General features: G+C 37.7%; 3 protein-coding genes and 2 long non-coding RNA genes across 5 annotated transcripts in view; 3 read left to right on the forward strand and 2 right to left on the reverse strand.

The window, feature by feature from the left end:
* Positions 1-30,221, reverse strand: part of mast1b (microtubule associated serine/threonine kinase 1b) — a 33,152-nt gene extending 2,931 nt beyond the window's left edge. The window contains exons 1-27 of the mRNA XM_058771227.1: positions 29,839-30,221; positions 20,393-20,421; positions 16,893-16,978; positions 16,700-16,775; positions 16,539-16,608; positions 14,852-15,012; positions 14,677-14,752; positions 13,456-13,665; positions 13,255-13,356; positions 11,240-11,372; positions 11,086-11,153; positions 10,878-10,954; positions 10,461-10,669; positions 9,940-10,078; positions 9,515-9,647; positions 8,345-8,510; positions 8,135-8,236; positions 6,840-6,962; positions 6,632-6,741; positions 6,388-6,542; positions 4,630-4,874; positions 4,279-4,497; positions 3,469-3,698; positions 3,258-3,380; positions 3,040-3,176; positions 2,770-2,957; positions 1-1,778 (exon numbers count right to left, since the gene is read on the reverse strand). The exon at positions 1-1,778 is cut by the window's left edge and continues 2,931 nt beyond it. Of these exons, the coding sequence (XP_058627210.1) occupies positions 265-1,778; positions 2,770-2,957; positions 3,040-3,176; positions 3,258-3,380; positions 3,469-3,698; positions 4,279-4,497; positions 4,630-4,874; positions 6,388-6,542; positions 6,632-6,741; positions 6,840-6,962; positions 8,135-8,236; positions 8,345-8,510; positions 9,515-9,647; positions 9,940-10,078; positions 10,461-10,669; positions 10,878-10,954; positions 11,086-11,153; positions 11,240-11,372; positions 13,255-13,356; positions 13,456-13,665; positions 14,677-14,752; positions 14,852-15,012; positions 16,539-16,608; positions 16,700-16,775; positions 16,893-16,978; positions 20,393-20,421; positions 29,839-29,877 (4,920 nt within the window). The 5' untranslated portion in view covers positions 29,878-30,221 and the 3' untranslated portion in view covers positions 1-264. The remainder of the gene's footprint in view (positions 1,779-2,769; positions 2,958-3,039; positions 3,177-3,257; positions 3,381-3,468; positions 3,699-4,278; positions 4,498-4,629; positions 4,875-6,387; positions 6,543-6,631; positions 6,742-6,839; positions 6,963-8,134; positions 8,237-8,344; positions 8,511-9,514; positions 9,648-9,939; positions 10,079-10,460; positions 10,670-10,877; positions 10,955-11,085; positions 11,154-11,239; positions 11,373-13,254; positions 13,357-13,455; positions 13,666-14,676; positions 14,753-14,851; positions 15,013-16,538; positions 16,609-16,699; positions 16,776-16,892; positions 16,979-20,392; positions 20,422-29,838) is intronic.
* A 15,398-nt stretch (positions 30,222-45,619) lies between these two features.
* rtbdn (retbindin) lies at positions 45,620-55,718 on the forward strand. The gene is made up of 7 exons (XM_058770559.1): positions 45,620-45,713; positions 47,140-47,213; positions 48,231-48,410; positions 48,555-48,651; positions 49,496-49,624; positions 50,460-50,556; positions 53,790-55,718. Exons 3-7 carry the CDS (start codon positions 48,254-48,256, stop codon positions 54,141-54,143), a joined length of 834 nt encoding a protein of 277 aa, XP_058626542.1. The 5' UTR covers positions 45,620-45,713; positions 47,140-47,213; positions 48,231-48,253; the 3' UTR covers positions 54,144-55,718.
* A 4,737-nt stretch (positions 55,719-60,455) lies between these two features.
* Positions 60,456-62,128, reverse strand: junbb (JunB proto-oncogene, AP-1 transcription factor subunit b). The gene has a single exon (XM_058768975.1). The coding sequence runs from the start codon at positions 61,805-61,807 to the stop codon at positions 60,878-60,880; it is 930 nt and encodes a 309-aa protein (XP_058624958.1). The 5' UTR covers positions 61,808-62,128; the 3' UTR covers positions 60,456-60,877.
* A 249-nt stretch (positions 62,129-62,377) lies between these two features.
* LOC131536214 (uncharacterized) lies at positions 62,378-69,457 on the forward strand. The gene is made up of 4 exons (XR_009269895.1): positions 62,378-63,932; positions 64,957-65,480; positions 66,283-68,329; positions 68,584-69,457. It is a non-coding gene; the product is annotated as an uncharacterized LOC131536214 (long non-coding RNA).
* Positions 69,458-82,132: 12,675 nt separating this feature from the next.
* LOC131536215 (uncharacterized) lies at positions 82,133-121,114 on the forward strand. Its single transcript, XR_009269896.1, has 3 exons — positions 82,133-82,967; positions 84,569-84,675; positions 119,309-121,114. It is a non-coding gene; the product is annotated as an uncharacterized LOC131536215 (long non-coding RNA).
* The last annotated feature ends 4,519 nt before the right edge of the window (positions 121,115-125,633 follow it).

Raw genomic sequence — 125,633 nt, forward strand, 5'->3', positions numbered from 1 at the left:
TCACAATACACATGTAACATGCATGTAGAGAGACATACTGGTTTATTCTACATCCACATATGATGGTGCATATATTCTTACGGCATATGCACAAACAAACATATTTTACAACAGTCATTTTGAAGCACCTTTCCTTGTTTACGTTTTTTTTCCATTTATATCTTGGTTTGATGGCTGTAGAGTCTTTTGAATAGTCTGCATTTGGACAATTACAGGGAATGCATCCCTTTTAAAGTTCAGAGGAGAATATTCCTGTTAAGAATATTATGAATGCTTGGAAGAGCTCTTCGATGCCTTTTCAGGCTTTGATGATCCAGGACCAGGCCACGTTCCCGTCAACCCACGGCGACTCCCAGACGAGGCCTCGGACTTTCCCAACGTGGCGGCTCGTTTGTCCTCGTTGGTTTTGGAGCTGTCCTTGGCCTTCCCGCCATCCTGAGAGCCCAACTTCATCGGCCCAAGCACAGTTTTAGCCACACTGGTGAGCTGCGTCACGAAGCTGGACCTGTCACCAGGAGATACGGCACGTGATTTGCTTGCGCAAGGCGATCTGGCGGTTGGAGACGGAGAGGCTGGGGACTCTTCAGCCGCTTCCAGGCGACATCTTTCCTCTTGAGGGCCTCTGGCGGACCCCGATGGGGTTTGAACCCGTTCTTCAATGGTTTTAGACTGGGCAGGAACTGCTTCAGAGACTTTCGTTACACCAACAGAACTAGATCCAGTCCCCTCAACGCTCAGAGGTCCTTTACTTGACTTGCTTGCATCTGGAGCCATTGTCCGTGCAGTTTTCTCTTTCACTGGAATCTTTCCCATCTCTTTGCCATTTTCCAGCCCTTTAGGACCATCGGATTGAAGGCTATAGGGTTTGAGTTCCTGTGCTCCAGAGCTCTGGACAACTGGCGTTCGTTCTGGGATCTTGGGGCTGGATCCCATTGCATAAAGTGATTCGCTCTTTCCCGCATCCCTGGCTGCCTCCTTCCCTGTCGAGACGACTTGAGAAGACTCAGATTTGGAGGCTACTTTCTTCTCCTGAGGTGGCTCACCAGACTGGGTTGATTTAGGATCCAAGGTGGTTGCTACTGGTTGGGTTTTCGATGCAGTCCTTAAAACAGATTCACTTGAGTCAGGCTGCCTCGCTTTCCCCTCAGACTCTCGTCCCGCTATTGAGTCCTGTCTCCCGAGCTGCCTCACAACGGGTATGTGTGTTGGCGTCTGGTCAGGTGGAGAGGGCGGAGCCCCGGGCGTGTTCTCGCCCTCGATCTCCATCAGGCTCTGGAGGGCGTGTTCACAGTGGAACGACTCCCGGCGATATTCAGCGTGTACAACTTCCAAGCCATGCTTCCTCATGGACACGCAAAGCCCTCCTTTTCTGTCCGAGCCCACGGAAGACGTGGAGGATGGAAATGAAGGCGAAGGGGGCGGGCCGAGCTTCTCGGCCGACTGCACCCTTTGGAGGAGAGGCGAACGGGGTGGTTCTGCGCTCTTGGGCCGCGGGCGTGTGATTGGAGGAGAGGCGTGGAGCTTGGCAGGGAAGGCCTGGGTGGTGTTGGAGCTGCCGACAGTGTGTCCAGCGATGGGCGGCGGGGAAGATGAAGTAGGGGACGGCGTGTGGGCCAGCGGAGACAGAGGAATGTTCCCGGCAGATTTGCAGCGAGCAGAACGGTACTGCCGGTGGAGTTTGGGCGAGAGACCGTAAAGAGAGCTCGGCCGCATGTGCTGAGATGTTGCAGGCGAGTTTGGCGTGCTGGACGCGGGTGAGCTGCTCTGAGACGAAGTGCCTGAGAGGACAAGGACAGAACGGGTCAGAACCTCAAAGAATCACGAAAAGGGCACACAATCAGTCAGAAAACCCAACACTGACTGAAGCCAAATATCAAAGGCTAATTTAGGTCATTTCAACGCACGTCTGCTCAAAAGGAAAGAGGGACCACATGTGACAGAAATGTTATCTTCAGTAGGTCAAATGTCACTCAAGTACATGCTATGAGGCAGAAAGTATTCATTAAAACTCAGTGTTACACATATCTTTTTGTTCTCTAGAAAGGCATTATTTTTTAACCAGATATTTGTGCATGTATAAAACTATTAAAATTGTTCAGCCCAAATCATACTTTTATGTCATGCATTATATGTATATGAATATATACATGAACAAATGCTTCTAGCAACAAACTTGGTCTTCACAGACATTGGATTCTGTGAGGCACATAATCAGTGATATTCATGTATGCTTGGCATTCTCAGCATGGCTGCAAGGGGCGCTAATATTTACAAACACTAAACAGTAAGTAACAAACACTGCTCTGTCGCCACCTTGAGTACTGTACTGCTATGATGCATTTTAAATATATACAACAAGATTATACACTGTTTTGCACCAGCATCTGCATACTTCCATAATCTCAATCAGTCAGGCTTAACTGAGTACAATGCAAGTAAACACAATAAATAACACATAATAAATAATAAATTTTGTACATTTTGTACAAGATCATAGTAAAGTATATTTCTTTTTTTACTTACACATAAAAAAAATATTACAATTATATAAAAATATAACAATTTACATTAAATAATATTGTTTATTTATTAATAATATTGTTGAATTTATAATTTAGCATTGGCATTTGATTTGAAAACGTTGGTCTAGAGAAACTCATTTACTAAGAGTGTAAAACAAGTATATATGACACCAACAAATCAGCCAATTAGATTCCACATCTGACAGGCATTTTTAATAGATCATAAAGCAGTGGGAGGAGCTCTGACCGAGGTAGGCGGAGTCTGGAGGAGAGCGGTACGTCTGCGTGGGCGAGCGAGCAGACAGGTTGTGTGTCGGTGATCCAGGCAGACTGTCTCCAGATGAGAGCGAGCGATTCAGAGAGGACAGACTACGACTGGTGTGAAGCAGGTTGGACTGTTTCGTGATCTTACGAAAGAGAGAGCTGCGCTTCTTACTGCAGACAGAGAAAGAATACAGCAATTGAGTAAATCATAGATGATATGTATATTTATGTGATGGCATTCACTCTTTCTGACCTCTCTTGTCCATCTTTTGCGACTGACTTCTTGTTGCGTCTGGCCATCTTGGCTTTGTAGCTAAGCTTCCTTGCTGGCCCGATCTTTATGGACGTGTTTTCGAATGGAGTGGTCGTTACTGTTACTTTGCTGCCACTCTGAAAATTCAATGCATCGTGTTAAATTTATTGAGTAACATCTCTAAAAGTTACAGTCAGATGTGTTTGTGATGCCCGTACCTTCAGAATGAGCTCCACCACCTCTGTGTGCACCAATCCGTGCACAGACTCTCCGTTCACATGGGTGATGAGGTCGCCAGCACAAAGCCCCGCCTCCTGGGCCGGCCCACCACACTCGACATGCTGTGATTGGACAAAAGCAATGTCAATCACCTCATGTAAAACATTTTTTTGTTATAAATGAGAAGAACGTTCCAAAATGTGTCCGTACCCAGACCATGTGATGTACGCTGTAGACGTTACTGTCACCCATGTAGACTCTGATGGCGCGCAAGGTGAAGCCGTACTTCTTTCCAGAGCGATGGATGGTGATTGGTGAGCGCAGGACATTGACAGTAGGTGAGTAGTCACGACTCGGAGACGAGTCACGAGACGATGGATTGGACGAGATGGAGCGAGGAGACATGGGACTGGCTAGTGGTGACGTACCATGCTGCTCAACTATGAAAGCAAATATCATAATATTACAAAAACACATGTCAATGCCACGTATATTGAAATGCTTGATAATGCCTGACTAAAAATAATTTTTCAAATAATGTACAAATTGTGTACAATTAATGTTTTTATTATACATTGAAGATAACGTAAACTACGATTTTATACACAAATAATACAAAAACCAAAATTTTGTGAGTTGTTGACATTTTTTAACTTAAAATACACTTATAGAGACTTACTATAGACTTAAACAACAAAAAAAATAAACTAAATATTCCATGTAAATGTATTTAGTCCTTAAAAATCTGCATGAAAAAATACATAAGATTCATTATTTTTGTTTTAATTTTATTTAGTATTTTTATTAGTTATTAATCATTATTAATGTATTTTTATTATTACACAAAAACATGCCATAAAAAGAGCAAAAAAAAGTAATTATTTTATAGTAATGTTACTATAGTAATAATAGTAATTATTTTATTATTATTATTTTATTTTTTAAATAATTATTTTAATGTTGAAGTGCTGTGATTTTATTGGTTGTTGTTAATTATAATAATAATGAAATAGGTCTCACCTGCAGGTATGATGACAGACAGGGCTGTGGTGGAGGCTGACTTTATGACTTTGGTTCCAGAGCGAGTCGCGCTACGTTTCTCGCTGTCGGTCGGAATCTGATGATGTCGAGCTCTTCGTAAGACGAGGTCGCTTCCGACGCGAGGCCCAAACGAGTCTGGTATGTGTAGAGGAACGGCGGGGGTGGCAGCGGCGGCATCAGCAGGCCGCAGGAGTTTATCTGAGAAACAGGAAGATAAAACGTAAAATATGAGATATCACTGGGCGGCACAATGAGTGACTGACACCCAGGAACACAACAGTAAAATTTATGAAAGTATTCTATTTATGTTTATTGCGAAAACCAAATCACCTCCAGGATGTCCCACTGATGCCGTATAGCTGGACTCCACCAGTCCGGAGCAGATGGGCACGTTGGCGCCCTCTAGCGACGAGCCCCTGGTTTTGATGGGTGTTTGGCGCGTGTGCGTGTCACCGTCTCCCTCTAGTGGAGAAGCGAAGCGGTGCGTGTCCATCAGCGCTGAGAAACGCCGGCGTGCACCGGGAGGACTGGAGTCTGATTCAGTGAAGGACAACTCTGAACATGACAACCGCTTCCTAGAGAGAGCAGGACGAACGGAGGACGTTAGTGAAGATCATGTCTCTTTGACAGTCATTGATAATTAAATGTTCTAATAAAGATCAAAATTAGATGTGTATATTTTCTTAAGACATTGTGAGGCTGTTACAATGGTCTGACTGGTTGCTATGCAAGGTGGTTTGTTCTAATAGTTGCTATGGTGTTGCTAGGGTGTTTTTAGTGTATGCTGTTCTGAATGGTCAGTGGTTGTTTAGAGCATTTCTAATGTATTGTAATGCATGCTTTGCAGCTGTTTTAAGAAGTTTCAAATGTGATACTATGTGGTTGCCAGTGCTGGGTATATTACTTACAAATTGTAGTCTGTTACTGATTCCAAATTACACGACAAACATAATCCATGACATTACACATTTTAGGTAATATAATCAGACTACTTTTATACTACTTTTGACCTAGCTCCTTTATCACATTGATTTAAATAGGATGATCCTGTACCATATTTATATAAAAACACAAAGAACATGCAAACTTTACAAACATGAAGTACATTAAACATTACATCACATGTAGGTTTCCCAAATTGGGGTTCCTAAATGAACTGCAGGGGGTTTGTCAGTTTAATGAAAAGCTAGTAATTAATTAAATCACATAAAAGTAAAAATACAATTGAAAAGTCATTTTAAAATAGCATCAATCAAAATAAAACACTTACTAAAAAAAAAGAAATAATTTATTTGTCTTAGTGCATGTCATGTGACCATTAACCAACATCAGAGAACCGCAAACATGCAAATGTGTTACTTAATTATTAAAATATTTATTTTCAAATCTCAGGGGTACTTCAGGTAAATATATTAGGTGAAAGATGTTCAGATGACATGCCTGCATTAGATGCAAATAAGAAATAACGTGAATTTGTGCATTTTGAAAGACAAAAGCCTTCCAAAACTATAGTAATACATGGTTAAATAATTTTAAAATTAAAATTAGTGTGTTCATCAGTAGCTTATGCAATGTTGAAACACTTCTTAAAAATGATTTTTGTAAATCCAGTGTTAAAATGCCATGTCGAACTAGTGACGGAAATAATTTATTGCTATTGTGTGAATAATATGTAATCATGTAATCAAGTAACTGTAGTCTGATTACAAGAATTTTAAAATACATAAATACATAAAGTACATAATTTTTGGAATCTGATTATGTAATCCAAATTACACGCAATCAGTTACTACCCAGCTCTGGTGCACTGTAAAAAAAAAAAAAAAGTTGAGCCAACTTAAAATTTTAAGGCAACCAGCTTCAGCAGATTTTTGAGTTTTCTCAACTTGTCGTTTTAAGTTTATACAACAAAAATTTGAGAATCTCCCACAAAAATAAGTTGAGCAAACTCAAAAATCTGAAAAAAAACTTCTCAAATCTCAAAAAACTTTTTTTTTTTTTTTTTACAATGTGGTTGCTAGGTGGTTTCTAAGGTGTTCTGAGTGGTTGCTAAGGTGTTGCTGGGCTATTCTGGGAGGTCTGTCTTACATCTCAGGGGATCCGGTTCTCCAGCTCTTGTCTCGGAGGGTCAGGCTGCCCAGACTTTCTCTCTTGCTGCGATCTTCTCTGTGAGCTTTGGGCTCTCTGCGGGTCACCACGGGTTTGTGCTCCAGCTGCGACAGATGCTCCATGCTGCTATACACCTGTGATTCAGATGAACAGATGAACCCTTGAATGGGCTACATTACCCATAATCCTCGGTGTTGTGTAAAGAGCAGAATCTCGGTCTAACCTTGCTGAAGCGTGGCGAGCAGGAGGAGAAGTGGTGAATCTCCACTGGCTCGTCGTCATTGGTGTCGTCCTCATCGTACGATTGAATGTGATGATATCGCTCAGATCGCGCTGAAACAGACGGATGAGTTACTCACTAATGCACACCGTCAGACAACAGCACACACACACACACACACCATCCATCCATCCATCTGTCCATCACTCACTGTCAAAGTAGCTGGTGTCCTCCTCAGACTCCAGATGAGGGATGAACTCAGCTTTCTGTCGGAGCAAACTGCTCCAGTCTAGATCACAGAAGAACGGATGCTCCTTCACCTCGAACGCTCCACCTGCGCACAAACACACGATTTCATTCAGTGAGTGCAGAACGGCGGACTCTACTGACCAACAACAGCAATATGATAAAAGACAGTAAATGATCAATACTCAAATGAACTACTAATAACAGTAAAAACATATTTATATTTTTCATTAGAATATAAAGGCTAGAATAGTCTGAGTGGTTGCTAGGGTGTTGTTAGGGTGTTTTAAGTGAATACTATTTTACTATGTTGCTGATACATGGTTTTTAAGGTGTTCTGAGTGGTTTCCACGGCGCTGTTTGTTGGTTGCTAGGGTGTTTTTTTGCATGCTATGCAGTTTGTTGGTGGTTCTGAGTGGTTTTAACCTTGCTGTTGGTTGCTAGGTGGTTTCAAAGGTGTTCTAAGTGTTTGCTATGCTGTTGCTAGGGTGTTTAATGCATGCTACACAGTTAGGTGGTTCTGAGTGGCATTATACTTGCTACTGTGTGGTTGCTAGGTGGTTTCTAAGGTATTCTGGGTAGTTGCTATGCTGTTGCTAGGGCATTTTTAGTGCATGCTAATGTGGTTGTAAGTGGTTTTAAACTTGATATGGGTTGCTAGGCGGTTTTTGAAGGTGTAGTGAGTGGTTGCTAGGATGTTGCTAGGGCATTTTTAGTGAATGCTATGTTGTTGGGGTTTCTGAGTGGTTTTAAACTTGTTAGTTGGTTTCTAAGAGGTTGCTATGCTGTTGCTAGGGTAGTTTTAATGCATGCTATGCAGTTAAGTGATCTGAGTGGTGTTAAACTTGCTACTATGTGTTTGCTAGGCAGTTTATGATGTGCTTTGACAGGTTGCTAGGGTGTTGCTATGGCGTTTTAGAGTTTACTATGTGTAGGCAGTTCTGACTTATTTTAAATGTGCTACTATGTGGATGCCAGGTGGTTTCGTAAGGAGTTCTGAGTGGTTGCTAGGGTGATGCAATGTTATGTTGTTAAGTCTATGGGACCTTTTCACTTGATATACTGTCACCAAATGGATTGCAGTTCAAAAAGTAGGTTTAGAGACTTGAGTTTTGAGCTATTCTTCTGCCCAAAAATATCCTTTTTTTTTTATAATCATTGTTTGATCAAATGATCATTGTTATAATACAGCTCTACTCTTAAGTCAACAGTTCTAACAGTTGCGTATTTAGTCACATGACTGGAGGTGTGTGACGTCACCTGTGCCCAGTCTGAGCAGCGGGTTGGTCTGCAGGAGAGATGAGATCAGGTGCTGTGCGTCAGCGGGGAGAGCGTCATCATCCTCGGGCCACGCAATGTCATCTACACACACACACACATTTCACACTGTGTACATCTTTTTTATTTGGATTCATGAGATTGTTTGACTGTGTGAAATATTTTATGTTTTTACTGTAGGCGTGTCTTTACCTGTGATCACCTGACCAAACAGCTCCTCTGGTGTGTCGCCGAAGAACGGCACGCAGCCCACCAGGAACTCGTAGAGGATGATACCCATGGCCCACCAGTCCACCGGCTTGCCGTAACCCTGCCGCAGGATCACCTCCGGGGCGATGTACTCTGGGGTGCCGCAAACCTGGGGTCAAAGGTCAAAGAACGTTTCTATGCGGTTTCAGCACATTTCTAAGCAGTTGCTAAGTTGTTCAAGAGTGCGTTTCTCAAAACCATCATTAGTTAACTATGGTCGATATTTCCATTGAACTCTATTGGTAACAGAAATTGCGACCCTAGTTGCTTTTGGGAAATGCACCCCAGACTAAATTTAAACGTGTTGCTATGCGGTTGCTAAGGTGTTCTGAATAGTTTTCAGTGCGTTGCTATTAGAGCTGGGAAAATAAATCGATGCTTCGCGAATCAAGAAATGATTCAGCATCAATTCTGAGATTTTCCGAATGCATTGCGATTCTTTCTCGAGTCGATTCTGAGCTTAGTTTTTAACAGCAGATGGCGCTGCATGCTTTAGAAACAGCCGTACTCTGCTTGGTTCCAAATCCTTACACACACTTCAACCTAAAATAATCATTCATAAAATTCGAAAAGGTTGAAGCGAATTACAAAGGTGTTCACACTGGGCTGTGTTTACATTAATATTGCGTCATAAAAGCATTCTGAGCTGACTCAGACTCACTTACAGACTCAGATAAAAACCTAGAGCGCCATCTGCTGTTAAAATCTAAGCTCAGAATCGATTCCAGAGGAATCCACGAATCCCTAGTTGCTATGCCGTGTTGCTAAGGTGTTTGGAATAGCTTTTAGTGTGTTGCTATACCGTTGCTGAGATGCTTGGAATAGTTTTCAGTGCATTGTTATGTGGTTGCTAAGGTGTTTGGAAAAGTTGTCAAGCACATTGCTATGCAGTTTCAGGTGTTGCAGGTGTTTGGATTAGTTTTCAGTATGGTGGTGTTTGGAATCTTTTTATAATGTCGTGAAGTTGTTGCTCACAGGCTTCATCGGCACTTCATCAGTGACATTTGATCATAAACATGAATGTGCAAATTACATTTGTTATGATAAAAAATAACTCAATTAATTAAAATGTAGTTTTGTGGCTTTTTGAATATTGTAAATATTTTCTGGTACCTGTTTATCCAAGAACTCCCTGGTGTCCTTCTCGATGTGTCCCTCGTACAGGTTTGTGGTGAGGCTCATGAGACCCATTTTAGACAAACCGAAATCAGTGAGTTTAATGTGACCCATTGACGTGATCAGCAGACTGACGGAGAGAGAGAGAGACAGATGGAGATGATGTGAGACAGTCTCTACAGTAACAGACTCAAGCTGAGTGGCACTTCTGACATGTGTTTAATTATATAACACAATCTGTCCAAATTAAATGATTTCATTAATCTCACACAGGAAGTGCTGTATGTCATCGCCCAACAGATGGCAAACGAATCCCAGCAATCATTTAATTGACTGTGCATAGTCACTTAGTAAATGACATACTCCCTGCCATCGTCATTACATATAATTCAGAATTGTTTTAACTGTTATTGGCGTATTACTTGTCCGGTTTGAGATCTCTGTGCACGATTCCATAGTTATGTATGTATTCGAGAGCCAGGACGGTTTCAGCGAAGTACATGCGCGCCATTTCCACGGGCAATGCTCCGATGTTCTTTAGCAGTGTCGCGCAGTCGCCACCTGAAACGAAACACACAGATGAGATCTCGTTAACATCTCAGTTGTTTCTCTTAAGACAACAATACCGAAGCCTCCTGCTTCTCAGATGTTTCTCCTGAGAAAAAGACTCCAGTAATCTCACACGAGTCTCAGAAGAGATCTCAAACTATGCTCAGATTTGCTCAAGACAAACTCAATCTTCTCTCATCAAACGATTTGAGCTGCTTTCCGCATTCATTTTATAGTCCTAGACTCTCACTGGAGTGACTCATTTGGGACTGTTTTATTTCTCAGGCACTTTAAGAGAAACATCTGAGAGTTTATACTTAAACAAAACATACCTGAGACCTCAATACAGTCAATAAAGCTTTAAAAGAGCAATGAAAGTGTGTGCGTGTCTCACCCTCCACGTACTCCATGACCATACACAGGTGTCTTCTGGTCTCAAAGGAGCAGAACATGCTGACCACGAACGGGTTCTCGGCGAAGGTCAGGATGTCTCGCTCCACAAACGCCTGCTGGATCTGGTTCCTCAGAATCAAGTTCTGTTTGTTGATTTTCTTCATAGCAAAGCGCTGTCGCGTCTCGAGATGGCGGACCAGATACACCGCACTGAGAAACACACAGTATCTTCTGTCAGGGTCTCAACTCCTATGTGTGTGTTTGGTTATTTAGTAGATGCGTTTGAATCCACAGTGACAGTACTTATAATGTTACAAAATTTTCTGTTAAAAACAAATGCTTTTCTTTTAAACATTATATCCCCATTTATATATTCAGGCAAATGTGTGTGTGTGTGTGTGTGTGTGTGCTGGTTTACCCGTAGGCTCCATTGCTTATCAGTTTGATGGTCTGGAAATCTGCCTCTCCAGGTGGCTTCATGGGTTTTATCTTTCCCTGGAAAAGAGATAAATCCCCTCAAACTCTTGCACAAGATGTTATCATCAATTTGTTACAGACGCTTTACTGACAAACAATCGTTTTCAGATTTCCTGGGGCTCTGTGTGTGTGTGTGTGTTTGTTCAGACCTCTGCGGAGTCGTCTGTCTCCGGTGTGACGGGGCCCTCGCTGTCGTAATGCTCTCGACCGACCATCTCTGAAACACAGACGTGACAGTCGCTCAGTGATCTGCTGCTGTACTGGGATCAGTGCTGTGTGATTGTTGTGTGACTGTGGTCTCACCCTCCAGAGGGTCTCTGGTTAGACCCAGCTGACTGATGATGTATCGCGGGATGTCGGTCTTCATCAGGTGTCCTTCTTTAGCGTGATCTTCAGCCGCCTCCAGCAGATGATAGAACTCTTCAGGGTTAAACTCCTGGAAAACGTGTCAGAGCAACATCTGTTAGGTTGCTGGGATGTTTGGATTAGATTTCAGCGCGTTGCTATGCGTTTGCTGAGGAGTTTGGTTTAGTTTTTAGAATGTTGCTATGAGGTTGCTGAGGTGTTTGGTTTAGTTTTTAGAACGTTGCTATGAGGTTGCTGAGGAGTTTGGTTTAGTTTTTAGAACGTTGCTATGAGGTTGCTGAGGAGTTTGGTTTAGTTTTTAGAATGTTGCTATGAGGTTGCTGAGGTGTTTGGTTTAGTTTTTAGAATGTTGCTATGAGGTTGCTGAGGTGTTTGGTTTAGTTTTTAGAACGTTGCTATGAGGTTGCTGAGGAGTTTGGTTTAGTTTTTAGAACGTTGCTATGAGGTTGCTGAGGAGTTTGGTTTAGTTTTTAGAACGTTGCTATGAGGTTGCTGAGGTGTTTGGTTTAGTTTTTAGAATGTTGCTATGAGGTTGCTGAGGTGTTTGGTTTAGTTTTTAGAATGTTGCTATGAGGTTGCTGAGGTGTTTGGTTTAGTTTTTAGAACGTTGCTATGAGGTTGCTGAGGTGTTTGGTTTAGTTTTTAGAACGTTGCTATGAGGTTGCTGAGGAGTTTGGTTTAGTTTTTAGAACGTTGCTATGAGGTTGCTGAGGAGTTTGGTTTAGTTTTTTAGAATGTTGCTATGAGGTTGCTGAGGTGTTTGGTTTAGTTTTTAGAACGTTGCTATGAGGTTGCTGAGGAGTTTGGTTTAGTTTTTAGAATGTTGCTATGAGGTTGCTGAGGTGTTTGGTTTAGTTTTTAGAATGTTGCTATGAGGTTGCTGAGGTGTTTGGTTTAGTTTTTAGAATGTTGCTATGAGGTTGCTGAGGTGTTTGGTTTAGTTTTTAGAACGTTGCTATGAGGTTGCTGAGGAGTTTGGTTTAGTTTTTAGAACGTTGCTATGAGGTTGCTGAGGAGTTTGGTTTAGTTTTTTAGAATGTTGCTATGAGGTTGCTGAGGAGTTTGGTTTAGTTTTTTAGAATGTTGCTATGAGGTTGCTGAGGAGTTTGGTTTAGTTTTTAGAATGTTGCTATGAGGTTGCTGAGGAGTTTGGTTTAGTTTTTAGAACGTTGCTATGAGGTTGCTGAGGAGTTTGGTTTAGTTTTTAGAACGTTGCTATGAGGTTGCTGAGGAGTTTGGTTTAGTTTTTAGAATGTTGCTATGAGGTTGCTGAGGAGTTTGGTTTAGTTTTTAGAATGTTGCTATGAGGTTGCTGAGGAGTTTGGTTTAGTTTTTAGAATGTTGCTATGAGGTTGCTGAGGAGTTTGGTTTAGTTTTTAGAATGTTGCTATGAGGTTGCTGAGGTGTTTGGAAAAGTTTTCTGCAGATTGCTACATGCTGTTTCACTCTGAAATAAGTCATAAATGCAATACAAGGTCAGTTGGGTTCAAGCGGCATTATTGTTTGGTTGAGGATCAGCACTAGGGTTCAGTTTCTGTGACAGTCTAAAACTAAAGTTGAATTAAACTGAACATTTGTAATTTGCTGAAGTACATGAACACTCTCATTTTGGGAGCATCTCTGTTTAACGGGGATAATGAACGGTTCATGTGGTTTAATCCTGGAGCAGCACAGAAACATTTCCAAATGAGTTTTTCAGGCAGTGAATCACAGAAGGTCAATGATAACAGCAGCACGCTCACAGCTCCCAATCTAAATGCTAATGCAGCCGCAGGTTCGACTCACTCTCGCTCTTTTGTGTTTTGCAGCTATTCTTGTTTAAAATACTTTTCTGAAGTAGGAGTGAAAATTGGAAAACATCAGGCTTGTGTTGTTGGTGTCCAGAGGGGTTTGAAGCATCATGTTATCTGATGAATGGATAAAAGAACAAGCAAAAGAAAGCATTTTCTCACCAAACACTCCAAAAGTCGAGCAGGTCGAGCGATGATGAAGAGGAGTTTCTTCACCAACTCAGTGACGAATGTCAACTCTGAACTCTCTGACCTCTTATAAGCCTGAGAGACATAAATAATATTGAATTACTTCTTCACATTACAGTAAACAGACCGTTCTTGGAGGGTTTAATGAGATCACAGGTTTGATGATGAACTCACGTCGTCCAGAAGTTTCTCCAGGTTTTCCTGCAGCTCAAAGAAGTAGATGGACGTGATGAGACCCTCCTTAGATTTGGTCAGGCAGTCTCTGGACAGCTCGATGATCTGGTGGTGGATAAAGCTCAGGACCCCGTCGGCCAGCGGCAGAACGCTCTCGGGACAATATGAGTGCATGAAATCACACAATCTGCCCTCCATCTGCGCCGTGGCCTGACAAGAACAAATTATTTATTATTTTATAATTATTTGCTGATACCAGTATTTTAAAACTACTACTAATAATAGCTAATAATAATGTTATTATTATTATTTTTTATAATAAAGCATTTTGTAATGCATACATCATCTCCGATTATTATTACTAGTAGTAATAATAATTAAACATTTTAGATATTCTAGATTTTAATAATAATAATAATTCTTATTATTATTTAATGTAAATCATTATTCTACAAGTTATTACTAAGTATTATTATTAAGTATTTTGTAATAAATACTATTATTAGTATTTATAGATTATTTTTATTACAGAATACTTAATAATATTAAGTAGATGTTAAAATATAAGTATGTATTACAGTGTGCTTTCATATTTTAAATATACACACATTTGATGTTTGATATATAATTGTGCAAAGCAAGATTATATATTTTTATTTTTTAGAAAATGATTTTATTTTGATTTCTTATCTCTACTCCGTCGATTACTCCAGTCGTCCTCAGTTAACCTGATGTTGTTCTGACCATCTAAATGTGTTTATCTTACAGCAAACTGAGAGACAGACACCAGACACCAGTGGGAGCCTCTCTCTCTCTGTGTGTGTGTGAAAATCAATACAGTTTCCCATAAGACGGCTAATGTTAGAGAAGAGCGTCATGTGACGAGGCTCATGAAGTACACTCACAGCAAAGTGTTACTGCTCAGATGTTGCTGATTTACAGTAACTTAACATTAAGATTAATAAATGCTATATAAGTGCTGTTTATGTTAACTTACATAGTTAACTAATGTTTCCAAAGGAAACCTCATTGTAAAGCGTTCCCATAGATAATTATAGAAATTATAATATTTAGAAATGTTAATATTAACATATATTTATATTGATATTTTTGTGTGTTCACAAGTGGACAGGTGTGAGAAACAGGTAGACAGATGCTGTGGTGTGAGACAGGTGTGTGTGCGTGCATGTGTGTGTGTGTGTGTGTGTGTGTGTGTGTTACCTTAGGGAAACGCTCCCTGTAAACATGATTCATCATGATGATCTCATTGTCGTAGCAGGAGTGAGAGCGACCCGGACTGAACACACAACAGAGAGAGAGTTAAACACAACAACTGCAACACACACACTTGAGCATGAGTATGAGAGTGTGTGTGTATGTGTGTGTGTTTGCAGACCTCAGGCTACGTGAGCGGGGTCTTATGTGGGGTGAACAGCGTCCCCCATCATCGTCAGTGATGCTCTCTGTGCTGCCGAAGTGTTTGGACAGGAAGTGCAGCTCGTCCATGGTGGGTTGAGATGGCAGCTGGTGCAGACGCTCCTGAGACGAGCTGGAGGACTGCAGATAAACACAGACATTAAACACATCTAAACTCTGACAGAGTGAACAGGCTGTACACTATCTGGAAGCATTGGCTCTAGTCCCTTGTGAGCCGCCTACATAGACAGCATTTTAAGGGAACATAGATGCAGTCCTGACATGAAGACTGCTCTGAACAACAACCAGCAAAATAATATTTTCTTAATTATTATTATTACAAGAAAAACCAACAAAGCAAAAAACACTTCATTATAGCAATAACTAAAGCAATAAACAAAATCCCAAATAAATCTATAATTTATTTACATAATAAAGTGCACTTTATATCTTAGAGTAAAAGATGTTTGCCTAAGCATCACAAGTTTAGGCTTTCAAATAAAAAAAAAATTAAAAATCCTATAAATAGCAAATCATTTGTTTTTAACAGTGTAAAGAAAACCTTAAGAATACCTTAATTAATCTTCAAAAAGTTCACTAATTTTGACCATTATAAAAGCTTCTTTTCATATTTGAGCTCTTTTCATTTTTTCTAACAAAAAAATAATGTTTCAGATATGATTTAAATGCAGGTAAACTCAAATATTTACCTTGTTTATTTTATTATTATTATTATTATTAAATATGTTATATACAAATGAATAAATAATTAGTAAAATACAAATACAAATACAAAAATATATGAAAACTTGAAGACATAAATATTTTTAAAAAGAAACTTTAAAAATGAATAAATAAAGAAATAATGAAAGAAACCTTAAAATATAAATAAAATACAAATAAAGAGTAAAAGAAGCTTGAAAAAGAAATAAACGAATTAGTAAAAATAAAGAAAGAAACTTGAAAATTCAACAAACAAATAAACTCAAATAATAAACAAATAAATGAAAGAAAGAATTAAACACGTAAAAATGAATAAAACTCAATTTATAATAAAACAAATGAAAACAAATAAAACTAAATAAAACTTTAAACAATTATTTATAAATAAAAAACAAACAAAAATAAATAAACTGAAGGAATGAAAGAAACTTTACAATATAGATATATAAATACAAATACAAAAATAAAAAGAAAGAAACTTCAAATCATTGACCTTGGTATTATTATTTAATTCAAGACTATTTATTCCAAAATACTTTTATATAATATAATAATTGTTATTTATTATAAAATATTCCTTTATATGATATAATATAAAACATAATATAACTATTTAGACATATTAAAAAAGTAAAAAAAACAAATACAAATGACAAAAACACACAACAAAATTACTAAATTAACTGAAATTTAAAAATGAAAATGGAAACTATATAAATAAAAACTATAAAAACATTTATAAAAACTTTCATAGCATATAAAAAATACTAAACTAACACTGTCTCTGACTGTACAGCTGAAAACAGTCTTCAGCTGCGTTCACTGCTCATAAATACACCCCAGCTGAATCTCTGAAGTGCATCTGATGTGTGTTTATCATCAGACGTCTCTAGATCAGATGTGACGCACATCTGTACATGTGTTCACATGAGAAACTCTCTTACCGTTGAGCTGGGAGTGTTTGTCCCATAGCCAGAAGATGGAAGAGACGCCAGCGACCATCGACGTCCATCCCTGCACAGACAACAGTACAGAAGCCGCATTAACAGCAGCTAAGGGTTTATGTTAGACTTTCTGTCTGAAGTGCGTGTGTGTGTTTGTTTACCGTCTTGAGGAAGCGAAGGAGAAATGTGCTGGAGTGCTGGGAGAGAAGTTTCGAGGGCTGTCCAGAGGACTACTTCCTGTGTGGACAGGAATAACAAAATGAAGCTCAATTACAAACAAAACTCAATCACATAAGAAAAGCGTATCAGTGAGTCTGTAAGTAGAATGCATCTGCGGGGGGTGTGGCCTCTCACCGATGTGTCCCGGTAACGGGGAATGTGGGCGGGGCAGAGTCGGGGAGGTGGAGGTCAGAATCAAACTCTTCCGGTTACTGCGGCAACTGCACACACACAAACAGAGAATTCATCCATTTAATAATATTAATAAAACATCTAAAGAACATCAAACTTGAGACAATCAGAGGAAATAAAGAAACTGCTAAAGATCAGCACAATACACCATTGCTGAAAAAAAATTAATAAAAGCAATAAATACAAATACAAATAAATAATTGCATAAACAAACAAATGAACAAATAAATAAATAAAGAAAAATAAATGCATTTAAAATAAACAAAAATACACAAAATCTTGAAAAATTTACATTTAAAAATTTATAAACAAATAAATAAATAAACTGAAAAAAGAAACTAGCTAAATACTAATATAAATAAATAAATAATCTATAAAAATATATAAATAAATGTAAATAAATAAATAAACTTGAAAATAATTGCAAATAAAATAAATACTTGAAAATTGTAATAAAAAAATCACCTCACTAACATATACAACCAACTGCCCATCCCAGACCCTTATGATTAAAATAAATATTTTATTTTAAGGATGAATTGTTTCCATCACCAGATGTCTTGATGAGATAAGATTATGTTCAGACAAAATCACATCAGAGCTGAGAACAGAGGAACTGGTGTGTGTGTGTGTGTGTGTGTGTGTGTGTGTGTGTGTGCTCTGCAGTAGAACAAGAGCGATACAGAAAATTCCATTTCCACAGTCATCAATCTGAGTCAGCGTGAACCGGCGCTCTGAAGAAACACAGAGACACTCTGGACGAGAGAGATACAGATAAACAGAGAGAGAGAGAGAGAGAGAGCTAATGGAGGAGAGAGTAAAAGAGAGACACTTGATACGCCTTGAGTGACTGTATGAGAGCCATTACACACCATTACAGTGTGTGTGTGTGTGTGTTTGTTTGTGTGTGTGTGTGTGTGTGTGTGTGTGTCATGCTTTATCTGCATTGTGAGCAGTGAATGTCCCCACAAGGAAAATAAAAGCTGAAATCAGCTACACTGAGCTGAAAAATGCTTAATAAACAGACTAAATAAAGCCTTATAGATTGCATTTATAAATCAAAATCCCAAAAAGCAACATTTGATCTTTTTAATTTGATCACAGACTGACAAAATGATCATTACATCATGACAGAGCACATGTTGAGTAGCTAATAGAGCACCAGTAAACACACACAGGTGTAGACGGATGGTCTTTAGGGATCATCCTGAACAGAGCGGCCCAAGACTCTTAAAGGGACAACGTCCTTATTAAAAACACTGTATCTCTCTTAAAGAGACAGCGCTCCTTCTAAACATTTGCTTCCAGAAGCTTTACTCTCACTGTTCCTCAGTGGAGGAAGGACCTTCACAAACCTCTAAATAATCTCACATCTCATCTTTTGAGGAATGTTTGCAAAAGGTACTTTGAAGCAAAGCACCCTATTAATCTCTCAATCATCATTGTATTGCATTGGGTTATAGGTTTTGATCATCAAACTAAGCAGTTAAATATCATCTTACTACGACATTTTATTGGGAGATATAAAGTGACAACTGATATTTATATAATTTTATGTAAGTATCTGCTATACTCTCATAAAAACCTCATTGATTTACTGGCTATAAGAATCTCATCTTACTTTTTGGCTAATATCGGCACCAAATGACACATTTTTCCTCAGTTTGGGCCTCTGAATAAAACTGAGCTGTTTCCCCCTCCATTTTCTCTCTATATAAGACTAAATGCACCAAAAAGCCTTATGTATAAAATATGATACTCCAAAAAAAAAAAGAAAAAGAGTCTCTTAAAGAGTACCTCCTAATATCAACATTCAAGAACAACAACTATTGAGACATTTTTAGTATCATCATGGAGGATTTAAGACAAAAACTACAAGCTAATAGATCAATTATTGACCAATGCATTAAAATGATCAACAAGTAATTTACAAAACAAAAATATTCACAGGACTTTGTTACTAAAAACACTCGTGAGACTCAACAAAAAGTAAATGTAGTTCATTTTGAGTCATAATTATTGGCTCAAATACACAAGATAAACAATTTCATTAAATTCAATCAAATGCTATAATATATACACTATACGCATGCAATATCATATGAAACCAGATGCATTGTTAAACTCACTAGACTAATGATGCCACTCAGTTAGTGTGTCACAGGCTGCAGATAAACAGTGACCTCAGCAACATCCTCATGTGCAGAAAAACACATTTAAAACAGATTTTAAAACCATTTCACCTTTTAGTGCGACGAAACACACCGCCCTGCATGACTGAGAGCACAAAGCAGCCGAATGCTCAGACGCCTGCCTTTGCCTGTACACTGGAAAATAGAGCGCAGGGGGGAATTCTGGGTAAAACCTCGAGGGCAGCGGATGATACCAAGACGAGCATTAAAAGAGGGGAGCAGGTGCAGCACATCCGCTGACAAGATGCCACTGTGTGTGTGTGTGTGTGTTTCAAAGCGTAAGTGCAATATGCTTTTTCCCAGAGGTCACGGTGATATAACTGAGATTCACGGAAAAAAGTAAATGAGTGAAAAAAGAAAGCTTTTAGAGAAATGGACAGAGAGACGGAGAAAGATAAATAAACCTGACACAGAAAGACAGGTTGAGTCAGAGTTAATATAGTTAACTAACACTAAAACTAAAAGCATAAAAGCATTTTCGTTGCTTGAAATAACATAAACGTTGAAATAATTTAAATGTAAACTTATTTATTTAAGCTAGTTGCTAAGGCAAAATTTCTCGTTTTAATTTAGTTGAACTTGAATCAATAAATATCTAAAATTATATAAATCTTAAAAAACAATGTTAACTGAAATAAAATATATTACAAAACCTTAAACTTATTTTATTTCCACTAACTGCAAACACAGCATTTCCTATTTTCGTTTAATTTAACTTGAAGTACTAAAATACCTAAAACTAAATAAACCTTAAAAAACATTTTTATTACTAAAAGGTTAACTGACATAAAGCTAAATATAAAAATTTAATACAACATTTCTCATTTTTGTTTAGTTTAATTTGAAGTAGGATTTTAGTAGGATTTGTTCCTACTAAAATAAGGCGCAGTAAATGAAGTCTACCTTTTAACGTACAAATGACCAAAACACCCGACACAATTACTAAACCTTCGACTAAAGTGAAAACAGAAAAAAAAAAATTAAATAAAGTGAAAACAGAAAAATAAAATCTAATTCAAAATATTAAACATACTATAATAATATCTCAGTGATATTAAAATAACGCTGGGCTGAGTTTGTAGAGCAAACAAAATGAAGCCGTATGAAAATTTACCAGAGTAATCTCTAAAATACCACAGTTACTACACAAGAGGTAACTACTCTGTTTTGTAGCTTGATACCTCCAATCCGAATAAAAAATGTAAATGAAGCATTTATTTATCTATCTATTAAGATTGAAAAGTGACTCACCTGCTGTTTTTACGGGGCAGAGGAAGATCCTTCTGGGTCGAAGTCAGAGAGACAAAAACGCACCGAGAAAACAAAGAGAGAAAACAAGAGATCAGACGGGATAAACTCACACTTATACATGTCATTAAATTAGACTATATCACTGTAAAAAATTACTGTGATTTTAACAGTAAAAAACTGTCAAAATGCTACAGTAAAAACCTTTTAAATGGTTAATGGTAAGTTCCTGTAAAATTTACAGGGAAAAACCGTAAACTGATGTTCCCAGAATTCCCTGCGTTGCATTTAAAATTTAGTTTTTAATTAAAAAACTTATTAATTTAAAAAATTTAGTAATTTTATGTTTTTTCTTTAAAATAACTGTTTCCTCTTAGTTTTCACCTCCTGCATTTGGTGGTTATCAGTGTATTTCAAAGGTACAAAACAGATTTCAGTACTTTAATAGGTTGGTATATTAACATTACATCAGTTAATGGAATCATGGTATTTAACTGTAAATTTAAGTTAAAACCGTAAAACCTAAAATGTTGTTACCGTATTTTTTTTACAGTAGAATTCCAGCAACCACAGCTGCCATTTTTTTTACCGTAAATTTTTTTTACAGTGTAGAAATATCACAGTAAGCATCAAGAGGAAAGAGGCACAAACACACTTCACAAGCAGAACATCTGACAAAAATTTCAATGATAAAACATTGTGAAAAATAAATGAGAAGCTATTTAATATGGATTTGAAGTGTGCGAATGCCACTGAGTTTGTATTTGAAACAGTTGGACATGGCGCAGATGTGCTGGTTTGTTGGGTTTCTGTGGACAAATCACACTCGAGAGAAGCTGCTGCTGTTCTGGCAGCACTCCCGTCCTTCATTTATCTCTGTGATTGAACACTTAATCCGCTCTCATTCGTCTTACTGACAGACTCTCTGTCTCTCTGAGAGACTTCAGCAGAACTTCAGCACACGTTCATTCAGACGCAGACAAACAGGACGTATTCAGCCAGCGCTCACACGATGACTCAACAAAACCACTCCGTTTACTACATTCATGTTCTTAATGTGAATACTTTGGCTGTGCTTGTTAGTGTACAGAACTGAATTTGACAAGCTTCATCCCATCAATCACTCTCCAAGCCCCACCCTCTAAAGACATCTCAGCCAATCCGAAGTTAGCTGGTTTTAGCCAATTATAGTTGAGCACAGTAATACAATATGTTAATAGGAGACATTTCCTGCATGTTACACTCTTTAAAATAAAGGTGCTTCAAAGGTTCTTCACAGCGATGCCATAGAAGAACCATTTTTGGTTCCACAAAGAACCATTCGGTCAAAGGTTCCTTAAAGAACCTTCTCTTTCTTACTTCTTTATAATCTGAAGGTTCTTTATGGAACCATTTAGACAAAAAAAAGGTTCTTCTATGGCATCGTGAAGCACCTTTATTTTTAAGAGTGTATTCAACAAAAAGTTGGCTCTGAGCAGCTTTAGTCAGCAAATATCATTAGCATTGATTGGCAGACATCACTAATCGATACGAGCAGCTCAGATGTCCTTGGACATTGATGTGCTTTCACAATTAACACTGTGCCTCATTTTACAACATTCGAACTGGAAACCAGATCCACGAGAAACACAAGCTAGAGATGAAACCAGTCAAAACATGTCAACAACAAAAAAGACAATTCATTTTGCATAAAGAAATGGAAGCCTAATTGGACCAGTGAGATATTTTGGCATTAATTTTGAGGACAGTTTGATCAAGAATAGTACAGAAATAAACAGATCTTCCGAACAAACCAAACCAAGGTTTCCTCATATAAAAGCTCTACATTGATTTCTGACATTAAGAAAGGAAAAGTGTGTTTCAGAGGTGTTGTATTTTTAGCTGTATTATTTCTCAGCAGCAGAAGACGCTCACTTTGTATCGACTAACTGATCAAACGCCACATCTCTGCGCTCTGGTCACCCGTCAGCTCTCGCATTGATCCTCAATAAAAGCGTGTGTTTCCATGACAACAGTGTTAGTGTGCTGCTGACTCGTCCCGTGAATAATCGTTCCTGCAGGCTTCATCGACTGAGGTTAAACTCTCTCTGACCGATCCGTCGGGTCAATTACACTGTAACTAACCTGAGAGATCACCCACCCGAGGGCATTACAGCACACATAAACATTCACAGAGCTGCACCAAACACTTTCTCCTGCATCGTTCTGTTTCTACTGTACGTCACTATACAGTGAGTATAAAATGTGAAAACCATGTCAGAGCAATTCCACTTATCATAAACATGATGCTTGAAGAAGATATTTCACCAAAATATTCATATTTAATAAAGATGTGCAAGCTACATGCAAACGAGCAGCTCAGATGTCCTTGGACATTGATGTGCTTTCACAATTAACACTGTGCCTCATTTTACAACATTCGCACTGGAAACCAGATCCACGAGAAACACAAGCTAGAGACGAAACGCAGGGATTTTTTCTAGAATTTCCACATTTCAGGAATAAAAATAAACCAAAGAATTATTATTAATATACAGTGATAATGCTTTTTTTTTTTTTTTAAATATCTTCATTACTTAAGCTATGAATATATCAGTAATTTAAAAACATATTTAATATATTTTCATTTAAATTGTTATAATTTAACACATTTGCAATATTTAAAAAATAAAACTTCAAATATAATTGATTTAAATCTAATTTAAATGTAACATGAACATGGAATTTGTGCCTTCATTTTTTTGCCAAATATATAACTCAAACCTGCACTGTAAAAAATTACCGTGATTTTAAAGGTAAAAAACTGTACCTAAAGCTACAGTAAAAACCTGTTAAATGGTTAACGGTAATTTCCCCTAATATATACGGTGAAAAACTGTAATAGACATTTCAGACAATTTTACGGTGAAATACTGCTTTTGGAAGTGAAAAAGAATGTAAAATTTACAGGGAAAAACCGTAAATTGACGTTCCCAGAATTCCCTGCGTTGCATTTTTTGTTTTTCTTTTTGTTTTTCTTTGAAATAACTAGGTTTCTTCTTAGTTTTTTCTTATCAGTTATGTTTATCAGGGTTGTATGTTACATCTAATGTTGTTAAATTAATGTTTATTGTATATTTCAGTTTAATTTCAGTCTCACCATGATGGTGTTTAATGTTTGTGTGAATGACACTGTGCACCTTCTATATATGTTATCATCATGTGACTTTCTCATCACCACCTGCATTTGGTGGTTATCAGTGTATTTCAAAGGTACAAAACCAACCTGTCCTCCAACCCGTATACGCCCGTATAGGTCGTTTGTCCAAATCCCTGAAATACGACCCATCAGAGAGTATGCTACAATTGCGCCCCTATCGGCAACAGGATATTTTCATATTAATGTTTTGTACTCTTTTATCTGCGTCACAGTTCGGGTTTTGTGTAGCTCGGTTGGTAGAGCATTGCGTTATATGACGATATGTAATTACGTGATCATGCGATCATGGGTTCGATCCCAGAGAATGCACACGCTCATAAAATGTGCACTAAAAATCATGATTTTGCATGATTCCTGTAAGGGGTAGGTTTAGGGGTAGGGTTAGGTGTGGTCATTCGTACGAATTAGCCACCTAGTAAAATATGTACGAATACTGTGAGATCGGTGTAAAAAGTCCACATATTGCATTTAAATAAACATGCATTTTGATTGGTAATGACAGTCATACGTCATTTCATGACGACAGACGCAACACGAGACTGTCATTATTTTTACGCGCGCTAGAGGGCACTTTAAAACGTAAATATAGGTCGTAATAAGGGCTTGCACAAACGACCTATAGGGTCGTTTTTTGTTGGAGGACAGGCTCTACAAAACAGATTTCAGTACTTCAAGTAACATTATATCAGTTAATGAAATTACGGTATTTAACTGTAAATTGAAGTTAAAACCATAAAACCTAAAATGTTGCTACCGGTTTTTTTTTACATTGTGGGGTTATTATAGCTACCTAAAAGTAAAAGCATATTCATTTTTAAAAAATATAAGTAAAACTTAAAATAAAATAAAACAAAGTCTTTTAAAAATTAAACTTATTTTATTTCAGTCAGTTGCCAAGGCAACATTTCTAATTAGCATTTAGTTTACCTTGATGTACTAACTATGACAACTATAACCTTGATGTGTAACTAAAAACTGAAAATAACAAAAACTATACAGACACAAATAAAAATGACTAAAACACAATAAAATGATTCAAACTTTAACTAAAATGAAAATGAAAGCAGAAAATATGAAAATAAATAAAATATTAATACACACTGACAGTATCTGAATGATACTAAAACTAGGCAAAGGTAACTCTCTGACTCATATAAAACACTGAAGCTTTTCTTAGAGTTAATCTAAGTCATATTAAATAAAACTCAAGACATAAAAGTAGCGTAAAACGAACAACTTACATTTTCATTGTGCAATTTTATCAAACTATGCAAATATTCTCTCATTAACGTTGCACAATAAAAAACATTTTTTTCAAGATACTGAATTCAATTTACTGAGGTTTGATGTGATGAATAAGTCTGTTTTATGATGATACCAAAACATCTGGCAATGAAAACAATGAATTCGCGGAACATTATTATGTTTATTAAATGAGTTTTCCATGATCTTCTAGATCATCTCTAGTTTCTCTGAAGAAAGACACTCGCGCTGTCTGTTTGTTTCATTGTGACTCACGTGTTTAATTTTAGACAGTAATTGAGTTTCCGTCTTTAAATGCTGTAAAAGCTTCCCAGAAACCCCGTGGAGAAGAGCAGCCCGGTAAACTCATGCGGACAGATGGAGCCGATCAAGAACAAGCTGCCAAACTCTGAGCAGAGATCAGCCGAGCAAAAGCACTTCAGCTGCGGTAATGAAGCGTTCACTCCTTCCGTCAGCCATACTCGACACAGAGATGCTCTTAAATATTACAGTTATGAGTCATCAGACGGGACGTCATAGCAAATTATCACAATAGCATAACAGGAAAACCCATACGGGTGAATTTGAACTCATTTTAACATGTCAAAAGATGGTAAAAATCTGAAAATTAACTTCATGTCAGTCCCTCAATGAGAAGTTTAGCTCCTTATAAACATCCTGTTCATTTTCTGCTCCTTGTGTGAATTGTGTCCGTGCTTAACCAGCAGATTTATCAAAGTCTGATGAAAATATTTATAGAAATACGTCTGTAAATCACAACATGATCATATTTATTTCAATTCAAGTTACAGAGTTTAAAATGTTGTATTTAAGAAATTGTATTTAATGAAGAATATCCTTGTAAAGTAGCCCAGAAATGCTGGCAAGAGTTTAATTTGTTAACATTAGTTAACTACATCAGTTATGAACATGAACTAACTGCTGTTATTAACTACTGTAGTAATTCTTATCATTAAAAGCACACTAATACCATGGTACTAAATGATTACCATATAAATTTACCGTGGTTTTCCAAAGAATAACAGTCACCATTGGTTAGAATGTCTTTATGTGGTCCAATCATAAAGTAGAGTATCATATGGTATTTTTAAATACCAATAAAAAAGCTTTTTTATGGTTTTTGTTTTAGTTATTTAAACCCTAGCTGATGAGTTTTCAATAAGCAGTTTTCAATATTTTCTTCCAAAAATACTTACTTCTACATTTTATATTTCTCTTTTTAATTCGGGCTGAATAGAGTCTGATCACCGTCGATTTATAATTCAAGATGATCCGTCTGAATGATGACGGGCTGAAAAAGCAGTCTGAGCGGTAATGAAATGGCACTATCTGGGCCTCCTGCCCGCCGTTTGGTGCAAACCCATCATTTTCCGCGCCAACCCCATAATCTGAGCCTCATTAACTTAAGAGCGTCCCTGTGCCAGCGTCTGCAAAACAGCCCCTGAGTTATCACTGCGCCTTCATTTTCAGGATTTCCTCCAACTGTTTTTACTAATGCCTCTGCACGTCAGGAGAAAACATGCATCGGACGCCTTCAGTAATTAAACAACAGACTTCCGGAAATCTGCTGGAGTCTGTGTCACAGCGAAAATCGCCAGTTTTGAGGGTCAACTACAAAGACGAACACCGTTGAGCTCCGAAATTGACAAATGCATGTCAAATATGATAAAAATAAATTTAACTTAAGTCTAATTTAGAGCCACATGCATGCACCTAAAACCCTCCTGCATCAGCTCTTAATATGTATGCAGCACCCTGCTGCATGATGGGAGTGACCTTTGACCTGTGAGACAGTGTGTTGCACCATATGGCAGCAACAGTGCAGCGGAGCGGGGAGGGGTGTTAACTAATGAGTGTGTGTGTATGTGTGCATGATGAACGGGACAGACCCGAGGGACACAGGAAAATTCGTTGAGGGCAATTATTTTCACACCAAGCGAAAAATATGTCACATGTTTCAAACACATTTAAACAAGATGCCAAGCAATTATATTTTGCATAAACGAATTCTATTTTAAGGAGCATTAGGGGTTTTTTGCATTGTGACATTGTTTTCATGACAATGAAACACATTTCACCCCAGATTCTGTGGCCAAATGTGGCTGTTTACAGAAAGAAGAATGTTTGCACTTTGCATTGTCTAAAAATGCATGTGCATGTTAGTTATATTCATATTTTGATACAATGTATTCTTTTTCTTTTTTCATTTCACCTCAAATTCTCATTAATGCAAAATAATAAGATGCCAATATATTATTTTAACTGTGAAATGATTGTACATGATGGAACTATTTGTTGTTCTGCATTTAGATTAAATTTTTTTGCATTAAAATAATAAAGTTAATATGTGCAAAATGAACAGAATAAATCTTAATGGAAACAAAAAACAAGTTCTTGACAGGTTTCAGGATTCACTGTACTCTCAGATAACACACAGATGGTCCGTCTCTCTCTCTGATCATGTCTGAGACTTCATGAATGACTCTCCACTGATGACTCTGTGTGTGTGTGTGTGTGTGTGTGTGTGTGAGAGATATCATATCAGACCGTTTAACTCATTGTGAAACTCTAGATACAGAAGCAGTTTCTGATGTCGACACACACACACACACACAATTGTCCCGACAAAGCTGTAGATTCTGATAAACCCCACTGAACACACACACACATGCACATATCTCATCATCGCAGATCAGAGATGCTCAGCATGAAAGAGGCTAAGTTATTTTCTCCTTAAACATATAGCCTCAGATGGCAAAAATTCTGTAAAAATGCAACTAAACGAAAAATCACATTTAAATACCGTGGTATTTAAATGCTACTTCAAAGAAAACTATGTTACTGCCAGTGTTCAAAAAACATGGTATTACTATTAATAATTGTCACCTTCATTTACCATAGTATTACAAGAATACAATTTCCAGTTGGTTACTATGTTCGTATGTGGACCAGATATCAGAGAGCAACAATACCATGGTATTTTTGATACAAACCTTAGTACTGATTGTTTAGGTATATTCGGCCAAAAACTACAGTATTACCATGTTACATGTCTAGAAAACATGGTATTACTACAGCATACTGTACAGATAAACATGCCAATCTACTGCATGAAATGATACGTATTCATTTACCATGGTACTCCAAAGAATACCACCCCTCATTGGTTAGATTGTCCTTATTTGGCCCATTCAAAGAACAACAGTAGTAATATCATGATATTTTGGATCTATACCATAGTACTTTATGTTTACCATATTCATATACTATATTACTTCAAGGTAATTCAAAGAATATCATGGTGCTACCCCATTAATGGACAAAAACCATTATAATACATGTCAAGAAGACATGGTATCACTATAATCCATGTTCAAAAACACATTAATACCATAGTACTGAACAATTAGCACATTCATTTACCATGGTATTCCAAAGAATACCACTCCCCACTGGTTACACTGTCCCTATGTAGTAATGGGAGTATCAGGCAGCAATACCATGGTATTCTTGATAGTGCTGAATGTTTACCATATTCAAAAACCATGTTACTTCAAGGCACTTCAAAGAATACCATGGTTCTACCTCAATACATCGGCAAAAACACAATATTACTATAGTACTTGTCCAGACAACACGGTTTTACTATAGTACATGTTTACAAAAACACACTAATAGCATGGTACTGAAGGATTACCATGATTTACCATGGTATTTCACAAAAATACCACTCCCCACTAGTTAAACTGCCCTTATGTGCTCCAATCAGATCATAATATCATGGTATTTTTGATATGTACCACCATAGTAATGAATATTTTCCATATTAAAATACCATGTACTTAAAAGAATACCATGCTCAATACGTAGCCAAAACGACAATATTACTATAGTACTTGTCCAGACAACACGGTTTTACTATAGTACATGTTTACAAAAACACACTAATAGCATGGTACTGAAGGATTACCATGATTTACCATGGTATTTCACAAAAATACCACTCCCCACTAGTTAAACTGCCCTTATGTGCTCCAATCAGATCATAATATCATGGTATTTTTGATATGTACCACCATAGCAATGAATATTTTCCATATTAAAATACCATGTACTTAAAAGAATACCATGCTCAATACGTAGCCAAAACCACAATATTACTATAGTACTTGTCCAGACAACACGGTTTTACTATAGTACATGTTTACAAAAGCACGCTAATAGCATGGTACGGAAGGATTACCATGTCCATTTACCATGGTATTTCACAAAAATACCGCTCCCCACTAGTTAAACTACCCTTATGTGCTCCAATCAGATCATAATACCATGGTATTTTTGATATGTACCATAGTAATGAATATTTACCATATTAAAATACCATGCTCAATACGTAGCCAAAACCACAATATTACTATAGTACTTGTCCATACAACACGGTTTTACTATAGTACATGTTTACAAAAACACACTAATAGCATGGTACTGAAGGATCACCATGATTTACCATGGTATTTCACAAAAATACCACTCCCCACTAGTTAAACTGCCCTTATGTGCTCCAATCAGATCATAACACCATGGTATTTTGATATGTACCATAGTAATGAATATTTACCATATTAAAATACCATGTACTACCATGCTCAATACGTAGCCAAAACCACAATATTACTATGGTACTTGTCCAGACAACATGGTTTTACTATAGTACATGTTTACAAAAACACACTAATAGCATGATACTGAAGGATTACCATGATTTACCATGGTATTACACACTCCCTACCGGTTACACTGTCCTTACGTGGTCCAATCAGATCGTAATACCATGAAGTACCATAGAAATGAATGTTTACCATATTAAAACACCATGTTAATTCAAGGTACTCTAAAGAATACTACGGTATCTCCAGTCTCCGTGGCCCGAGACCACAGGTACAGTGCAGAGGCACGGAGCGGGTGTCAGGAGGGGTGCGTGTCTGACCTGGAGCCGCCTGCGCCGGATTATTCCCGAGTCGTCCATGTCGAGGAGACGCTGCTGCTGCGCGGATCAGCGGAGAAGAGCTCAGTGCGCTCGCATCCACCGGGACACCGTAATCCGGCTCATACCGAGCGTCGGAGAGACTGGGAGAGGCGTCGCGACGCTAGCGTCCCGCAGAAGAAGACCGAGCGCTGGACGTGACGTCATAAAGGACCGTGCGCGAGATCAACACTAGTGACTCGCCTCGAGCGCGTCCGCTCCTTTTAGCATCACCCCCGCCCCCCCTCCTCTCTCTCTCTCTCTCTCTCTCTCTCTCTCGGTGTTGTTCATTCATGTCATCCTCTCTGTCTCCGGGATGTTTAACTGTCTCCTCCTCTCGCTCCTCCCTCACATCAACACATCGGCTGCGGTGGTCTCGAGACCTCGCGAGCTGCACTGGGCTTTGCGTCGAGCTGCACGTTTTTTTATTGCCGTGTGAGGCGCTTTTTAAATTATTATTTATCATTACGCATGTTATTTTGAGGTGTTTTGGGCATTTTATGAGTGTGAGCATCATTTATCATTTGTTTGATACAAAACAGCAGCATTTTTGGCCACCGCACACTTATCAGTCCCTACATTCCTAGATAGGCAGCTCACTGGATTTTGAGACACAACCCAACGCCCTCCAGTGACCCAGCGGTTCAGAGGACATCTGTTTTCTGTTCATATGCCTGATTTCACATCGTTGTGATATATATATATATATATATATTAAAATAAGTGGAAGGTATTTTTGTTTTTTTTTTTTAAGTACGTGTCTATTACACCTTTATTTATTCATTCATTCATTTTTAAAGTATGTCTCTTATAGTCCAAACACTATATTTAATTATATGTGCATTTATTTAAAGTATGTTTCTTACATACCAAATGCTATAATGATGTATTTATTTATTTGTTTAGTTTATTTTTATTTTTAAAGCATCACTCGTTTTTTTTAAGCATGGGGTCTCTCTTACATAAAAAAGAAATATGCAAAATAAGAAAAAAAAGAAATATACAACTGACCAACATTATAGCTATAACAGGCCTACTTAAATAAATAAATAAATAAATAAATAAAGGTTTGCACAGGGTTAACTGTCATATTTCCCTCCCACAGACATTCAGATGTAGAATGCGGTCAATAGATTTGACACATTCACTGATGGATTTATCTCTGACATGATTTACACATGATGACTTTGATCAGGACAGAATTAGATAAACTGTTGCTTTGGCCTGATGAGCTCCTGATCACACAGAAGAGCATGAAAAGAGTATGATGACAGAAATAGAAAAGGTCTGAGTCTTTGCTAAATCTCAGATGAGAACGGCACTGTTGGATCATTGCGTAATATTGAGCAGCGGAGGATTAGGTCATAATCTCACTGTTTTTACATAACATATGTGACCGTGTCTGTGAAAACCCAGCTAAAGTCTTTTTTTTTTTTGTGATTTACTGTTTTCTACATAAAATCATCCTTCATAATGTAAAGAGCATTCTGTGAAAATGTAACCTTGATACCTTTAATATTGACTGAGTAAGGCCATGTCAAAGATTGAAATCATAGTGAAATTAATGATTGAAATTGAATTTTGATTCTTGATATCTCATAATTAGATTTTGAGACTTTAGCCTGGATTTCACAGACAGTGTCAAATATAGTCACATCAACAGTGTTCTCTCGCCCTGGTGACAGCACTCATCCGTACAGGACAACCGGACAAACGCTGCGCTGGGATCAGTTTGACAGGCCTGATCCGACTGATCCCAGACAGCAGTGCTCCCAGATGCTGTTTACAACACACTGGATGGCACACAGAAACAGATTTCTGTCACACATGCCGAGATTGTCACAATAGCATGCTAACATGCTACCCCCACAATTTTAGCAGCATGTGTATTGAGAAGCATGTGTTTGTTTTAAAAGAATAGTTCACCCAAAAATGAAAATTTGCAGAAAATGTACTCACCCTCAGGCCGTCCAAGATGTAGATTTGTTTCTTCATCAGATTTGGAGAAATGTAGCATTACATCACTTGCTTACCAATGGATCCTCTGCAGTGAATGGGTGCCGTCAGAGTCCATAATCCATAATAATGCTTCCTCCAGTGAAAAATCCATATTCTGTTGTCTGTCACATTAAAATCCACAAACATATTTGTTTTGGACTGTTTTTGCTTGCAAACAGTGCTTGATCTGTGCAGATTTCTCTCCTGATTTACTAGAGAAAGCAATATTATGGACTCGTATTAGCCTAAAAGCAGTGTTTTGAAGTTTAAAATGGGTTTTTGTTTGGATTTGTTTCTTATAAACATGCATCTTTTCTCTTCATAGGCATTAACTGATGGACTGGAGTTACTTGTGGATTATTGTGATGTTTTTATCAGCTGTTTGGACTCTCATTCTGACGGCACCCATTCACTGCAGATGATTCATTGGTGAGTAACTGATGCATTGCTGCATTTCTCCAAATCTGATGAAGAAACAAACTCATCTACATCTTGGATGGCTTGAAGGTGAGGACATTTTCAGCAAATACTCATTCATATGTACTATAGTAATAGTACACTGTATATTTACAGTGGCATTATTTGTTTGGATACAGGGAAATATTGCTTTAATAACAGATGGTGTGTGGAGCATCTGTTCTTCTACAAAACATCCAACTGTACAAATCAGGGTCCTGTGGGAGTGTCCGACATAGAAACAGATGTAAGAGCTTTGAAAAGATGTCGGCTGTTTTGTTCTGACTGTTAAACTTTTGAGATGCTATTTAGCATCAAAGAGAGACTCATCAATGTGTCATCAGTATGTCATGATTGACTCACAGTCGGTCTGTAATGACTCACTGTATTTCTGTTACAGTATATTGTGAGATATAGAAGATGAGCATAGGTTAGTTGTATATAGAAAAGCTACACTTGATCAGTATTTTCACCTTGTTTTCCAATAAAACTGTTTCAAGTATGTAAAGCAAAACTGCATCTGATATTTCAGAGTTGTTTTAAAAATATATATTGTGAGTATTTAGTTCTGATGGCAAATGCTTTTATATTCATTGAGGTTCATGCTTCGAAACCAGCAAAACAATGTGCTAAAACAGTTTCAAAACTCTAGTTTTGGATGGTTGGTTATAATCCGCCTGTTTTCATTAGCAGTGCTACATTTGTGGGTTTTGCAAACAAGCAGAAGCCCCAGTGAGCTGTTGTAGCTTTTCATATTTCTACTGAAGCATTGTTGAGTCTCTGTCCATGGTGCTGATCATCAGACCAATGAACTTCACTGTCACTCAGCGCTCACATTCACCACAAAACATACCTGACTGCTTAAATGTCATCAGACTGTAAAACAAAAACATCAAAGTGTCAGCACAAGCACACATTTTCAACACAAAAATGAAGTTTGTTGGGTTTGAGATGCTAAAACAATAGATGTAATTTTGAAAACATTTGTGAAACAGTAAAACATGTTCATAGTTAACATGATAAATTACACCACAATTATACCAATTAAACCAAAAGGATCAAATTTACTTACAAAGAAAAATTTATACTTTTTTTTTTTTTTAATCTAAGGCTATATCTTGAATTGAAGTGTATTTTTCTCATCTTATTATCATTTTCTAATATTTAAATCTAACAATATATCTTAGTAAAAAAGAAGAGAACATATTGATGATTTGTGTGTTGTATATTCAGTGCTTTAATTGTGTATGTGCATTTGTAGTTTTACATTGTAAACTGCTGTCATGAATATGTGACATGGATTTTCTGTGATGCTCACGTTGACGTCTTGAAGTTCAATGGAAGATTTATTTGAGCGCAGACGAATAGAATCCTTCAGACTTTCTGCCAGAGACACAGGCCGGAGGAGGATCTACTCCAAACACACACATAAGCTGTTGATTCATGAGCAAGACTCAGTCCAGAAATACCCGGCAGATGGACATCATTCATTACGTATTCAGTGACAAACATTGCTTTGTGATGCACAATGAATCAGTGCTCCCCTATGAGTCTATACATAACAGAACTGAATGATTATGATTAGCGTCATATTTCAGATGACAATAACGTTTAACCCTGTAAAGACTGACATATGAAATAATACTCCGATTTTTTTTTTTGGAAGAGTTTATTGAACCTTTAGACCAAATAAAAATAAAAAATAAAAAATTAAAGTGCATATGAGATTTTTGTTGAGTAATGTATTTGATTCTTAAGGTTTTTATGGCTCATATTGTATGATATAGTGAGAATATGGAAGACAGATAAACAGCCCAGTTTTATTCAGAGGCCCAAACTGAGCAAACACCTGCGATTTAGTGTAGATATTATATTATTAGTATTAGTATTAGTATATATATATTATATTATAATGTTTAATATATTATATTTAGTCATTTAGCAGACGCTTTTATCCAAAGCAACTTTCAAATGAGGACAACAGAAGCAATCAATTGTAATATTAAAACACCTAAAACAGATCCAAAACTAAAAGCAACAAACTTTATAAATACTATATATACACATATTTAAAAAAGAAAGAAAGAAAGAAAGAAATTAAATAAAAATGACAAATGCATACAGCAAAATTTCAAAACTTAACATTTAAATGAAAACAAAAAATAAAGCTAAAAACTATTCAAACATTTAAAGAACAAAAGGTATGAGTATAATAATGATTCTAACATAACACTAAGCCAAACACCAAAAAACTACATATGTGTATGTACAACCACACACATATACACACACATATATATATACATATATATACATTTAAGTACTAAAATAACTCAAATTAAGTAAAAACTAAAACTTAATAAAAACCTATACAGACATAATAAAAAAAACAATAGGTTACTGTTGGTAACCCCGGTTCTCTGAAACATCGAGTGGAGAGATCCACCTATAGGAAGGGCATCCGTGCCTGACCTCTGCAGAAGCATCCAATTGCACCAAGCCTGGCTTGACAGACAGGAGCGCGTGCCCAATGGCAGGTAAGGGGCCGCCCCTTAACCGAGCGCATATAGCCCCCGCACACGCTACCTTTCCTCAGTGAGCATATTCGCTTATCGTGCAGCAAGCAGGGCAAACTTGGTGGATCTCTCCACTCGATGTTTCAGAGAACCGGGGTTACGAACCTGACCCCACACAAAGTGAGTATGCAATACCGGCCATGTAAGAAATGACATGTGGTAACATGCATACAAAACCTGACAACACATAATGCCAAAGGCATATATTATAGAAATCTACATATGAATATATTGACATATACATACATATAAAAATATAATAATGTGGCAGGGGAGGGTACAGATGACCTGCTTAATGAGATGAATAAGCTGGGCTGGATAACCCAGGCTTAAAAAGGTGTAAAGGGTCTAAGGGCACAAGGCTACAAAGAGCCCACACCAAAACAGAGTAAGCTGTTACCCAGGGTGTGGGTAACATCAAGCCGGTAGTGTTTGACAAATGTGTGTGGAGAGGCCCAGCTTGCAGTGGCACAAATGTCCTTCTGTCACGGGTTGCTGGAGCCAAAAGCTCAAAGGAATACGAAGGAGGTCGAGATCAAACAAATAAAGTCTTTAATGAATCCACACGGGAAACTCAATCAACACAACCACTTAAAATTACATTAGACAGGACAGAGATCCAAGGGACAAACAGGAACTAATATACACAGGCTGATTAACAAAATAAAAACTAATGCGTGGAATAACGATGACTAACTAATGAGAACAGGAAATACCAAATAAGAGCAAAACGGAACTATACTTGATTAATTGCTGGAAATAGCGGAGGATGGGCACAGAACGGTAACAAAACTCCGACACATTTAGCTACAGTCACACACAGGTGTATTGTGCAAACTACTTCATAGGGATGTTTAGACAGAAGAATTCATATGTTCACTTTATTTTTAATATATTTAACTTCAGTTTGTTTTCTATTCTATCAGTTTAAATAGTTTGTTTTGATGTTATATTATGTTAAGCCTATATTATAAACCTAAAAATGAATTGATCTTGATTTTTAATGGAGTCTCTTGCTCATCAAGACTGTATTTATTTCAAAAATACAGAAAAAACAGTGATATTGTGAAATATTATTGCAATTTATAATATTGGTTTCCTATTTTAATACCTATACTTTAAAATTTAATTTATTCCTGTGATCAAAGCTGAATTTTCAGCATCATTACTCCAGTCATCAGAGTCCCATGATCCTTCAGAAATCATTCTGATATGCTGAATTATTATCAGTGTTGCTGATCTAATATGCTGTTGTGCTGCTTAATTTTTTTTTTTTTTTTTGGAACCTGTGTTGCTTTTTTCTTTGATTCTTTGATTAATAAGAAGTTAAAAAGAACAGCATTTATTCAAAATAGACATATTTTCTAATAAAATAAGTATTTACAATCAATTTTATCCATTTAACACATCCTTGCTGAATAAAGTTTCTTTAACTTTCTTTAAACATTTTTAATAGTATCTTTAAAAATTAAAGATATTAAGAAATTCTGACCCCAAACTTTTGAATAGAGTATATTGTAACACAAAATCTCTATTTTGAATTAACACTGTTCTTTTTAACTTTTATTTCATTTTTATTTTTTAAATATCACAGGTCCCAAAAAATATTTTGTACTACAATTGTTTCCAACATTGATTAAAAATCAACATATCAGAATGATTTCTGAAGGAATGATGCTGAAAATTCAGCTTTGCTTCACAGGAATTAATTATATTTTAAAGTATTTTAAAATAGAAAATGTTTATTTTAAATTGCAATATTTCACAATATTATTTTGTGAAATAATATTCAGTATTTTTTTATCAAATAGATAGGCTACAGCCTTGATGAGCATAAGACACTTCTTTAAAAAACTTTACTGATCCCAAACTTTTGAACGGCGGCGTATTATACTGTAAAAAATGTTTTCTCAGGTAACCTAAAATGTAGCCTACATCATTTAGTTACATCAAGGGTCAAATCAAATATAAATAGCACATTAAAGTTAAAAGTTACACAATTGTTTGTGTGTGTGCTGTTCAAGGTATAAAGAATGTTTTTGCTCAGGTGACCGAAATGTCCACCCAAGAGAGAAAAGTTTTGCTCAGCAACAAAATAAATTAGAGGGAACATTGTTTGTTACCCCGAACTACATAGGCCTATAAAAGCCTCACCAGTGTGACATAAAAGTAATCAGAATGCATCTACTTGTTCTTTTATAACTCATTTACGCGTGAACGTCTCCTTTAAATAACGCGACGCTCTGCCCTCTATATGTATGACGCTGCTCCCTTTCCGGATGGAAACAGTTAACAGTATAACAATATAAACAGTATAAGGATGCGTTAAATTTGACAAAGCGGAAAGTGGAAAACTGACGAGACTCTGAGCGCATCACGCGAGTGTGTGAAGAGAAACAGAGACAGATTAAAATAAGTTCATTTATTACGCTGCTCTTCCAATTTGTCCCGGTTTCCTCTGTTCCTATGGGAACGGCGACCGTTCTTCCCGCTCTGTGATTGGCTGGAACAGCGGCTCAGCTGTCAGGCTGCTCAAAGCCCAGCGGTCGCGAGCGTCACGGGATACTTCTGCCCTCTTCTGGTCAGAGTAGACACGATTCTGACCCTCTGATTTTCATGGGTGTAAAAGCACTGAAATGTACAGATGCTCAATTAAATTTTTACTCATTTAAAACTACAAGTATCTAGCAAAAAGGGGTGGACTTAGTGATTCGGGGGCCCTAAGCAAATTCCAGATATGGGGCCCCTACACAATAACATGCTCTTTTATGCCTAAACCCTTATTTTGCTCTCTCTCTCTCATAGCTTATAGTTTATTTACCCCTTCACAACTTAAGTAAATAATTAGTCAACCTGATGCTGTTCTAAAGCCATATTAGGCTACCTTATATTTCGGATCACAAAAGAAGACATTATTAAAAACAATACTTGCACTTGTCCTTTTAGTGAATTGTAAACTTATTTTTACAAAAAGGTTTCAAATGTCGTAAAATTATCCCATGCTCCTCGTTCCGTATTCCAAGTGTTCTTATGCGTTAGGGTTTGCTGAGAAACAAACCAAAAATATAATTTATTATTGTGGGAAAATCTCCAGTCATCACATTTGTGCATTTGTATGAGTGCACAGATGCAGTTTGCACCGGCACGCCTAGGAAAAGCACTCAAGAGAGTCATTTTGTAACATCAAGACAAATAAAATCATGACAAGAAACACGATTCTTTCTTCTCTGATGCTAATATATCCATTCTGAGACATTCTGAGGATTATGCCTAGAAAGTGCACAAAGAGCGCTCCCTCTATAATCACCAAAAGCTGCAATCTCACAACGTTCAGTTAATAAAGCTCTCTGCACTGCACAACGAATCTCTTATTTTCATCGGATCTGCACGTTATTGTAATGAGAAGATTCACGAGCATGCCGAACTCAGCACTTAACAAAAACACAGCGTTTTGAGTGGGAAGTGAACATTTGATGCTCTCCACTGGAGCGTTTGCCAAATATGTTTCGCCAATATCAGAAGGGGCCCCCTGATTCCCCGGGGCCTTAAGCAGCCGCTTACCTCGCTTTTTGTTTAAGTCCGCCCCTGACTTGAGTAAAAGTAAAAAAAGCACAAGTTTAACCTGCAGGCTACTTGAGTTTTTTAAAAAAAGTACCTAACCAAAAAAAATTGATTCATAATGTTGAGTCATCTTCTCAATGCAAAGTGAAATTGCTTAAAAATAAACTTAATAAAATGTTTTGTCAGACAGACAGGTTTGGTTAAATGTCTTCTTAAGCAAAATATGTAAGAAAAATACTAATATACTAATACTAAACTTGACCGTTGTGTTCGCTTTGTGTGGACTAAAAATATGGAAAGCAAACATATGGGACGGCATGAGTGTGAGTAAATCAGGAGAGAATTTTCATTTTTGGGTGGACTCTCCCTTTAAAGAGCCAGATGTGATGCAGAGGCCAGAAAGGTCAGAACTTGTTTTGAATTAATGAGAAAAATTAAATCAACATTAACTTTTTGAAAGGTCACTTTTTGTGTTGTCTCTTCAACGCCCCTGTCTGCAACAATAATTAATCTTTTAATTGTTTTTTTTAGACAAAAATAATGAATAAACTGACTAACTTTTGATGCCAGAAATTTAGCTGCATGATTAAAGTTATAACTGAAGCTGTGTGCTTGATACATGAAAACAAATCGCATTGGTTCTTGCATGTCAAAAGCACTTTTGAGTTTCTGTTCACCATAGTTAATGTGCATAAGATCAAATAAAAAAGGGGAAAAAAATTGTACTTCTTAAGTTTAAATAAATTTGTAAGGAGAAAAAAGTACAGTAATCAAGTAAAATGCAATGCAGTATTTTACATCCCTGTATATGGTTTGACACACTTTGTGTTTTATTTACTAACTTATGAATTTGATAAATCTAAATCATTTAACGGTGCATCTCACAGAAACCATGATGTATGTCATGTGGGTTCTATTTCAACCTCGTTATGCTGCTTGATATTGCAAACTGATAGTTGTCGTATTATGTATTATCATAATCATAATCACTGGTTTGTTGTGCAAATAATGTTTATTGCACTTTTTCATGGAAAATATCATATTTATGCGTTGCAAAATAAGGTGGATATTATTTAATATTATTTTTAAAGAATAACACATAACAATTATATATTATTCAATATATTTATTCAAAATATATGACTTTTCTTCATGAACTTCACCAATAAACCATCAGTATTAATCTGTCAGAGTAGTTACTATTTTAAAACTGTATCATGAAGAAGATTTATCAAAATCTGCCTTGAATTTAAATAGATTTTTTAAATTCTGGTGACGGCCAAAGTGTAGCTGTGTCCCAGAAAACCCAAGTCTAAATAATTTATTTTAAAATAAAAGATGTTACAGCAACAGAAACCCAGTAGGGATCTTATTTTTACACCGTGTGTGTGTTTACGTGTGTGTGGTCCGTCTGGTCAGGCAGCAAAGCAGCTTGGCCTGCAGAATGAGAACGAGAAGATCAGTTTAATTCAGAGCCACAGACGGACTGATTATCTGCAGCAGGTCAAATGAATGAATGCTTCTCTACAGGGATGAACACGGGACAGACCCACATGATCCTGCTGTGATATTTAAAAAGACATTTTGAAAGACAACTCAGATAATTTGGTCTAAACTCACACTTTTTTTTTTTTTTTTTTAAATTAGACCTATATAGTATCTTCTTTTATAAAATAAAAACTAAAAAATCACTACAGTTATACAGTATAATGCAGATTACATTTGACATTTACATTTAGTCATTTAGCAGACGCTTTTATTCAAAGCGACTCACAAATGAGGACCATAGAAGCAATCAAAACCAACAAAAGAGCAACAATATGCAAGTGCTGTGAAGGTCAGAGTCAGAGTTTTTTTTTTTTTTTTTAAGAAAACAAGATAGAATATAGAAAAAAGAAACCTAGTGTTTTTTGTTTGTTTTTGTTTGTTTTTAAAGAAACAAGTAGATAGAATAGAAAAAAAAAAGAAAGCTAGTGTTAGTTTTTCAAGAAAGGCTAGCAGTTAGAGAATAAATGCAATTTTTGTTTTGTTTTTTAATACAAAGAAGACAGATAAAATAGAATTAGAATAGAGAGTGCTAGAGTTAGAGGGTCAAACAAAGATGGAAGAGATGTGTTTTTAGCCGTTTCTTGAAGATGGCTAAGGATTCAGCTGCTTGGATTGAGTTGGGCAGGTCATTCCACCAGGTGGGAACAGTTAATGAAAAAGTCTGTGAAAGTGATTTTGTGCCTCTTTGGGATGGCACAATGTGTCGTTCACTTGCAGAATGCAAGCTTCTAGAGGGCACATAAGTCTGAAGTACTGAATTTAGGTAAAGGGGTGCAGAGCCAGAGGTAGTTTTAGGCAAATATTAATGCCTTGAATTTAATGCGAGCAGTTATTGGTAGCCAGTGCAAACTGATGAACAGAGGTGTGACGTGCGTTCTTTTCGGCTCATTAAAGATTAATCTTGCAGCGGCATTTTGGATTAATTGTAGAGGTTTGATGGAATTTGCTGGAAGAAAGCATTGCAAAGAGAGCATTGCAATAGTCCAGCCTGGACAGAACAAGAGCTTGAACAAGGAGTTGTGTTGCATGTTCCGAAATAAAGGGCCTGATCTTCCTAATGTTGTATAAAGCAAATCTGCAGGACCGGGAAGTTTTAGCAATGTGATCTGAGATTAGCATTGATTTATCATTAGTATGTCCTACACATACAGAAAGAATCATTTAATTTATATCTTTGGCATTAGATATGAGCACTAGTACTACTGATGACTGAGTTAACAAACAGCACTAAATCTGTTCAGTAGTAACAGCAGTCCTGAAGGATCTGCCTCGCTGTGATCTGTTTGTTGTGTGTTTGTCTCTGATTAACAGATGCTGTAACAGGTGGCATTGAATGTCAAAGTGACCACAGCGTTCAGACAGTCCAAATAATCCTTCAGGACACGACTGAGGTGTGTATGAACCTGAGAAAGACACGCTACACCTGCTGTTTAACAGATCTGAGCTGTTAATGTGACACCAAGACATGACCTCTGGTGACCTCAGGACAACATCACTGTTCTGAGACGCACATTCACATTATAATTTATTATATGATGTAACCTAACCCAGCAGGCACAGGACGTCAATATAACGTCAGGTTGATGTCGGACAGATGTTGCATATTGGTTGAGAATGAAAATCGGGTTAATCAGTATTTGATGCCAATTTGACGTTGGATTAGCTCATTAAACTGTGACTCATTTCCCTTTATCTTCCTTCTATAATGTACCATAACAACTAAACTGCAGCACATAAAATAATCATCAGGAGAAAATATTTATATTTTATTCACATTTATGTATTTCTTGGGAATCGAACCCATGACCTTGCAGTTGTGAGCTCTATTTTCTTTCTGTGTCACTTGACTTGACCTCAGATGAGTTATAAACAACTACAAGAGTAAATAGATTCACACTTCTGATGTCAGAGCTGTTTACCTACGTGCTTCTTTTCCCGTTTCTAATGAGCTTAAAGCATTAAGCACCTCGCGTCTACCTGACCTCAGGCATGGGTATCTATTTCTCATCCTATTGACGCAATCTGGTGTTCAGGATCTGACGTGTCTCGAGAGTCAGTCGTGGCTCTTATAAAGAGGCCTGCTCAAGCGTCCATGCATTGATCACGACCGTCAGCTGCGCTCAAAGACTTCTCGTCTCTACCTGAGCAGACATGGAGCCCATCAGCCAAACGGTGAGCGTCTCAGACGCGGTTCACCCCCGCAGACCAGTACGTTTGACGCCGAGAGGAGCCTCCTCTCATTTCGTCGGGAGCACCATTGTGATTCTGTCCTCGTACGCTGTTGCAACTCTGGCCATGAACTGCGGCAAAAAGATCCTGGAGGAGAGATTGAAAACATCTGAACACTGACGCAGAGTGCCTCATCAAACACTGCTGTTATTTGATACAGACATGCACCTTGGAGAGACTTTCTGCATTGAAGAGTTCACCACACTTTGTCCTCAAGGTCTCAGGTCAATACATCTTTGCAAACTTTGAAGAGATATTTTTCACTGTGATCCTGCTGAACAATGAAGCCAAGAACAGAGAAATTGACATGATTGTCTGCATCAGCTGTTATATGAGTCCTCGAGAGGAGTATCGAGTATCGGTTCATCTCAAGACTCTAGAAAACAAACCAAAATGAGGCCTATGGGAGCAGATTTTATAGGCCTTTTTACTGAAATTTGAATTTAAAGATAACTCCATTTTTTATTTAGCTAGTGTTTGTTTTATTCCAATAGTGAAGCACTGGGATACACAGACAATTTTATAAAAATCAAATGTCATTTGTTCATTGCAATGTACAGAATTCATTAAAATGTTTTAATACGTTGTGTAAAGAAGCTTGATTGGCTTTGCTTTATTATTCATGCACTTCAGAGAACATCTAATATAATTTCACATGAATGACAGACCTTCACATAAGCAAACATTCTGTTGAATTCAGAAGTAATTTAATAACTAATATTGTGATTCACTTACATGCTACATGAGCAGACCATTTTTTTTTCAACAGTGCAGATACCTTCAGAATAAAAATTAATTTAATAACTAGATTTTCCTTTTAAGTAAATCCAAGTGGTATTTACATGTGCAAAACTCACCGCCAAGGCCTGTCCACAATAAGCACCATAATGGACTAATTCTATGAGAATAGAGAGGTCCACACCATAAATGCAGTGATAATGACAAATTTTTAGGGAGTTCTGGGTGGTTTTAAGCACATATTTGCAGAAATATAAAATAAAATGTGCGTCTGATCACTTAGTAAAGTAACAGCAACAAGACACATGATTTCTTTGTTTTAATACTTTAATATTTAAAAGTGTAAAAGGTTTGGCCTTTTATTCCACAGAGAGAGACACTTTTAATTCTGATCCCCTAACTGTCATTCAACAGGTTAGGAGAAATAATCATGAATGCCCTTGAGCGACCTGATATGCTGTGCTGCACTGCCTGTGCCCACCACTAGATGGAGAGCTGCTATATACACATCTATGGAGCGCTACAGCTGAATGTCTGAAGTCTGCCAGCAGAGGGCGCTCTAATAATGAGGAAAAACAGGCATGTGTATTAACCTGATGAAGTGAAGAAACTCTATGCACAAACATCCATTTTAGATGGTGGATGAGCATCAGAGCCATGAGACCCTCTCCAAAAAAATAAAACAAAATAAAATAAATCAGCATAATACAGCATTCTGAAGGAGAGGCTTCATGCTAACCTGTGCTGAATTAGCCTAATCTACTCTTGTAAGGAAATTATTTGTTTATTGTGTGCTAATCTTCAACCTGTTTGCTATTAAATACAATTACAAAATTGCAGTCGATTTTATAAGGCATTCTCATTCATTTCTGTGATATCCGCTGTGATTGACAGCCAGGCACAAGTTGACCATTAAGATTTCTGTAGCAGCCTATAACTCCAATAGGATAATAATAATAAGAAGAAGAACACATCTGAGTTACATTACATCTATATTTGTATCTTTATTATGTTTTATATTAGCACGGCCACACAGTTTTTACTTTTTTTTTTTGAGCGGCATAATAAGATTGTCCAGAAAATAGTCCGTCCAGCTTTTCCTGATTCACCATCGAGGAACATGACACAAAACAAACAATATAGCATTTAACAATTCATCATTTAAACGCACAATAATTACAATATCATTCAACTTAAAGTTATTTACAGATGAGTGTGATTAAGCAAACATGCATGAACAAGAAAATGAAGCGCCAGACTTATTAAGAGAAATAAACCGCGAAAAAAGGGCTGTTCTCGCGCTGACTGAAGCACAGCCGAAGAGCGCGCACAGAAAGCCTGTTACACAGCTTGAACGATCAAATACACATTAATTTATGTCTAAATGCTCATCTTGGTGAGTATTCATGTAAACAGTCAGTTAAGTCTTAAGTAAATGTAAATATTTGGGAGAAAATTGGATCAAAATATTGGATCCGCATTAGTTCTTAAAGTGACAGTAGCCTAATTCACCTGTGTCTGTCCAGCCCGATCTCACGGCAATTCGTAAATATTTTAAGAGGTGACCTCACTCGTACAAATTCATACGATTTTTGCTAAATCGTACGTATTTTTTTACGAGTTGCCTATTTGTATGACCTACACTTAACCCCGCCCCTAAACCTACATGTCACTGGGGTTTAGACAAATCGAGTGAGGTCGTACGAATTAGCCACCTCCTAAATACGGTCGAAATACTATAAAACAAATACTATAAAATATAGTCTGTCGGTCTGTCTGTCCTTAACGAAAAACTAAATGATAATAGATTACTCGCCTCTCTTGACCGTACTTTTGTAGCTTTAATAAGAATCATTATATATTTTTATTCATATAGTGTTTTATTTTACAGTTTTTTTCAACACACATTTTCAAAACTTTGCCTCTTTCTTTCAAAACTTACACACAAATCCAGGAATTGCACGCACAAAATGCAAAATACCGCACATCTCTTGCAAAATGAAGCACTGCATTCAAAATATCACAAACACATCTCAAAAGCAAGCATTTGCCAACACCTTTGCCATAATATTTAATTCCTGCTAGATTTTTGTGTGTTTCATAGAGAACTGTTTGTTGTGTTTTATTGTTTTATGCAATTGAAAACTGAGTATGGTGTATTAGTATGATTTGGGGTGTGCCTCTGGTGTTTGAGTGTCAGGTCTCAGAAATTGTGTGACGAGTAAAGATTTTGTGTGTAAGCAGTTCAAAAAAACGGTAAATTTAGGCCTAATTATTCCATTTCTGTAGTAGGCTATTTGTATCTTTTTTGTGCTATATATTGTTTGTAATGTGTTGCGTTGTTCTTATGAATTTGGTAAGACACAAAAATATTTTTGCGTAATAGGTCTACCATGTTACAGTCAGATGGTAACAAATGTATCTTAATACTGTCTAAATGATTAGGCCTACCGTGTTCATATGCCATTTATGTATTTAAAGAGTAGCCTATATGATGATAATCGAAGGCACTGTAAAAATACCATAGTATTAGCAGTACCATGCAGCATGGTAGCAGTACTTTTAGTTTTTGTGATTGATATTGACACATTATGGGCCATATGTATCTGAGGTATTTTCGGCAAGATACGGCGGCCTCAGTGAAAACCCCATCTAATCGGTCTGTCCGAGAGGAACCAGCTCTGAATGGTGGAACGAATGCGGTGCAATTAGCGGCGGTCCTGTCGTGGTAATGTGAGTGACCTCTCCAAACGAACACAACAGCTCATCCATGAATAGCTTTGACACAAAGGATTATTATTCCAGCTCAGATGACCAAAGGCTAATAGCTTCTGTCTGCTGTCCTCAGACCCAAAATAAAACACTCGAGTGACCGGAGACCCGCGGCCCCTGCTTATGAAACCGTCTGTATCATCATGAATCGCTCTGACAGGCCTCGAATGCATAAAACAGCTGATGACATGAGCGAAAACATACATGACTTGCGCCAGTAACCCATTCAAATGGCATTCAGAGACGTCCTGCAGCTCTGTGTGTGTTTCATCCTCTCAGCTCTCTAACTAGGGCACAGTGTTTGGGGCCAAAAACGTCTTAAAGCAGCGCATGGAGGTGGGATTATTCCAGAAGGAAGATTAGAGACGGAATAACCAGCAAAACAAGCCTTCAGCGTCTGCTGAGAGAAAATACCATCTCTCACGATTAGTATCTGTTTACTGCAAATGGCTCTTTTTAGTATTATAAATATGTCATTTTCAACCAAATATATCAGACAAACAGATTAACTGGCTTTGGCCATTTAGAGATTTTAGACACTTTTACATCCGCATTATGTTACCAGTGTGATTTTACCATAAGTGAGATATTATCATAGTTTCCTTTTAATATTTAGAATTTTTCTACTTCAGAATTTTGGTTTGAAAAGTTGCTGTTTATTTGTAATTGTTTGTGAAATTTACTAGCAATTTCAAAGTGAAAATGATTTCTACACCAATTTAAATATTTTTATTTTGTTTTATTCCAAATTACTAAATTTTCATGGTTTTATTTTTAATGTTATAACCTTTCAATGTATAATTCATTATTATTTTTGTGAACTTTGAGTAGTATTTCAGGAAAGCAATATTCATTTCATTTTTCTGTGCATAATTGTACATTTTATGCATTTTTGCAATTTATTCCAACAGTTTAGATAAACGAATACGACTTTAAACCAGCTAGAATATGTTCATGTTGACATTCTTGTAATGGGACAAGAAGCTTATGCGTCCCAATTTACCCGCCGTCCCAGATTATCCTAATTCCCCCGAGATTCACCTCCAGTAACTGTCATCAACTGTACCGGGACATGTTTTTGGGAAGATAAAATGTCAGAAAACACAGACAGCAGGTGCAGTGACTCAGTAGCACATAATGAGATGCATTTAGAAACGAGGTCAAATGAAATAAAGCCTCTGTAATTGCTATTATTAGAAAGCATTATCAAGGTATCTATGTTTTGATTCTTTTTATATTAGGCTGTTATTGATTTTATTGTGGTTCTTTGATAACTGCACTTACTAGATCAAACTGATGACAAATGTGTGTGTTTGTGTGTGTGTGTGAGAGAGAGAGAGAGAGAGAGAGGGAGGGGCGTTGTCATCGAGATGTCCTTCGTCTACAGCTCCGGGAAAAGAGTGTGGATCAGAGCGAGAGCATCCGACGTTCACAGAAGCCGCTGCACGCCTCCAATATCAGGTATGAAGCAGTTTTATGGACATACAAACAGTCATTTTGTGCATTAGAAGAGCCAGTTCTGACTTAAGGTGTTTGTTGTGTGTAGTGGAGTAAATCGATGTGACTGTCATCCTCTTAGGCAGGACTGTGTGACACAGTTAAGCACATTAATATGAGCAGCACAGGAAGACTGAAATTACTTCATTTTCATAATCATGATGCTGTCTATTAGGATTCATTCAACTTTATGTGTTGAACTGAACCTCTTCATTACTGTAACAGTGATTAAAACTCAATTGAAAGTTTCTGTACATGATGTGACGTCTTTTCTTGAGCAAACAAAACAGCAAGATTTAAACTGGACCTAAACTAAAACTCATGCGCAGTGATTATAGACTGATAGATTCATTAATTGTAGCTTTTATTTTTTTGTTTTATTTTATTTTAATTATCAATGAAGGAACATCAAAGCTCCTAAGGAAGAATAACAAAACTCCTCTAAAAATCAAATAAGATCCTGCTAAATAAACAATTATTTACTTTTCACTTAATATTTTCAGAATTTCAGTTTATCCAGCAGAATTTTATGTGATTTGATTTTTTCATGCTTATTATAATCTAAGACTCGTCTGACAATGGGATAAGATCCTAAACAAATTAATTTTCTGTCTATATTTTCAGAAATTCTGTTTATCCAGCGGGATTTATGTGATTTGTGGAAGACTCCCATTTGATTCCATTAGAACTGATTCCAAATCATGACAGTATTATGATGGAAATTCAATTCTAAAATTGCTTGAGGATTTCAGACAGAGATAAACACATCAAATAACCTCAGCTCTCCGTGTTTAACTCATCTGATCTGTTTACTTAAATTCAGTTTTATAGTCAATTTCACGAGTAAGTCATTATGAATATAAATGCAAATATGGATCAAAGTTTCATGATGTGAATGTACACATTCTGAAGTGTTATATAGCATCCTAACGTCTGTTGATGGAAGTTCAAGTGTTTCTGCTCCCGGATTATTTCTCGCAGCTGAAAAATAAACGCAGGTGAAAATGGGCATGTTCAAAGTTCTGCTCAGCCTCGCACACCTCACGAGTCTATTGGCCGCCGCTGTGATGAGTCACGAGGGGGCGTGTCTGCAGGATGGGAGACACAAAGCCACACCCAGCCCAGAGCCTCACCTGAAGCAGTGTTCGCTCTACATGGAGAGTGTGTGCGCACTTCACAGTCACCTTACATACACACAGTCAAGACCAGCTCATTTAGTGTCACATTTTAAAACAGCCCAGTAGAATTGGGCCTCCATGGATTGTAGTTTTGTCCCAGTTTGTGAATGCTTGTGTCTCTGTCCAGACTCGTGTTGTTCAGAGAAGGATGTCCAGGATCTGTCCGGCTCTGTGTCCGGCGTAGACAGCTCTCACTGGGATAAGTGTGGTGTCCTCAGCCCTCTGTAAGCATCTGCTGATTATAATTAAAAAGCATGAATCATTATGTATACTGAGGTATAAATCCTAAACAAAGCAAGGAAATTGATTGATTTAATCACAGAAACTGAATGACTTTAACAGCCGGTTTAATCCATATTTGTCTTAAATAAAACAGTTTGTATTTATTAGTATAAAAGGTGATTTACAAGCTTTTTAAACAGTCCGTGAAATAATTTGCAGACAGAATTTTCTTTCACATGTTGACATATTTCCTATTAAACCAGTAAGTTTGTTTGTTTACATGAATCTTTATTTTTTTATTTAGGTAGTTGTTTTAGTTATTTAGTCCATGCTTGTTATTTTTAATCCATGTTTGCTCATTTATTGATTGATTTTTATGTTTTATATTTAGTTATTTGGTTATTTTTATGATAACATTATTTCTTTAATTTCATGTCTTTATTTTCAATCCTTATTTATTTAAATGTATGTTCATTAATATATTTAGATACTTGGTTTTGTTTAATCCATTTTTGTTTATTTGTTTTAATGTATGCTTATTAATAGGCCTATATTTAATTAGTTGGTTATTTGTTTATTTTTAATTCATGTTTATTTATTTTTAATTCATATTTCTTTATTTGTTGATTGGTTGGCTTTTGCTTATGTTTGGGTGCGGTATTTGCTTATGTTAAGTTTTGTGTAAATATTCATTATTGTTCACCTCAAGGTGTTTGTATTGTATTGAAAAAGGCTGTAAATATTGAATATATATCAGCTAAAACGCTAATTTTGTCAACTTTCAGAAGTCAACTGTATGGCAACATGAGCTGAAAATTGTTTACCATTCTTTCTCTCTCTCTGTAGCTGTGAGTCCTTCCTGAAGCGCGTCGCCTGTTTTTACCGCTGTTCTCCTGATGCCGCTCGCTGGCCACACCCACATCGTGACTCCTCCCTAAAGGCGGTGCCTCTGTGTCACAGTTTCTGCAGAGATTGGTGAGGCCACGCCCCCTCATTTTATGGTCATAAGCTTATATGATAACCAGATCTGATTGACAGTAATGAGCTGAATGCATCAGAATGCTCTTCATCAATTATCAGTTTAGTTGGTAATGTAGACGACTGTAGGCGAGTTTCCATTACAGATTTGCGCAAAACTTTGGCGATATTTTATAAATGTGGATAAAAAAGTATTGCAAAATGACGGCGATCCCATTAACCGATGTTATGCGACTAAAACGTAACCTTTTGCCTCTCGCGATAAGTCATGGCAACAAATTTTGGTGGTATTTTGACGGATTTTGGCTATATTTATTCAAAGGAGGTGTATGCGTGTATTTTTACAGATGCAGCACAGAAAGCCACTTCAGAAACATGCATGGCGTGGCTGCAATAAACACAAGCATGACTAGAGTGGCCGCAGTCAGCTTCAGTGGCCCTATCAGAGCCACACTGCACCGCAGACGTGTGCAGTGTAAATTGTCTAAGCATTAATGGCAGGGAAAGCCCCTTATACTTGAGAGCGGCAACGTATGAAGTGTTTCTTGGAGGTTATAGTACATTGAAGAATGATCATATGACTTTTTACATACTCCATGTGACCTCCTGTAAATACGAGAAAAAAAACGTTTCCATTGCAGTTTTGCGAAATATTCCTTTTTCGAATTGCCAGAAAAACCACCTCATGCAAGCGTAAAAACTTTTTTTGATATATGGGAGTTTTTGCGAAATTGACGGGTTTCCATTAGGCGTTTTCAATTCGCAATTTTAATTTGCGCAATTTGAAGGGTAATGGAAACGCACCTTGTGATGACGTGAGTCACTGTTGCAGGTACGAGGCCTGTAAAATGGACATGACATGTGCTCGGGACTGGACCACTGACCCGCGTGGACAGAACTGCAGTGGCGGCTGTGTGCAGTACCAACAGGTAACATGCCATACCAAACATCATATAACCACACATGATACTAGAGCTTTACATGTCTGAAGAAAATGTGAGTGATATTCATCTGTGCAAAACCCGTTGCCACAGTGGTGTCGCCAGGGTGTTGCTATGCAATTGCTAAGGTGTTCTGAATATTGATATGTGGTTGCTAAGGTGTTCTGAATGTTGATATGTGGTTGCTAAGGTGTTCTGAGGAATATTTGCCACTTTGCAGTATTGTTAGGGTGTTGTGGGTGGTTACCAGGGTGTTGCCCTAGTAATTGCATAGCAACACCATTGCACCTGCAACACAGCAAAAGTGCCAAAAACTACAAAAATCAGCCACTTATCAACACACTCAAAACAATTCAAAACACCTTCACAACTGCATAGCAACACCTTGGCAACCACCCACAAAACAAAGCAATGTTCCAAAAACTACTCAGAACACCTTACTATGCGTTTCCACTACAGCCACTCCTTGCTTCAGTCAAAATCACACCGCTCCACTCCAGAACCAGCCGCTATCAAAAAAATCTGACTGTGTGTGAGTGGTTGTTAAGTTGTCGCTAAGGTGTTTTGAGTAGTTTTTGGCACTAGCAGTTTTGCAGGTGCAATGGTGTTGCTATGCATTTTTTAGGGTGTTGTGGCTGGTCACCAGCATGTTGCTATGCAGTTGCTTATTTGTTTTGAAATGTTTTGAGTGTGTTGATAAGCTGTTTTGAGCAGTTTTTTTGCATTTTACTGTGATGAGTGTCGTGGGTGGTTACTAGGGTGTTGCTATGCAGTTGTTAAAGCATTTTGAATTGAGTGAGAGTGAGATAGTGTGTTGATAAGTGGTTGATAATGAGTATTTTTTTCTGAGTATTGTTCGGCACACTGTGTTCCTAAGGTTTTGTGGATAGTTGCTAGAGTGTTGCTATGCAGTAAAGTGTTTTGAATAGTTTTTTACTGTGTTGCTAATGTGTTCTGATGAATTTTTGCCACATTGCTGTATTACTAGAGTGTTGGTCATGTTTGCCAGGATGTTGCTAGCCAGTTGCTAAGGTGTTCTGGAGAGTTTAGGTGCATTCCCATGTGTTGCTAGGGTGTTATGGGTGGTTGCCAGGGTGTTGCTATGCAGTTTGTAAGGAATTATTTATGTCCGGAGCACAGATGCTGCAGGACAATGGACAGAAGTTTAACAATGTATTCCATTACTGATTACAGATTACATGATGAAAACTGTCATTAGTAACATAATCTAGGTTACTCATTTTAAGTAATGTAATCAATAAATTATGAATTATTTACTGCTATTACGTGTATGATATGTAATCATGTGATCCATAAACGTATTTTAAAATGTAAAATATCCTAATTACAAGAACTTAATTTTTGGAATCTGATTATGTGATCCAAATGACAAGTAATCAGTTACTACGCAGCACTGGATGAGCACTAGTATTAGCGATGCAAACATCACTTCGGAGAAGAGCACTCAGGAGAGAGTGTGTGAAGAGACACTGTGTCTCCAGGCCTGGACACAGCTGGAACCACACACACACACACACACACACACACGGAGTGAAGGTGTCAGTTCATGTCATTCTTTCTCACCGCTGATATGCTGAACATGTGAAAAGAGAGAGAGTGTGAATCAGTGTGACCGGCCTCTCATACAGACAGTTTCAACACTGAGATGTGCTTGACATAATGTTCTTTGTTCTTTCAACGTTGAAAAAACATTGCAGCAGTGTTTAATGCAATATTAATGGTTGTAAAAAGTTAAACTAACTACTTGTTTTTAATCTGTGAATGATGTTGTAAAATAATACCAAGATAAAGCAAGACGAATTTGGCTGGTCATGTGATCCCAACATGATTTTTAACTTTACTCAGACTTTTCTGCCATTCACTTAAAATGATGAATGAGGAGGTGAAGTTATGATTTTGATGAAAGATCATGAAGTCAAGCATTTTGTTTCTTCAGAAAAACATCACAAAAGAATGATTCAGTATGCATCATGAATTAAGAAAGTAAATAAAGATTTAAGATCACTGTCTCTATGGAAACACTGCTGACAGTGATAATTCATAATCAACATAATCATCACATGTGCACAAGCGTGAGTGACAGAAACACACACACACATACACACACTTCACATGTTCTGAGGGGTGAAAATCGCAGCTAATAATGAGAGAAAGTGTGTGTGTATGTGTGTTTCTGCATCCAGGAATCATTAATATGCATGAATTGCTGATGTGTGAATATAATGACTGACAATATTAGTAGAAGATATGATGTTTTATCATCATTAAACAATATTTTCGATGCTACACGGACATAAGATGCCTCATAACTGAATCTATGTGCTTCATATTACTCATAAGACTTTAATTTCTTGTTTACTTTATCTCCTAGTTCATGGCTGAACACTGATTAATGTTAATGATGATAATGTTTAATGTAATTAGATTCATAGTGTATTTTTATTTTACCACTGTCTGCAGTAGTGAATAATTAATTTGCTGTTTTTCAATACAGTAGACAATAGTGAAATATAGAGAACAGCAGTATTACATATATACTGTTATGGTATTTATAAACTATAGAATTGCCTTATTTTTATATTTTCAGTTTTCTTTTTTTTCTTTTTAGCTTCAGCTTTAGTCATTTTGTTGTGTTTTTGTAATATATATTTTGTTGTGTTTTTGTTATATATATATATATATATATATATAATTTTTTTTTGTATTTTTAATTTAGTATAGTAATTTTAGTATTTCAACTTAAACTCAATTCATTTAGTTGAAAATGGCATCATTTGTACATTTAATTTTTAAGTTATCTAATTATATTTTCTTGTATTTCTGCTTTATTTCAATTAATAAAAAGGTTTTAATTTTTAGTAGGCCTAACTAAAGGTGAACTCTGGCTGATATAATCATACTTTAGATTTAAGTTAGATAAATGGACATCAGTCTTTAGCAGTCTGAAGAACTATTCAAGTTGACTTTGTTTATCATTCTATCGTTTATGTATATCTATTGCATTTTTTGTCTTATTCTTTTCTTTTTCATTTTATGTCATCAGAATGCTTAATAGAAATCGGTTACGCTCTGTATTCTCAGCATTGCCACAAGAGACCACTATAGCAGCATTAGCATGAACTGTCATCTTCTACTGTCAGGTTGGATCCACAGTTTGAGAAGAACTGCGCTCTCACATGCATCTGTGTTTTGTTGGACAGATGTACCAGCACGGCCGAGACCTCTGCGAGAGTCTTTGGGGAGATGCTTTCATGACAGTTGAAGATGACCCCGGGGAGGAAGACGGTGTTGAAGGCCATAGCTGCGGCTGTCTGACCCTCAGCCCATCTGACCGAGAGGTGATCGCTGCTCTGAGGGTTCAGGAAGGAGACCCTGAGGAACTGGACACCACCAAGAGCGGCCTGCCACAGTACAGAGCTCCCTGCCCTCCTGCAGGGCGTCAGACGCGCAGCGCCACAGCCCCTCCACAGGCCCGGAGGAGCAGTGCCAACGCCGTACTGCGCAAGCGCTCTGTACTCACCAGCGACATGGAGGGCAGCGGAAGTGGCTTCTAGGGGAGTTCTGTTCTAGATCAGAATGTTTGTTAATCAGTGTTTTATCTTATCAGTTGAGTTTACAGTAAACTAATGCAGTGAGGTTTCTACAATATTGTCTATTTAACAGAGTCAACAAAACACTCCTGTGTAGACTAAAGCTACATCTGTAACATCAAATCCCGCTTAATTTAACCATTAAAAGTTGAACTTAGATCTGAATAACACTTTACAATAAGATTTCCATTGCTAACATTAGTTAACTACACTAATAAACGTGAACGAACGACAAACAATACTTCTACAGCATTTGTTAATTTAAAATAATGTTAATTTAAACAGTTTTGAAATCAAAAGTATCTGTTAACATTATTGCACTGTGAACTGACATGAATATTAACATTAACAAACAATAACAAAGATTAATAAATGCTGTAATAAAAGTATTGTGTGTTAGTTCATGTTAAAAAAGTTTGGCAACACATACTGCAATGAAAAAAAAAGGTGTAGAAACAAAGAAATGGTTAGTAACAATTACAAAGAAATTAACAAGATAAATTAAACGTGAAATTTTATCACATCATTTCAATAGGAATTCACAAGCTCAGGAAAGTCAAGTGAGGGTGAAAGATTGTCCCACACAAATTTCGCACAGATTTTCCCGCGCTGACTAGTGCTACCAAGTCCGCGGTTTTCCCGCTATTTTTATTTTTTTATTTTTTCCCCACTGTTCTCGTGGGTTGTTGTTTTAGACCCATTTTGGTAGCAAATGTTTCTAGTTTTGGCCGTGATTCGAGTTTTGAGTAGAAATTGGGCTGGTTTTTGTTATGCAGACCTGGCAACCCTGGCAAGACTAATAGAAAGATTCTCGCTTTGAAAATGACTTCTTTGCGCTTCATAGCTACACTACAACACTGGTGATGGATAATTACACACCTTAATGTATTAAATAATGCCAACAAGGAGCTCATTGTAAAGTGTTAAATATTCTGTTTCACTTGGAATTGATGTGCTTTCAATAAAATGGGTTTCAACGGTTTATTCAGTGTAGTTGCTCACTACATGAAAGCACATCATAACATTATTATGGGATTTTTTTAAATTTTTTTTTTTTGGCTCGCTTTAAACTTAAATGTTGCTGTTGTCAATTGTTTCTAGGCCTATAACTGTGATATTTCACGATAATCTGCTCTACTATCTCATAATGTGTATTATCACAATCATCTGTTACACAGTCGTGTGTGTGTGTGATTATGTCGGTACGTTGTGTTAATTTTTTGCGTAATGACTTTGTTAGTGAAAAAATATGATTCAGTATTGACACTGATATACATAAAAATAAGGCTGTAAAGAAGAAGAAAACCCCGAGAGAATACTGTAAAATGTGTTTGACTATAGAATGAGTGTATATGTAGTTGATTGTTTTGGCGGGTAGCGCGAGGACATGTTTTGTTTGTATGTAAACGACGGTGCGTCGCTGTGCGCGGTCCGATGTTCTGCTGTTCTGTGGCTGCAGTAAGTAAACAAATGTGTTTCTATTCTGATCTTATATGTCTCTAATTCACAAATAAATACAATTGGAATTTGTTCTTTTAATTGTTTGTTCTTTTTAAAGCAGTGTAATGAAGTCTTTTTATCATTTGCTGTTTACCGCCAAATTTACAATAAATTATTGAACTTAAATTAGGCTATATAGGCTATCTAATTAGCATGGCATTAATACAGTACTCATATATTTAATACATAAATGTAGGCCTATTTGTAGAACGGTATTTACTACTTACTGTCATCCTGCTTATGTTGTCTCCCATCACAGTGTATTGAGAAGCAGAATCATGAGTTATTCTCCAGTAAACATCATTAGCCTTATTTCTTCAAGGGCACTGTCTTGTACCACTAGATAGCGCTATGAATCCATTTTAAAGTGAATCGCAGTTTTTTGAGTGTTTTATTCTGAAGTCATAATGAGTTAATCCAGGTTTGACATTTAACATCTTTTGACCCACTTAGCCTATATATAACCACAAAAACTCCCATGGCCCACATGAGATATAAATGAGATGAAACCGTAGATGTTTTTATGGTGACCATTGTTATTTTAGTATTATTTATAAACTATTGGTATTAATATTTATAATGATATTTTAGATTTTTATTTCAAGTTAATTTTGTTATGTGATTTCTTAGCCGTAATAGCCTTATACGTTTATTTCAGTTTAGTTTTAGTAAGTTTCATTACTTGTTTTATTTCAGTTAGTTGGTAACCTTTTTTACATTTATGTTTTTGTTTTTTTGTTTTTTCAGTTACAGAATTGATTTCTAATCATTTTAGCTTTGGTTAACATTAACAACACAGATGTCGACTCATTAATCAAGATGGAAAATCAGTAAAAGACTGGCAGGTCAGGTGCAATGAAAATAAAAAATAAACAATATGTAACATTTAAGTCATGGAAATACGTTTTGACTAATTAATAAATAATAATATGTACTGAATATAAACACAGCTGTGATTGAACCACAGTTTTGATATTTTATTTAAAGTCATAGCTACTGTTATATAGGCCTAATAAAGCAGAATCAGGCTTTAACAGGCAATATTATATCTCTTGAAACACAGATTGTCTGATTGCTGGACCACATTTAACTGTTGTATGGTTTATTTAATATTCATTTTCATGAAATGCTTCTATCTGACCCCTGATTTGACCCACAGGTTAGTTAAACAAACTGATCTGAGGCATCGATGAGAGTCTGAGCAGATACTGGAGAGCATGATGTAACAGCCGTGTTGATCTGAAGCAGCCGTGTCGGTGGGTGTTTGACGGAAAGTGCCACAATTTGAGCCTTAGCATTCATCTTTCGGTTCTGGAAGGGACAAGAAGGAATATTCATGAGATCACAGGAGAGATTTACAGTGTGTGAGTGGGAGAGAGAGAGAGATGAAATGTGCAAAACTGTGTGCGATGGAGGAGATGAGCTCACAGTTTGTCGTCATCACTCACTGATGTTTCTCCCATGTATGTGTGTGTGTGTGTGTGTGTGTGTGTGTGTGTTTACATAAGACGCTCCTGACAGTCAGGCGTTAAAAAGCTTCTCTTGTCCACTACATATAGAATAGAGGAAGTAAGAAGAATAAATGTTCCATCTGGCTCTGAAACTCTTTCAGGCTCATCACAAAGGCAGGATAAAAATAAAACACAGGTTCTGTTGTGAAACTTTGCTGAATGAGCTTTGACTCATTCATGAGCGCTGCACTTTTACAGGCCTGTGAGCCTTTCTCATGTCAATTAAACTGAAAAAGGGAAACGAGAGAGAAACATAAAACCAGAATAACTAAACTCACCTTCAATATGAAAAAAAAAGAAACAGTTTCAGGTTAACTCATACAAAAATGAATAGTTAAAAATAGACAGCAAGAGAATCTTTTAAAGGTCTTTAGAAACTCCTATGCAGTCTACTGGTGAAGCCAAATCACTGAACTGAAGAAGCTATTAATTTATTTAATTTAAAGAATTCACATATTCAAAAATTCTATAGCCAAAAATTGTGCCTGTTATCCTTATTGTTAAGGTAAGAGCAGATTAACCATGGTTTTACTAAAAAAAAATAAATAAATAATAATAATAATAATAAATAAATAAGCAATAAATACATGGTTACTAGTCAAACTATAACCACAAAATAACTATAGTTTTGCTATAGACTAACACTCCATTATAGCCTATTGCAAACTGGTAATTATTATTTTATTGTCGTAAACACACTGGTTTGTAATAGTTTTACCGTTTACTGCCCTTTGTTATTCTAATAGTTGTTTACTACCTATAGCTTCCTAAAGTCTCGCACATTTGGCGAAAATAACTTATTCCGTTTGCAATAAGTGGATAAACAGGGTTATTTGATGAACCTCGTGTACACGTCAGCAAACATTAGAATGGAACAAGTCCATTTAAATGCGAGGAGGTGGCAATGTTCCGTAAGAAACACTTACGAAACTAAAAGAGCTGTTGATGTGTCAGATGAAACGATTAACGGTGAGGCGCACCTTTAAAATCTCCAAAACAAGCCGAGCGCGTGTGCGCGTCCGCGCGTCTGCTTGCTTTGAAGTGGCTTCCTTTGATTTCCACCTCGAGAGCGAGCAGAAAAACACGCAGGTGGGTCACTGACGTCAGTGACAGGTGGACCCGAGTGGGCTTTTCTCACCGTGTAAAAAAAAACCCCGCTCCCATTTTCCAGCGAGCTGCACAAAAACAAACGTCCCACACATTTCAGAGCCTGCTTTGGGTTTTGGCTTACAGGACCCGTTGACGCAAGTAGACCTATTTTATGATCATAAAGTATCTAAAACTATAACAGTACGCCCTAAAACATATTATTTTAGTGTTGTTTACTAAATGGAAGGGTTATTGAGGTAATTAATTCAGAAAGTTCAGCTCAGGGGTCGCATATTTCCATGCTAATGCTATTCATTCAAGCGCCAGACTTGTTATCTTTATAGATCTCATGCGCGTCCACCACCTACGCGCGCCCCTGCCGTGCGCGCCTCCGGTCAAGTCATTCCAGAGGTCACAGTCACTTCCCAAAAGATTCATTCATCTCCCGAAGACACCTAAAGCACCAAACCACACAGTAATATCATAGGAACAGATTATTCTGCTAATAGCCTACTGCAAATGATTCAGTCTACCGTTATAATTATACTAAACTCCAAGTAACATATATAACATATATATATATATATATATAAAATTAACCAGCCAAAAATGATTTGCTATAATGATGTTGTCTTTTATCTGTTGTAAATTGGTCTATGTAACCAATTTAGGCTGTTTTTCAATAGTCATATTATCTTCATATTTACAGATGCATTGAGATTCAGGCTTATACCGAATCTGATCTCTTTACACATAATTTAACTAAAAATAAACCTCATTATCTGATGTTGAAGGTGTATTTTTGTCCCTGTCCTCTTTTTGACTTGCTATATCTCAGCATAAAGTTCATCAATGTTTTTGTGCATGGTTGGACACAATTTGAACTGGTAAATAATAATAATAAATAGTCATATATATAGAAATTTCAGTACTTTAAATTATAGGCCTAGAGACAATTTATTGTATATCGTATTATTTATTGTGTGTGTGTGTGTGTATAGCCTAGGCCTATACATATTGTATATATAGGCTATGTATTTATATATATATATATATATATATATACACACACAGTCAAACCAAAATTTATTCAGACACCTTCAACATTTCTCATATTATAATTTTATTTGCTATAGTTTAGAAAACTGTAATAAAATATGACAAGAACTCAGAGTTAAACTGTGTCAGAACGAATTCATCTTGATAATGTCAGATAACTTTGATAGAAAGGCATGTAATGAATTCGGTTTTTTAAGGACACAATTAGATAATACCAATTTAGGTAAACCAATTACAGAGCAATGCTTCGTTTTGTTCAGTCTGTGGTGTAAAAAGGTCACATTATCAATTAAAGAAAAGAAAAGAAAAAAAAAACACTTAAGCAAAACATGGTCAGGTCAAACTCTGAATAATTTTTGGTCCCAAATTTGTATCAGTTTTACTGAAAGTCCACTGAAGAATTTTTGGGTATAATATGTCACAGTTTACTTTATTTTGCTATACTCACATACATAAATGAACCATTGTGTCCTGCACCCACTAGTAAAAATATATCAAAAATTATATCTAGTGTCTGAATATTTTTTTGACTGTATGTGTGTGTGTGTTTATATATATATATATATATATATATATATATTCTATTATATCAAATGTTTCTGGATATATTCTGAGAGATAAGTTTCGATTATTAGCAACAGCATCACTGTAACCGTTCAACCCACTAAGCTCTGTGGAAACACACATCCTCCATCCACATGCTCTGACAGTGGTCTCGTCCAATTTCGGAAAGCCCCTCTCTGCTCTCCAGCCCAGCTGATCCTGGAGCGGTGAAACTACTCCACCGGGGCCTGTGGGCGGAGAGTGACGTACGAGGCCCAAAAACGACCATATATGGACGTGCTGCTTGACGTCAGCGGGCCAGGCCTCGAGTCCCTTGTGTGAACGCGCAAACGCAGGAAGCGCTAATCAATACACAACCCCCAGAAAACAGCTGATTACTCTACAAGCAGTGCACATTAACATCATTATAATAATTAATTAAACCCTGTGTCTTTTTTATCATGTTTTCAGAACGTTTTGTGGGTGAACTGCTTCGAGGAACGGTCAGCATTTAAGAGTTACATAACAGTCTGAAACCGATATAAACACAAATGAACAGCCATACACTCGGAAGTTATATTTCAAAATCTTTACTTAAATAAACATCGCACACACATAAAAAGACATTGTAAACATGTGACATCGTTAACATATAGTGTCAGGATCAACCTGACTAGTACAATAACTTATGAGTTCAGGAACTGCACGACAATATCAGATGCGTTCACATGATCAAATACACAGTTGATCACGAGAGGAAAAAAAACACACATTATTGATACTGAGGCGGCGACTGGCCTTTCCACTTCGCTCTTGGCTCCCGTCTGTCTCTGCGGGCTCAGAGTCCGATCTCTCCCGCTCTGCTCGCGGGTTCGCTCGTTTTATTCGGAACCCAGAACGTGTCCAAAACGCCTCGTCTGAGGGCTTTTGAGTTCCGTTCAGTCGTAGACCATAAACGATTTCCAGTGTTATTTGTGCGTAAAAGTCCAACCGCGTTTAAAACGCTTCCATCTTGCTGGTCAACATCAGCTGACAGCCGCTGTTCATGTGCCTCAGGACCTTCTGTTTGAGTTGGGCCACTTGGTCCCGCAGGACGGAGGCTGTGTTGGACAGCCCCGCGTTGTCGGACTTGAGCACCTTCACTTTCTCCTCCAGCCGCGCGATGCGTTCCAGCTTGCGCCGGCGGCATTTGGTGGCCGCCAGTCGGTTCCGGAGCTTCTTGCGCTCTGCCTTGATGAGTTCCTGGCTCTCCATGTCGATGGGAGACATGGGTGGCGAGCCGTCGCTGCTGTGCATGTCGGGAACGGTCTGGGGCTCCTCTTTCAAAGGCACGAAGCGCTGCGGGAAGGCGCCGGAGTGATGGAACCCGTGCGTGTTTTCCGGGTTGTGGCTCTGCTGTACGTGCGGCGGCAGGTAGCTGATGGTGGTGGACGGGTGGCTGGGCGCTGGGCAGTACGCGTTCAGCGTCGTGTAAATGGGAGGCTCAGACTGCAGGGAGGAGCCAAAAACGGACGCGGTAGTCGAGCACGTCGTCACGCCGCCGGCTCCAATCGACACGTTGGGCGGGGGCATCTGGTTCAGCTTGTGAAGATCGTCCAGAGCCTTGACGAAGCCCTCCGCGAAGCCCTCCTGCTCGTCGGTGATCCCCCGACTGTAGAGATACTGGCCCGGGGTGGGCGTCGTCAGCACCCCGTTGCTGTTCTGGATGATGAGCCTCTCCAGCTCCGGCGAGGCGAGTTTGAGCGAGCCCATATCGGCGCTGCTGGTCTGATACAGATCCGATTTGAGGTTCCGATAGGGCTCTGACAGGTTCAAGTTCATACTCTGTTTCTGGAGTTTATAGTCGTGCAGTGCCGCGTCGTTGTGACCGTAACCCAACAGAAACGAGTCGTCGTGATAAAACGGCTGCTCCATTTTTGTACTCATAGAGTTCTTCTGGGAAGAAAAGCAAAAGATAGGCTTCTCACCTAATGTGGCTGACAGCTCAACGTCCACTTTATTTCAAGTGTAAAAGCGTTCAAAAACAGCACGAAGGACGATGACAGTCAATAAAACGGCGTTCCGTCCCGTTCCACTCTGTATGGACGCTCCTCTTGAATGAACCGGAGTCCCAAAGATGTAAAGAACAACGCGACAGAAACGTTCTTGAGCTGAGAATAATTCAAAGAGCCCGTCTGTTGAAAGTGAAGCTCTTTGGGAACGATGTTCGTTTGATATGCTCTGTTGCGCTTGTTCGTGGGGATCGGTATCCCGATTCGTTTTTATAAGCGACTCCCGCACTGACAGCTGGCCACGCCCCCAACGGCGTCTGCGTCACGCGCGTCAGCGCGTCATTGTCGGGAACTGCTGGGACAGTAAACAAGCCCGAGGGCGAAGCGCGCACCAGCGCAGAGCGAAAACCATTAAATAAACGGGTTAGGAATATATTCTAATATATAGTCTGATATCCTTTCTGCTAAAAGAAAGGGCCTCTAACGTTGGATTTATCAGGTAGGCTTATAGCTGGACTTCTGTTGGTGAATTTTTAAGTTCTTTATTGTTGTTTTAGGGGTTAATGTGATTTTGATGCGCGGACGAGTTAACATAGAGACAATATGTAACAGATAAAATTACATTATTATGAAATAGATTTTTTTTTTCATCGCGAAAAGAGTTTTCTATCAAAGCAAATTTTGTTTATTTTAGGATATCTATTAGCTACTGTATTCTTTTTCTGATGTCTACAGAAATGTCTAGAAAACGTCAGGTTACGTAACAGATTTGAAGATCAAAATCTAGCTGTTAATTCTCAACTTGCTGAATGTGCAAGTTATTAAAAGAGACAGACCGCAAACATTCACTGCCGCTGTAAATCTCTGGTCGTCGGGGACCCTCAGACGCCCGCTTCCTGTAGGAAGTTTACAGTCCAAATATGGGCATCGTGACGTGGCGTTCCTCTCAGAGGGAGCGTGAGTTGCCCCGCCCACTTTATCTGGACTGCAGCGCAGAGGCGCGTCCTCGACACTCGCGAGAAACACCTGCTAAACAAGCGAACAGGACAGAAATCCACACACAATGACAAAATAACATCTACTGAATCCCAAATTGAAATAAACATACAGAAAATGCTTTTTTAATGGTATTATAATAGTCAATAATTAGTTTAAACGCCGGTCTCCTAAACCAGGTCAATAGGTTATTCATCGTTTGGATATTTAGACTCAAAATGCAGGTTCTGCAGTCAAATTAGAGGCTTTGTTTCACAAACCACTGCGGCTCTAGGGCTTTACAGATGTAGAATAGTGATGCTGTATGTAATGATAATGTAGCTATATAATGATGCTCCATAATTAGGCCTATACATTTAACGTGAGCTATTAATGATTCTTAAGTATGTAAATAATGTATTTAAGGTACGTCAGTAATTTTAGCAGCATATTTGTACTTTGTATAGTCACTTCCCTGCTAAAAACAACAACAAAACAATAGAAGCCCAATAGAAACCATCACAGAAATTCAGATGGTTTCCATTAAAATACCATTAAAACCATTAGCTTTTTCCAGTAAAACCATTACAAAATTCATTTTGTAGTTTGTTTTGGGCATTTTTCCAATAGGATTTAACATCCCACCAATAGAATCCATCACATACCAGTAGACACCATTATAGTTTCCATTAAAACCAATACAATTCCCATCATAACCATTAAATCCATTACATTTTCTATTGTGTTTTGGGCAGCGTTCTATTGTTTTTGTCAGCAGGGTTTGAGGGAATATCATGTTTTCACAGACAGAAATGGAGTCCTAGTCAGTCGCTTTAAGGCCTTTTGAGTTTGTTTGATGTAGGAAAGTCATATTAAACAGCAAGGGCAGTACATTGACATGAATCAGAGTGATATTTGATCGTTTTGGTCTTCTCAGGTAGTTCAGAGACGTTCGGCTGACGTCCCGCTCCGCACCTGTGCTGCTGTGTGTTGTTCAGTATGCCAGGCTTCATTTCCACCCACCTGAAAGCAGCTCGGGAGTTAATGTAACCTGTCCCATCTGTCCTAGAGCTTCATGAGATCAGGTTAAACTGATAGCCTACAGATGCTTTATTACAGCAATTGTGATCCAGAGAGAGTGACTGTTTTACTTTGGAGACAACAGCTGACCTTGAAGTGGTCACATGGGTTTATCAGAAGGAAATTCTGCATTTATTTATTATTTTAATAAATGATTAAATTTAGCATTACATTTTATAGTGTATTTATATATAATAATGTATTGATTTTAATATAAATAAATATTTATTACTAAAAATAATAAATATTATAAAGGTTTGTTAAATATAAAATAGCATTTTATACAATGTATTTATATGTTTATAAAAATACATGTATTAATAGTGTTTATGAATGTTAATAAGGATCACACACAGGATTATCAGCAGGAATTTATGTATTGTCTTGTAATAAATGATTAAATATAACATTATATTTTATAAAGAGTATTTATGTAAAACACCGATAATATATATTAATATAAATAAATATTATTATTAAGATAATACATATTATTAATGAAAGTTTTTGTTACATTTGATTATATATGTGTGTGTGTGTGTGTGTGTGTGTGTGTGTATTATTATATATAACTGTATTATTAATATTTATGATTATTAATATAAATGAATAAACATTTAGTATTAATAATTATAGTCATTAATATTTTAAATCATTTAAAATCATTTATTAATAATAAATATTATTATTATTAAATATTATTAATGAATGTTTCTGTTAAAATGTATATATTGTACATATTTATTAGATTTAAAACATAATTTAAATATTATTTATACATTTTATAAAAATATTTGTTTAATACTTTAGAAATGTATATAAAATGTAAAATAATATTGTAATATGCAGTGTTTTTGCTCAGTGTGGTGCAGTTGAACCACACAGCGTTTTGAAAATCCCTCTTTCACTGCGTTCAGAGACTGATTTCTGCGTTCAGTGTTGCTGCATTTAATTTTAGTGTGTTTCTGGAGAAGTGCGTGACTTTGTCAGACTGTTGTGACATTGAGTTGAATTGTGGTACTTTTGCAGGGGCGGTTGGATGTTCACGGTAATACTGATGGAGCGGGCAGCATGTGTGTGTGTGTGTGTGTAGGTGTGTGTGTGGCACTGTGCCATGAGGACACTGGCACAGCAGTGGCAGAAGCATCATGAAAAATCCCACACAGATGGATGAACCTGTGTGTGTGTGTGTTATGAGGCCAAGGTCAGTGTGCTGTTGTTGTTTACCTGGATCGCGGGTGGTTGGTACATGCAGTTCTCTGGCTGACTGTTTATTTTATTCAGATGAAGGGCAGCAAGTCTCATTCTACCCAAAACGCCTGCTTTGGCCCTGATTTCCATCATTTTTACACAAAACATATGTTCCTTTATACTTTAGAAATGTATTTTATTACTGTTGACTATAGTCAGTAATAACCACTATCAATCGTATGTGTGTGTTTATGTGTGTCTATGTGTGTGTGTTTAGGTTGACATGGATATGAGCCAGTAAAAATAATGTAAGCCGATCCTCCGTGTGTGAGAGATCTGCCTGAGGCCAGATCACATTTACGGTAAGAGTAAGAGACAGAGAGACTGTATAATGTGTGTGTGTGTGTGTGTGTGTGTGTGTGTGTTTGTGAGCCGATGCAGAATTATGTTCAAAACACGCTGAGAAAACTCTCATCACTAAATACCATTTCCTAAATATCCAAATATTTATGCAGCACTACTTTTCATTTGCTAAATGTAACTATTGAAACTCACAAAGCCTGTCAAAGTAACAGATGACCCCAAAATCCAATTGGGGTCAGTACTTTTTTTAATGCTTTAATGAAAAGAGTCTCTTCTGCTCACCAAGGTTGCATTCATTTGATTAAAAATACAATAAAATAGTTAAATATTATTACAATTTAAAGTAACTGTGAATATATTGTAAAATGAAATTTATTCCTGTGATCAAAGCTGAACCATTACTCCAGTCTTCAGTGTCACATGATTCTTCAGAAATCATTATAATATGCCAATTTGCTGCTCAAGAAACACCTCTGATTATTATCAATGTTGAAAACAGTTCATATTTGTGTGGAAATCATGATGCATTTAGATTAGGATTCTTTGATGAATAGAAAGTTCAAAAGAACAGCATTTATTTGAAACAGAAAACTTTTGTAACATTGTCACTTTTGATCAATGTATCCATGCAGAATAAAAGTATTCATTTCTTTCAAAAAAGTTTTAAAAAAAGAAGCAACTTTTGAACATTAGTGTATTTTCTCTCTAAAATACTCAGTTCTTAGCTGTAAATATCATATTCCTCAAGGTGCCAGTGACTTCATCTTCAAACAACCGCTGTATTGTGTCTGTGTTCATCAGGAGAACACATTGGTCATTTGATGATGGTGACTCACGTTCACCTCTGGTGTCAGGGCCAATCAGGGGTCAGCGAGTGCAGACAATCACAGGTCTCCCCTCAGACTCGACTGTGCCTCTGCGTCAGCAGGAAAACACAAGATGTTTGCTCGAGAGGCGCTGAAGAGCACTGGACACCGAACCAGCAGTCAGCAGAAAAACAAGGGCTGGCGGCCAACCAGACAGACGGAGGGTTAGAGAGGTCCAAAGAGCCAACGCTTCACTGAAACTCACACACAGAAGAGCGTTTGTAAGATTGTAAAGACAGAAATACACTGACCTGCAGTGACCACACAAATGGAGCAATTAACAGCCTGTTAATGATGAGTAATGTCCATCTCACCAGCTATTTCTGTGCAAAATAGTCCACTTTTAACCTCACCAATCTATTTTTAATCAATAAAATATAATTATAATTAATCTTTTCACTTGTTCATGGGTGTCTTAGCTCCAGAGGAGCTTACAAACCTTATTTTATTGGAGATTTGAAGCATATTTGAAAACCACAAGGTTTTTCAAAAGATGAACTTCTTTTAAATTAAAGGGATACTCCACCCCAAAATGAAAATTTTGTCATTAATCACTTACCCCCATATCGTTCCAAACCCTGTCCCATTGACTGCCAAGTAAATTACATGGTCAAGGCACAGAAAAGTATAAAAAAAAACCATCGCCAAAATAGTCCATCTGCCATCAGTGGTTCAATCTGAATTTTATGAAGCGACGAGAATACTTTTTGTATGCAAAGAAAATAAAAATAACAAGTTAAAAATAAAAAATAAAAAAAGTCAACTTTTAAAAAACGCATCTCTTGCATTTTTCCATTATACTATAGTAGAACTATATATATATATTTTTACAATACAAAAATGTTCACACAGAACTAGGTTTGAGTTCAAAAGCGCTGCTTTTCCATTCATTTTTTTCTATGTAAACACGTGCTATGGTGGGCTTCAGCTGTTGCGCTCGTGTCTTTTGCCGCGCCTTATGCGTTCTAAAAACGAAGCACTCAAGTTAAAAAAAAGAAACGTTGTTCTAGACTTTGGACATTTTTTTCCACTCTCGCGTTTTTGCGTTCCACTGCGCTGTTGTTCCATTTGTTTGTCTCGGGTGTGTCTCACGCGTCCTGAAAAGTGAAGCTACGGGCTCTTTGATCGCCCCCTGGTGGCTGGCTGCAGTACAGGTCATAAACCCCGCCCTCTCCATGTAAACAAATGGGACATCAGTCAGAATAAAAAAAAAAAAAAATTACACTTCCAATACAATTTTCCGAAATATGGTTTTGGTCATTTAAGGTAGTTGTTATCACGCTGATATATGTTTAATTGTTAGTTTTTGTGATAAGTTTCATTTTAGCTAGTAATTTGATGCTATAAAAACGGGGCGTGTCGTTATGGTTGATTGGGTCTGCGGGAGTTTGGGCAGGAGTTTGATTCCGTGGCTCCACCTTACGACACTACTGCGCAGACTCTGGCTCCTAACGAATCTCTACTGCGCAGACACTGGCTCCTAACGAATCTCTACTGCGCAGACACTGGCTCCTAACGAATCTCCTAACGAATCTCTACTGCGCAGACTCTGGCTCCTAACGAATCTCCTAACGAATCTCTACTGCGCAGACTCTGGCTCCAAATGACGTAATTTTCTCAAGATGGCAGCGGCCATACTGAGCTGCATTCGCTTCACTTTTCTATAGTGGAAGGAAGTAGAGACACGTCGTCCATCTTTTTATACAGTCTATGGTTTTTCTATGTAAACTTGCTCTAGACTGACAACTTTGACGATTGGTCACGCGTCTTTTGTAGTCTCACTCATGACACGGAACTCCAAAAAGTTAAAATAAGTTAAAATAAGTTCTCACATTCCAAGAAAGACCCTTTTCTCCCATTTATCCACACATCTCCCAAGGGTTTGGAACAATCTGTTTGTCTGAGTGCAGACAAGATTAATTGATCGAGGTCTGTTTTTGACAGGTGATCATTCCAGTCTGAGGAATCATCCGTTCATTCCAGTAAGTGTCGTCAGAAGGTGTCTGAACTAGATACTAGACATTAAAAAGCTTCTGTCTGAAGTTTAATGTCATAAACTGCAGCAAAAGTGAATTTAACAAGACAAACAGGCCACATGACGTGTGAATAATAGGGTGTAGTAATCTGAGGATTGCATTAGTTATTATAGTGCTAAAGGCAAGAACTTCTTATTATGAAACATGTTGTGTGATACTGAATTTGTGTAGCTCAACACATTTCTGTGCTTTTTTGTCAGTTCAGGGAATCCCAATGTGTCTGCAGGAAAGAGGGGTCACGACCTTCGTGCGGAGGCTGACGTCATAATTCATCTAGAGGGCGAGATAATGAGCGATGATGAAGAACTGATAACGAGAGAGAGATATAAATATGACGATGAAGCTCCTCAAAACCAGATGGTAAACACACTCACATACACATCCTGCTGCTGATCAGCATAAAGCACGCGTTTTATCAGTCTGCTGTCATGGAAGAATACTTTTTTTCTAGTTCTTTGGAAATCATCTGATCTGGTGCTGATCTGAAGAACCAAGGATATTATTCCTTTCCAAACATCTATATCAGAGCCAAAAATCGTTCTTGATCTGAAGAAGTTTCTGCCGAACCTAATGAACAATAGACATAGCATTATTGTAGGAGTGTGTGTGTTTTTTCCATACTGTGCTTAACAGACCAAGGAATGAAGGCATTTCATAACATGTTTAGACACAGATCGGCTCTCCGTGAAGCAGTTTACATGAGCAACACCTCTGCCCAGAGCAACAAGCACACAATAATGTCCTGCTTTATTTCAAAGTCATCCATAGAGAATACATAACTCCTTACAAGAGGTTTAAAATGAAACTGCAATCGACCTATAACGGTCATATCTGTAACACTGTATCAGCAGGTACTTTTCTCCACATGTTTTGGGAATGTCCGATTGTTGTCAGTCTATGGACTCATGTGAATTCTGTTTTGTCCTTTTTACTACAAATTGAAACTGAAATTGTTGATTGTGTGTCTGTTGCTCCCCACCTCCCTGTTGTTTGTTTGAGTGGATGTTGTTTTGTTGATTTGGAGAAAATAAAAAGTTGATCACAAAAAAATAAATAAAAATAATGTCCTGCTTTCGTCTGTCTGTGTCTGTTCAGATAGTTTGTGGTGTCAGTTTAATATTTAGGGTTGCTCTAAATCATTCGCTGGTTGTTTAAGTCGTGACAAATGAAACACTGTGACATTGTTGCAGTGTGTGGACAATGAAAAGTAGCTAAAACCTGCTTGAAAAGTCGCTAGATAATGTCATGCTCTAATTAGCATATTCATGACGCCATCATGTCGAATCATCCCTTTGCATTCATAATCCTTTTATACAGCCTATTCTTACAGCTAAAGTCCCAATAAAACTGTTCTCGTTTACACATTTTTATATTTCTGTAGTCAGAAAACATGATCCGTTAAGTGTTAAGACTTTAAGTGTTACACTATGATTATTGATAGTACAGATTTTTAATCCTCCTGGTACAACTTCAGCTATTTACAGTAAATTTCCAAACATTTTTCAGAATTTAAGTTTGAGATCATTCAGGTGGACAATCAAGATTATTTTGAATGGAACAGGAGCATTGTTCACATGGTGGTCCAGAACAGCATCACCAGCCACAAAGAAAGAGGCCTGTGGAGATGTTGAAACAGGAGCTTTTCAAGCATGGATTCAACCTTCTTACATTTTTTCTCCTATGATGCAAGTGTGATATGTAGTGTAGATAAAATGCAGTGAAATTCTCTTCAGATGTAAATGAAAGGCAAGATCAATAATTCAGGATAATTCATGTATGCAACAAACACGCACGTGTGTGTATGTTTGTACATGTATGAATGAGAATGAGAGAATGAGAATGAGCTTTATTGGCCAGGTATGTTTACACATACGATGAATTTGTTATAGTGACAGAAGCTCTACAGTGCAACAGAAAGACTGCAACAGGACAGGACACAGATAAAAAAAGAATAATATACAAATAGGCAATGTACAAAATAGCAACAAAAAAAAACACAATATATAATATAGACAATATATACTGTGTATATATAGTGTATATACAGTAGTCAACATTTGAAGTGGATCAAAACCTTTCATCAAAGTTGTCCTAAAACCAAAACAATAACCATTCTTGTCTTAGGACAACTATAGATAATACATTTAGATAGACAGATAGACAGACAGACAGACAGACAGATAGATGGATAAACTGTAACTGTTGTGTTTCTTTATGAAAAGGTTTTGAACTTTTGTTGAGTTCAATCTGAGTTTAACGAGATTTAAGAAAGCTTAAAGTCTTAAATCTAGCATGATTATGAGCAGATAATCTTGGGTAATGTTTAATAATTATGCAGTAAGTGGATCACTTGTTACACAAGGATCATTAGTTCTACCTGTAATATCTGTCTGTAGATGTGCTCTACTTACTGGAAGGGTTGATTTATATAGAAAACACACTTTAAATATAGTGCAGAGACAATGTAATACATAAAAAAACATTCATGAATGTTCTACTAAACATATTCTTTTGTTTTCCACAGAAAAAAAAAATAATTTATATGGGTTTGGAACAACATGAGGTGATTCAATGATTGACAATTTAATTTTGAATTGTCTCTTTAAGATACCCGCGTCAGAACCGCCCACTCTACTTTTCATGGGTGACCCATAATCCCAGTTTAGTTCTTAGTGGTTCTTTTGTCTTAGAAGCGACCATGAGGGTTCGAGGAAAGTGATTCGCTTCTCTCTGAGCGAAGCTGTCTGAATGTGTGCCAGCTCTTTGAGACGGCAGGAGAACAGAAATAGTCGATCGATGCATTTACATCTATGCTGACCCGCACTCAGACTTTGAAGATTTGTTTTTGGTGGGGAGGAGGTCATCAGGTGAAGGAAACTCACAGAGAAACACACACACACACACACACACACAGAGCTCTTTTTTTTCTTTTTTTCTTTTTTTATCTCTGTCCAACGTGATTTCATTAGTTTTCATAAGTATTATAGCATAACGTGTAGTTCAAGCACGCAAAGATGTTTTTATGCTTGGATATACTCTGATACATTCAATAAATGAATAATTAATACATCCTTTTATATATTTCAGAGTGTATCCAGACAGAAAACACATACAGGTAAGATCACATTGCTCTGATTACAATTCCAGTGAACTCAAACTGCTTATTTCAGTTGCTTTTGATCTAATCTGACACATACACACTCACACACACACAGTGTTCTGTGAGTTTGTACAGTCATTCATGTAAGCTGCTTTCATTAATGACTGAATCTCTTTTCAAAACCACCAAGTGATCAGGCTTTTTCACCTGGACACTTGTGTGTATAGCAACCATCCAGAAAAACCACTTGGACACCTTAGCAACTGCCTAGCGGGCACCCAGACTGCCCTAGCTACAGTTAAACAACATAGTGACTACTCAGAACACTCTAGTAACTGCACAGCAGCATGTTAAAGCCACTCCAACACATTGCCAACCACATAGCAACTGCATAGCAACACCTTAGCAACCATTTAGCGACCAACTGAAATGTCCTAGCAACATGCTAAAACAACACTTGGTCCCACTTTATATTAGGTGGCCTTAACTACTATCTACTTACATTTAAATTAATCATTTGATACAATGCACTTATTGTGTACGTACATGTTTTTACATTGTACTTATATTTTTAAAAATACATATATGTAATTACATCTGTAATTAATTTCTGCAATTAAATTTATGATTACACTGTTGACCCATCCCTTACACCTTAACCCACCCTTAAACCTACCCATACCACCAAACCTGTCCCTAACCTACCCGTATCCACCTCAATAGCAGTAAAAGTGTTTTGCAATACAATATGAACACAATAAGTACATTGTACTTATTTTTTGATGTAAGTACATAGTAGTTAAGGCCACCTAATATAAAGTGTGACCCAACACTTTAACACCTCAGCAACCATCCAAAACATCCAAGCAACTGCATAACAACATGTTAAAACCACTTCAGTGCCTTAGCAACCACACAAAACACCCAAGCAACTGCATAGCAACATGTTAAAACCACTTCAGCACCTTAGCAACCACCTAGCAACTGGCCAATATGTAGAATAAACTGCATAACAACATGCTAAACCACTTTGAACATGTCAGAAACCACCTAGCAACCACCCAGCAACTGCATAGCAACATTCTAAAAAACACACTGACACCTGAGAAACCACCTAGCAACCACCCGAAATGCCCAAGAAACTGCACTGCAATGAGAAAAACAAAACAAAACAAAAACAATGAAACAACTTAGTAACCCCCTAGCAACCACATAAAACACCCTAGCACCTGCATAGCAACATGCTAAAACCACTTCAACACCTCAGCAACTGCATAGCAACCACCAAAGCAACTGCATAACAGCAAGCTAAAAACACTGAAAAACTTTAATAACCACCTAGCGACTGCATAGCAACATGCTACACCAATTCAACACCTCAGCAACTTCCTGGCTACCACTCAACCATGTAGTGACCACATAAAACATCCAAGGAACTGAATAGCAACAAGCTAAAAATAACTTCAACACCTTAGCAACCACTTAGCAACCATCCAGAACATCCTAGCAACTGTAGAGCAGCGTAAATATTCTAAAGAGGAGGAAAAGTGGATTTATTTAATGAATTTACTTTTATTTTTGACCAAATTACCATTCATAATATGGTTCTGCATATAGACAACACAAGAGACTCTGTAATGAGAAATCTATTAAGATTTTAAAAGTTTGTGAGTTTACAATTAATTATTTTTTATATTTTATTCCCAATATTATTCTTATGCTGATTTTTATATTGTTAATAATACACTCTTCATGTATTTATTTTTGCACTTGTTTGTCTCTGTTTCATGTTCTTTTTGTTCTGTTTTATTTTTGTATGCATGATTGCATAATGTTCAATATCTGAATTTGAATGTTAATGTGTATTAAAAAAAAAAAAAATCTGCACTGTGGCATTGAGTTTTGCTCAGACACTCTTTGCATCTAACATGCATATTTATTCATTTCACATACACTTTTCCCCAAAACGGTGTCCAAATGAGCACATGTTCTTGAGAAGCGCGTCCACATGAGTTTGCATTCAGCCATTGACTCTCTCGGCAGGCAGTCGTCCAGTTCCCAAACGCTGACTCTGAATCTGCCATCCAACCGCACCCTTAATCCAGAGACCTACAAAGACGGCCGCCCACTGATGCCTGCTGGGCCGTAATGGACACCCACAATGCACCAGTCTCTCTGGAATGCTTTTGTAATTGAAGAATAAGGTCATTTTTCTGGTTAAATAAAAGAACTGGTTGGGCTGTAGAAAGTCCCAAAGCATTCTTCATAATTGTACTTGATAGCAGGTCAGAATGTAGACGACACTCTACAAACACACCGCAGAATGAGCCAGTCCTGAACATCAAAACATGCATAAACTTTGTCTTTTTAAACAATTTCGCAAGCAGTGGTGGACAGTAACAAAGCATTTTTTACTTTGTTATTGTAAGTACATTTTTCAAGTGTCTGTACTTTATCAGAGTATTTTTTTTTGAAACTTTTACTTCACTACATTCCAAAGCAAAATATCATACTTTGTACTCATCAGCTACTCCAAGATGCAATAACGGCATCCGATTCGTGAACGCGCTGATTCATTTCAGTGAACCTGTTAAATCGTTTCGCAAAAGTGTATTGAGGTCTTGTCCACACTAATACATTTTCATTTGAAAAGCATCTTTTTCTCTCCGATCTGGCCTTCCGTCCACACTGAGACGGTGTTTTGTCAAGGAAAGCAGAGCTTTTTGAAAAGCTCCCCAAAATGGAAAAATTTGGCAACGCTGTTTTCGAGTTGACTATTGCTACAGATGTGTTACTTTGTACACTCTTTTCACAGTCCTGCAAAGGTGACAGTAAATTTACTCGCGATTGCTGTTTGCATCAAAACGTTTTAGATCAGACACACAGTCGTTAAGTGAGTGAGACCTGAACACATCAGTGAAGCTTTTTCGAGGCTTTACGCATGCGCAATAAAGCAAATTTAACGTTTCCTGACATTTCAGTGTGGGTGAGAAACTTTTGGAAAATGCTTGAAAACGCTAGTGTGGACGGAGAGCATTTTAAAACGAAAAAGCTGTTTTCAAATGTATCCGGATTAATGTAGACATAACCTGAACGATTCATTTGTGAACTGGACTGATCGGATTGCAGCTGTTCTCGCTGATTCAGACTTGCTCTGAAAGGGCTGCATTTCCCAAAAGCATCGTAAGCTTAAGTTGATCGTAGCTCCATTGGTTTCAATGGGTCTACGATGTACTTAAGCTTACGATCCTTTTAGGAAACGCAGCCCTTGTCAGAGCAAGTCTCCAGTTAACAATTCGGTGGATTCACGAGTCTAACTCAAAATGAGCGTGAGATCCTCGGAGCTTCAGTGTGTGTGTGTGACTGATGACGCAAAAGGTTATTTACTAATGACGAATTTTAGGATTGATTATAGTAAAGGGAAATCATATTTAGGTCACGACCGTCAGTTGTTTGTGAACTAAATCTGCTGTAAAAGGGTGAGCTGTTCAAGCCCACTGTATGAACATTTGTGTATCAATCGCCTCAACGGCGTGAAAACTAAAATAACGCAAATAAACGCCCATGCATCTTCCCCGCTGCCAAAGCAGTTTCAAATGAGTTTCAAAGTATTATGTTTATATTGTTTTGGCCTGTGGTGTTTGTTTTTACAGTAGCCTACATTGTTCATCAACACACTTTTCGTTTTCCTATAATTTTTAAATATTATGTGATATATATATATATATATATATATATATATATATATATAATGTATATGTGTGTGTGTGTGTGTTTGTATGTGTGTTTGCAGTTGTTTTTTGCAAGTATCAGTGACTTAAATTGACATTTTAATACAATGTTTAGATGTATGACAAGCCCCCTCCTCCGAGATATTTTGACCAGTAGGATTATATAAAATATATTATATAAAATTATTAAATATACAAGCAAGTAAGTTAAAATGACAAAATAAACATGTAATCCTTTAAGTACATTAAAAATCAAATGCCTTTGTACTTTGGAGTAAAATTGAATCAACACAAGCACACCTGAGAAATTGATAGGTGCGTAAGAAAAAACACTATCGGTCCATGCTAAATCTAGAAATTTATTACAAAAAACAGCGACGTTTCGGTCCACTGACCTTCATCAAGCTTGTGTCTGCTGTTACAGACAAGACATTTAAAAACAGTCACCACCAATGAATGTAATCGACACTACATGTGAACCAATCACCAACTCGTAAGACATGATCAGCGAGGACTCAAATATCCAATAAAAAGAAGTAAGGAGTAGTTAATACTTTTACTGGAGTAATATTTTATTAGGATATCTGTACTTTCACTCAAGTACTTCGATTTTGTGTACTTCGTCCACCACTGACTACAGGTAATTTTCGAAGTTGTTCTTTCTTTGTGTTGTTCTGCAGCTCATGACTAATATGAGAAGTGACGACTCATTTCAGTCTGAGGTTGACGCTCCCTCTCTGATCTTCTGGATGAAGGTGTGACTGTTGGTTAGTATCAGCCATCGAGGAGCTATGGGACATGAACGTTTTTAAGCAACGCCCTGAGAAACAGCGCTACCGGAGCTCAGGTCTGAACAGAACAAACGGTTAAATTCAGCCATCACCACCCATCACCTCCGTTTGCTTAAGTGTGTTAGTGGGTTATCTGGCCAAAGACTACTCATCTTTAACATCTCAAACATGCCGAGTCACCTCCCTTCAACTCTTGTGCAAAAACACCACAAACAAACGTCCCGGTTTCAGTCTAAAAGGTTTGACAGTCTGCTGTCATAGAGAATCTCTGGAAGGTTTGAATTCCTGATAAGAAGGTTCTGTTATTTTTAAGAATGTTGATGATTTGTGAATTCAGAGTAGCGTATTAGAACACACTGCGCTGTACACTGTATCCCATAATGCAAAGTGCTCATCTTTTGGCACAGATTGGCTGAATTTTTACCCAAGATTGGACCGAAAATGCGAAAATGGATTTTGAATGATATAAAATGAGGTCATCAGGGCTGTGCGGCATTCAGAATTGATTTCTGTATTTGGATTGAATTTGAATTGAGATAGTAAACAGGATGAAGAATTGCAATTGGATTTCAGTGTTTGTTTGTTTTTTTAAGTTTATTGTGTCTTTCAATTCAAAAACACATTTAATACCATTGTACAAGTGAATTTTTCCTTTGAAAACATATTTTTTACCAATAGTTATTTCTCATTTTTCCTTCTACTTTCTCTTCCGGTCACTTTTTTTTTTTTTTTTGCTTTTGTGGTAATACCTTCCATCAAGACATTAAAAAATAAAAGTAAAGAAATAAATAAATGATAAAAATTAACAATAACAATTACATACATAAACAGAGACAAAATAAAAAATACAGAACACAGTCACGTATTCATATGAAAACTCTTATGACATCTACTTTCTAGTAAGTAACTCAAATAATACTTTTAAACCTCAATTGATAATAGTAGTAAATAATTAAATAAAATATTAAATTAATAAATTAAGAGAGAGGGAGGATTATGTAAAAAGGTGAGTAATATATTTTGTTTTATAGTACATACTTTGATTTTAGAGGTGCCCATATCTTTTCAAAATGTGTACTTTTACTTTTGACATTTTAGCGTTTGAGGTGTCATAAAAATACTTCAACACTTTATCAAATGCCTATCGACCACCCAAAATGTCCAAGAAACTGCATAGCAACAAAACCACTTCAACACCTTAGCAACTGCCTATAGCACACTAAACATTTGTGAATCAGCATGGAAGAACACTTGACTTCCCAGGATGCACTGCAGCTGTGTTCAAATATTTTGTTATGGAGCATTAAAGTCAAATCAGAAAGATCTGACAGAAAAGTCATAATTTGAGTGCAGCGTCTGTAATGACTTTAGATTTGTTCAAATTAAGGTAAAAAAAGTTGTTGTTTTTTTGTTAATATACAAAACAAGCAGCTAAGTTGCATGTACAAAATAGAGGAATTTTATAAAATAAAGGAGTTTGCAGCAGACTAGTATTTCATTCTGAACACAGTTTTTACAAGCTCGTCTCATTAAAGAGCAGCAGAGCTGTAGGAACTATAAAGAGCAACTAACTAACCATAACACAACTGTAATGAGTCTTAACAAGCACCGGTAATTACTCAGCTCTGTCTGTTCACCTTCTTCGCTTTTCCCCTACATCTATCTCTTCCTCTGATCTTTTGAATGTTAAATTCATCACTTCTTTTGGGATGTTGGAAGTTCAGACATGATGACTTTAACATTTTAAAGAAATAGTTCACCCAAAAATGAACATTTGCTGAAAATGTACTCACCGTCAGGCCATTCAAGATGTAGATGAGTTTGTTTCTTCATCAGATTTGGAGAAATGTAGCATTACATCACTTGCTCACCAAAGCATCCTCTGCAGTGAATGGGTGCCGTCAGAATGAGAGTCCAAACAGCTGATAAAAACAGCACAACAATCCACAAGTAATCCACACCACTCCAGTCCATCAGTTAACAACTTATAAAGACAAAAGATGCATGTTTGTAAAAAAAAAAAAAAACCTCATTAAAAGCGTCGATTTCAGCTAAAATGCAAGTCCATAATATTGCTTTCTCCTGCGGAAACATCGTCTTATCTGAATCAGGAGAGAAATCTGCACAGTTAACAAGCCAAAACAGTTCTAAACAAATATGTGGGTGGATTTGGTGTGAGAGATAACAAATGGACTTTTTACTGGATTGGTATTTTGGCCAGAAGCTCAATTAGAAACGTCTTAATGATGGATTTGTTTCTTACAAACAGCTTTTGGCTTCACAAGGCATTAACTGATGGACTGGAGTGGTGTGGATTACTTGTGGATTATTTTGATGTTTTTATCAGCTGTTTGGACTCTTATTCTGACGGCACCCATTCACTGCAGAGGATCCATTGATGAGCAACTGATGTAATGCTACATTTCTCCAAATCTGATGAAGAAACAAACTCATCTACATCTTGGATGGCCTGACGGTGAGTGAATTTAAATGATTCGCGCCTTACTAATCACAAAAAGACGACCGAAGTATCAACGGGAACAAGATGTGGTGTGATGTTAACTGGTAATTAGCATTGGTCTTGACGCCCGTCCCTCAGGAATCCTGGGAAATGAAAACTTTGAGTACAAATGAGTCAGACTCGATCCCCTCAGTCAGCGTTAACCTCTCAGTCGATGCACTGATAATACAGACACGGCTTCCTGACATACAGGACTTTCAGCAGGATGTTGTGGTCGCGGTGGAAGTGAGATCGGTCGATACGCAGCCTACGGTCTGTCTCCGGAAGACGTCTGAACTCTTCAATGAATCTCAAAGGCGTGTGTTTGTGAGACTTCATGGTTAAACTGATAGACCCAATGTGTGTCGCTTTTGACGTCCTGTCGAAATTCTGGTCTCCGTCAAAGCGGTTTGCACGCAGACGTGCCATCGTCAATCAGTGCTCACGATTGACATATGAGCTCGTTGAGACTTAGTCAGAAAACTGTCATTGCTATAAGTGAAGAAAACAACACCCATCTTGTATTTAACACGTTAACCTATAGACGTGCTTTGATCTCACCACAACTCAGAGGGACAAACCTGATTCGCCTCCGTGATGGAACACAAAAGTACCCAGAGCAGACGAACTCAAGAAACTGCCAAATGTGGCCTGTCTGCTTGACCTTTGCCTGCACAGGAAGCTGATGGTCAGGGCAGGAGAGTTTCTGCTGGAGCTTTTTAGCTGGGCATCTCTGATGTTTCACTTTTGTTGGCAGATCTTTAGTTTCAGTGATGCAACCACAAAATAGTCCCGTTTTTGTTGTGTAACTGATTTAACAGACTTTCCATGCACATACTCAGGGTCCAACATGAACTTTTTGACACACTAGATGAAGCCGGTTGAATTGAAACTTTGTTTTGCACTTTTGTTCCTATGACAATGGAATTATTCTTTTGTTTTTTCATCTTGTTGTGAGCGACAACTCATTATGTCACTCCTGACGTATGAGATGAGTTTATCTTGTTTAGGTTGACATGTATAAGATGAGTCTGTCTCTGTGTCCTGGTGAAACGACATCCATTTCAGTTTCTCATAATTTTGTTTGGTGGTTTAATGAGAGGATTATTTAATGTGTCATCACCAGTGGAGTTAACTGAAACTTAAAAATATTCAAATATATATATATATATATATATATATATATATATATATATTAGTGGTGGGCATAGATTAATTTTTTTAATCTAGATTAATCTCACTGTAATCTTGGAATTAATCTAGATTAATCTAGATTAAAATGGCTCATTTGAATTCTGCCAAGTAGATAAGTAAACAACTAGCAGTCATCAAGAATTTAATATTGATAATAACATTGAAGACATTGTATGATTATTCCTTAAAGATAAGGTTTTAATAGTTTTAGTAGTAGTAGCCTATTACGTTCTGCCCAATGTCTTCAAGTGAAACCGAACTTTTATTTTGACGGGTTGCCGTGAGGATAGTTTTTCTCAAATGAAACGCTCGAATGCTCATGAAGTGACTCTCAGAGCAGTTCTGGAGATGTTGTTCATGTATTTATGTCCTCATTTAGTGAGACGACAGACGTTAATATCGCCGCAAGCCTCACGCGGTCTTCTGTATGAGTAGTGAACAAACCCGCGCGTCTGCGCCATACATTAACACAGAGACACACAGAAGTCATATTTAAATAGACGTTTTGCGGCTTAATATTTACAAATAGGGTGGGAGTGTGCTCACTTGTGTGTGCGTTCGTTGTTTCTGTGTGTGTGTGTGTGTGTGTGCGAACCGGGGCGGAACTCCGCTGTGCGCGCGATACAGAGAGCGCGACCATGTAACGTAGAGACAGAAATGACTTGCCGATTTCCATTGGGAAGCTTCTTAAAAATAAATTTCCCCTGAAGCAAACCCGGCGGCTTCATAGCTGCATCCATGTTAGCACGCATACACACAGGTTCAAGACTCGTTCTCGCCCCTACAGTGCAATTCTGCTAGGTATACATCCGGCTAAAATATCAAGGTGAAAGTCATCATAGCTTGCGTAGTATAGACCCAGCTCCCAACCCAACTTTGAGAATAGATTAACGGCGATATTTTTTTTATCGCCCGATAAGAGTCTCACGTTAACGCAGCACGTTAACGCCGATAACGGCCCAACACTAATATATATATATATATATATATTGTTAATTAAAATCAAGCTGAAATAAAAGAAATAATATTAGATCAAAAAACTAAACATTTTGAAAATAAGTTAAGTTGAAGTACTAAAATTGTTCGAACTAAATTTGAAGTAGATATAAATGGAAATATTATTTTAAAAAACTAATAAAAAATACAAAAATGTAACAAAATTACTGAAAAAAAAACACTTAAAAATTAAATTGAAAATATAAAAAATAAAAGCTAATAAAAAAGTGAATAAATACAATATAAATAATACTAAAATTAGCATTTTTCAGTGTCTTTGTGAAGCTACATCTCACAGAAACTCATTTCAGTTCCTCACAATTTTGAGAAATATCTATTTGTCGCCACCGGTGTTGTTATTGTTACCAAAATCAAACTACCCTCTGACGCATCGTGGTCACTACAGTGGACAGCTATTTGGAAGCCATTTTGAACCATTTAAGATGTAGCATCATGTCCCAATCACCACCTGGCGAACCCCCAAAGTGTTGTCTACGATTCCATTTAATTGTTGTCTTTTTATCTATTTTTTTGGTTTTCAGATATTGCATAATATATTCAAAATGGCGGCGAGAAAAGGGGATGCACCGTGTACCTCGGCAATAAGTGTTAAATAATTTTATTCTCAGAAAACCAGACAGGTACAAAAAATATTTTTCAGTTAAATAGGATGTCAGAAATAGTTTCATCCAGATTTTAACAATATTTTTCTTGTACATTTTTTTCCGTGACAGAAAATATACCTGTCCACTGCAGTAGACGTCATGCACCAAAGGGTATAATTCTGCCTATGGGCCTATATATAGGTTGTGCCTTATTTGTATGTTTTATTAAAATTATGATATAATTTAAACTTGAATGGTTATATTGAACAGAAATATTAAATAGTCTTCAGATTGTATCATTTATTTATTATATTTATCATTTCAGCTTGTAGTGAATTGGTGGGTTTTTGTTAAATGTGAGCCAAAATCATCACAATTAAAAGAACCAAAGACTTAAACTACTTCAGTCTGTGTGCACTGAATTTATTTAATACACGAGTTTCACAATTTGAGTTGAATTACTGAAATAAATGAACTTTTCCACGACATTCTAATTTATTGAGATGCACCTGTATACTGTATGAGTGCAGATATGTGTGCAAGATTGTGTTCGAGTGTGTGGTGGGAGGGTGTGTGTTTGTATTTGTGCTCACGCATGTATGAATAGCCCACCACACACTGCCCCACACACCCCTGGTCCATAGACACACACTCTTACGTTTTGTTTGTTACACTTTACATTTCTGTGCCGTCATGACATAGCTTGTTGTTATTGAATGTTCTTATGTGTATTCATACCATTTTCACGTAGTAAATATTTTAAAGACGGGTTTTTTAAAACTACCCATTAAGTTCTATTGATTTACTTTTTATACATTTGATTGATGTATGTAATTCACTCAAAATATAATATATTGACAAAAAAAAAATAATTGGCATGATTTTTCACTTGTTTAAAAGTAAAAAGAAACATGTAAAAAAAAATATTACTTTGTGATTTAATAATTCATGCATCAGAGGGTTAAAAGTTTTCGGTAATTGAAATTAAGTTTAAATAAATCAAAAATTTAGATAAAAAATTCTACAAAATATAATAAAGATGACAAAAGGACAACATCATATATAATATAATTTATAATATTCAATTGAAAAGTGAAAATAAGCAAATTCTCAATAAAATAAATACTATATAAATAACAGTAAAACAACACTGATGGTCAGTTCTAGAGAAAAATGTCCTTGAAACACATGATTTAAAGTAAAAAAAGAAACGTAAATCGGGTCATGTTTATCTGTATAGTGCTATTTACAATACATGTTTGTTTCAATATCAGTAGATTTCCAGTAAGTCATCATGACAAATGTATTTTTAATAGCTGGCTTGTACGTTTTTGAGTTGAATCTCTCACTTACTGTAACTCACATCAGGAAAGGCTAGATTATTCTCACTAATGAATGTAAGCCGAGTGTGTTAATGTTTCCATCCAGCTGTTTTATTTACTTACCACTGTTTAATCGCATTTGGAACTTGTTGAGTGTTCATTTTAGACTCTGCTTGCATGTTTATTTCCTTTCATGCATATTCATTTCTACCTTTTCTTACACACTCTTCTTCTTCTTCTTTTTTTGGCATCCTGTGAGCCAGAAACACAACATGCGTGTGTTTGATGTCCATCTGAAGCAGGCGGAGGAAACGTCAGTGGGCCCGCGGCGCTCCACTCCTCTGTGTGCGTGTGTAACATCACTTACTCAAGCTGTGTGTGTGTTCTTGTTTTAATGGTCCACCTGGACCCAGTGGGTCGGTACGAGCCGCCTGCTCTCTCGCTCGTTCGCTCACTCAGTCCACCTGCAGTTACTGTTGGGCACGATACACGCTCACACACTCATGTCATTTGATGTGGTTTCTCAAGAATCAGCTTACATATTTTGTTTGCTTTGAAGACTGTACTCCCAACCACACACACACTCCACTTTCTCTCCCACTTCATCGCTCTTTTATCCTCCGCTCTGTTTGAAGGTTGTTGGAATGTGATCTGATAGCGTTAATATCACTGCTCACATCTCACAGGAATGAGATTTTGATCTGCTGTGCTGCTAAGAAAATCTGAACCTAGTGGCCACACCCCTCCATTATGATTGACATTTGTAGCCAGTGGCCACCCCCCACTGTTTTGATTGACACCTGAACCAGCGGCCACACTTTTCCGTTATGATTGACATCTGAGGCTATAGTGGCCACACCCTTGTGTTTTGATTGACACCTGACACTGTGTCTACACCGCACACGGTGCGACACAACACGACAAAATACTACAGAACCCATTATAATCAGTGATGCTGTCTAAACTGGATCCCAGACAGTAAACTGCTGCCTTGTTCTGACACAATGGCGTACTGACACAAAGTTCAAATGATTTATAGTGGTTGCTTTGTCGCATCCAGTGTAGACACCGCACCGCAACAACTGTTGCATCTAGTGTAGACACGGTGTGAGGTTAGTGGCCACGCCTTTCTGTAACGATTGACACCTGAGGCTAGTGGCCACACCTCTCTTATGATTGACACCTGAGGTTAGTGGCCAATGGCCATGCCTTTCCATAACGATTGACACCTGAGGCGAGTGGCCCCACCTCTCTTATGATTGACACTTGAGGTCAGTGGCCACACCTCTCTTATGATTGACACTTGAGGTCAGTGGCCACACCTCTCTTATGATTGACACTTGAGGTCAGTGGCCACACCTCTCTTATGATTGACACTTGAGGTCAGTGGCCACACCTCTCTTATGATTGACACTTGAGGTCAGTGGCCATGCCTTTCTGTAATGATTGACACCTGAGTCTAGTGCCCACACTCTTCCCTTATGATTGACATGTTGCAAAGCTCCTCCATTACAACTGACACACATATACATAGCGGGAAAGATTTCTAATGAATGAAACTTTGTTAATAGCCAGTATTGATTTAGCATTTTGCTAACCTAACAGCACTTTTTTTTTATTTAATTAATTAAAAAATCAACACATAGAAATACTGATTTTTTTGAAGGCATTTGATCAATTGCTGTTTTATAGCCCGGGATTGTATTTTAGTATTATCTTTAGCTTTCATGAGAAATAAAACAGGCCCAAATTTCACTAGTCATCATCCAGTAAGAGTTTAGAGCTATAAATTAAAATGAATGTTGAGAGCACCTCTAATCATTGGATGAGAAATGTTTGAGTTCATATTGAGATCTCTGGCTTTTGTGTCTTAGAGAAAAAACTGAGATATTAAAGAGATCTTCTTTGTGATTTTTCTTTCCTATGGCTCGCTCTCTCTCCATCAGTGTGTCTACATTAGCAGCTCGGTCTCCTGGAAAGACAGACCAGACGGACAAACAGGAAGCAGCTGTTGCCAGGGAAACAGGCTGCGGAGCGTGGGAGAGATTGTGAGGTAAGGAAGGAGAACAAATGAAGGAAAAAATAGATCGAGGGAATGAAGCCGAGCTGGAGAGATCTAATTAAATTCTGACAGCGAGGGAAAAAGGCCATGTGTGTGTGTGTGTGTGTGTGTGTGTGTATACCTGCGTCTGTAGCTGGGAATAGATAGAATGACGCAAGGTGTGACAACATAATCCAAACCCTGGCAACTAGACCTTTATAGATCTATCTATCTATCTATCTATCTATCTATCTATCTATCTATCTATCTATCTATCTATCTATCGTTCTCTCTCTCTCTCTCTCTCTCTCTCTCTATCTATCTATCTATCTGTCTATCTCTCTATCTCTCTATCTATCGTTCTCTCTCTATCTATCTATCTGTCTGCCTATCTGTCTGTCTATACATCTGTCGTTCTGTCTGTCTATCTATGATTCTACCTGTCTATCTATCTGTCTGTTATTTATTCGTGACATTTGCAGAAACAATGAGTTATTCATAGTGGACTGGAGCAATGGAACATTTCTGACAGACAACATGGAAAAATTTCAGTGGTAAAAGTGGAATTAGGAACTAACACCCCTCCACAAGACTACACTTCACACACGTTCACACATACACACATGCATACACCCAACCAGACACGTACACACACACTCAAGGTTTTGAGAAACAGCAGTCACACAGTTCAAATCGTACGTCAATGAAGCTCGATGTTGCTTAATCCTCCTCTCAAACCATAGGAAATTACATCATAGCTTCTCTGGGCCTCCCAATTGGCCAATTATCATCAGAGGAAACATCTTAAAGATTCATATGGAGGAGAAGATGGAAAAAAATATCACATACAGACACACACTTAAGTTTCCACACAGGAGGCAGTTAAGGGAAGTAGATGTCGTATTGTGTGTTTACTCATGTTGAGCTGGCCAGAGGATTTGACAGCACCATCTTTCCATCTCAGATGGACGGAACGGATGTAAATTAATACGTTTTGACCCAGTTATAGTTCATGTATTTCTAATAAGTTGTAATCATGTTTTAAAGTGATCTGGCATTTTTCACTTTTTAATTACTTTGCGTTTAAAAACAGAGTTCAGAGACTTCTATAATTTAATACCAACAAAACACTTTAATATCACAAACAAACAATATTTTGATTAGCATGATGAAACACAAACATGTTGTGAAACATTATTATAATTTTAAATAACTATTTTCTATGTGGATATATCGCACAATTTATAAAAATATGCAAAGCTGAATTTTCAGCAGTCATTCCTCCATTTTTCAGTGTCACATAATCCTTCAGAAATCGTTCTAATATGCTGATTTGCTCATTTGTTTAATGCAATAGAACCAAATCTATTAGATTATGTGTATTTGGAACTTCTGAATAGCGAATTTCACAGAACTAGTGATAGACGATAAGATCCTGGAACAAACTATGTGTATTTGTGTAGGAAAGTCTAATGTGTAGGCCTATGTGTGTGTCTATTCAATACTGTGGGGGTTTCCTTTGCTTCTTACTCACCACTATGGTAAAAATTTAAGCACACACATTGTCCTACTGGACCACCGTGAAAGCAGGTCAGACCTCTTTGATGGCGAGACCACATAGAATCTCTTTGTGTCAAACACAAACACAGTTAACCGAGTGCATACCACAGATTTCTAGTGTTTTATGTAAGATGAATTATGATGACATTAGTTAGGCTATGTTTTCCAATATTAAAGTTGCCTTTGCACATAGCCTAAAGAATGGAAAGTAAAGCTGTCCGTTGTGATGGAGGAGGAATTGTGGGATAGCCTACATTATGATGTTTATTTTAATGCTTTAGGTGTTATTTAACCAGATAGGCTATTGAGACGTGTTTGATCTTGTGTCCAGAAAACTGGTAATAAATCAGGAATGTGAATGAGGATCAGATTAGGACTCTTCCTTTCATGATAGACAGACACAGGGGTGTTAAGTGTTTGTAATTTTCGCGGGCTGTGAACTGAATTCCTTTCCTCTTACGCGCGCCTGAACCTCCTTCCCGCGTAAACGCTCCCGTCAATCAAAGCGGAGATAAATGGCGCTCCGGTTTTTGCGCCGGTTTGATGTCGTTCTGTTTCAAGCGGAGCGTGTGAGTGTGTGCGGGTGTTTCGGCATGTGTCTCCATCTGTCAAACGCGGTGTTTATCCGAGGCTTCTGTGTCTTTGTGAGTCGACCGCAGCACGTGTGATTCAGATCCGTGAGTCATGTAAGAGCATCGCTGCTGTGGTCACTTCAGCAATCTGTCCTCCGGAGAAAGAAAGAAAGAAAGAGAGAGAGAGAGAGAGAGTTTTGCTCCACAAACAACCACGGACGGTGTGTTTGGGGTTCTGAGAGGGGCCCGAGGGGGTTACTGCAAACTGAATTTTCTCTTAATTCAGATTTCAGTCAATCTACAAAAAAATCTACAACTCTCCTGTTATAATCAGCGAGGCACGTTCTGCACTCCAAGTGAGCGACATAACAATTCTGATTCACTAAGCTGTTTACAGTGCAAGTCCCATTACATTTGTGAGGTAAAATTTATAAATATTTTATTTCTAGGCATATATACATAGACCTTTGATTGAGGTATATTGTTGTAATGAGCAGTGTCTGAGGTATAATATTCTGCTAATGTGCACTGTTGATAGCGAGTAGTTAAACTGAATAAAGTCGAGTCACTTTCTACATGGTAGGCTACTAAAAATGTAACCATGTAATCATGTAACCATGTTTAACATGATCCTAGGTTAAAGGGAACATTATCAGAGCTTTGGCTGACATTCTGGCAAAGCTCTCCTCAAGTTACGAACAATATAGGCCACGTTCACACAGCAGCAAAATACGGTTGTCAGTCCTGTATTTGAGTCCTTAATACGGTTACGTTTACACACAGTTTGGTTATTTAAAAGTGTGACGACCACATTCTGTAACCGAACTCAGTAACTTTACAGTGACGGAGAAATGAGCTGTGTGTCATCTGAAAGTTTCAGATCCAGTCAGTTTTCCAGAGATGGTTTTGTAAGTTGCTGTGTGAACGGGACATTTCGAGACTCACACCTGTAAAGAAAATGCAGCTTTCAATCCCAAAAACTGACAGTATGAACGTAGCCATATAGTAACGTTAATGGAATGTTCGCATTCGCATTGAAGTGTGGACTGTGAAAACAGGCTTTTCAAAAACTATGACACATGTTTAGTCATGTGACACATATTTTACCAATAGATAACTACGTTGATACCGGTATTTTGCCTGTTATGTGCTATTCACTTTCACACTATTGCTACAGATGTGTTACTTTGTACACTATTCAGATCAGGCCCTTTCTGACGGAGCATGCTGCACAACTTCTTGTCCAGGCCCTTGTCATTTCTAGGCTGGACTACTGCAATGCTCTTCTGGCTGGACTTCCATCAAACACAGTCAAACCTCTACAAATGATTCAGAATGCGGCAGCACGACTGGTCTTCAAGGAACCCAAAAGAGCCCATGTTACACCTCTCTTTATCTCATTGCATTGGCTACCAGTCACAGCTCGCATCAAGTTCAAGACACTGATGCTTGCTTATAGAACAACCACAGGCTCAGCACCCGCCTACATGCACTCACTATTAAGAATCTACATCCCCTCCAGAAGTCTGAGATCTGCTAGTGAGCGACGCCTCGTGGTACCATCACAAAGAGGCTCAAAATCACTCTCCAGAACATTCTCGTTCACCATTCCTGGCTGGTGGAATGATCTTCCCACCCATATTCGGAGTACTGGATCCCTGTCAATCTTCAAGCAACAGCTGAAAACTCATCTCTTTCGACACTACTTGACTTCACCCTAAACTCTTTCTCCTTATTTATTCCTTCCCTTGCTAGCTTGTACTTATTTAAACAATGCCTGAGACTTGGTGTTACAAGCACTTCGTTTGTCGGATTGCCTCTTCAAGATGAATCGCTTTATGTATTCCCCAAATTGTAAGTCGCTTTGGATAAAAGCGTCTGCAAAATGACTAAATGTAAATGTAAATGTCATATCACAGTCCTGCAAAGATGACAGAAAATTTACTCGCGATTGCTGTTTGCAGCAAAACATGAGGACACTTGCGTTTAAGATCAGATATAAAATTGTGCATGAGTGTGTCGCATCAGTGAATGTGAGATATTTTCCTAAATAAAATGATCCTGCCAGAATAATTGCATGAAAACGTATCATGTTGTCAGTCTTCTGTTGTGTGTGTCATATGTTCCTGCCTTGTTAAGTGTGATTATTAGTTAATTCTTGTCCAGCTGTGTTTTAGTAATTATCTTTGATTATCCTGTGTATTTATAGTCCTGTCTGTTCAGGTAGTGTTGGTCTGGTTTACTTGTTATTCCCCGGTGTTCCTGTCTGTGTTAACCTTGCCTTGTCTTGCCCTGCCTTGTTTGGATTCATTAAAGACTGTTATTTGAGTTATCCACGTCTCCTCGTTCCTCCCTGCTGTGTGCGCACCGTGACACACGTACAGTATGTTCATGACCATCTGTATTGTCTCAGTGAGCTTTTTGAGGTTTTAAGCAAATGTTTCTGTAATGTTTGCAAATGGAACGTTCCGTTAACATTTGCATTACCAAGAGAAAATGTATCTTTTAACGTCGCATTTAAAAAAACTGGATGAAAAACTGGATGTTTTGAGCATTTTGAGAAATAGCATTTTTATAACTTAATGGGACGTTGGCAAAACACTCTTAGAACAAATTTTGGTAGCTAAGATTTACCCAAATCCGAAATCAACAGTCCCATCAACCAATCAGCTTTCAGAGGTAAATTTAGGACTGTGATTGGTGTCTTTCTCAGGCAAACAATTTTGCGTCCCTGAACAATCATCTAAAGTAAAAACAAAAGAGAAAGTAGAGAAAAGAGTCATAATGGGAAAGTGAAAACAGATGGATGAACGGTGGTTTTCAGACAGCTGAGATTCAGCGGTGCTGGATCATTCTGGGAAACGGACAAGTGTGTGTGTGTGTGTTCGTTTTCTTCTCCCCCATGTGGATCAATAGAAATCTGAAGTCAATTACACACACAAATATTCCATTTGAGCAGATCTCTGATTGTATTGTATAGAGCAGCTGCAGTGCGTCTGTAATGAAGAACATCTCGCTCAGGGAGTGGAAATGTAAGGCACACTCGTCCATGACTCACTCAGGCACACTGTAGGAAAACCTCACCACACCAGAGGATGTTGTGTGTGTATTTTTGTGCATTTGAGTGTGTGTGTGTCGGTTGCAGCTGTGCATTTAGTTTTTCAATAAATAACTGTGGCACTGTTCCTCCTGCAGTTAACGGAACAGATTACTGTAATGTGTGCTGCGCTTTTGGCTGCTTTTGAATTTATTTTACTGGAATGGCTATAAAGCTGCCTGGTTTCCGTCATTAGCTCAGGATGTGTTGTGGTTTGAATTCAGAGATGGTGTTTAGATGATTACGGGCACAACAGAGGAATAAACGCTCGCGTCTGTCTGACAGCCAATAGCTGGACGGGGCTTGTGTTGATGCCTCTCATTTGCAACATGAATTGACAAGTGATAAAAGTTGGTGTTTTTGTCCCATCGAGCTGTGACTGTGCTGATCAACAGCATGATGTCTTCCCTTCTGTCTGTCTATCGTTCTGTCCATCCATCTATCTACAGTGGGGCAAAAAAGTATTTAGTCAGCCACCAATTGTGCAAGTTCTCCCACTTAAGATGATGAGAGAGGCCTGTAATTTTCATCATAGGTATACCTCAACTATGAGAGACAAAATGAGGGGGAAAAAATCCAGAAAATCACATTGTAGGATTTTTAAAGAATTAATTGGTAAATTCCTCTGTAAAATAAGTATTTGGTCACCTACAAACAAGCAAGATTTCTGGCTCTCACAGACCTGTAACTTCTTCTTTAAGAGGCTCCTCTGTCCTCCACTCGTTACCTGTATTAATGGCATCTGTTTGAAGTCGTTATCAGTATAAAAGACACCTGTCCACAACCTCAAACAGTCCAACTCCAAACTCCACCATGGCCAAGACCAAAGAGCTGTCAAAGGACACCAGAAACAAAATTGTAGACCTGCACCAGGCTGGGAAGACTGAATCTGCAATAGGTAAGCAGCTTGGTGTGAAGAAATCAACTGTGGGAGCAATTATTAGACAATGGAAGACATGCAAGACCACTGATAATCTCCCTTGATCTGGGGCTCCACGCAAGATCTCACCCCGTGGGGTCAAAATGATCACAAGAACTGTGAGCAAAAATCCCAGAACCATATGGGGGGACCTAGTGAATTTGTCCATCTGCCCATCATCCATTCATCATTCATCTGTCCATCTAACCATCATCCACCCATCCATCCATCCATATGTCCATCAATTCATCCATCGTTCATCTGTGCGTCCATTTGTCCATCCATCCCTCTGTCCAGTTCAATTTCATGCAGTATGTTTCTGTTCTGCTGCAGTTCAGTTTGCTCTGATGCTTCACAAATCACTCAGCTCAGCTCTTTGAGCACCAGCGTTTAGCACATGATCAGGATGAATCACGAGTTGATGTTTGCGCGTGTCCAGTGTGTCCGTCACCCGCGGTGACCCGAGCACAACGCGGCTTCAGTCTGAGTGCTGGGTGGGTCGCGTGTGGGCTCTGACCTCATAAAGCACACGTGATAAGCGGCTCTCTAATTGGCGCTTGTGGATTGTGCGGTTTGCACGCTGACCGAATTTGTTACACAACAACACCAGCCGCAAATATGCCATAAAAGAGAGAAATAATGAGGCTTTGATGGTTTCAGCAGACGTGAGCTACAGAAATAGGACCAGCTCCAGAGAGAAAGCGGCTCCCGTTCTCGGCCATGTGGCTTTTAGTTTTCGGTAAATGCCTTTTTAAGAGGGTCTGTTCCCACAGCCATCTGGGAGGAAGCGGAGAATAAAACAACAGCAACAAAGATAAGATGTGTAGAGTGCCTACGCATGAAGGAAATCACTGATGGAGCGTTTGCAGGAATGTGTAACGTTCAGTGTGAGCGTGTGGAAAGAAATGTGTCAGATTGAAATCAAGAAGAAATGCAGCAAATTCAGTTTCTTGAAACACAACTACACCTGTCTGTTTGTGAATCTCATTGGTCAACAGATACCTATAAGAGCACAGGGCTGAAACTGACATTTTTATCAACTTGGCAGAGCGTCTTTCAATATCCCTACTGAAACTGATGAATTTGCATTAAATTCTAGGTTTTAGTTTCTGGTATAAAACAAATGTCAGCAGCCTTTTTGGTGTGTCAGGTTAAATGGTTATAGTTTTTATTTTTTTTACATTTCTAAGAGCTAATGTAGCTCAATAGTATACAGGTGCTGGTCATATAATTAGAATATCATCAAAAAGTTGATTTATTTCACTAATTCCATTCAAAAAGTGAAACTTGTATATTATATTCATTCATTACACACAGACTGATATATTTCAAATGTTTATTTCTTTTAATTTTGAAGATTATAACTGACAACTAAGGAAAATCCCAAATTCAGTATCTCAGAAAATTAGAATATTACTTAAGACCAATACAAAGAAAGGATTTTTAGAAATCTTGGCCAACTGAAAAGTATGAACATGAAAAGTATGAGCATGTACAGCACTCAATACTTAGTTGGGGCTCCTTTTGCCTGAATTACTGCCTCAATTCGGCGTGGCATGGAGTCGATCAGTCTGTGGCACTGCTCAGGTGTTATGAGAGCCCAGGTTGCTCTGATAGTGGCCTTCAGCTCATCTGCATTGTTGGGTCTGGTGTCTCTCATCTTCCTCTTGACAATACCCCATAGATTCTCTATGGGGTTCAAGTCAGGCGAGTTTGCTGGCCAATCAAGCACAGTAACACTATGGTCATTGAACCAGCTTTTGGTACCTTTGGCAGTGTGGGCAGGTGCCAAGTCCTGCTGGAAAATGAAATCAGCATCTCCATAAAGCTTGTCAACAGAAGGAAGCATGAAGTGCTCTAAAATTTCCTGGTAGATGGCTGCGTTGACTGTGGACTTCAGAAAACACAGTGGACCAACACCAGCAGATGACATGGCAGCCCAAATCATCACTGACTGTGGAAACTTCACACTGGACTTCAAGCAACATGGATTCTGTGCCTCTCCACTCTTCCTTCAGACTCTGGGACCTTGATTTCCAAATGAAATGTAAAATTTACTTTCATCTGAAAAGAGGACTTTGGACCACTGAGCAACAGTCCAGTTATTTTTCTCCACAGCCCAGTTAAGATGCTTCTGGCGTTGTCTCTGGTTCAGAAGTGGCTTGGTAGCCCTTTTCCTGAAGGCGTCTGAGCGTGGTGACTCTTGATGCACTGACTCCAGCTTCAGTTCTCTCCTTGTGAAGCTCTCACAAGTGTTTGAATCGGCTTTGCTTGACTGTATTCTCAAGCTTGCGGTCATTCCTGTTGCTTGTGCACCTTTTCCTACCCAAATTCTTCCTTCCAGTCAACTTTGCATTTAATATGCTTTGATACAGCACTCTGTAAACAGCTACACCTTTCAGTAATGACCCTCTGTGACTTACCCTCTTTGTGGAGGGCGTCAATGTTCGTCTTCTGGATCATTGCCAAGTCAGCAGTCTTCCCCATTATTGTGGTTTCAAAGAACAAGAGAGACCCAGAATTTATACTGTAGGGATGGTCATTTATTCAAACTCAAATGTAAATATTCTAATATTTTGAGATACTGATTTTTGACTTACATGAGCTATAAGCTCTAATCATCAAAATTAAAAGAAATAAACATTTGAAATATATCAGTCTGTGTGTAATGAATGAATATAATATACAAGTTTCACTTTTTGAATGGAATTAGTGAAATAAATCAACTTTTTGATGATATTCTAATTATATGACCAGCACCTGTATACCTTGAACTCAGTGTAAGTTATAATGGAAAAAAAAAACATGCCAAATGCATACATGTAAAACTTAAGTATGTTGCAAAACATACATTTTATTTATTTTAATACTTTTTATTCAAAATTATTTATTTATTAAAATCTAAATTGATTTTTTAAATTATTTTAATTACATATCACATAGAAAGCTAAGTTAATCTTTTTTTAATTAAAAAAACATTTATTTTAATTTAATTTATTTTCTGTAAATTTAATCATAGAAATTCAATAAATGTAATTTATTTATATATTAAGTTTAAGTTTATTTTATAAGTTTATTTTTAAGTTTATAAATCAAATGTGATTTATATATTTTAATCACATTTAGTTAGGAAGGTAGTTTCGTCTCATTTTTATTATTTATTTTAATTAATTTGTTATTTATTTACTTTTTAATCAAGCTTTACTTTAAATCAAATTTACTTTTAAATCAGCTTTTTTTTAAATTATTATTCATGTTATGTTAATTCATCTTTCTGTCAAATTTCATTTAATTTTTAACCAAATTGAATTATACAGCATAATCTTATTTTTGGCTGATTTTGCCTTTTTTTTTTTTTTTTTTTTTTAAATAAGACATAAAGGAGAAGTACGTTGCGAAACACAATGCATTACGACCTGCATTAAAACGTTTTGACAGGAAGAAGATATGTAAATTGTTCTTAATTTTTTATTTGTTATTAAGTTCTGCCCTTCAGAAGCTACATAGGATGTTTACGTTTTGCAGAGAACCGAAACATGTTTTATTCAACATGTATAATACAACAATGTACAACAATATACAACATGTAAGGTGTATGTAAACGCATGTCCTAATCTGTATGTACGGTCAGCACTCACGTCCATGTTAATGTACTGTACTTGTTTAGAGTTTCTCTCTGTCCTGACATGCTCATATTCCATCAGATACAGCCCAGATTATGAAACGTCTAAATATAGAAGCACTTACAGTGCTAACAAATGTGTGTGTGAGTGTGTGGAGTGCTTTACTACAGTAACTAGACAAGAGCAGGTGCGGACCTACAATCACACACAAACACACACATTAAAAACAACACGTGTGTTTGAAAGTCACTGAACCACTGAGAAAGTGTTTTGGCCTCGATTGTGAACATGACAGGGCAGAGCAAGAGAGAGACGGGCTTTGAAACAGAAAAACTGATGACTCACCAAGCTTCCCAAAACCCCCCTCCCTCCCTCCCTTCCCGCCTTACGGGAAACGGAACGTTTTCCTTTTTTTCCCTCTCGCTCCTTCACAGGGAGAAAAGCTCTTTTGACAGGCGTCGGGGTCACGCGCTGGCCGAGTGTTTGTGTGCGGGACCTTCGTCTCTCTGCCGCTGCAGGGGTCCGGGGCTGTTAACTGTGAAGAATAGTGGTGTGTGTGTGTGTGTGTGTGTGTGTGCATTGCTCACTTCAGAGGGTTTCAATCTTTTAGATGCCACGGACCCACAAAAATGATCATCCTCATCCTAACATTTACAAGGCAGCTATATATTTTCATATATAAAGACAAAAAATTTAAAAGTTAATTACTTTGTAACAATTTATACTGTGAAAAAATAATATTATGTGTAATATATGTGACCCTGGAGCACATAACCAGTCTTAAGTAGCACAGGTATATTTGTAGCAATAGCCAACAATACATTGTATGGGTCAAAATGATCAATTTTTCTTTTATGCCAAAAATCTTTAGGACATTAAGTAAAGATCATGTTTCATGAAGATATTTTGTTAATTTCCTACCATAAATATATCAAAACTTCATTTGTTTTTATTAGTAACATGCATTGCTAAGAACTTCATTTGGACAATTTTAAAGGCGATTTTCTCAATATTTGGATTTTTTTGCACCCTCGGATTCCAGATTTTCAAATAGTTGTGTATCAGCCAAATATTGTCCTATCCTAACAAACCATACATCAATGGAAAAAAATGTACCCTTTATGACTGGTTTGAAAACAAATCTGAAAAAAATCAAAATATTGAGAAAATATAGCCTTTAAAATTGTCCAAAGAAGTTCTTAGCAATGCATGTTACTAATAAAAACAAATGACGTTTTGATATATTTATGGTAGAAAATTTACAAAATATCTTAATGGAACATGATCTTTACTTAATATCCTTATGATTTTTGGCATAAAAGAAACATCGATAATTTTGACCCATAAAATGTATTGTTGGCTATTGCTACACATATACTCGTGCTACTTATGACTGGTTCTGTGCTCCAGGGTCATATATAACAAATAAAAAAATATATTTTCGAATTACATGAAAAATGTTGGATTTCATTTTGAGACCTTTCTGAAACACCACAGAAGATTACAAACTCTTTTTTTCTCTGGAAAGAAAACAACAACAAAAAAAAAACATCAGGAGACCTACACTAATGTCTCCATGTAATCTCATATCTGTCTAGGAGATGTGTTTATATTGCCAGTGAACACAGCTGCTTGTTGAATAAAGTCCTGTTTAGTGACTGGGGTCGCAAGTATTCCAGCAGATCTAATTAGCGTTGCTCTTCAGAGGCGGGACGGTGGCTCTGTCATAAATAACCCACACTGACACTTGGACTTTCCGTTTGAAGTCGGTTTGTTTGGCAGCCTGTTGTTTAACTGGGTTTAATTGAATCCTTTTGACTCCTGAGAGAGCTTGTCCAGCAGGAGGGAAACTTAGGGGATTTCACCCGCATTTCTGAGCCATGATGCAGGACAGCAGCCAATGAGATCTGACGACTCATGTAAACACTGAGATAACTGATCCCAGAACAGACACACGGCTGCTAGTCTGAACTCAGATAATGTAGTAAAATACAGAACAAACATGAGACGGTACAGGACAGCTCAGCACAAGCACAGCAGCTCATGTTCACCTGGAGCGTCTGTGACTGATATCAGCTGGGGTTAGTCATCAGGTCAGCAGGTTAACCTGCCATTTGTACTAGTCTGTGCCTGTTTGAGCAGATGTGTGAAGGTAACTGAGGCTGACAGAATGATGTGTGTTATGTCATGTATAGCTTTATTTTCTAATCACAATAAGATGCATAATAACACAATACAATACACAATATAACAAGTGTTATGTATCATTCAGAATTTGAATGCATTTTTAATTTCAATAAGTTCCAAATCATCTCCTGAATTTAAGTTGAATTTGAACTGTTGACACAAAAGATGTACAATTACATTTTAAGTGTAAAATAGACTGAAATATATCATATATGGTGATAATAATAATAATAGACAGACAGACAGACAGACAGACAGATAGATAGATAGATAGATAGATAGATAGATAGATAGATATGATAGAAATAGACAGACAGACAGACAGACAGACAGACAGACAGACAGACAGATAGATAGATAGATAGATAGATAGATAGGACAGAAATAAACAGACAGACAGACAGACAGATAGATAGATAGATAGATAGATAGATAGATAGATAGATAGATAGATAGATAGATAGATAGATAGATAGATAGATAGGATAGAAATAGACAGACAGACAGACAGATAGATAGATAGATAGATAGATAGATAGATAGATAGATAGATAGATAGATAGATAGATAGACAGACAGATAGATAGATAGATAGATAGATAGATAGATAGATAGGATAGAAATAGACAGACAGACAGATAGATAGATAGATAGATAGATAGATAGATAGATAGATAGAAATAGACAGACAGACAGACAGATAGATAGACAGACAGACAGACAGACAGACAGACAGACAGACAGACAGACAGACAGACAGATAGATAGATAGATAGACAGATAGACAGATAGAAATAGACAGACAGACAGACAGACAGACAGATAGACAGACAGACAGACAGACAGATAGATAGATAGATAGATAGATAGATAGATAGATAGATAGATAGATAGATAGATAGATAGAAATAGACAGACAGACAGACAGACAGACAGACAGATAGATAGATAGATAGATAGATAGATAGATAAGATAGAAATAGATAGATAGACAGATAGATAGATAGATAGATAGATAGATAGATAGATAAGATAGAAATAGACAGACAGATAGACAGATAGATAGATAGATAGATAGATAGATAGATAGATAGATAGATAGATAAGATAGAAATAGACAGACAGATAGATAGATAGATAGATAGATAGATAAGATAGAAATAGACAGATAGATAGATAGATAGATAGATAGATAGATAGATAGATAGATAGATAGATAGATAGATAGATAGATAGATAAGATAGAAATAGACAGACAGATAGACAGACCAAAAAATATTCAGACACTTTGACCTGACCATGTTTTGCTTAAGTGTTTTTCTTTAATTGCTAATGTGACCTTTTCACACCACAGCCTGAACAAAGTGAAGCATTGCTTGGTAATTGGTTGACCTACATTGGCATTATCTATTGTGTACTTAAATTTAACAGCTGACAGCTATTTGACCAAATTCATTACATGCCTTTCTATCAAAGTTATCTGACATTATCAAGATGAATTTGTTCTGACACAGTTTAACTCTGAGTTATTGTCATATTTTATTACAGTTTTCTAAACTATAGCGAATAAACTGTGATAATGTGAGAAATGTTGAAGGTGTCTGAATAAATTTTAGTTTGACTGTAGATAGATAGATATAGACAGATAGAAAGAGACACAGATTAACCTCTGTTTGAACCTTTACTCAGAAGTCAGAGGTCACAGCAGTACTGATAAGTCACAGGTGTGTGTGTGTGTGTGTGTGTCACCTGGTCTGGACTGCAGTCTGTAATTACACACACAGGTGTGCGACGCCTGCAGACTGTCACAAAACACTGTACTGTTTTTACCATAGTGACTGTTGCTAGGGTTAGTTTCTCGCTTACTTAAAAGTCCTGTCCAGGAAATTACATAAAACATTAGAAATTTTGCTGAAATCTCTCATTCTGTGTAGGAACTAACACAGTTTTAACCTTAAAACCTTGGTTTAGCCTTTATATATTAAGTTGAAGACATGACAAACAGAAGCACCACAAAATGCTAAATACATGAACAAGTGAATCATTTGTTTTTCTGAATGAACTGACTCCCTTAAAAGAATCAGACTTGCCAGTGCTGTTTAAAGTAGCGTGTTTGATTATAGCCTCAGCTCACATGGCTGCAGTTACGGACCTTTCAGAAGCTGGTCGCGTGTGAATGTTGTGAATAATGTGCTGTGATGTTTAGCTCTCGGCTGAGCTGCAGATGTGCGGCTCTCAGCAGCTTTTCTCGTGTCTTTGTCTCTTTCTGATGCTTCTGTGTCCAAGTAGGTCAGAGTTCTGCTGCGGCTTTTCCTGACCAAGCACTTCTGTGTCCAAACTCACAAACACAGCTGGATAACAGCAGTGCAGGCAGGCGATAATGGTGACAGCACGAGTTGACAGTACAGTGAGTGCCTTTTTTAATGTGCATATATTAAGTTGATGTTTATATAAGAGTACTGAATGCATAATGAATCCTGCAGATTTTCACTAGTGATTCCAGGCCAAAATCAAGATCTAGTCTGATTTACTTGGATTTTTCAGGAGCATGAAACCGTGGGAACATCATAAGACATGGTTGGTTCTGATAGATTTCACATTTCTACATGAGTGGCAGAAGCACAGAAAGTGCAGTGTCAGATCATCTGGGCCACTTGTGCTGAAACTCTGGCCATGCTTATGAATTCCTTATAGTTTCTAGGCCGAAGTTCTTCTGTGTGGAAACAGAACCTGATTTTCCAAAGTCGTCATTAGAAAATTTCCCACTGAGCTGCTGTCGGTTTCCGACGGGACGCTCCAAAGTCTGTGAGCAGGACAGCACTCATGTCAGAGTGACCAAATGAAGTCACTTTGTGCATGCAGACAATACTCAGACATGCTCCCTGTCCTCTCTCTCAAATGTAGCATTGGAAAGTCTGATCATAGTCCAAATCAGAATCAGAGTCCAAACAGCTGATAAAAACATCACAATAATGACAAGTAATCCACATGACCCCAGTCCATCAGTTAATATCCCGTGAAGTGAAAAGTTGCGTGTTTGTGAGAAACAAATCCATCATTAAGATGTTTTTAACTTCAAACCTTTGATTCTGGCCAAAATGAGTCCGTAATTCAAATTAATGCTCCCTCCAGTGAAAAAGTCTCCTGTTGTTCTCTCACATCAAAATCCACCTACATCCTTGTTTAGAGCTGTTTTGGACTGTTTTCTCTTGTAAATCTGTGCAGATTTCTCTCCTAATTCAGATTAGACAACTTTTTCACTGGAGGCAGCTTTATTATGGATAATAGATTATAGATTATAGCTGGAAGCAAGAGTTTGATGTTAAAATGTCTTCGTGATGGATTTGTTGCTTACAAACATGCAGCTTTTCACTTCTCAAGACATTAACTGATGGACTGGAGTTACTTGTGGATTACTGTGATGTTTTTATCAGCTGTTTGGACTTTTAATTCTGACGGCACCCATTCACTGCAGAGGATCCATTGCTGAAAAAGTGATGTAATGCTGCATTTCTGTTCTTCTAAATAGTAAATGAGTATAAATGTTCCTGTTTAAGTTTGATGCTGTCACCCTAATTTTAATAAAAAATGTTGTGCTTGAAAATACATTTGATTAAAAGAGAGATATTGATATTTAAATAGTTTCAATGCATTTAGCTACTTTGTATTAGTAGCTTGTACTGTAGCTAATTGCTTTACATAAAAAGAAAAAAAAAGTGTGTTTGTAAAGCTAATTGTAATTTCCAGAAGTGTCAGTAACACTGGCACCAACTCAATCCACTGTTGCGGCTCTTAAAGCACATTATAATTATGAGATTAGAGCAGCATATGTTGTTTGGAGGCTAATTTGTGTTAATAGGCCTTTATTTAAAGTGTGTTTGTGTGTTAGTTTGGGTGTGGAAGCATCAACACGGGTGTATGCGAGCAATTAAAAGCTTTGCTAGATTTGGTTTGCAGGCTTAATTTATAATCCAATCTAACTGACCTTAAAGGGTCAAGAGTGCATGCAGTGATTTAGGGAGGTGAGTTTTTCAGGTACTGGCGTGATCCTGTCTGGACTCACCTATTTATTAAATAATGAATTTATTTATGTCTGTGTTTTATGTTGCGGCTTTTATTTTGCTTAATTTCAGGACAGCAGGTTGGAATGTTGACTTTTATTTAATAAAAGAGGATAGAAAGCAATGCATTTATTCAGAAAATATGCATTCAATTGATCAAAAGTGACAGTAAAGACATTTATACTGTTACAATAGATTTTCATTTGAAATAAATGCTGTTCTTTTGAACTTTCTATTCATCTGTGGATCCTGAAAAATAAAATGCATCACTGTTTCTACAAAAATATGAAGCAGCACAACTGTTTTCAACACTGATAATAACCAGAAATGTTTCTTGGGCAGCAAATCAGCATATTACAATGATTTCTGAAGGATCATGTGACACTGAAGACTGGAGTAATGATGCTGATAATTCACATGCTTTGATCACAACAATAAATTACATTTTACAATATATTCACATAGAAAACAGCTATTTTAAATTGTAATAATATTTCACTGTTTTTACTGTCTTCTTGGTCAAATAAATTCAGCCTTGGTGCACTAAATGACTAAAATAATCACTGAAAGAACTGATCAGGAGACTGAATCAGATTTGAAAACTTCACAATACATGTGCACCCACAATCCCGTGCTGCTCACGACACACAGTGTGGCTGTCATGCGCACATGCTACATATGTGAAGCGAGTCACCAGATGCTTGAATCTTGTTTATTGTGTGTGTGTTTTCATATGTGAACAATAGCAGCAGTGTCGTGTCGCCGCGGCCTACAGTCCCATCTGAGCATCGCAGGCTTTGTCCATAATGACAGAGACACGTGTTGGGAGTCTCCCAGAAAACACGCACACACACATCCACCCATGCAGTGATAGCACATGGCTGGTGCAAGCTGACTCACCACAGGCCTTGTGTAAGCGTGTGTTTAGATGTGCGGCTGACACAGATGCCACTGCAGGAGTCGATATGAGCGAAGAGCAATAAATAATGTTTGAGGAATGAAGCTCACCTGGTCCGTCTGACACACCTGTCTCATCTCCTCTTGCCGGTAAACTCTGCACATGAGCTCGCCATCTATCGCACTGTGACTCACGATGAATCATATTTTTGAATTATTTCATCTTAGGGCTCTTCTGTGCCTGATAAGATCCAAAACAAACAACAAGCTGCAATCTCTGAGGCTGTGAATCTCACACGGTTGAGCTGTGTTAGTGCAAGCCTAAATAAATGGGTTTATTTTGTGTTATTTTGGTAGCAGCATCATCATCGCTTCCATCACAAATTTTTTATTATATAGTTACAAATGAATCCAAATTAAGTAATTTTAAAGCTTTTAATTTTATCCACTACTTGCTAAGGTTTTGCAGGTGGTTGCAACATACATTTGCAAAGTATTTACCATGGTTTTTAACATGTTACTGTGTATTTGCTAGGGAGTTGGGTGGTTTTTAGGGTGTTGCTATGCTGTTGCTAAAATATTCTAAGTTGCTAGGGTGTTTTGGGTGGTTGCCAGGATAGTGTTATACAGTTGCAAGGCATTTAACATGGTTTTCAATGTTACTATGCGGTTGATGTTGAGTTTCAGGTGGTTTCCAGGGTGTTGCTATACAGTTGTTAAGATATTCTACATTGCTAAGGTGTTTCATGCAGTTGCCAGGGTAATCCTGTACAATTGGACAGTATTTAACATGTTACTATGGGGTTGCTAAGGAGTTTGGGTGGCTTCCAGGTTGTTGCTATGCAGTTGCTAAGATATTCTATAAGGTGTTTTGGGTGGTTGCCAGGGTGACGTTGTACAATTGGACAGTATTTAACGTTACTATGGGGTTGCTAGGGATTTTGGGTGGTTTCCAGGGTGTTGCTATACAGTTGTTAAGATATTCTACATTGCTAAGGTGTTTCATTCAGTTGTCAGGGTGATACTGTACAGTAGACTCTGTGCACAAGCGTAGCGACGAGCTTCCACTATCGCCAGAAGTCGGGATATCAGTTTCCGGTTTTCATTCGCGTCGCCCAAAATGTCAGTATTTACTAGATGTCTCCGAGATCTGCCAAGTAGAATCAGCGATGTCCATCACATCATTAATGCCTGGTCCCCTGCTCCAATACACAAACGAAACAAGGGATTCAAAAGCATATGCCTATCAAGTTATATGCACAAATAGTTTAATCTAATGTGTTATTTCAGCATCTAGCGGCTAAGCTAGCGACATGTTCATTTTAGAAGCTTTTCTTTCTCAATTTTAAACGCAGACTTTTTTTTTGGTGTCAATTGTATTATCAATGGTATTAAACATCTCCCCCTCTCATTTTCTAATTAAGATCAGGGCACAGGTGAAGCATTGTCTGGTCATTGTGCTACAGGTCCATGATGAGGAATGCTGAGAAAACTCACAGTTCGAGTGTATGGTGAAGCTAGGATTGATAAACCCACATTTATAAGCTTGTTAACGTTACTTTAATAACCCGGCGTTTCTAATGTCCTGGGGATTTTGCCAAGGTAATCTTAGCAGTTGCATAGCAACACCCTGGAAACCATCCAAACTCTCTAGCAACCCCATAGTAATGTTAAATACTCTCCAATTGTACAAAATCACCCTGGCAACCACCCAAAACACCTCAGCTATGTAAGATGTCTTAGCAACTGCATAGCAACACCCTGGAAACCACCCAAACTCCCTAGAAACCACATAGTAACATGTTAAATACTTTCCAGTTGTACAGTGTCACCATGGCAACTACCCGAAACACCTTAGCAATGTGGAATATCTTAACAACTCCATAGCAACACCCTAGAAACCACCAAAACTCCTTAGCAACTACATAGTAGCATGTTAAATTTTGTCCAATTGTACAACATCACCCTGGCAACCACCCAAAACACATCAGCAAGTAAAATATCTTAGCAACTGCATAGCAACACCCTGGAAACCACCCAAACTCCCTAGCAACCACATAGTAACATGTTAAATACTTTCCAGTTGTACAGTGTCACCCTGGCAACTACCCGAAACACCTTAGCAATGTAGAATATCTTAACAACTGCATAGCAACACCCTGGAAACCACCAAAACTCCCTAGCAACTGCATAGTAGCATGTTCAATTTTGTCCAATTGTACAACATCACCCTGGCAACCACCCAAAACACCTCAAAAATGTAAAATATCTTAGCAACTGCATAGCAACACCCTGGAAACCACCCAAACTCCCTAGCAACCACATAGTAATGTGTTAAATACTTTCCAGTTGTACAGTGTCACCCTGGCAACCACCCGAAACACCTTAGCAATGTTGAATATCTTAACAACTGCATAGAAACTCCCCGGAAACCACCCAAACTCCCTAGCAACCCCATAGTATCATGTTAAATACTTTCCAATAGGCTCTGTGCACAAGCGTAACGACGAACTTCCACTATCGCCAGAAGTCGGGATATCAGTTTCCGGTTTTCATTTGCGTCGCCCAAAATGTCAGTATTTACTAGATGTCTCCGAGATCTGCCAAGTAGAATTAGCGATGTCCATCACATCATTAATGCCTGGTCCCCTGCTCCAATACACAAACGAAACAAGGGATTCAAACGCATATGCCTATCAAGTTATATGCACAAATAGTTTAATCTAATGTGTTATTTCGGCATCTAGCGGCTAGGCTAGCGACATGTTCATTTTAGAAGCTTTTCTTTCTCAATTTTAAACGCAGACTGTTCGTTTTTTTTTTTTTTTTTTTTGGTGACAATTGTATTATCAATGGTATTAAATATCTCCCCCTTTCAGTTTCTAACACTTTCTGCTAGGATTGATAAACCCACAATAATATGCTTGTTAACGTTACTTTAATAACCCGGCGTTTCTAATGTCCCGGGGATTTTGCCAAGGTAATTCATGTTTAATATAACTCTTAAAGTAGTATGTAATGAAAACAGTGGCTAAAACTGGCAGGTGAGTTTACCTTGCTGGTCCCCATTCGGGTTACTGCATGCATTCTTGTTCATGTTATAATCATATTACTTATTATAACTCGGTGTTCCTGATGTTCCTAAAGATTCAGCCAAGGTCATTCATGTTTAATGTTACTCAGATCTAATGAAAACATTTACAGTAGGCAGGTAAGTGGTGGCAAAAAAATTAAGCGTTTTTAGCTGGAATGGCTTTTTGTTGGATATCAAAATGTTTTTGAAAAAAAGTGGGCAATACTAGAGGTTTTATTTTGTTTATCATTGTTATTGTGTATATAACATCGAATATTTAATTGTGCATTACCTTATTTTTGCATTTAGATTACCTTCGCCTTCATCTCAACACTCGTTTAAATATAGTCTTCAAAAACACTGATAATTTAGTAACAAGTTAAATCACTTTTTTTTGAAAATTTCAGAATATATATTATAATATTGTGATGTTAAATTCACTTACAGATAATATTAATAATTTTAATAACAGGCCACCTGAGTGTACTTAAAAGAGAGCCCAATGTCATGACTATGATTCTTAACAAACAAGGACAATTTTTAAAAGTACACTTTATAATAATGTCAAATTAAAGTTTCTGGAATAATTGTGAAATTACATATAAAGATAAAGATAGATTAAGTGGTTCAACAAAAGTACACATTTTCATTTAATTGCAATTAACGTGCAGTTAAGTGTCCAAAAGCATCACATGTTGTTACAGTTAAGTATATTATTTTAAATTATTTCCATAATAAGTACTTTTAAAAAAGTATGCTAAAGTGTTCTTAAATGGACCTGTAGCACAATGACCAGACAATGCTTCACCTGTGTCCTGATCTTTATTAGAAACTGAGAGGGGGAGATGTTTAAGGCGAGACACTGCAGGTGAATAGGGTAAATTTTTTTACTAATAGTTATCACTTTACTTACCTAGTAGATTGATTACATTCATAATTGCAAACATTTTTTGTATTACAAGTTTTCTAAAATGTTAGGTTTAAATATGCAAATGAGGCATTATTTAATGAAATATGCACTAATTTGCATACATTTCTAGTACAAAAATCTAAACACTGGATTAAGTCAGTTTCAAAATTCTTGTTTAATTTTTTTGACATATTACAGTCAAAAGTTTTTACAGAGGGAATTTTGGGTATCTCATTTTGTCACTCCATAATTCAGAAAATACTTAGAACAGACAGAAAACACTATATTTTGACAATTTTGGGGGGATTAAAATGTTGTATATAATCAAGTAAATTATATATGAACAAATCCCTCTGTAAAAACCTTCAGGATATAGACAGGAATAAATATGTAAAGTTTGGTGTCTGTAAGTGCTACTGAAGTGGAGATTTATGGCTCAGTGTAGGAGAAAAAACTCATTTTGAGAAAACGGCCTTTAAAAATATGTATTGTAATTGAAATCTATTGACACAAATAGATAAAGTGCTATAAAAGAAACACTTAACAGTGTCTTTTGGATGTTTTCGTTCTACTAGTCTGAAAAAACACTTTATAAAAAACCAAAAAGCCCAAAATCTCAAAATTGACAGGTGCATGAAAAAACAGTGTTTTTGCCTGCAGTGTCTCCCCTTAATACAATTGATAATACAATTATCACCAAAAAAATAAAAAATAAAAATAAATAAATAAATAAATAAAAACGAACAGTCTGCATTTAAAATTGAGAAATAAAAGCTTCTAAAATGAACATGTCGCTAACTAGCTTAGCCGCTAGATGCTGAAATAACACATTAAACTATTTGTGCATATAACTCGATATATTGCTTTTGAATCCCTTGTTTCATTTGCGTATTGGAGCAGGGGACCAGGCATTAATAGACCCTTTCGGACTGCAGGAACCTTTTCATAGTACCTGTGACGAGCCGGTTGCCCTCCCCCTTTTCTTCATCACCACCCCGTCCCTTATTCGCCGCCCTTCACCAGGCTCCCGACTGGAGTGGGTGTGTAAGAGAGGAGGGGCGTAGAATCAGCGAGGGCTGGCGGCGTGTGATGAGGCACAGCTGGACTGAATGAAGCCTCATCACCGCCGCTGTTAAATGCCAAGCGCGCCTCTCCTCGAGAGACCGGTCTCTTCCCCCGTGCATGCACGCTGGTGTCCTCGTGGGTCCAGGAAGGGTGCGTTGAGGGACGTCGCGCCACCAGAGATGTGAGCCGCAGGATCCAGAGTCAGGATGAAAGCCGCACCCGTATTACGGCCGACGGGCCAGGATGCCGGGCCGTTCAAGTCCCGCCAAAGGCCGAGGAAGAAGAGGAAGAGCCGCCGCTCAGAAGAAGGCGCCGCCCCTCGTAACCGGACCAGAGCGGGAGCGCGTGCGGCCACCGAACTCCGCCCCTTCCCTGGACCCTTCCTCCTGGAACACTGCCCTCCTTCACAAGCCCCGTAGCACAACGAGGACACCAGATCCCCTGTTTCGTTTGGACACTTCTTCCCCCTTGGACACTTTATTTTATTGATTTTTGTTTAATAAAAGCCTCTCCGAGGCCTGACACCACACCCACTGTGTCTGTCGTTGGCTCCGTCACATACCCGAACTAATTGTGGAACTACCCACTTTTTGGCGTGTTCGCACCGCGGGAACTAGGAACCGTTTTAGTTCCCGGAACTCCGTTTGGAGGAACTAATTAGCTCCTACTTCAGAGTAGGGTCTAAAACAGTTCTAGGAACTATCGTGATGTAAGTGTACGCTGATTGGCTAAACGCGTACGAAAACGCCCTCACCCGCCATGATTTAAAACACTGTGTAAACATCGCATCAACTTATATTTCGCAAGAATGGAGAACAGCGATAGATGAACGGACGCTGAAGTGCAGGCACTTTTGAACATTTTGAACTCTTTTCTGATCTTTCAATCGCTTGACGTATAAGTTACGTCGACATTCCATGTCCATTATTGTGAACCCCACAAGACACAACAACAACAACACCGCTCCGATCACAACGTCCTCCATCCTCCTGTTGTTAACGTTGTTCTTCTTTGTTTTCGTTGTTGAACGCCGCGCACAAATGACGTTGCTATCGACCGGCTAACATCACTTCTTAGTACCCACTGTCGGTGCGAATGCAACCCTTTAAATGGTACTGGGGAATAGTTCGCGCAAAATCATCCCAGTACTGTACTTTTAGTTCTGGAACTAAAGCGGTGCGAAAGGGGCTATTGATACGATGGACATCGCTGATTCTACTTGGCAGATCTCGGAGACATCTAGTAAATACTGACATTTTGGGCGACGCGAACGAACTTAGCAACTGCATAGCAACACCCTGGAAACCACCCAAACTCCCTAGCAACCACATAGTAACATGATAAATACTTTCCAGTTGTACAGTGTCACCCTGGCAACCACCCAAAACACCTTAGCAATGTTGAATATCTTAACAACTGCATAGAAACTCCCTGGAAACCACCCAAACTCTCTAGCAACCCCATAGTATCATGTTAAATACTTTCCAATAGGCTCTGTGCACAAGCGTAGCGACGAACTTCCGCTATCGCCAGAAGTTGGGATATCAGTTTCCGGTTTTCATTCGCGTCGCCCAAAATGTCAGTATTTACTAGATGTCTCCGAGATCTGCCAAGTAGAATCAGCGATGTCCATCACATCATTAATGCCTGGTCCCCTGCTCCAATACACAAACGAAACAAGGGATTCAAAAGCAATATATCGAGTTATATGCACAAATAGTTTAATGTGTTATTTCAGCATCTAGCGGCTAAGCTAGTTAGCGACATGTTCATTTTAGAAGCTTTTATTTCTCAATTTTAAATGCAGACTGTTCATTTTTATTTATTTTTTTATTTTTTGGTGATAATTGTATTATCAATTGTATTAAACATCTCCCCCTCTCAGTTTCTAATAAAGATCAGGACACAGGTGAAGCATTGTCTGGTCATTGTGCTACAGGTCCATTTAAGAACACTTTAGCATACTTTTTTTAAAGTACTTATTATGGAAATAATTTAAAATAATATACTTAACTGTAACAACATGTGATGCTTTTGGACACTTAACTGCACATTAATAGCAATTAAATGAAAATGTGTACTTTTGTTGAACCACTTAATCTATCTTTATCTTTATATGTAATTTCACAATTATTCCAGAAACTTTAATTTGACATTATTATAAAGTGTACTTTTAAAAATTGTCCTTGTTTGTTAAGAATCATAGTCATGAAATTGGGCTCCCTTTTAAGTACACTCAGGTAGCCTGTTATTGAAATTATTAATATTATCTGTAAGTGAATTTAACATCACAATATTATAATATATATTCTGAAATTTTCTAAAAAAAAAAAAAAAAAAGATTTAACTTGTTACTAAATTATTAGTGTTTTTGAAGACTATATTTAAATGAGTGTTGAGATGAAGGTGACGGTAATCTAAATGCAAAAATAAGGTAATGCACAATTAAATATTCAATGGTATATACACAATAACAATGATAAATAAAATAAAACCTCTAGTATTGCCCACTTTTTTTCAAAAACATTTTGATATCCAACAAAAAGCCATTCCAGCTAAAAACGCTTAATTTGCCACCACTTACCTGCCTACTCTAAATGTTTTCATTAGATCTGAGTAACATTAAACATGAATGACCTTGGCTGAATCTTTAGGAATATCAGGAACACCGAGTTATAATAAGTAATATGATTATAACATGAACAAGAATGCATGCAGTAACACGAATGGGGACTACCAAGGTAAACTCACCTGCCAATTTTAGCCACTGTTTTCATTACATACTACTTTAAGAGTTATATTAAACATGAATTACCTTGGCAAAATCCCCGGGACATTAGAAACGCCGGGTTATTAAAGTAACGTTAACAAGCTTATAATTGTGGGTTTATCAATCCTAGCTTCACCATACACTCGAACTGTGAGTTTTCTCAGCATTCCTCATCATGGACCTGTAGCACAATGACCAGACAATGCTTCACCTGTGCCCTGATCTTAATTAGAAACGGAGAGGGGGAGATGTTTAATACCATTAATAATACAATTGTCACCAAAAAAAAAAAAAAAAACAAACAGTCTGCATTTAAAATTGAGAAGGAAAAGCTTCTAAAATGAACATGTCGCTAGCTTAGCCGCTAGATGCCGAAATAACACATTAGATTAAACTATTTGTGCATATAACTTGATAGGCATATGCGTTTGAATCCCTTGTTTCGTTTGTGTATTGGAGCAGGGGACCAGGCATTAATGATGTGATGGACATCGCTAATTCTACTTGGCAGATCTCAGAGACATCTAGTAAATACTGACATTTTGGGCGACGCAAATGAAAACCGGAAACTGATATCCCGACTTCTGGCGATAGTGGAAGTTCGTCGCAACGCTTGTGCACAGAGCCTATTGGAAAGTATTTAACATGATGGGGTTGCTAGGGAGTTTGGGTGGTTTCCGGGGAGTTTCTATGCAGTTGTTAAGATATTCAACATTGCTAAGGTGTTTCGGGTGGTTGCCAGGGTGACACTGTACAACTGGAAAATATTTAACACATTACTATGTGGTTGCTAGGGAGTTTGAGTGGTTTCCAGGGTGTTGCTATGCAGTTGCTAAGATATTTTACATTTCTGAGGTGTTTTGGGTGGTTGCCAGGGTGATGTTGTACAATTGGACAAAATTTAACATGCTACTATGCAGTTTCTAGGGAGTTTTGGTGGTTTCCAGGGTGTTGCTATGCAGTTGTTAAGATATTCTACATTGCTAAGGTGTTTCGGGTAGTTGCCAGGGTGACACTGTACAACTGGAAAGTATTTAACATGTTACTATGTGGTTGCTAGGGAGTTTGGGTGGTTTCCAGGGTGTTGCTATGCAGTTGCTAAGATATTTTACATTGCTGAGGTGTTTTGGGTGGTTGCCAGGGTGATGTTGTACAATTGGACAAAATTTAACATGCTACTATGTAGTTGCTAAGGAGTTTTGGTGGTTTCTAGGGTGTTGCTATGGAGTTGTTAAGATATTCCACATTGCTAAGGTGTTTCGGGTAGTTGCCAGGGTGACACTGTACAACTGGAAAGTATTTAACATGTTACTATGTGGTTTCTAGGGAGTTTGGGTGGTTTCCAGGGTGTTGCTATGCAGTTGCTAAGACAGCTTACATAGCTGAGGTGTTTTGGGTGGTTGCCAGGGTGATTTTGTACAATTGGAGAGTATTTAACATTACTATGGGGTTGCTAGAGAGTTTGGATGGTTTCCAGGGTGTTGCTATGCAACTGCTAAGATATTCTACATTTCTCACATGTTTTGGGTGGTTCCCAGGTGACGTTGTACAATTGGACAAAATTTAACATGCAGCTATGTAGTTTTAGGGAGTTTCAGGTGGTTTCCAGGGTGTTGCTATTGCTAGCATGCTGTACAGTTGCAAGACATTTGACATGGTGTTTCATGTGATTTTGTTTCAGGTTGTTTCCAGGGTGTTGCTGTACAGTTGCAGTGGCAGGCCGTGCATTTCACACCTAAGCCTTCAGTGGCGTCCTACATAAATTAATCCACCTCTTAATACCATTGTAATGATGCCACGGCTATAGAAACCATAAATATTACACAGAAATGCAGTATAACAGGGCATTGCATCACAGACAGGTATCTTATGTAGCGAGAATGAATGCTATTACTAAAGCTAGAAACCCATTTAACACAATTCAACAAGTTGCCGCAGCTGCTCTATGCACATCATCTCTAGCTGAAGCATTAACCTAACAAAATGACACAAATATAGTCCACCCGATGTTCTTACAGACATTAATTAACTCAAACATATTTATACCTTACAGGTAACATTGTTATAAAACAAATAAGGCAATTACATGTGTTTTACGGTTGACCCAACAATTTAACTAACTCTTACTGCTTTTCGTCTTCACCAGTCTCCCCGTCGGTCTGCCAGAGCGCTGCGGGAGAAAAATACTGGTTAGCACAGCTTTACTGGGAAAGTGAGCAAGTAACATCAAAATAATTCATACAAGACAATGAAGAAAAGTGTATACATGTGTTTTAACATACCCCTGACTCTCATCTTCACGCCGAGTCTCTCCGCGGGTCTGTCTCTGCCTGCAGCGCTGAGGCTGGAGGAGAAGACCAGTTAATGTTAATACAGCTCGACTCGGGAAACTGAGATATTCTTACGGAAACTTAAACCTGGCTTTATATCTTGCAAATAACATCAGAAAACAACGCATTGTGGGTGTTCGTGCAATTAAATGAGTGGAGACGACATGCGAGCTGGATGCTGAAGCCATGAACTGGCTAACTTTATTTACCCGAACAACCCACTAGACAAAAACTCTGATCTCTTAAAGGGGAAAACACACACTGCCGCCAACTAGCATTCTTAAAGGGGAAAACCTTACAAGCACCGTATGTGGATTCTGTCAAATCTTTAAACATAAGTCGCCACACAAGGTGGGCACTGGGACGAAAGCGGAGACATGGCTGCGGAGGGTGGGACGGATAGGTGGGCCAGACCACGGATTGTCGGTATCAGGCACAAAGTGTCTGGCCATAAACCAGTTCCACTGAACAAGCAAGTAAATCCTCCTTAGGTGCCGTACGAAGTCCCAACAACACCAATGGGAGCCGGTCATACCAGTTGTCATCCTTCAAGGCAGCTCTCAGTGCAGACTTCATGAATCGGTGAAAATGTTCACACAGACCATTCGCTTGATTAGCTCTAGTGTGATGACGATTAATACCCTAATAAATTAGAATGCCTTGGAAAAGTTCATTTATTTCAGTAATTCAACTCAAATTGTGAAGCTCGTGTATTAAATAAATTCAATGCACACAGACTGAAGTAGTTTAAGTCTTTGGTTCTTTTAATTTTGATGATTTTGGCTCACATTTAACAAAAACCCACCAATTCACTATCTCAACAAATTAGAATATGGTGACATGCCAATCAGCTCAAAACACCTGAAAAGGTTTCCTGAGCCTTCAAAATGGTCTCTCAGTTTGGTTCACTAGGCTACACAATCATGGGGAAGACTGCTGATCTGACAGTTGTCCAGAAGACAATCATTGACACCCTTCACAAGGAGGGTAAGCCACAAACATTCATTGCCAAAGAAGCTGGCTGTTCACAGAGTGCTGTATCCAAGCATGTTAACAGAACGTTGAGTGGAAGGAAAAAGTGTGGAAGAAAAGATGCACAACCAAACGAGATAACCGCAGCCTTATGAGGATTGTCAAGCAAAATCGATTCAAGAATTTGGGTGAACTTCACAAGGAATGGACTGAGGCTGGGGTCAAGGCATCAAGAGCCACCACACACAGACGTGTCAAGGAATTTGGCTACAGTTGTCGTATTCCTCTTGTTAAGCCAATCCTGAACCACAGACAACATCAGAGGCGTCTTACCTGGGCTAAGGAGAAGAAGAACTAGACTGTTGCCCAGTGGTCCAAAGTCCTCTTTTCAGATGAGAACAAGTTTTGTATTTCATTTGGAAACCAAGGTCCTGGAGTCTGGAGGAAGAGTGGAGAAACTCATAGCCCAAGTTGCTTGAAGTCCAGTGTTAAGTTTCCACAGTCTGTGATGATTTGGGGTGCAATGTCAACTGCTGGTGTTGGTCCATTGTGTTTTTTGAAAACCAAAGTCACTGCACCCGGTTACCAAGAAATTTTGGAGCACTTCATGCTTCCTTCTGCTGACCAGCTTTTTGAAGATGCTGATTTCATTATCCAGCAGGATTTGGCACCTACCCACACTGCCAAAAGCACCAAAAGTTGGATAAATGACCATGGTGTTGGTGTGCTTGATTGGCCAGCAAACTCACCAGACCTGAACCCCATAGAGAATCTATGAGGTATTGTCAAGAGGAAAATGAGAAACAAGAGACCAAAAAATGCAGATGAGCTGAAGGCCACTGTCAAAGAAACCTGGGCTTCCATACCACCTCAGCAGTGCCACAAACTGATCACCTCCATGCCACGCCGAATTGAGGCAGTAATTAAAGCAAAAGGAGCCCCTACCAAGTATTGAGTACATATGAACATACTTTCCAGAAGGCCATCAACTCACTAAAAATGTTTTTTTTATTGGTCTTATGAAGTATTCTAATTTGTTGACATACTGAATTGGTGGGTTTTTGTTAAATGTGAGCCAAAATCATCACAATTAACCTTTTCAGTGGTGAGTTTAAAATATTCCAGCGGTCCCCCCAGAGTGAGTTTTTTTTAGGCGACCGTTATTTTAGAACGTTTCCCCTTAATGTTTCCATGGCGACGCGTCATGATTGTCACGTGACACACCGCGGCCACAATAACACTGTATGACAGATGGATCGCTTTTATTTCGTTTTTCCTTTTTTATTCAAAATATTCATAAACTTGCTTACCATATAACAAATAAACATTCACAAATATGTGCAAATGAGTGTGTTTTATCGTTTAAAAACAGTTCTAAATGATCTTGATCATGATCTGTAATGTGAGATGGGCGCCGCCATGTTTGTTCGCGCTGCAGTTCAGAGTCCTGTCAGTCGGATTTACATCACGTAAATTCATCAATTTCTGCGAAATACATGCAAGTAAGTGGTGGGTGAAATGGGAGAAGAATAGAGTGAACTTTATAGTTACTTACACTATGTGTATTTGATATGAATAAAACACGTCTGAAAATTATATTTGAATGGATTGTTATTGCTGCTTCCATACACATCTGAGTGTATATTATGAATTCTAAATGTAGTGTTTTACTAGTACTTATGTGTATTTAAATGTCTAAAGCATAAAATACACATTATGTGGTTAAAAACACAGCAAAGATGCAATTATATGACAAGTGCAGCTGCATCTCAGCTTCAGTCAACGCGCGAAAACGCAGTTTGAATTTGGCAGTTATGCGACGTCACCGAACGTTCTAAATCCCATATGTGGGACCGTACTCCCAGTGGCACGGAAATGAAAATCCCATATGTGGGACCGTACTGCTCAAAAGGTTAAAAGAACCACAAGTTTCACAATTTGAGTTGAATTACTGAAATAAATGAACTTTTCCACGGCATTCTAATTGATTGAGATGCACCTGTATGCACGACTGCAGCCCAAAGCTCAGATGTGAACTGGGAACCACAGTCTGAGGAGATGTCCAATGGGGTGCCAAATCTGGCGATCCAGGTGCCAACAAAAGCTTGAGCAATGTCTGCACTTGACGTCGACAACCAAGGGCACCACTTCTGGCCACCTAGTAGCCCGATCCACCATCGTGAGCAGGTGAGCGTACCCCCGAGACAACGGAAAGAGGACCAACAAAGTCAGTGTTCACATGATCAAAACTACGCTTGGGCACCTCGAACTGTGCTAACAGTGCTATAACATGACGCTGCACTTTGCTCTTTGACAGGCAATGCATGAAGCGGACCATGCTCTCACATCTTTCTTTAGGCCGTGCCAGACAAATTTAAAAGCCATCAACTTTTGGGAAGCTTTCGTACCTGGATGCGACAAACTGTGGATGACGTCAAAAACGTGCCGTCTCCAGTTCTTGGGTACAACGGGACAAGCACATCCCAATGAAACATCACAAAGAAGCAAAATGCCAGCCTTGTCAAACATGACGTCAGCCAATTTAAGGCTTGTGACACCTGTCTTCAAGGACTGGACTTCCGGATTGGAACACTGGTCCGCGGCCATACCGGAGTAATTCACCCCCAAGTGTACCGCATTGGTGCTCGCCCGCAACAGGCAGTCCGCTACCAAATTGTACTTCCCTGCAACGTGTTGAAGATCCGTAGTAAATTCTGAAGTGTAAGCCAGGTGCCTTTGCTGGCGGGCAGACCATGGCTCTGAAACCTTTGACATAGCAAATGTCAATGGCTTGTGATCGACAAAAGCAGTGAAGTGCCGGCCTTCGAGTGAAAAACGAAAATGTCGAATGGTGAGGTAAAGGCCAAGCAACTCCTGATCGAACGTACTGCATTTTTATTCATTAGGACGAAGTTGGCGGCTAAAGAATGCAAGTGGCTGCCAATGCCCATGCACCAACTGCTCCAAGACAGCCCCAACCGCGAAATCAGATGCATCTGTAGTAATAGCCAGGGTGCGATTTGTAGGGGGGGATGGGGGGAAATTCCTCTGGTCTATGCATCCCTACCTCTGCTGAATTATTTGTATCCCTGGTGGGGATAAAATGATTCGTGAAATGCACTATGAAGTCCCGTTCTGGATCAATGATTCGCAATCCGTGATCCGATTGGAGCGCTTCGAAACAGTCAAATCATTTTGCGAAGCAATGGTTTAACTGACTCAGAGTTTCAAAAAGCTCTGTTGATAATGTTCTTTGTTCGCTTTCTCTATATAATTTATTCGTTGTTTGAATCACCGGGAAAATGAAATCATTACAATTAATAGGCCTAACTTACAATGTTTTTATTAAATTGTGACCACGTTAATTTCTGTCGTATTAAAAACATTTCATGACGTGACACATATTTACTTGCCTAAAAAGACAGATTTATGATGTGCGTTGTTAACAGATTACACTAACATTAGGTTAGGCTATAACCTTACCCTGGAGAGAAAAAAGTTTTCAAAAGCACCCCCCTCTGCTTTTTTCACAAATCACACCCTGGTAATAGCGATTGGACTGTCCGGAAGTGGATGTGCCAACATGGCAGCCTCTGCTAAAGCCTGTTTAGTGCTGTCAAAAGCTCCAATCATTTCATCGGACCACTTGAGTACGTGGCGGTCAAAAGCGAACAGAGATGCGACAAATGTTCTTCCTTAGATGTTCTTGCAACCAAAATGTCATCCAGGTAGACAAAAAGAAAGTCCAGACCCTGTACCACAGAATCCATGAGCCGAATGGCATGTGCAAAAACTCAAATAACCCAAAAGGGGTGATAACGGCAGTTTTCAGAATGTCGTCTGGGTGAACTGGCACTTGGTGGTACCCTCGCACAAGGTCTACCTTGGAAAAAATAGCTTTTCCAGCTAGCCGTGTCGAAAAGTCTTGAATATGCGGATCAGGGTAGCCATAGGGAATTGTAACATCATTGAGTCTGCGATTATCACCACACAGACGGTAACTACCATCTGACTTAGGCACCATGTGCAAAGGAGAAGCCCAAGGACTATTAGAATGGCGTACAATGCCTAACTCTTCCATGTATGCAAACTCCGCTTTAGCGGCAGCTAATTTCAATGAGTCAAGACAACGAGCACGAGCATACACAGATGGACCTGTAGTAGAAATCTGATGCTCCACACCATGTTTCGGTGTCGCCGTAGAAAAAGTTGGCTGAGTTATGTCGGAAAACTCAGTGAGCGTGTGCAAAAATTTGCAGCTAGGCTCCGAAGTATTTGACAAGGTTTTTGTTGAAAAAAACACTGAGCTGACATGGAAAAGAATTGAGTGTCACAGAGAAAATCTCGTCCCCATATATCATCTGTAATGAAGAGAAGGCAGCCAATATGTCCACTGTCCACAGCATTCACAGATTGTGTGGTACTCTTACCACGGAAATTACAAACGACACTTCTTGGCCTTGTTCCCAAAACGAGCGTGATAAAAACTAAATCTGTAGTCAGTTCGCCATGGTGGTGCTTGTGCAACCCGATTAGCCGCTCCTACCAGCGGATTAATGGAGGCGTTGAAAGATGTTGGTATAGCACAACTCTGTGCAGCGATATGTAGACTGATATGTAGACAGCGATATGTAGATTGCCATTTTAGCCAGCTCTCGTAAGTCCGTAATCGTTGTGCTGGCCAAAGCCGTGTGGTCTTGATCTGTCAATTGTCGAAGGAACAGCTCCTTGAATATAAAGCAGGGCTTATGTTCACCTAACAATATTAACATATGATCCATAAGCTCAGAGGGCTTTGCATCACCCAGTCCTGGTAATGAAAGAAGCTGCCTCGCACGCTCTGATTCAGTCAAACCAAAAGTTCCCAACAGGTAAGATTTAAGGGCACCATACTTGTCCCTCTGCGGGGGTTCGTTTAACAGGCTGACAGCTCGCGATTCCGTGGAGCTGCTGAGTGAAGCTATGACGTAGTAATACTTTGTGTCATCCGCAGTGATGTCGCGCAGAGCAAACTGCGCCTCCACCTGTGCAAACCATGCCGCAGCTTACTGCTCCCAAAACTCCAGTAACTTGAGTGCAACTGCATTGGCCGTCATTTCGTCATCCACAACAACGACAAAAAAACTCCACATGTGGGTGTTCGTGCAATTAAATGAGTGGAGACGACATGCGAGATGGAAGCAGTAAAAAAAAGTCAAAAATGAAATTTAACATACCAAACTTTAGTGGTCTTTCATCTTCACGTTGAGTCTTTCACAGAGCCAGTGCAGAGGAGGTGTGTGGTTGTTTTTCGCGGTCATTTAGTACTTCAGTATTTAGATTTACAGAAGGCTAATATTTTTCAGAATGCATTGAAAATCTACAATAATGCACTGTACACAGCATATACGGTAAGGAACCTGAGAAACAGTAATAAAACTGTGAAAACAAAAATGATTTACAGTGATGCTGTTTGCTAGCTTTGACTAATACGCTCTCTGACCATCCAATCAAAGGACGAGAAAATGGTGACGTTATCATAAGCCTGCTAGATGGCCCTGATGCTGCCAACTCAAAATCTGATTGGTTAAAGCAACGGTTTCGTTGCCATTGATTTTAAGCTACAGACGCCTGCACTGTTGATTCTGAAGTCCTTAGGCAGATTTCTTTGACCCTGGCAACACGATTGCTGAAATATGATTGGATAAAAGCTCTAATTATAAACATACACTACTGGAAGCAGCTCAACCGAGAGAAAAGCTATGAAATGAAGAGAATAAACTATAATAAATAATTTAATACACATTCATGGCAAAATATATTAAAACTAAGTCAGTGATTCTGATAGTGTTTAGGCCAGCAGAGAAGGCTTTGCTGGCCTTGACAGCCCACCACTGTACAGTTGTTACCAGGGGCGACACTGTGCAATTTCAAAATATTTTGTATATTTTTAAACATAGTTTTAACTTTTCTAGAGTATTTTGGGTTGTTGCCAGCCTGTTGCTATGCAGTTGTTAAGTTCCTATGGTGTTGCACAATTGGAAAAAATTGAACATGGTTTTAAGCATGGTTTTTAATGTTACTAAGTGGTTGCTAGGGAGTTTCAGGTGGTTTGCAGGGTGTTGCTATGCAGTTGCCAAGGTTTTTTGTGTGGTTGCCAGTACGATGTTGCACAACTGCAAGGCATTTAACATGTTTTCTTTTTCCCCCAATGGTCTTTAACATTATTTTGTGGACACTAGAGTATTTTAGGTGGTTGCCAGGGTGTTACTATGCAGTTCCCAAGATATTCTTTGAAGTTGCTTAGGCGTTTGGGGTGGTTGCCAGGGCGACATTGTACAATTGTAAGGTCATGTTTTTAACATGCTTTTTAATGTTATTACATGGTGCTAGGGAGTTGTTATTCAGTTGCTAAGATTTTATCAGGTGAAATCTTACAAATGGAAAAGCTGTGTGCAGACGTTTAATCCAGAAGGTCAGGGGTTTGCTAAAAAAGACTAATAATTCAAGCTCATTTGGCTTATAGCTGCTTGACTTTTATGTTGCGTCTGTAGCAGCCACTCATTTCTCCTGGAGTTTCCTTAGATGAAAGACACGGGGGAATATTTACGATGTTTATTTTCTTCTCAGGTCTTCCAGCAGCACCTGCACACAGTTGAGTCAACACAGTGCCTCATTAAAGCCTCGTTTAATGGTCTTCTGGACACATCTGCTGGCTTTTTGCTCTCTCATATCAGATCCGCCCTCGACGAGGCTGTAAATGTTCATCTGCTGAGTGAATCTGGGGTGAAAACACACCTGTAGTGTCGCCCTGCCCTCATGAGCTCACGTCTGGAGACGTGGGTTCGTAAATCCACCTGCCCTGCCCGCTGTTTTCCTCACATTCAGCAAATCCTGGCTTGTTTTTCCTGTGTTTCCTGCACCTGGTGCTCTGCTGCGATGTGCCAACACTCTCGCCCGTCTGTCAGTCAGAGCTGGCACTGGCCACACATAACCCACATTCCTGCCTTAAAGACGCAGGACACCCACAGAACCATCATGCATTCAATCTGCCTCAGAAGTATGGAATGCGGACGGGGACAAAACTCATTAAATGGAACACGTGAAATTTCACTGTGTGAACATGCACTGTTTGTCTGCGTTCCTTTAGTATGTGTAGACACGCACATTCTGGCCATGTTAAGGTGGCAGGTTTTGCCATGTTTGTTTGGTATGAGCAAAGATGCACAGTTTTACAGTCTTCAGATGAAAAATTATTCTGGATGTGATCAAATACTTTTTAGAGTATATCTACATCTAGATTTACATGTATATTAATCATTTTTTAGTTCATTGCGGCATTGCTTTACTGATATACTGTACTAGAATAAATAAATGAATGTTACAATGTAAATTAAGACTTTTTTTCCTGAGAAAGAACTAAAAAGGACATGAGAAATCAAGACATAAGAGTGACATTAAACACAACATACCGATGTGTTATCCCTCATGAACAAATACAACGTCTGATGTCCAGTGTATTCATGATGATATCCATAAATAAACATGATATCTGATGTTTATGTACATATAAAATTATCGCATTACATGTGCAAATATAGTCTCAAATACAGCAATTTCATTGGCTGCTGTGTGTGTTGTCATGTTAACGCGGACAAAAAGTGTGTGCTGACATGGTGAATTTCACACGTTCCTTTAAAGGGCTTTTGGCCCTGTCTGCCTTCCATATTCTGCCTGCATCAGAAGCTGTGTTTAAAACAGAGTCTGTTTAGTCTGTTCTGACGTCAGATGTGGGTGTGTAACCCTAAATTAGAGCCTAAAAAACGTCACTTTACCAGCATCCAGAATCTGCAGTGAGCTCTTCTGAATGAAGTATCATTTCATTTGATTGTTTGTCATACTTTTGTGCTCCAGACATGAATGATTCCTCAAATCATGTGTATTGTTGAGGATTAAAAGTTAAAAGATTTATCAGATGCACTATTTACAAAGAAACATATACACATTATTACACTCTAAAAAATGCTGGGTTAAATACAACCCAGCGTTGGGTAAAGTATGGAAAAACCCAGCGATTGGGTTGTTTTTGACCCAGCGGTTGGGTTACTGCCCAGAAGTTTGGGTTAAACATTTAACCTGTTTAACTGTTGGTTGAAAACAACCCAATCGCTGGGTTTGTCCATATTTTACCCATCGCTGGGCTGAGTGTACATTTTTATATATTTTAAAATAACTACATTTTAATTATATTAAGAAATATGATTAGACATTTATCACTGATATTCATTTATTATAAAATGTATTACTATTAAATTTTTTAACATATTTGAAGATAATGTTCATAAATGTTTTTAATTAAATTTAGCTATTAATGTATATTTTAATTACCATTACTGACAGTTCATTATCTCCCTTTTGTCTCCTCTGTTACTGTGTGTTTGTTTGTGTGTTGATGCTTTGGCAATACAGCATGTAAAATGTACATTGAGAAGAGAGCAAGAGAGAGAATGTCACAGTTACTTAAATATTTTAAAATAATTATATTTTAATTATATTAAGAATAATTATTAGACAAAATATTACTTTATTATTTATTGTATTATTTATTATAGAAAATATTTTACAAATCAAATTTCAACAAGATTAAGAATTTACATTTGGATTAACATTTTATAATAATAATTGACAAAAATATTATTTTATTATTTATCGTACTGTTTAATATAGAATATATTAAACATATCAAATTATACAATTATTTTTAAAAGTATATTTCAACAACATTAAGAATAAATATTGGAGAAAGAATAATTATATTTATTATATTATTTATTATAACATTTATTATGATCAAAAATATTATTTAAATCATTAAAATAAAATGTCCATTAATGTCTTAATGAACGTTTAGTGTATTTAATTTTCTAGTTTGTCTATTTTTATTAAATATTTTGTTATTCATATTTTCATTATCATTACTTCCACTTAATCATTTCCCTTTTCTTCTTTGTATGTCTGTGTGTTGTGTTGATGCTTTGACAACATAGTAGCCTATGTTAATTGTACATTGAGAAGAGAGCAAGAGAGAGAATGTGTCACAGTTACTTTAAAATATTTTAAAATAATTATATTTTAATTCTATTAAGAATAATTATTAGACAAAAAATATTTTATTATTTATTGTACTATTTATTATAGAAAATATTAAACTTATCAAAATATACAATTAAAAATATATTTCAACATTAATAATTTACATTTCATAATAATAGACAAAAATATTATTTTATTATTTATTGTATTATTATAGAAAATATTAAACTTATGAAATTATTTTTACAACAATATTAAGAATAAATATTGGAGAAAGAATAATTATATTTATTATATTATTTATTATAACATTTATTATGATAAAATATTATTTCAATTAAAAGAAAATGTCCATTAATGTCATAATGCAAGTTTAGTGTATTTAATGTTATAATTTGTCTATTTTTTAATTAAATATTTTGGTATTCATATTTTCATTATCATTACTTCCACTTAATTGTTTCCCCTTTCTTCTTTGTATGTCTGTGTGTTGATGCTTTAACAACATAACAACAATGTTAAATGTACACTGAGAAGAGAGCAGAGGGAAAAAAAATAATGTGTCACAGTTATTTAACGGAAGTAGTTTTAGGAAGCTGGACAGACGGCTCGAGCGCAGAGAAGAGGAAGGTTCCTGGATGAAAATAGCCCTCGGTAGACACTTGTGAAAACCCCCTTCCTGTCTTTTGCCAGCTGGTTAGTCATGATGCCCTGGAGGATGACTAACCATAACCAGAGAGCAGCATGTAAACCAATGACCCTGCAGCTATCTCCGCCGCGTCCCAGAGCACTTCCGGTGCGGATCAGATCACAGCCGAGCTCCACACCTGTCAAAATAAAAGGAGACATTTTCTTTATGCGGTATTTATTTACCTATAGATAAGTTACACAATGAACTTACAGTAACTGCACTAAGAGGTGTTGAGTAACCACAGGTGATTGACGGGCCGGAAGGGAGGAGCAGGAAGTGACGTAAACGCGTGTGAATTTGTGTCAAACGCGGCGAGAGAGCCAGCGATGTCTAGACTAATCCTGCGTCCCAATGTGCGTCCCTATCTGCCCGAAATAGTATTAAAAATGACTAATATCACAGAATTTTGGATGGATAGTATGCACATTGGGACACAGGCTAATTCTCATGTTGTTGCTTTCTTTTTTTCTTTCTTTTTTTTAGAGGTCTTTCTTTTCCAATTTCCTGTCACTCAGTGGATCTTTGTAAAACATTTGTTGGAAAACAGTGCCTTTCATTATCTAAATCAAAAAACAAGAAAATTAGAGTTTTGTTTCAGATGGAGTCGATTTCTGTGCCTTATGTGATTTATTATTGGAATGGTTTAGTAAGTGATATTGAAGAAAGTTTGGCCATTACCTCACAAATGTTTAATTAATTACTAACAAAATGAGAGAAATAGCTTAATAGAATTTCCCTGGATAAGTGCTCTCTTAAAAGACTTAAGAATGATATTAATACCAACTGTTGTTTCTGTTTAGAAAACCCTGAATTGCTCTTACACAACTGACATTCTTGATGTTATGTGAATCCTAATTTTGAGTTTACTTTTAGAAATGTAATTTTTGGCTTTCATGAATGTGAAAAAAAAGAAGGTGATACTTATCTCATAAACCTTATTTTCCTGTTAGCTAAATATCATATTCATAAATGTAAATTTTCTAAATGTAAACCTCTATTTTTAAGATTCAAACTTGAAAATGTATTTTGAATCTGTTGAGTTCACTACGAATTTAAAAGCACATTTTTTAAAGAACAATGGCTTTGCTGAAGGACTTGGCACTTCCTCTGGACTGAAAGACTGAATGACCTTGGACTGTTGTTGTATTGTTATGATTTCACAATGATGACCATTCTTATTTGTTTTTGTTTTTCAAGCATTCAATAAAAAAATGTCAATAAAAGATGTCAAGACTAATATAAACACAGGTTTACCTGTGAAGAGTCATGTGTGAATTTAGGGAGCTTCAGCACTTAGTATTCATGATAAATAAAACATTTTCTGGGTGGATATGGAAAATTTAATTAGAGGGAAAACAAATATTATATTTAAGTTAAATAATTTTGATATATGTATGTGTTATGTATTATTCTAATGAAAGTAATAGTAATAATGTTACTTTACTTGCCTACAACTTTTTATTATATATTTTGGAAAAATTTCACATAAGAAGAAATGGCTAGGATCCAAGCCAAATTTCATTCATTTTCTTCAAGAGACTAAGGACTAATACACCAGAACATTGTTAATTAAAAATCAAAGAATCTTTAATGACATGTAAGTCAACAATTTTTCAATTTTTTTCTTTTCAGTTTGTAATGTATTAAACACCCCCCTTTTCTTCTTTATTTTGTTTTTATTTTATTTTGTTTTGTTATTATTGTATATGATTTTATGTTGATGGTTGTATTATTTTTTTGTATACTGTTTTTGATTTTTGAGCATTATTTAAAAAAAAATAAAAAAAGCAAAGAAAACTTGTAAAAAAATTTCATGAATAAACTATTTTTGATTAATGAATCAATTGTTTGTACACTCTAGTATGTTTTATGTACTTTTTTGTATAATGTTTTATATTCGTTCTGGTCAATAATAATAATGAAAAAAAAAAGTTTAACACTTGACTTTGGCTGTTGGCTTCTGCCATCTAGTGGTCACACAACAGATCTGCGTCACACTGGTTTTATCATTATTATTATTATTATTATTTTTAAATATGTCTGGAAAACACGTTTTTGTTTTTGTTTTTTTACAATTTTGTAATTTTAACCAATTCTCTACATTTACGAACCGCTGTATACAGACCTTATTAATTTAATTACAAAAAAATGTAATATAAATGATGGAAATGTAGCGTGATACATTTACATTTAGTCATTTTGCAGAGGCTTTTATCCAAAGCGACTTGCAATTGGGGAATACATAAAGCGATTCATCTTGAAGAGGCAATCAGACAGACGAAGTGCTTGTAACACCAAGTCTCAAATAAGTACAAGCTAGCAAGGGAAGGAATAAATAAAGAGAAAGATAATTTTATTTATTTTTTAAATTTTTTTTTAAGTTTAGGATGAAGTCAAGTAGTGTCGAAAGAGATGAGTTTTCAATTGTTGCTTGAAGATTGACAGGGATCCAGCACTCCGGAGAGGGGTGGGAAGATCACTCCACCAGCCAGGAATGGTGAACGAGAATGTTCTGGAGAGTGATTTTGAGCCTCTTTGTGATGGTACCACGAGGCGTCGCTCACTAGCAGATCTCAGACTTCTGGAGGGGATGTAGATTCTTAATAGTGAGTGCATGTAGGCGGGTGCTGAGCCTGTGGTTGTTCTATAAGCAAGCATCAGTGTCTTGAACTTGATGCGAGCTGCGACTGGTAGCCAGTGCAAGGAGATAAAGAGAGGTGTAACATGGGTTGTGCCGCTGAATTCTGAATCATTTGTAGAGGATTGACTGTGTTTGATGGAAGTCCAGCCAGAAGAGCATTGCAGTAGTCCAGCCTAGAAATGGCAAGGTCCTGGACAAGAAGTTGTGCAGCATGCTCCGTCAGAAAGGGCCTGATCTTTCTGATGTTGTGTAGTGCAAACATGCAAGATCGAGCAGTCTTTACAATGTGGTTTTTGAAGGTCAGCTGGTCATCAAAGATTACACCAAGATTTCTGACCGAAGTTGATGAGGTAATTGTAGAAGAACCTAGCTGGATGGTGAAATCATGCTGTAGAGTTGGATCGGTGGGAAAGACAAGAAGCTCAGTCTTTGCCAGGTTGAGCTGTAGGTGATGTTCTTTCATCCATGCCGAGATGTCCTCCAGGCAGCCTGAGATCCGTGCAGCTACCGTTGGATGATCTGGTTGAAAG

Source organism: Onychostoma macrolepis, chromosome 03 (genome assembly GCF_012432095.1).
Source record: "Onychostoma macrolepis isolate SWU-2019 chromosome 03, ASM1243209v1, whole genome shotgun sequence".
In the NCBI taxonomy this organism is placed as follows: domain Eukaryota; kingdom Metazoa; phylum Chordata; class Actinopteri; order Cypriniformes; family Cyprinidae; genus Onychostoma; species Onychostoma macrolepis.

What these genes read in the sequence shown, in the direction of transcription:
- rtbdn (XM_058770559.1), top strand. Translation starts at nt 48,254, where the DNA reads ATGGGCATGTTCAAAGTTCTGCTCAGCCTCGCACACCTCACGAGTCTA. An exon ending in TGTGGTGTCCTCAGCCCTCT is followed by an intron (nt 48,652 to 49,495) that starts GTAAGCATCTGC and finishes CTCTCTCTGTAG; the next exon opens with CTGTGAGTCCTTCCTGAAGC. An exon ending in CACAGTTTCTGCAGAGATTG is followed by an intron (nt 49,625 to 50,459) that starts GTGAGGCCACGC and finishes TCACTGTTGCAG; the next exon opens with GTACGAGGCCTGTAAAATGG.
- junbb (XM_058768975.1), bottom strand. Translation starts at nt 61,807, where the DNA reads ATGAGTACAAAAATGGAGCAGCCGTTTTATCACGACGACTCGTTTCTG.